Source organism: Haematobia irritans, chromosome 4 (genome assembly GCF_050003625.1).
Source record: "Haematobia irritans isolate KBUSLIRL chromosome 4, ASM5000362v1, whole genome shotgun sequence".
Classification (NCBI taxonomy): domain Eukaryota; kingdom Metazoa; phylum Arthropoda; class Insecta; order Diptera; family Muscidae; genus Haematobia; species Haematobia irritans.
In genome coordinates, this window is record NC_134400.1 from 14,035,164 (window position 1) to 14,179,342 (window position 144,179).

Here is a 144,179-nt window from a genome sequence, read left to right on the forward strand (position 1 = left end):
ACAAAATTTTATATAGAAATAATTTTTTTAACAAAATTTTCGATAGAAATACAATTTTACAAAATTTTCTATAGATATAAAATTTCGACATAATTTTCTATAGAAATATAATTTTGATAAAATTTTCTATAGAAATATAATTTTGATAAAATTTTCTATAGAAATATAATTTTGATAAAATTTTCTATAGAAATAAAGTTTTGAAAAAAAATTGTATAGAAATGACATTTTGACAAATTTTGCTCCTCCAACAGGCTCCTCAGGCCACATCAGAGGATCGGTTAATATAAGGGCTATTTAGGTATAGCCGATATGGTCCACTTGCAATGCCATTCCACCTACATCGATAACAACTACTTGTATCAAGTTTCAAGTCGCTAGTGTGCTTGATTCGTATAGGTTATACCATTCAAGCACACAAAATATTTATAGCAATTTGACAAATTTTTTTGTAGAAATAACATTGTGACATAATTTTTGTAAAAATAAAATTTTGATAAAATTGTTTGTAGAAATAATATTTTGATAAAATTGTTTGTAGAAATAAAATGTTGATAAAATTTTCTATAGAAATAAAATTTTTATAAAATTTCCTATAGAAATTAAAATTTGATAAAATTTTCTATAGAAATAAAATTTTGCCAAAATTTTTTATACAAATAAAATTTTGTCAAAATTTTCTATAGAAAAAACTTTTGGCAGAATTTGCTATAGAAATAAAATTTTGACAAAATTTTTTATAGAAATAAAATTTAGATAAAATTTCCTATAGAAATTATACAACCACAGAGGCCATTTACGTGTAATTTTGCACAATGATTAGAATTATTATTCTAGTTAGCTGCATGCCAAATTTGATCTAACAGTGGTGTTTATTCGAGCCGAATTCCTTACATATTTTTATAATGCTCATTATTTCATTTATTTATATATTATGCCATAATTTTAATCGAATTTTTAATAATTGACTATTGAATATAAACTCAAATTAATTATCATTACAAATATCATCGACATCATCTACACAAGATTTCGATATTTCGTGAAAATAATAACCACTGGCACATTGTCCTGTATAGGTTATACCATTCAAGCACACAAAATATTTATAGCAAATGGTGTGGGGCAATTTGAGACCCTCGTTAGCACTGGAGCATACTGGTATCCTTTCGCTGGTCGAATCATCATTATTTGTGCATATACCTGGAATACATAATCCATTGTCCTTATCAAAGTATTGATTATAAGGACACGATGCCAAGGATGTTGTCCCATTTCGACATTCGTAATATTCAAAACATTTTGGGGCCTCGAATCTCAGACCATTTGGTTTATTTTTACACCATTTGTTCAGGGGCAGGCAATCGGCTTCTAGGGCTGATGTACACTTCTGCAAAGCATCCGAGTAGTGTTGATGGTCAGGACATTGTATACGAATGGGACTTTGATTAGTGCCCATACAAATATAATAGCTTTGGCAATTTTCAACATCAATGTCAAACATAGACATTCCACTGCAAGGATTAGAATTTATTACAGGACAATTGGCATTACACTTAGAAGCAGCGTCATCAAAGCATTCATTATTTTCACATTTATAGGAGGTACCGACATTATTTGTACATACTATGAATTTATGTGGATCACTGGGATCAGGAATAAAAAGTTTTTCGAAATTTTGTTTTTCACATAGCTAAAAGGATCAAACGGAAAAGTAAAATGGTTAGATTTATCTATCGTTAAATGTTAAAGAATGTTAAGAATTGTTAGGTATTCACCTCAGTGAGATTGTCCGAAGTGGTATCAGGTACCTCATCACAATTTATGGAGATCACAAAGATACACACAAAGATCTCAATAAAGAATAATTTTTCTGAAAAAAAGGAGAAAAAATTAATAATATTTCAGAAAGTTATTTTTTTTGCCTCTTTTCCACGGTTGACATAATTTTTTGTAAAATTAAAATTTTGATAAAATTGTTTGTAGAAATAAAATTTTGACAAAATTTTTTGTAGAAATAAAATTTAGAAAAAATTTCTACAGAAATAAAATTTTGAGAAAATTTTCTATAGAAATATTTTTTTTTAGAAAATTTTCTATAGAAATAAAATTTTGACAAAATTTTCTATAGAAATCAATTTTTTAGAAATTTTTCTATAGAAATAAAATTTTAACAAAATTTTCTATAGAAATAAATTTTTGACAACATTTTCTATACAAATAAAATTTTAACAAAATTTTCTATAGAAATAAAATTTTGACAAAATTTTCTATAATAATAAAATTTTGGCAAAATTTTCTATAATAATAAAATTTTCTATAGAAATAAAATTTTGACAAAAATTTTTCTATAGAAATGAGGTTTTGAGAAAAGTTTCTCAAAAAATACAACTTTGAGAAAATTTTCTATAGAAATAAAATTTTGACAAAATTTTCTATAAAAATCAAATGTTGAGATAATTTTCTATAGAAATAAAATTTTTATCAAATTGCCTATAGAAATAAAATGTGGACAAAATTTTCTATAGAAATAAAAATTTTACCAAATTTCCTATAGAAATAAAATTTTGATAAATTTTTCTATAGAAATACATTTTTTAAAAAAGTTTCTATAAAAAAAATACAAAATTTCCTATAGAAATGAAATTTTGACAAAATTTTCTATAGAAATAAAATCTTGACAAAATTTTCTGTCGAAATAAAATTTTGACAAAATTTAAAATTTGAGCAATTTTTTTATAGAAAAAACATTTTCGTAAAATTTTCTAAAAGAAATAAAATTTTGAAAAAATTTTCTAAAAAAATAAAATTTTGACAAAATTTTCTATAGAAATAAAATTTCCTATATAAATAAAATTTTGACAAAATTTTGTCAAAATTTTCTATAGAATTAAAATTTTAACAGAATTTTCTATACACCCAGAGAAGGAATATGATCACCTCAAAAATGTTTCAAGAGCATAATGTTATTTTTGGATGGTGACCATATAACATTTTTATCGCAACCATGTTATTTTCTTGGAAAGTATGTATCTGTTTTCGGAAAACATGTTATGTTTGGCGAGAAAACAATATTTTTGAGATAAACATGTTACATGGTCACCATCCAAAAATAACATTTTGCTCTTGAAACATGTTTGAGGTGATCATATTCCTTCTCTGTGTGTAGAAATAAAATTTTGACAAAATTTTCTATAAAAAGACCACAATATCTGGTTATCAATCCGTTCGACTTTTGCGCCTGAAACATTTTGGACAGGTAACATAGTTTATCACTAAAAAATATAAAAGTTTCGATCATCTCAAGACGGTGTCTCGCTGGAAGTGAGCCAAAATACCGTAGAGCCACTTTCATATATCCTGTAATGACCATTTGAAGGTCATAATTGGGGCCAAAGCTAGCCAATTCGAACAAATCTAAGCTGACTCTAAAATTTGATGTTATTTCCGACATTTTATGTTTTTGAAATATAAAATTAAAAAAAAAATATTCTCATTAAATTCCAATAAAATAATTACAATCTTTTGATCTCTTACCCTCGAAATGTCCCATTTTACTTCAATGTTCTTGCTCAACTGATCCTCAATAGCAAAGTCTTCAATGTTTTTAAACGTACCAAAAGAAATTGTTATTAACAATTTTTAAATGTTATAAACGTTTTTTTTTTTTTAACGAAATATTCAATAAATATAAATTAAAAATACAGACACCGAGCTCGTTTTTATCAACAATTTGTAATTGGAACAATTTTTTAATTTTAAAAATATTTCTTATCTTAAACTCATTAGGAGTTTTATTTATCGGTAACTGAGATAAATTAAAAATATTGTGCACAGAAAAAAATATCACCGAAATATTTTCAATTAAAAAGTTAATTGAAGCTGAAAACTCTTTCATTTGAAAAATGAATTAATACAATTAAATTTTTAATCAAACTAGTAAATAATAAATCATTTAAGTCAATGATTGGAAATTTTTAAATTTTTAGTTAACACAATTAACTTTTCAATCAAACTCGGAACACTAAGTTATTTTGTGAATATTTAGCAATTTTGATTAAAAAGTATTTGGAACAATAAATTATTTAATCAAACTAAAAAGACTAAGGCTATGGTCACACTAGGCAAATATTTGACCAAAATGAGGGCCAAACATTTTTCTAGAACCATTTTCCATATATATCGATACGGTTTTTGGAAAATATTCTTACCATGATGTTATATATCCAATATGACCTAAAAATATCTACTGGTTTGGCTGTGGCGACGGATTCTTTTTTGATTTTGACAGTGTGACTATAGCATAAGTCGGTTGGGAAAGTAATTGAAAATACTTAGGTTTTTTAATTGATTGAATTTTGAATTTTGCAATCAACATCAATTAAATTTTTAATTGAATTAATTAAAACATTAATTGAAATTTGTTAATGAAACCAATTAATTTTTTAAATCAAGTATTTTGTTTTGATGCTCGATTAAAACTGGGATTGGTACTATCGTTTTTGTGTTTGAAGACATTTTAGTTAAAAAATTCTTTAATTTCGATATTGAATCAGAAAAATTGTGTGTGTGTAAAAAAATACAGTTCAGCGCATCGTAAGAAAAACTTACTTTTCTATCAGTGTACATAAATACTAAAATACATAAATAGAATAAAATTTTGAAAAAATTTTCTATAGAAATAAAATTTTTACAAAATATTCAATAGGAAAAAACTTTAACAAAACATTCGATAGAAATAAAATTTTGACAAAATTTTCTATAGAAGTAAAATTTTGGCAAAAATTTCTATATAAACAAAAATTTCTATAAATATAAAATTTTGACAAAATTTTCTATAAAAGTAAAATTTTGAATTTTCTATAATATAAAATTTTGCCCAAATTTTCTATAGAAATAACAATTTTCTATAGAAAAAAATTGACAAAATTTCCTATAGAAATAAAACTTTGACCAACTTTCCTATAGAAATAAAACTTTGACCAAATTTCCAATAAAAATAAAATTTTGTAAAAATTTTCTATAAAAATAAAATTTTGCAAAAATTTTCTATAGAAATAAAATTGTGAGAAAAATTTCAATAGAAGAAAAAATTTTTGACAAAATTCTCTATACAAATAAAATTTTGACAAAATTATCTATAGAAATAAAATTTTGGCAAAATTTTCCATTTTTACAAAAATTTTTATAGAATTAAAATTTTGAAAAAATGTTCAATAGAAAAAAAAATTGACAAAATTTTCCATTTTTAAAAAAATTGTTATAGATATTAAATCTTCACAAAAATTTCTATAGAAATTAAATTTTGACAAAATTTTCTATAAAAATGAAATTTTGACAAAATTTTCTTTAGAAATGAAATTTTGACAACATATTCTATAGAAATAAAATTTTGAGAAAATATTCTATAAAAATAAAATTTTGACAAAATTTTCTATGGAAATAAAATGTTTCAAATAAGTTTTGACAAAATTTTCTATTGAAGTAAACTTAGAAAAAAATTGTTCAGTAGAAACAAAGTTTTGACAAAAATTTTCTATAGAAATAAAATTCTTACAAAATTTTCTATACAAACAAAATTTTTACAATTATATAATAAAATTCTTACAAAATTTTCTATAGAAATAAAATTTTGACAAAATTTTCTATACAAATAAAATTCTTACAAAATTTTCTATAGAAACATTTTTACAAATTTTTCTATAGAAATAAAATTTTGACAAAATTTTCTATAGAAATAAAATTTTGACAAAATGTTTCTATAGAAATAAAATTCTTACAAATTTTTCTATATAAACAAAATTTTTACAAAATTTTCTATAGAAGTAAAATTTTGACAAAATTTTCTATAGAAATAAAATTTTGACAAAATTTTCCATTTTGACAAAATTTTCCGTCTTTTTACAAAATTTTCTATAGAAATAAAATTTTGACAAAATTTTCGATAGAAATAAAATTTTGACAAAATGTTTCTATAGAAATAAAAACCTTACAAAATTTTCTATAGAAACAACATTTTTACAAAATTTTCTATAGAAATAAAATTTTGACAAAATTTTGGATAGAAATAACATTTTGACAAAATTTTCTATAGAAAAAAAATTTTGACAAAATTTTCCATTTTTACAAAATTTTCGATAGAAATAAAATTTTGACAAAAATTTCTATAGAAATACAATTTTGACAAAATTTTCCATTTTTACAAAATTTTCTATAGAAATAAAATTTTGACAAAATTTTCTATAGAAATAAAATTTTGACAAAATTTTCTTTAGAAATAAAATTTTGACAAAATTTTCTATAGAAATAAAATTTTGACAAAATTTTCTATAGAAATAAAATTTTGAAAAAATTTTTCATTTTTGCAAAATTTTCTATAGAAATAAAATTTTGACAAAATTTTCCATTTTTACAAAATTTTCTATAGAAATAAAATTTTGACAAAATTTTCTATAGAAATAAAATGTTGACAAAATTTTCCATTTTTACAAAATTTTCGATAGAAATAAAATTTTGACAACATTTTCTATAGAAATAAAATTTTGACAAAATTTTCTATAGAAATAAAATTTTGACAAAATTTTCTATAGAAATAAAATTTTGACAAAATTTTCTATAGAAATAAAATTTTGACAAAGTTTTCAATTTTTACAAAATTTTCTATAAAAATAAAATTTTGACAAAATTTTCCATTTTTACAAAATTTTCTATAGAAATAAAATTTTGACAAAATTTTCGATAGAAATAAAATTTTGACAAAATTTTCTATAGAAAAAAATTTTTGACAAAATTTTCCTTTTTACAAAATTTTCTATAGAAATAAAATTTTGACAAAATGTTCTAAAGAAATAAAATTTTCTATAGAAATTAAATTCATCTAAAAAACATACATTTCTATCAGTGTACATATATACTAAAATACAAGGCATATTTCCGTTTAATTTAAAATAATTTTTAATTTTTTCATTGTTTATTTAATTTATTACATGTATATATATTTTTTTTTGGATTTCAACAAATATTTTCGTATATAATGCACAGCGCCAGCAAGTTCCCTTACCAAGGACATGTGTAAAGTGTTGAGGGTACACAACTACCCAAAGTGCCATTGAAATACCAACCATCAGCACACGAAGCTACCTTAGCTTCCGTACCATAACAAATATAATATTTCGTACAATCTCCTTCATATGCTATGGCTTCACCATAGGTGTAGTTAACACAACTGGGCATATTGACAAGACCACTATCGTTGACTTTACATTGTTTGCTTGATGGATCGTAGATACTATTTTCTGGACATTGAGCTACTTCAGGAACTGGATATAGACATATGACATATTTGGTATCATCATCGGGGAATGGTAATCGTGTACCGGATTCTTGACCACAACAGATATTGCTGTTGTTTTGTGGTGGTGGTGGATTCGTGTGTGGGGGCGTTGTCGTAGTCGGTTCGGTGGGGTTAATTGTTGTCGAAGGAGGCTCTGTCGTATAGGTTGTAGTCTCGGGGGTCGTTGTAGATGGCGCTGCGGTAGAAATGGTTGTGGTCTCTGCAGTCGATGTAGAAGGTTCCGTCTCTGTTGTCACGGTAGAGGAAGGTTCCGTTTCTGTGGTCGCAGTCACCTCTTCCGTAGTGGTAGTAATAGAAGCTTCCGTCGTTGTTATTCCTTCGGTGGTCGTCGTTACCTCTTCCGTGGAGGTTGTAATAGAAGGTTCCGTTGTCGTTACATCTTCCGTAGTGCTTGTAATCGGAGCTTCCGTTGTCGTTATTCCTTCAGTAGTCGTCGTTACCCCTTCCGTAGTGCTTGTAATCGGAGTTTCCGTTGTCATGACCTCTTCCGTAGTGCTTGTAATCGGTCCTACCGTTGTCTTTATCGTTATTTCTTCGGTGGTTGTGGACCATTCGCTAGTAGTTGGCGGAATTTCCGTTGTGGTTGTATTGCCACTGCCATTTTGACAAGCCAAACTCGATGTCTCCTCATTACATTCTCCCTTCTGGGGATTATAGAAGGTATTTGGCTGGCAATTGGTTACAAATGGTGAACCATCTAAACAAAGGTAGTATTTGGAACAATCATGATCGTATGTATAAGTCTGACCATTGGGGTCTCCCTGGCATAGACTCTCGGAAGATTCCTGGCATTCAGTTGATGAAGAACTATCACATTCACCACTTAATGGACTATAATAAGTGCTGGGCATACATGAAGCCAAAGTGGATTTGCCATTAAGGCATATATAATATTTGGAACAGTCTTGGGGATAAGGTTGTGTAGAACCCTGGGGTTTGTTAAGACACAAATCATCCTCACCATTGGGTGTAGTAGACTCGGTTGTGATTGCCGTGGTGGTGGTAGGTGGATTTGTAGTTTTTATACTACAATTTGCCAATTCTGGAGCTACACATTGGGTCAGTTCAGCACTGAACTCAGTACCCTCTGGGCAATCATAGCCCACCGATATGGGATTACGGCAAACTATGTACTTTTCACAATTATTGGGATATGGAACTTTAGTGTCCTCGGGTTTACCATCACAGGGTCCCAAATTGGGATCCTGGGTAGTCGAGGCTATGGTAGTGGTGGTTGTCGGCGTCGTTGTTGGCGCCGTAGTGGTGAATCCGATGGTCGTTGACGTTGAATTATCATAGATACAAGAACCTTCATTGGCCTGCTGGCTGCAGCTGCCCGTTTCCAAATCAAAGTATTCATTTTTATTGCAATAGGCCAAATGTTCCAAATTCTTGATACATACAATAAACATGGAACAGTCTTGCTCATAGGGCAATAGAGTGAAATCAGGTTCACCTGTACACTGAGTCACAGGCATAGTGGGTGAAGGAGATGTGGCTACGGTGGTTGTGGACAAGACCCCGCAATCCGAGTCCATAGGATCCACACATTTCTGTTGGGCCGTACTGAATTGCAGACCACTTGGACAATAATAAGCCGTGGGAATGGGTTCCTCACACACAATGTATTTGACACAATCATCGGGATATGGCACCAGCTGGCCATTAGGAATTTGCCAGCAAACACCACTTCCTGGAGTTGTGGGTGTTGTAGTGGGAGTGGGAGTTGTTACCGTGGTTGTGGTATTAAAATCTTCCATACAATAATCGTAACCCACATCTGAGGAGCATACACCATGCCGAGGATCAAAATATTCTCCTTCATTACAAATATGCATCATATAGCCTCCATCTCCCAAGCATTCATAAAACATGGAACAATCCGAGGGATAGATTTGTGTCTCACCCGCCGCTTGACCTTGACAGATGGTTGTAGGTGGAGCCACTGTAGTTACATTAGAGGGATAATCTGAACACTCCTCACCATTGGGAGGCTGATCTACACAGACCCCTTGCGATACATCGAAATACCAATTATTGGGACAATAGAAGCCAATGGGTATGGGTAGGACACAACTGATGTATTTACGACAATTATTGGGATATTCAATTAATTCACCATTGGTGTAGTTACCACAAATACCAGGAGAGGGAGGAACTAAAGTTGATCCCGAAGAAGTTGTGGTTGTGGTCGTGTGCTCCGTTGTCATGGTAGTTGTAGAAGGTGTTGTTCCTACGGTAGTTGTAATTGACCCTTTACGGCATATATCTGGATCTGAGCTGGGACCACAGGTTTGCGTATCTGGATAGAAATAATTATTGGCCGGACAATTGAGTAGAACATAACCTCCATTTGCAGTACATAATATGTACTGTTGGCAATTTTCTTCATAAGGCAATGAGGTTCCCACTTCCTCTAGGGCACAACGTTCACTGGGTGATAAGGTAGTGGCAGGAGTTGTGGTGCTGGTAGTCAAAGGCATCTCACATGCCTGAGGTGAAACTTCGGGACCACAATTTCCCGTTAAGGGGTCGTAATAGTTTTTGTTAGGGCATAGCAAAATATAGAAATGACCCATGTCATCCAAGCAATAATAATATGATGAACAATCTCGAGTATCTGGAAAGGTTGTACCTGCAGGTTGACCTACACACAATTCATAATATCCCGGTGTGGTGGGCACTACAGTCGTGGTGGTCGTGGGGGATCCTGTATAACAAACCTCTTCGCCAGCCTCATCGCACATCTTCAGGGCTGCATTGAAAAGCCAACCATTGGGACACTCTCTCAATTCCACACGACCATTCATACACATCAAATATTCGCTACATCGACCTTCATACGGATACAGGGTGTAGTCCGTTTGATCTGTACATAATTTGGGATTAACATCTGGTGGTAGAGTGGTGGAAAATGGTTTATCTGTAGTGGTGGTACTTGTTGTGGTTTGTGTCTCGGTTCCGGTGCCTGGCGCTGGTGTTGTTGTACTCGTTGGCTTGGGTGTACTGGGTGTCGGGAATGGTTGTTCTTTACAATCGGCATCTCCGGGTTCATCACATATAGCAAATTTCGTATTGTAAGCCTTACCATCTTCACATTTCTCTAGATATGGACATTCCCATTGACATCGAATGAAGTAGGAGCAATTATAGGGATATTGGAGAACTTGATTATCGGCTATATTCATACAAAAGTCATCTGGTATACCGGCAGGATAGATACAAGTTGGTGGCGTGGATGGTTCTGTGGTGGATTCCATGGTTGTAGTGGTAGATGACTCTGTTGTGGGTCCCATAGTTGTAGTGGTAGATGGCTCTGTGGTGGGCGCCATGGTTGTAGTGGTAGATGGCTCTGTGGTAGGTTCCATGGTTGTTGTGGTAGGTGGCTCTGTTGTAGGTTCCATTGTCGTAGTGGTAGGTGGCTCTGTTGTGGGTTCCATAGTGGTAGTCGTAGATGGCTCTGTTGTGGGTTCCATGGTTGTTGTGGTAGATGACTCTGTTGTAGGTTCCATTGTGGTAGTCGTAGATTGCTCTGTTGTAGGCTCCATAGTGGTAGTGGTAGATGGCTCTGTAGTAGGTTCCATGGTTGTAGACGTAGATGACTCTGTTGTAGGCTCCATAGTTGTAGTGGTAGGTGGCTCTTCAGTTGTCGTTGGTAAAACCAACTCCTCACACTCTGCCGTATCGGGTGTATCGCAAATCTTTAACATCGGATTGAATACCTTATCCGTGTCACATTTCCACATCACCGGACAACCCATGGTACAATTGATATATAAATGACAATCATATGGATATCGCTGAAGGAACCCATTATCATATTTCACACAAGAATCCGCAGACACTCCTGGATAAGGATCACATCCTTTGCCCCATTCATTATCCGAAATAGTTGTGTTTGCTATTGAATCGCTAGTTGTTGTCTCAACAGGTAATGGCGTTGTGGTTACTATTGTGGTAGTTGCTCCAGTGGTACTACCATTACCACTACTCCATGAACAATTTACAGCTTGTGGAAAATTGCAAGTTTTTATGGTATCATCAAACCATGTCCCGGCAGCACAATCTTTAACCGTAGGATATTCACAATTACAAACTAGGAATTTTGAACAATCTCCTGGATAGGGAACAAGTGCGCCAAATGCTTGACCGTTACAGGCTTCTTGATTTGCGGGACGTTTCTCATTGTCACATGTGGCTAAGGTGGCCTCTGTAGTGGTAGTGGTGGGTGTTGATGTGGCTTTAGTTGTTGAGGCGATTGTTGTTGAAGCGGTGGTTGTTGTCGAAGCGGTGGTAGCTGAGGCGGTTGCTTTCGAAGCGGTGGTCGTCGAAGCGATTGTTGTCGAAGCGGTGGTGGCTTCTAATGTCGTAGTTTCAACACAATCTGAGTCATCATATTTTACACATCCCTGGGCAGCCGAACTATAGCCCGTATTCAAGATACATGGAAGTTCCAAAGGCACAAAGGCCAAACAGTAGATATAGGATTGACAATCGCCTGCCACAGGAAATGTTGTACCATCCGGTTGTGTTAAACACAGGGTCCAATCTATGTCGGAGCTTGAACGTTGTCCGAAGATTTCAAATAAATTATCATTGGAGGAGGGATTCGCCGCACAATCAGATTGAGAATATTGAACACATCCCTTAGATTGTTGACTAAATCCCCAACCATTGGAACAGTATACAGTTAAGGGATGCCCATATAAACAATGAATGTATGAGCTGCATGAATTGGAAATTTTTAAAAGGCTTCCATCTGTTTTGCCCTGGCATACATTGTCATCTTCAGCATTAACCGAGGCCAGTGTAGTCAACACAGTTGAAAAGAGGGCGGCCACAAAGAAAAACAGTTTTACAGTGTCTACAAGAAGGGAAAAGAATTGAGAATTAATAAATACAACTTGGAAAATTCAATAACGAAATAAATTAATAGAATTAATTGTTTTAACTGCAATGTCTTCAATCACGAAAATGATAGTATCAATCACAGTTTTAATTGGCCATACAAAATACTTGATTAAAAAATTAATTGATTTCGTTAGCAATTCCAGTTTTTATTGATTCAATTAAAAATTTTGCAAATCTCAATTAATTTTTTAATTAAAAACGTAACTATTTTCAATCACTTTCTTAACTGGCTTATTGTTTTCAGTTTGATTAAAATATTGATTGCTTCAAATAAATTTTTAATAACAAGTTTAAAATAAAATTCACCATTAAAAATATAAAATTTTATTTTTTTAAAAAAAATTTGTCCAAATTTTATTTCTATAGAAAATTTTGTGAAAACTTTATTTCTACAGAAAATTTTGTCAAAACTTTATTTCTATAGAAAATTTTCGTCAAAATTTTATTTCTATAGAAAATTTTCGTCAAAATTTTATTTCTATAGAAAATTTTCGTCAAAATTTTATTTCTATAGTATTTTTTTGTCAAATTTTTATTTATATAGAAATTTTCTCAAAATTTTATTTATATAGAAATTTTTTGTCAAAATTTTATTTATATAGAAAAATTTCTCAAAATTTTATTTCTATACAAAATTTTCTAAAAATTTTATTTCTATAGAAAAATTTCTCAAAATTTTATTTATATAGAAAACTTTGTAAAAATTTTATTTCTATAGAAAATTTTCCAAAAGCTTTATTTCTATAAAAAATGTTTCAAAGTTTTATTTCAGTAGAAAATTCTCCAAAAAATTTATTTGTATAGAAAAATTTCTGAAAATTTTATTTCTATAGAAAATTTTCTCAAAATTTTATTTCTATAGAAACTTTTGTCAAAAATGCAATTCCTTTAGGAAATTTTCTTAATATTTTATTTCTATAGAAAATTTTGTCAAAATTTTATTTCCAAAAAAAATATCGCAAAATTTTATTTCTATAGAAAATTTTCTCAAAATTTCATTTCTATAGAAAATTTTCTCAAAATTTTATTTCTATAGAAAATTTTCTCAAAATTTTATTTCTATAGAAAATTGAGGAATCTTTTAGAGGAATGATTCATTCAAAACAGAGTGAACCCTCTATTTCATGGAATTATTATGTTTGGAAAAAGTTTCATTACTCTAATATTTTTTTAGCGTATGTTTGTAAAATGATTCACAAATGAATCATAAAGATTTACTAAATTCATACTTTTCACAAAAAATGAGATCATCTTGAACTTCGTATGGCACTAAAGACATTCTTGCAATTTTGAACATCAATTTTTTCCTTCAAACTACAAAATTTTCTTTAACAAGTGAAAAACATTAATTATGTCTAATCAATTTTCTTGAATTTATTATATATTGCAAATCATTTTTTCATCGACTCAGACACAAGTCAAGGTGAAAGGATGTCAGTGTTTGGACTTCGCATTTAGATTACTTCCACGTAGGGCCCAATAAAAAACTTGTTTTCAGACAAAACATAGGGCCGTCTGAATGGGTAATCCTTTGTTTCAGCTACCCTGTTTACATGAGTTTTTAAAACACTTTTTTTTATTTTTTTTCTAATATTTTTCACCTTTTTGCAACATTTTTATTTCGTTTTCCGTTTTAAGTTCCTGCGCTCATATTACACAAATATTTTTAGATTTTTTTCAATTAACCACTTTTGCTAAAGAGTTCTTAACTGTTTCACGTATCGATATTAACTAAGCTAATATATTAACTGTCTGCCAGTAGTAAGGAGTTCTCAATAAAATAAAATTGGAATTTAAATAACTATTTTTAGAGGTAAGTAAAATAAAATTGATCGAAAATTTTACGATTAAAATATTATCAATGTTTCCGTAGATTACGAAAATTAACAAGAAAAACAATGATAAGTGATACTAATTCACAATTCGGACGAAATTGATTTTGTGTGTGCGTTTTTTTTTTTTTTTTAATTTGGTTTATATTTATAATAATAAAAAGTGGACATGGGACCTGGTACACGCTACACGTAAAAAAATAGTTCGCTGCTCCGAAAATAAATTTTAGACCACTAAAATTTTATTTTATTTATAAATGTAAATTTATAAAAGTAAGTTCAGTTGGGCCTGAAGTCGACATATTCGAAGGGGCGTCGATTTGTAAAAAAAAAATGGCTCGAGCCGAAAAAATTGTGTAAAAATTTTACTTCCAAAGGAAATTTTTTCTATAGAAAATTTTGTCAAAATGTTATTTCTATAAAAAATTTGATTCTATAGAAAATTTTGTCAAAAGTTTATTTCTATAGAAAATTTTGTCAAAAGTTTATTTCTATAGAAAATTTTATTTCTACAGAAAATTTTGCCAAAATTTTATTTCTATAGACAATTTTGTCATTCATCTTTATAAAAATTTTATCAAAATTTTATTTCAATAGACAATTTTGTAAACATTTTATTTCCAAAGGAAATTTTTCCAAATTTTTTCCTGTGGAAAATTTTGCCAAAATTTTATTTGTATAGAAAATTTTGCCATTCATCTCTATAAAAAATTTTATCAAAATTTTATTTCTATAGAAAATTTTGTAAACATTTTATTTCCAAAGGAAATTTTTTCCTGTGGAAAATTTTGTTAAAATGTTATTTGTATAAAAAATTTTGTCAATATTTTATTTCTATTGAAAATTTGGTCAAAATTTTATTTCTATAGAGAATTTTGCCAAAATTTTATTTCTATAAAAAATTTTGTCAAAATATTATTTCTATAGAAAATTTTGTAAAAATTTTATTTCTATAGAAAATTTTGTCAAAATTTTATTTCTATAGAAAATTTTGTCAAAAAATTTTTTTTCTGTAAAAAATTAGGAGCCACCGTGGTGCAATGGTTGTCAAAATTTTATTTCTATAGAGTATTTTGTCAACATTTTATTTCTATAAGAAATTTAGTAAAAATTTTATTTATATAAAAAATTTTGTCAAAATTTTATTTCTATAGATAATTTTGCCAATATTTTAATTTGCTCAAAATTTTATTTCTATTGAAAATTTGGTCAAAATTTTATTTCTATAGAGAATTTTGCCAAAATTGTATTTCTATAAAAAATTTTGTCAAAATATTATTTCTATAGAAAATTTTGTAAAAATTTTATTTCTATATACAATTTTGTCAAAATTTTATTTCTATCGAAAGTTTTGTCAAAATTTTTTTTTTGTAAAAAAATTAGGAGCCACCGTGGTGCAATGGTTGTCAAAACTTTATTGCTATAGAGAATTTTGTCAACATTTTATTTCTATAAGGAATTTTGTAAAAATTTTATTTCTATAAAAAATTTTGTCAAAATTTTATTTCTATAGATAATTTTGCTAAAATTTTAATTTGCTCAAAATTTTATTTCTATAAAAAATTTTGTCAAAATTGTATTTCAATAAAAATTTTATTTTAATCGAGAATTTTACCAAAATTTTATTTCTATAAAAAATTTTGTCAAAATATTATTTCTATAGAAAATTTTGTAAAAATTTTATGTATATAGAAAATTTTGTCAAACTTTTATTTCTATAGAAAATTTCTATAGAAAATTTTGTAAAAATTTTATTTCTATAGAAAATTTTGTAAAAATTTTATTTCTATAGAAAATTTTGTCAAACTTTTATTTCTATAGAAAATTTTGTCAAACTTTTATTTCTGTAGAAAATTTTGTCAACATTTTTTTTGCAATGGTTGTCAAAATTTTATTTCTATAGAGAATTTTGTCAATATTTTATTTCTATAAGAAATTTTGTAAAAATTTTATTTCTATAAAAAATTTTGTCAAAATTTTATTTCTATAGATAATTTTGCCAAAAATTTAATTTGCTCAAAATTTTAACTCTAACATATAGAAAAATTTGCTCAACATTTTATTTCTATAAAAAAATTGGGAGCCACCGTGGTGCAATGGTTAACATGCCCGCCTGGCAAGGTTCTGGGTTCGAACCCAGCATCGACCAAACACCAAAAAGTTTTTCAGCGGTGGATAATCCCACCTCAGTAATGCTGGCGGCATTTCTGAGTGTTTCAAAGCTTCTCTAAATGGTTTCACTGCATTGTGGAACGCCGTGCGGAGTCGGCTATAAAAAGGAGGCCTCTTGTCATTGAGCTTAAGATAGAATCGGGCAGCACTCCGTGATAAGAGAGAAGTTCACCACTGTAGTATCACAATGGACTGAATAGTCTAAGTGAGCCTGAAATATCGGGCTGCCACTATACCTAACCAAACCTTCTATAAAAAAATTTAGTCAAAATTTTATTTCTATAGAAAATTTTGTGAAAAATTTATATCTATAGAAATTTTGTCAAAATTTTATTTCTATAGAAAGTTTTATCAAAATTTTATTTCTATAGAAAGTTTTATCAAAATTTTATTTCTATTTAAATTTTTTTCAAAATTTTATTTCTATAGAAAATTTTGTCAAAATTTTATTTCTATAGAAAATTTTGTCAAAATTTTATTTCTATCGAAAATTTTGTCAAAATTTTATTTCTATAGAATATTTTGTCAAAATTTTATTTCTATAGAAAATTTTCTCAATATTTTATTTCTATAGAAAATTTTATCAAAATTTAATTGTATAGAAAATTTTTTGCAAAATTTTATTTCTATAGAAAATTTTTTGCAAAATTTATATCTATAGAAAATTTTGTCAACAGTTTTTTCTATAGAAAATTTTGTCAACAATTTTGTGAAACATTTATATCTATAGAACATTTTGTCCTAATTTTATTTCTATAGAAAAGTTTGGGAAAAATTTATATCTATAGAAAATTTTGTCAAAATTTTATTTCTATAGAAAATTTTTTCAAAACTTTATTTCTATAGAACATTTTTTCAAAATTTTATTTCTATAGAAAATTTTGTGCAAAATGTATACCTATAAAAAATTTTGTCAACCTTTTTTCTATAGACAATTTTGTGAAACATTTATATCTATAGAAATTTTTTTCAAAATTTTATTCCTATAGAAAATTTTGTCAAAATTTTATTTCTATAGAACATTTTTTCAAAATTTTATTTCTATAGAAAATTTTGTGCAAAATGTATACCTATAAAAAATTTTGTCAACCTTTTTTCTATAGACAATTTTGTGAAACATTTATATCTATAGAAATTTTTTTCAAAATTTTATTCCTATAGAAAATTTTGTCAAAATTTTATTTCTATAGAAAATTTTTTTCAAAATTTTATTTCTATAGAAAATTTTGTCAAAATTTTATTTCTATAGAAAATTTTTTCAAAATTTTATTTATATAGAAAATTTTTTCAAAATTTTATTTATATAGAAAATTTTGTCAAAATTTTATTTCTATAGAAAATTTTGTCAAAATTTTATTTCTATAGACGATTTTGTCAAGATTTTATTTCTATAGAAAATTTTGTCAAAATTTTATTTCTATAGAAAATTTTGGGAAAAATTTATATCTATAGAAAAATTTTTCAAAATTTTATTTCTATAGAAAATTTTGTCAAAATTTTATTTCTATAGAAAATTTTTTCAAAATTTTATTTCTATAGAAAATTTTTTCAAAATTTTATTTCTATAGAAAATTTTGTCAACATTTTTTTCTATGGACAATTTTGTGAAACATTTATATCTATAGAAAATTTTTTCAAATTTTTATTTCTATAGAAAATTTTGTCAAAATTTTCTTTCTATAGAAAATTTTTTCAAAATTTTATTTATATAGACAATTTTGTCAAAATTTTATTTCTATAGAACATTTTGTCCTAATTTGATTTCTATCAAAAAATTTTGTAAATTGCAAATTAAATCTTCTAGAAAGCAATATCGGTATATATTTATTAAAATGTTTACAAAAGATTTTGTTTTTTAATATTTTTTTGTTCTTTTAAAAGTCTTTCGTTGTTATGCTTAAAGCTGCAAATTTTCAAATAAGTTCAGATCATTTCATCACCAAGGGCATTGATAAAGATCTGCTGGAACACAACTACCCAAAGGTTCACTAAAGAACCAATTCTCTGCACATTGCCATATTTTATTCATGGCTTTGTTGCCAAAGCATAGATAATATTTGGTGCAATCTCCCTCATATGCTATAGCCTGGCCATAAGGCAGATCGCTACATCCTGGCATATCTATAAAGTCCAAATTTGATTGACATTGTCCGGTTGATGAATCGAATTGAGTGTTTATGGGACACTGGACTATTTCTGGCGTAGGTATGGGACAAATGATAAATTCCATTTTACTACCAGGATATGGAACACGTGTACCAGCCTTTTTACCCTTGCATAGCTGTTCCATGAGGGTAGCCACAGATGGGTCAATACTATTGTTATTCGATACTGTAGATGTTGGTTGAGGTTGAGTTGTTGGATGCGAAGTAGATGAAGTTGAGCGAGGTGTATCAATGGTGGAAGGTGTCTGTGTTATTGGAGGATCAACTGTAGTCTGAGGTCTCATGGTTGTTGTTTCGGTGGGATCATTGGTGGGCCCATCTGTGTTGCCATTTGCTGGCGAAGAAGATGTTCCAGGTTCTTCAGTAGTGCTTATCAATACGGGATCACTTGTCGTTATTGTAGATCCAGCATGAGCACTTGTTAATGGTAATGGTGGAGATGGAGGAGTTGATGGTGTAGCCGGAGTTGGAGGTCCTTGTGTCGTGGAAGTTGATCCTGTAGAACTGGGTGTATTAGTGGTGGACAACGTTGGAGAAGGTGGTGTTGGAGGCAATTTTGTAATATTAGTGGAAGTTGGATTATTGCTGGAAGATGGATCGCAGGTAGTAGACATCTCAGGAGGATCAGTAGTAACCTCAACTGTATTCGTAACCGTAGAAGATGGAGTATTTCTAGATGATGGTATGGTAACTGTAGAGATTAGAGGTTTTATGATAGGTAATTCTGCAGTTGTTGTTACAGTTGGTGTTGCAGCAGAAGTAGGAGTAGTAAATGTTACTTCCGATGTAGGACGTAGGGTCGTTGGTGTTGCAGCAGAAGTACGAGTACTAAATGTTACTTCCGATGTAGGACGTAGCGTCGTTGGTGTTGCAGCAGATGTAGGAGTAGTAAATGTTACTTCCGATGTAGGACGTAGGGTCGTTGGTGTTGCAGCAGAAGTAGGAGTACTAAATGTTACTTCCGATGTAGGACGTAGGGTCGTTGGTGTTGCAGCAGTAGTAGGAGTAGTTAATGTTACTTCCGATGTAGGACGTAGGGTCGTTGGTGTTGCAGCAGAAGTAGGAGTACTAAATGTTACTTCCGATGTAGGACGTAGCGTCGTTGGTGTTGCAGCAGTAGTAGGAGTAGTAAATGTTACTTCCGATGTAGGACGTAGGGTCGTTGGTGTTGCAGCAGTAGTAGGAGTAGTAAATGTTACTTCCGATGTAGGACGTAGCGTCGTTGGTGTTGCAGCAGTAGAAGGAGTAGTAAATGTTACTTCCGATGTAGGACGTAGGGTCGTTGGTGTTGCAGCAGTAGTAGGAGTAGTAAATGTTACTTCCGATGTAGGACGTAGGGTCGTTGGTGTTGCAGCAGAAGTTGTCGAAGGTGTAGGAATAGTAACCGTGGTCGGAGTGCTAAACGTTACATCCGATGTAGGACGTAGTGTAGTTGGAGTTTCGCCAGAAGTTGTCGAAGGTGTAGACGATTGCGGAATTCCAGTTGGATTTGTTCTTGTGGTTGTTGGATAGGATGTCGATTCAGATACCGATGCTGTTGTTGTTGTTGTTGCAGTATCTACACAATCGGAATCCTGATAGTTGACACAATAGCCAACCGATGTATTGAAAGCTGTACCAAACAGACATGGTATAGGCAATGGTATCTCTGCCAGACAATAAATGAATAACTGGCAATCTCCTTTAATGGGAAAGGTGGTACCATCAGGTTTCGAATAGCATATTAACCAATCAACAGTGGAATCTTGATCCACAGTTGTACTGCCATTTGAAATTTTCATTTCATCGGGGTGGCCATCGGTTTTTCCATCGGTGGTGACACAATCCGATTGGGAATAATTCAAACATCCACCATAGCTTGAACTGAAACCCATACCCGACGGGCAATTTATGGTTATGGCCTTTTCGGTTAGACAATAGATGTAACTGTTGCAAGTATCGGTAATATCCAAGAGTGTACCATCTCGTTTCGAATAGCATAGGGCATCCTTGGGATCTTCAGCATCCAGTATAGAAGCTTGTGCTGGGCCATATGATAGGCATAAAACAGTTAGGAAAAGAAGGAGAGTTTCTGCAAAAATATTAATACGAAATTACATAAGAGTTATGCGATATCCATGTATGATGCCTCAAAATTTGTATCCTTTCAAATTTTCGCAACAAAATCCCGAATATCACTTTACCTTTCTCCATTTTAGTGTTCAATTCAATTCAATATCTATGCGATCGTTATTCACTTTACCAATATTCGTCGTAAACTAACTGTTACTGACTGATTTGCCATCCATATGTAGATTCCATGTGGAAAACTTTCAATTTGCAAATTTATTCTTTTGATTGATTGCAAGGAATTATAACACAATCGATATTCCTTGAAATGATGATAAGAGAAGTGAAGTATTACGAACAGAGAGTAAAGTTCATTCTCACGCCTTCCACCTTCGATATTGCCAATATTGTGCGACTAATAATGTGAGACCATATTAATCCATGAAGCCCCTCCAAAGGGCCATAGTTTGCTGTTCAGAAACTACGAATTTATTTTGTGGGTATGACCCCCCATTACAGATCCAATATTAAACCTAGCTATATATACCAAAAATTATGGCTATGAGATTTACGTTTAACGTGAATTATGCCTGAGTAATATTTTAGAATAACATTTTGGGGCGACCGAAGTTCATATCATCACTAAGTGAATTGTAAGGCAACATAAGCTAGAGCTATCTCAGCTTATATTCATGATGTAATAGCTACACAGCCAAAGAAATTTGTTTGTAGAAACAGTAGAGAAATTTACTGAAACAGGAAAAATTCTGTTGAAAACGGGATGTTTCCTGGAATAGGAATGTTTCCATAATTTGCCCATAAGGGTTCATTACTCACTTCCAAGTTCGAGCACCATAATCTCAGGATAAGGCTGATCTCTAAAAACTTTTCCATACGAAAAACATATCTCCGAAAACTTTTTTCGTACGAAAAGCTTATCTCCGAAAACGTTGCCATACGAAAAGTCTGTCTCCGAAATTTTCCATGGGAAAATCCCATCTAAAATTTTGTTTCACACGAAAAACTTATCTCCGAAAACTTTCCCATAGGAAAAGCTTAATTCGGAAATCTTCCATACGAAAATCTTATCTCCAACAACTTGCCCATAGGAAAATCTAAAATATTTTCATATAAAAAACTTACCTACGGAATCTTTTCCATACAAAAATCGTATCTCCAACAACATTTCCATTGGAAAAGCTCATCTCCTAAAACTGTTCCATACGAAAGGTTTCTCTCTGAAAACTTTTCCATACGAAAAGCTTATCATACGAAAACTTTTCCATAAGAGAAACCTATCTCCGAAAACTTTCCATGCGAAAAACTTATCTCCGAAAACTTTACCATAGGAAAATCTTATTTCCGGAATCTTTTCCATATGAAAAACTTTTCTCCGAAAACCTTACAAACGGAAAACCTTATTTCCGGAATCTTCGGAAGCTTACTTCCGAAATTTTTTCCATACAAAAATCTTATCTCCAACAACTTGTCCATAAGAAAATTTCATATCCGAAATTTTTTTCACACGAAAAGCTTACATCGGAAATGTTTTCCATTCGAAAATCTTATCTCCAACAACTTTTTTATCTTAGAAAACTTTTTCATACGAAAAATGTATCTCCGAAAACTTTCCATACGAAAAACTTATCTACAACAACTTTTCCATGGGAAAATCTAATCTCCGAAAACTTTTCGATAGGAAAATCCTATCTCCGGAATCTTTTCCGTAGTAAACTCTCAAATCCGAATTTTTTTTCATAGGAAATTCTTATCTTAGAAAACTTTTACATGCAAAAAACTTATTTCCGAAAAATTTTCCATACGAAAAGCTTACTTCCGAAATTTTTTCCATACAAAAATCTTATCTCCAACAACTGTTCCATAAGAAAATTTCTTATCCGAAAACTTTTGCACACGAAAAGCTTACATCCGAAATGTTTTCCATTCGAAAATCTTATCTCCAACAACTTTTTTATCTTAGAAAACTTTTTCATACGAAAAATGTATCTTCGAAAACTTTCCATACGAAAAACTTATCTCCAACAACTTTTCCATAGGAAAATCTTATCTCCGGAATCTTTTCCGTAGTAAAATCTCAAATCCGAATTTTTTTTCATAGGAAATTCTTATCTTAGAAAACTTTTACATGCAAAAAACTTATCTCCGAAAATTTTTCCATACGAAAAGCTTACTTCCGAAATTTTTTCCATAAAAAATCTTATCTCCAAAAACTTTTCCACGGGAAAATCTCATCTCCGAAAACTTTCCCATAGGGAAATCTTATCTCCGGAATCTTTTCCGTAGGAAAATCTCATCTTCATAGGAAATTCTTATCTTAGAAAATTTATCTCCAACAACTTTTCCATGGGAAAATCTCATCTCCGAAAACTTTCTTATCTCCGAAATTTTTGTTCATAGGAAATTCTTATCTTAGAAAACTTATCTCCGAAAACTTTTTCATACGAAAAATGTATCTCCGAAAACTTTCCATACGGAAAACTTATCTCCAACAACTTTTCCATGGGAAAATCTCATCTCCGAACACTTTTCCATAGGAAAATCTTATCTTAGAAAACTTTTACATGCAAAAAACTTATCTCCGAATATTTCTCCATACGAAAAGCTTACATCCGAAATGTTTTGCATTCGAAAATCTTATCTCCAGTAACTTTTCCATGGGAAAATCTCCGAAAACTTTTCCATTCGAAAATCTGATCTCCAGTAACTTTTCCATGGGAAAATTTTACCTCCGGAATATTTTCCATAGAAAAAACTTATCTCCGAAAACATTGTCATACGAAATGCTATATTTTTTCATATGAAATGCTTACCTGCGGAAACTTTTCCAAACAAAAATCTTATATCCAAAAACATTTCCATAGGAAAATCTTATCTCTGAAATATTTTCCATACGAAAAGCTTACCTGCGGAAACTTTTCGATACAAAAGACCTATCTCCGAAAAATTTTCCATAAATCTTATCTCCGAAAACTTTTCCATAGGAAAATCTTATTTCCGTTAACGTTTCCATAAGAAAAACTTATCTCCGAAAAATTTTATACCGGAAAAACTTATCTCCGAAAAATGTTTCCATACTAAAAGATTGTTTCCCAATACTTTTCTATACGAACGTTTTGACTCCCCAACTTTTGTTTACGATGAGCTTATCTCTGAAAACATTTCCATACGAAATACTTATCTCTGAAAATGCTTCCATACGAAAAGTCCGAATATTTTCCGTACGGAAATATTGTCTCCCAACATTTTCCTCTGACAACTTTTCGGTGTTAGAAGCTTGCCTCCAATAACATTTCCAAAAATTTTCTATACGAAAAGTTTGTATCCGAAAACATTTCTAAACAATGCATGCCCCTCATACCTCACAATTTTGTTTTCGACTGTTTTCATATAAATAAAGCCCCCGCAAATTATAAATACCAAAGACTAATCTCCCACATCATTTCCATACTTAAAGTTTATCTCCGCGAAAACTATGTATCCGACAAATTTTCTAAGGACAAAGCTTATCTTTTCCATTCGAAAATCTTTTCCATACAAAAAGTATGTCTTAGCCAACTTTTCTGTAACATAAGCTTACCCCTGAAAACTTTGCCATACGAAATCTTTTCTCCGAAAACTTTTCCATACGAAAAACTTATCTCCGAAAACTTTTCCATAGAAAAATCTTATCTCCGAAAACTTTTCCATAGAAAAATTTCATCTATAAAAAGTTTTCCATAGGAAAGTCTTATTCCCGAAAATTTTCCATAAGGAAATCTCATCTCCGAAAACTTTTCAATACGAAAAGTCTGTTTCCCAACACTTTTCTATAGGAAAATTTTATCTCCACAAACATTTCCAAAAATTTTCTATACGAAAAGTTTGTCTCCGAACACGTTTTCTACAAACATAGCTTGTCTCCTATAAAATTTTTATGGTAAAAATATATATCCAGAAAATTTACTATTTTATCTCTGATATATTTTTTTTTAATTGTTTTAGATTAAAAGGGCATTACGCGGAGTAAAATCTAAAATAGAAAATTAAAACAAAAAAGGAGATTTTGTCAAAATTTTATTTCTATAGAAAATTTTGTCAAAATTTTTTATTTCTATAGAAAATTTTGTCAAAATTTTATTTCTATAGACAATTTGTCAAAATTTTATTTCTATAGAAAATTTTGTCAAAATTTTATTTCTTTAGAAAAATTTCGTCAAAATTTTATTTCTTTAGAAAATTTTCTTTTTCTTCGACATCTTCTATATACGAAAATCTTCGTATCCGAAATATGTTCTATAAGAAATGTATATAACCGACACATTTTCTATATTATCTCTCACAACTTTTCAAAACGAAGAGCTTATCTCGTCGATCTTTACGATACGAAAAGTATGTCTACGATTTTTCTATACTAGAAGACTTCTCAAGCATTTGTTCGATATTGCCAAAAAAATTTCTATATTATCTGTCTATCTCTGCGGGGGCAAACTAAAGTGGATTTTAATGAATAATTGAGTGAAATCTAAAAAATTATATATATTGACCAAATGTTCGAAGAAATTGTCCGTAAGACGATAAGATAAAGAACTTCCCCTTTGCGTATTATTTATTTTATATTCGTGCTACTTTAAATTTTTGCAAATTCATAATGAAATAAAAATCAGACGATTAGAAATTTTAACTTTCTTGAATTAACTTGTATGAGGTGTTCAGTGAAATTGTTGATTTTTTCATAACATATATGGACTTAGAATCAAATCTTTTCGGTTAATTAAGAAATCGCAATAAGTGTTCAAAGAAAATTCTATGTTCAGGTCCGTATTAAGACGATTTGTTTATACCATAAAACGTTTTGTTTTTTCGTAAACTCTTACTTGAAATTGGCACATTGTCACTTTCTTATCGATATCGCAAGACCCCTCCATCACACTCTAATGAGTCAGTCACTCAATATTATCGACAAAAAATGGACGTTAAATATTATTACGCTTGTGTGCCTGACAAAAACTAATCTCAAAAATGATATTTAAAAACAATTATATTAGATAATTATTGATGAAGTGTGTAAATTTTATTATCAAAAAAATTTCACCAACTGAATATTCGCTAATGAGTTTCTATTTTGTTTTTACAGTTTTAAGTGTATATATATTTATTTTAATTTCGCTAAATCATTTGATAACATTAGAATTGGGGGAATACCTTTTTGGAAAATTACAATGTGCGTAGGGTGTGATATACGTTATTGAATTACGAATGTTATTGGTCAGGCATTACGTCGCGTGATGCCCGGTAAAAATCTACCAAATTAAAAAAATAGAAAATTTTGTCAAAATATAAATATAAAATAAAAAAATTTTGTCATCATTTTATTTGCCAAAATTTTATTTCTATAGAAAATTTTGCCAAAATTTTATTTCTATAGAAAATTTTGCCAAAATTTTATTTCTATAGAAAATTTTGCAAAAATTTTATTTCTATAGAAAATTTTGCCAAAATTTTATTTCTATAGAAAATTTTGCAAAAATTTTATTTCTATAGAAAATTTTGCAATATTTTATTTCTATAGAAAATTTTTGCAAAATTTTATTTCTATTGACAATTTTTGCAAAATTTTATTTCTATAGAAAATTTTGTCAAAATTTTATTTCTATAGAACATTTTGTTAAAATTTTATTTAATACAAAATTTTTTCAAAATTTTATTCAATACAAAATTTTGTCAAAATTTTATTTCTCAAGAAAATTTTGTCAAAGTTTTTAATGCTATAGAAAATTTTGTTACAATTTTATTTCTATTAAAATTTTTTTTTTGCAAAATTTTATTTCTATAGAAAATTTTTCCAAAATTTAGTTTCATAGAAAATTTTGTCAAAAATTTATTTCTGTAGAAAATTTCTTAAAAGTTGTATTTTCTACAAAAATTTTGTCAAAATTTTATTTCTATAGAAAATTTTGTTTAATTTTTTTTTTCTATAGAAAATGTTTTCAAAATTTTAATTCTATAAAAAAGTTTTGCAAAATTTTTAGTTCTATAGAAAATTTTACCAAAATTTTTATTTCTATAGAAAATTTTATCAAAATTTTATTTCTATAGAAAATTTTTTCAAAATTTTATTTCTATAGAAAATTTTGTCAAAATTTTATTTCTATAGAAAATTTTGTTTAAATTTTTTTTCTATAGAAAATGTTGTCAAAATTTTAATTCTATAAAAAGTTTTGCAAAATTTTTAGTTCTATAGAAAATTTAAAAGTTGTATTTTCTACAAAAATTTTGTCAAAATTTTATTTCTATAGAAAATTTTGTTTATTTTTTTTTTTCTATAGAAAATGTTTTCAAAATTTTAATTCTATAAAAAAGTTTTGCAAAATTTTTAGTTCTATAAAAAATTTTACCAAAATTTTTATTTCTATAGAAAATTTTATCAAAATTTTATTTCTTAAAAATATTTTTGAGTGTTGTTGACCTATTTTATGTTTATTCTGATTATTAATTTTGTTCGGCTTGAGGTCATAGAAACAATCGATTATTGATTTGTTTTAATATTTATTTCCAATATTTCGGTTAGTGCCACTAACCATCTTCTGGGATTTTGTATCTACATAAATTACAAAAATTAAATTACTTTTAATGTTCACAAATCACAATATTATTTTAGATATAATATATTGAAAATAACTAACGTGAGTTCGTGTGATGCTGTTCGTTCTGCAAGCCACCGTACACTAAGCTTCGTTTGTATCGATGCTTGTTTATGATGTGTCGATACATTCTCGCGCATTCTTCCGTGTCTTTTTTGAAATTCATTCTCTTGTCAGGAGAGAGATCTATTATATTAAGCATCTCAAGAGTGTATCTACGCCTATGATTATTCTCTTGAGCAAGTATCTCGACGTCTGTGAAGTTGGGCTTGTGTCCTGTTGTTGCACAGTGAGCTGCAAGTGCTGTTTTTTGCTCTACTGATTTGTCTACAGCTTTAAGGTCTGATTTATGCGACGAAAGTCTTGTCTTAAGTTTGGTCATTGTAGTGCCAACATATGCCATTGGGCATATGTTGGACTTGTCTCCATTACATTTAATTTTGTACACTATGTTACTCCTGTCCTCATTCTTTATTTTTGACTTTGTGTTGCTGAATAATTCCTTTACTGTTCTCGATGTGCGTGAAGCAATTTGAATCTTGTCCTTGTTATATACGTCCGATTTGAAAAAACGCTCTGAGAATCCTTCAACGTAAGTCATGGGTTTGTATGACTTATCCTTATTATGGTCCGGCTCTTCAATAGTCTTAGTTTTAATGTTTTCGTCAAGTGTTTTATTTTTAACGCGATTTATTAGTCTGCTTATTATTCTATTTGGAAAATCGTTTGTGGTCAATATTTGTCTTATCTTTATTTCATTCTCCTTGTGGAATTCTGCATCACTTATCCTTAAGATTCGATCTATAAAATTGATTGCTGTCATATGGATTATACTTTTATTGTGTTTTGAATTATAATTTATTAGTCGTCCAGTTGCTGTTGGTTTTTGATACCAATTCAGCCTCAAACAATTATCATCTCTCAGTATGTTACAGTCTAAATATGGTAGCTTGTTATCCTTCTCTAACTCCATTGTAAATTGTATTTGGCTGTGGAATGAGTTTAATGCGTCAAGAGTACTTTCCACGTCGGTTTTCTTTACTATCGCAAATATGTCGTCCACATATTTTGTTATAATTCGAGGTTTCGGTATCTTGCTTAAGGACACGTCTAGTAGCTCTTCCATGATGATGTCAGCAATTATTGGAGATGCTGGAGATCCCATTGGCATTCCTTTCAATTGTTCATATGTCTTATCTTCATATTTGAAGTACCTACTGTCTTTGATACAAAATAGTGCTAGTTCCTTGAAAATATCACGAGGTATTTTTGTATAATTTTTGATTAAGTCCCATTTCTTCTCAATCATTGCAATGGCTAGGTTTCTGTGACTTTTCTGATAAAATGCAGAGAAAGCGGCATTATCCCTAACTTTATTGTCAATACTACCAAACACATATATGATATATTTACAGACAGCAACAACAAAATCGCGCCAAATGTAGAAAAAACATTAGCAAATCATAACTACAATTTTCACTTAAAAATTTTGAAGCTTCTAATACAAGAAAAACACAAACAAATCAAGCTCAATAGTGAGAAAATTACATCAATACATACTCAATTGAGAGACCTCTTGATCAATGAGGATCTAAAACTATTTATCGACAGCGAACTTTCTCTTTTCAACAGTCAAATCAACAAAAACAAAACCACACACAGAAAGAAATTTGAGAATCTACTACAACAGCACAACAAAGAGATCAACATAAAGTTCAACGAGCAATGGTTTGTAAATACAACGAACAAACACATACCAACAAATGTGCAGTGGCTTCTCTCACTAGGCCCGAAGTATTCGCTCCCTTTGACGAGAGCTCAATTTCCTCTACTGAAAATCATCGCAGAAGGAGAAGACTTGGTGAGAACTACAGATGACAAAGAAGAGCAAGAAATAGCAAGAACAAAGTTCACAACACTGATAGATGACCATTTACACAAGACAAACGTAAACAAAAGAGATAAATTTATACTAGGTACAGTGGCTCAAACGAAGAAATATTTGAAAGACAACAAGGATGTTTTAATATTAAGTGCGGATAAAGGTGGAAAAACTGTTGCTATGGACAGCAAAGAATACAAATCCAAAATGCATGCGATAATACACGACATGTGTAGTTACAAACGGTTAAAAATTGATCCAACATCGAAATTTCAAACCAAGAATAATAAATTAGTGGAAAAATTATATAAAGAAAACTTAATCAGCATCGAGGAAAAGAATAAATTGACGAATAAAACTGCTATAGCCCCAAGGATTTACGGCCTTCCGAAGGTACACAAGGAAGGAACACCATTGAGACCAATTTGCTCATCGATCAATGCACCATCGTATAAGATGTGCAGATATATATCTAGTATCTTAAAGAACGTCACCAAAGATTCAAAATACAATGTAAAAGACGCGATTGACTTTAAAACGAGGATTAAGAATGTAAGGCTAACAGATGATGAAATCCTGATATCGTTTGATGTTGTATCACTGTTTCCCAGTATACCGGTAAACCTAGCCATTGCAATGATTGAGAAGAAATGGGACTTAATCAAAAATTATACAAAAATACCTCGTGATATTTTCAAGGAACTAGCACTATTTTGTATCAAAGACAGTAGGTACTTCAAATATGAAGATAAGACATATGAACAATTGAAAGGAATGCCAATGGGATCTCCAGCATCTCCAATAATTGCTGACATCATCATGGAAGAGCTACTAGACGTGTCCTTAAGCAAGATACCGAAACCTCGAATTATAACAAAATATGTGGACGACATATTTGCGATAGTAAAGAAAACCGACGTGGAAAGTACTCTTGACGCATTAAACTCATTCCACAGCCAAATACAATTTACAATGGAGTTAGAGAAGGATAACAAGCTACCATATTTAGACTGTAACATACTGAGAGATGATAATTGTTTGAGGCTGAATTGGTATCAAAAACCAACAGCAACTGGACGACTAATAAATTATAATTCAAAACACAATAAAAGTATAATCCATATGACAGCAATCAATTTTATAGATCGAATCTTAAGGATAAGTGATGCAGAATTCCACAAGGAGAATGAAATAAAGATAAGACAAATATTGACCACAAACGATTTTCCAAATAGAATAATAAGCAGACTAATAAATCGCGTTAAAAATAAAACACTTGACGAAAACATTAAAACTAAGACTATTGAAGAGCCGGACCATAATAAGGATAAGTCATACAAACCCATGACTTACGTTGAAGGATTCTCAGAGCGTTTTTTCAAATCGGACGTATATAACAAGGACAAGATTCAAATTGCTTCACGCACATCGAGAACAGTAAAGGAATTATTCAGCAACACAAAGTCAAAAATAAAGAATGAGGACAGGAGTAACATAGTGTACAAAATTAAATGTAATGGAGACAAGTCCAACATATGCCCAATGGCATATGTTGGCACTACAATGACCAAACTTAAGACAAGACTTTCGTCGCATAAATCAGACCTTAAAGCTGTAGACAAATCAGTAGAGCAAAAAACAGCACTTGCAGCTCACTGTGCAACAACAGGACACAAGCCCAACTTCACAGACGTCGAGATACTTGCTCAAGAGAATAATCATAGGCGTAGATACACTCTTGAGATGCTTAATATAATAGATCTCTCTCCTGACAAGAGAATGAATTTCAAAAAAGACACGGAAGAATGCGCGAGAATGTATCGACACATCATAAACAAGCATCGATACAAACGAAGCTTAGTGTACGGTGGCTTGCAGAACGAACAGCATCACACGAACTCACGTTAGTTATTTTCAATATATTATATCTAAAATAATATTGTGATTTGTGAACATTAAAAGTAATTTAATTTTTGTAATTTATGTAGATACAAAATCCCAGAAGATGGTTAGTGGCACTAACCGAAATATTGGAAATAAATATTAAAACAAATCAATAATCGATTGTTTCTATGACCTCAAGCCGAACAAAATTAATAATCAAATTTTATTTCTATAGAAAATTTTTTCAAAATTTTATTTCTATAGAAAATTTTTGCAATATTTTATTTCTATAGAAAATTTTGCCAACATTTTATTTCTATAGAAATTTTTTGCAATATTTTATTTCTATAGAAAATTTTGTCAAAATTTTATTTCTATAGAAAATTTTTTCAAAATTTTATTTCTATAGAAAATTTTGTCAAAATTTTATTTCTATAGAAAATTTTTTCAAAATTTTATTTCTATAGAAAACTTTGTCAAAATTTTATTTCTATAGAAAATTTTTGCAATAGTTTATTTCTATAGAAAATTTTGTCAAAATTTTATTTCTATAGAAAATTTTTTCAAAATTTTATTTCTATAGAAAACTTTGTCAAAATTTTATTTCTATAGAAAATTTTTGCAATAGTTTATTTCTATAGAAAATTTTGTCAAAATTTTATTTCTATAGAAAATTTTTGCAAAATTTTATTTCTATAGAAAATTTTGTCAAAATTTTATTTCTATAGAACATTTTGTTAAAATTTTATTCCTATAGAAATTTTGTGAACATTTTATTTTATACAAAATTTTGTCAAAATTTTATTTCTATAGAAAATTTTGTCAAAGTTTTATTTATATAGAAAATTTTTTTATTTCTATAGAAAATTTTTGCAATATTTTATTTCTATAGAAAATTTTTGTAAAATTTTATTTCTATAGAACATTTTGTTAAAATTTTATTTTTATTATTTTATTTCTATAGAAAATTTTGCCAACATTTTATTTCTATAGAAATTTTTTGCAATATTTTATTTCTATAGAAAATTTTTGTAAAATTTTATTTCTATTGAAAATTTTTGCAAAATTTTATTTCTATAGAATTTTGTTAAAATTTTATTCCTATAGAAATTTTGTCAAAATTTTATTTAATACAAAATTTTGTCAAAATTTTATTTCTATAGAAAATTTTGTCAAAGTTTTTAATGCTATAGAAAATTTTGTTACAATTTTATTTCTATTAAAATTTTTTTTTCAAAATTTTATTTCTATTAAATTTTTTTTTTCAAAATTTTATTTCTATAGAAATTTTTTCAAAATTTAGTTTCTATAGAAAATTTTGTCAAAATTTTATTTCTATAGAAAACTTTGTCAAAATTTTATTTCTATAGAATATTTTATCAAAATTTTATTTCTATAGAAAATTTTGTCAAAATTTTATTTTCTAGAATTTTTTTTTTAAATTTCGTTTCTAAGAAAATGTTACCAAAAGTTTTTTACCCACCACCATAGTATGGTGATGGGGGTATAATAAGTTTGTCATTCCGTTTGTAACACATCGAAATATCGATTTCCAACTAAACAAAGTATATATATTCGTGATCAGGGCAAAATTCTAAGACGATATAAGCATGTCCGTCTGTCAGTATAATCACGCTACAGCCTTCAATAATGACGCTATCGTCCTGAAATTTGGCACAGATTCGTGTTTTGTTTGCAGACAGGTCAAGTTCGAAGATGTATCAGGCTCACTTAGACTATTCAGTCCTTTGTGATACCATAGTGGTGAACTTCTCTCTTATCACTGAGTGCTGCCCGATTCAATGACAAGGGACCCCCTTTTTATAGCCGAGTCCGAACGGCGTTGCACATTCCAGTGAAACCACTTAGAGAACTTTGAAACCCTCAGAAATTTCACCAGCATTACTGAGGTGGGATAATCCACCGCTGAAAAACTGTTTGGTGTTCGGTCGTAGCAGGAATCGAACCCACGACCTTGTGTATGCAAGGCGGGCATGCTAACCATTGCACCACGGTGGCTCCCCATATAAACCGATCTCCACACTTTACTTCTTGGGCTTATAAAAACCGTGCCTATCGGTCCATTTTTTGGTATAGCCTTCATGTAGACCGATTTCCGGATTTTACTTCTTGGGCGTCTATAAACTGTATTTTTTATCCGATTTGCTTGAAATTGAAAATCTAGAGCTATTTTAAGAACACAAATAGGTGTGTCGAAAATGGGGAGTATCGGTTCATGTTTCGGTGTAGCCCCCATATAGACCGATCTCCCAAATATACTTCTTGGGTTTCTAGAATCCGTAGTTTTTATCCAATTTACCAGAAATTAGAAATCTATAGGTATTTTAGAACGATAAAGTATAGCTCCCTTATAGACTGATCGCCCGATTTGGGCTTCAAGAATTCGTAGTTTTTACCGAATTTGTCTGAAATTGGAATTCTGGAGGTATTTGAGGAACATTAAGAGGTGTGTCGAAAATTGTGAATATTGGTCCATGTTTTGGTATAGCCCCCATATAGACCTACCTCCCGAATTTATTTCTTGGACTGATATAGAATCTTTAGTTTTTATCCACTTTGCCTGAAAATGTGAATATACTGGTATTTTGAACCCTCACAAATTTGTATCGCATTTATTTTTACCGGTCCATTATGTAAGACATTGATCGATCCACCGATTTCACTTCTTGAGGGTACAGCAGGAGCACTGATCATAAAAATTGCTTGAAACTAAAAGTAAAATGTACAGATTTTACTCCTCGTTATCATTTAAATAATGGCGTTAAAAATCTACAGATTTAAGATTTCAAATCAAGACTTTATTTCATCATTTACACGATATGTTTATGATTTCTCTAAAACTCAAACAAAATTGTTTCTTATAAATCCAGAATCTGATCTAGTCGTCATAGATAGAATCTTTAAATTTATCTTCGGAAAACGTGGTGGTTAAACTGATCTGCTTGGGAGAATATCTGTCATCAAATCCCCTGAAATTCTATATATTATCAAGTAACCCGCCACGACGAAGGGTAAACTGTTAGATTTGATTCATGGTGATGGATATTTAAGATTCGGCCCGGCCGAACTTACTACTGTATATACTTGTTTTTACTAAGAAAATTTGACCAATATTTTGTTCCTAAGAAAATTTTATCAAAATTTTATTTCTAAGATAATTTTGTCAAAATTTCATTTTTATAGAAAACTTTGTTAAAATTTGATTGCTATAGAAAATTGTGTCCAGATTTTATTTCTATTGAAAACTTTGTTAAAATTTTATTTCTATAGAAAACTTCGTCAAAATATTATTTCTATAGAAATTTTTGTCAAAATTTTGTTGTTATAGAAAATCTTGTCTACATTTTATTTCTATACAAAATTTTGTCAAAATTTTATTTCTATAGTAAATTTTGTCAACATTTTGTTTCTATAGAAAGTTTTCTCAAAATTTTATTTCTATTAAAAAAATTTCTGAAAATTTTATTTCTATTAAATTTTTTTCTGAAAATTTTATTTCTATTAAAAATTTTTCTGAAAATTTTATTTCTATTAAAAAATTTTCTGACAATTTTATTTCTATAGAAAATTTTGTCTACATTTTATTTCTATAGAAAATTTTCTCAAAATTTTGTTTCTATAGAAAATTTTCTCAAAATATTTTCTATTAAAAATTTTTCTGAAAATTTTATTTATATTAATTTTCTGACAATTTTATTTCTATAGAAAATTTTGTCAAAATTTTGTTTCCATAAAAATTTTTTTTCTATTAAAAATTTTTCTGAAAATTTTATTTCTATTAAAAATTTTTCTGAATTTCTATTAAAAAATTTTTTGACAATTTTATTTCTATTAAAAAATTTTCTGAAATTTTTATTTCTATTAAAAATTTCTATACACACAAAAAATTATCACCAAAATTTTTTCAATTAAGCACTTAATTGAATTTGGAAACGGATTCAATTAATATGTTAATTGATTCAATTAATTATTTAATCAAATCCGAATAAAACCCAATTAAAAAAATGATTGATATTTGTTACGTTTCCAATTAAAATATTAATTGATTCAATCAATTTGTTAATCAATTCGAAAATAATTTTCAATTACAAACGTGATTGAAATTTTTTCCGTTTCCAATTACACATGTGATTGATCCAATCACCTTTGTGATTGAAATTGAATAATTTTGAGCAATGGAAAGAGCGAAAAAAGAACAAGAGAATGGGTATTTATTCAACAATGTATGATGAAGTAACTCGTAACGAACGGTTGGTTTTTTGTTTTTCGCGTAAATTGAAAAACATGATTGGCGACATTCTGTCTGCTGCATTCAATATGTGTGCATAAATATTTTGAACACAACAACAAATCACAGCAAAGGGTTGAAATAAATAAAGTGTGCAACAACAAACGACCACGTGGTAAAGGTTTAAAAAAATATATGAGAGAACGCATTTGAAATTACCTGTGTTTGTGTTTTGTGGTATTGTAAAAAATGGAAAACAATCTACGTTTATTGAAGGTAAGAAATTGTGAAATGTGAATACGGGTTTCCATTGAAGCCTGTTTACATTAAACGGACTAAAATAATATATTTTTTTTATTCATTTCTTTTAGTGACCAATTTTATTTTGTGAAATTGACCAATCAATCCCATCAACTCCATCATTTTATCAAATATATAGGAATATGTTTGCAACAAAAAAGTGGGTACCGTCTTGATCTTTTAAAATTATAAATTTTTTTCACTCTTAGTTTTCTTAAAACCAAGAGCGGTATGGGTTTGTTGGAAGATTCACCTTGAAGTTGGGAAGTGGCGTTGGCATTAAATTGCATTTTTGCTTTACATGCCTTTTTCAGTTTGAACCCAAGTAGAGAGCGGTATATCTGATATATAAACTAATGAGCTTAATTATGTAATGGTAAAAAAGTTCTTTCTTTTGGATTTAAAAATATGAAAAATATCCGAAAATAATAAAAATATGTATTTTCCATTTATATTTTTTTCTATTTCCAGAATTTACAAAGTATCATCAATATAATACCAAATACTACATTGTTTTCCCATTATTTTTGTCTTTCATTGATTCAAATTTTAATAGACGATTTCAATGTGTGGATTTTGGAAAGGAATTGTTACTAAAATTAAATTACCGAGCTCCTTAATACATCTTTTTATGCTAAAAGACTACAACTACAAAAGAAGATTATAAATCTGTAACCTGGAACTATGAATTGAACTTGATATTCTATGGAGGTAATGTTTAACAAAATTAATTTTTAATTGAACAAAATTAAATTCAAATTATTCTAATTTAGCTTACAGGCTGCTGAATTATTGGAAATCAAGGCGCACCTACATATTATAAGGAACATGCTAACATGGTTATTATTATAAGGAAGATAATGATTTATATAATTTATTTTTTCACCCTATAGTTGTTATTGATAGTAATTGTATTAGTAAGTTATGTTAGAATAAAACACAAATAACAAGAACCAAATTTATTTGTCTATAACATAATTCAAAAAATAATAAAATATTGAATATGTTTTATAAGAAACACATATTTTCTTTTATTTCAAATAAAACTAAATACGATTTTGGGGTCGCAATATATAAATTTTTTGATCGAAATTTATAGCCAATTTCAATTAATTATTTAATTGAATGAATCAAATAGTTGATTGATTTTTTGTCGCGAAATTAATTAAAATGTTAATTGATTCAATTAAAACTGTGATTGAATTTTATGTTAAAAATCAATCACGTTTTTAATTGATTCAATCACACAATTAATTGATTCCGTGACAAAAGTCAATTAAATTTTTAATTGAAAATCGTGTTGGTTTTCAATCAAAATGGGTGATTGATACTATCATTTTCGTGATTGAAGACATTTCAATTAAAAAAATGATTGAATCCGCGATTTTCGTGATTGAAATCAAAAAAATTTTTTTTGTGTGTAGAACATTTTATCAAAGTTTAGGTGTAGGGTATCACATTGTCGACCCCTTCTGGCATTTACCCTTGCTGATATATACAATTTAGAGGTTATTACAAGTCTATGATGGATTGATGGCTAGTTTCTCACATTTATCATCTTATCTCCGTTTGATGTTTTGCGATGAGATTACGAGTACAAATTATATATATTTTCTCATTTTCTGTTTTTAGTATGAAAAATGATTTAAAATCGATCACGCGGAACTCATATTTGTAAATAGAGAATGAGTATTAAAATTGTTTTTGTTTTCTCTAATTGGTATATTATTGGACAATTGACATTTTTATTTGTTATCTATATATGTTACTAAGGGAAGATTGAGTGAATTAGTTCTTCTATATTATATTAAATATTTTCTAACCCTTAAAATATTTATTGACGATTTTCAAAAATATCAAAAATCAACCAATATAGAATTTTGATATTTTTTAAAATCGACTAATCGACTTTTCGTGTTGGAGAAAGAGGTCCCTTGCCTGCACTGTTAGAAAAATATGTTTTTCATAAGTTCCGATATAACCAAAAGGTGTTTCGGGCACAATTTTGAAACACAATATATTTAAGTGCAAACATGTAATGTTCCTAAACTAACAATAAATGTTTGGGACATCTATGCTAATATGTTAGAATATATTATGTTTGGGGCATGAATGTTTCATAAAAATCATATGTGTGAATGTAAACATATATAAATTTACAAATTTCGACTAAACATACATATGTTGTGATATTTTATTCAAAGCGACAGAGTATAGAGAAAGAAATAGAGATGGAAACCGGGAGAGTTGACGAAAGATATCAACATAACACAGCGAAAGAATCAAAAGACAACAATTTCTGTGAAACCGCTTGTATGTTGTTTCGGAAAACTGTTTTATGATCAGGCCAAAAATTTGATATGCTTAAGTCTAAATATTATTTAATTTGAATAAAGAGTATAGACATTCGGTACCAAGAGAATAGACATTTGAAAAACAAACAGCATATGTTTTCGTCTTGAGAGCAGCATTTTATGTATGTGTGGACATGTGTTTTGTTTATCATTTTGGCATTATGGGCACAATTTTTCGTTAAAAGAAATCAGGGGTCTTCATAAAAATAACGAAAGGGCACTATACTCTTTCTAGAGTTGGAACAGTAAAATAAAATAAGGAGGAAATAGTGAAAAATTACACAGTAAAATGTATAAAAACAAAGTTTAGTTCCTCCTTATTAATAAATAGTCCACGAGGAGTTGACTGACATCTTCAAATATAAGTTCGAGTTTTGCAGCTAAAACAATTTAAAAAGTTTATTTTCTTTAAAAATGAATTATTAAAGAAAAATAAAAGGAATTTTAGAGCGATGGTGTTAAATGCTAGTAAAAAACTGTTCACGCCTAAATAAATTTATGTTTATATTATAAAATTATTTATGTATGTTTATACTCGACTCCACGTTCTTCTTTTGTTACGAGTTTTTGAATTCCTTCCAACAGTTTTTGTTACAAAATTGTTATTTTTACAATAAAAAAAAATAATATTTTATCCAAATATCAGTCAATTTCGTTTATATCAAGCACTGTTACTGACTATAAAACTTTAATAAACCACATTTCGAAGTTTCATTATAAAAATTTAATATAGTCATAAGCGTAGGAAGGCCTCTGGGGAGGGGGCTTAGACCCCCCCCAGAAAAATTTTAGCCCCCCCCCCAGAATTTGAAAACCTATTTACGATTTTCCATTTTTATAAAAAATAAACAAGCCCAGCCAAAAAAGCGTCGCCAAAAAAGTAATGAAAATGATCTTTTTGGATCCGGAAGTGGTGCACAATTGGCGAAGAAGGGATGAATTTAACATGGGCTTGTCATAGGACGGAAGTCCTCCATTTCAACAGCCGTTGCACTGAATTTGCATCACTTCTTTAGGTGTGATCCGAATTCAATGTTTTGAATGTAAATTAAAAAATTCTGTTATATTTTGTCAAATAAATAATTTTTAATGGATTCTAATGCTTGTCGGAAACGTTTGACCTCAAATATTTTTAAAAACTCACAAGTTTTTCAGATTGGATTTAGAATTTTTTTGACAAAATTCAAATTATTTGTACCATATTATGAATTCTTACTTCGTTTTTAAGGTATTTGAAACAAAAAAGTTAAAATTTCCCATTAAAAGTATGAAAAAACCCAGTTATAAAAAATTGAATTTAAAGAACTTCCTGAGTAGTTAAAATAAAGAACATCATTGGGAGTACATCTTCTGGAAGTGCTTTTAAAGTTGTGTCTTTGGAAGAACTTCCAAATTTTTTTGCTGGGAAATGTGTGGAACTACTTTTACTTGCTTTATTATAAATTAATTTTCGAGTTATTTTGATGTCTAATTTTTTTAAATTAATTTTTATGAAATAAAACATTAATTGAAATATAAATTTTTAGCTAGGGGGGCTATAGCCCCCCCTAGGAAAATTGTCTAGCTACGCTAATGAATATAGTATAAATATAAATGGGTAAATTAAAGAAAAAAAGTGTTCGGTCGGAGTAGGGATTGAACCCACGACCCTTTGCATGCAAGGCAGACATGCTAACCACTGCTCCACGTGGCAAACAAAATGTATGTTTCTGTTAAATAATGTTATGTTTGCATGGGCTCGTGGGCGCTGCAAACTATGCTATATAAATATAACTTATAACGATAATTATCTACTGGTGACTATAACAGCTACGTAGCCCAGTGGATAGTGTGCTGGCTTACAAACTGTATGGTCCTCGGTTCGATTCTCCGTGCAGGCGAAAGGTAAAATTTAAAAAATTTATAAAAGTGAATAATTTCTTCAACATTATTTGTGTTATAGAAAAAGGTGACAAGAACTAAAAAATTTCGTGGAAGTGAAAATTATGCGAGGGAATGAGCACAATCTTCTTTGGGGAAAAATCTTCCAAGCATATACTATTTTTGGGCTCAAAATGCTTCACATAAAACAAACATATTAATGTTTCGGCAGTATCCAATAATATATTTGCTTCCTGCAAAATATGTTTGGAACATATGTTAAAGAAGCGATTTTTTTGAGGGTGTGTTTTTTTTTACTTTTTCTAAATTTGGAAAACTCATCTCTCTTTTTGGTTACCTCTGTTCATACGTATGCCTTTAAAAATAGAATAAAATATACAATACAATACAATTTTGACAAAAAAAAAAAAAAACTATATAGAATGAAAATTTTGACAAAATTTTCTATAGAAATAAAATTTTGACATAATTTTCTATAGAAATAAAATTTTGACAAAATTTTCTATAGAAATAAAATTTTGACAAAATTTTCTATAGAAATAAAATATTTTTTTCTGTGTAGAGATTTCAATGACAATCTGTTGAAGACAATAAAAAAAGTCGTATATACACCCAAAGAAAAAATACTTGCCTTCGGAACGAAATTTTTGGAATTCCCCTTTCATATAATATTTTTTCTTTATGAGCAAATATACATGCATTTATGACAAGCGATAGAATAATTGTCTCTAATCTTAACTTGTTTGCTTTTTAACCCTTATATTATGTTGGGGTCATTTGATGACCCACATCGAATTTTTCATCAGCACATTTCTTACTGTTGGAAAATAAATAAAAGTTCTTACTAGTCAGTGCATAAATTGTTGACATGTACCGAATTCTTGCTGAGTAGTAAGAACCTTTAATTATATTCCAACTGCAAGAAATGCGCTGATGAAAAATACGATGTGGGTTATCAAATGACCCCAACATAATATAAGGGTTAAGAATGTTTTTTTTTCCTGCGTATTCTAAAATTATTGGAAAACTTATTATACAAAAAAAAACTCTTTTTTTCGAAACGAAATTTTAGAGTCACGAATTATGTTTTTTGCTGATTAAGTTGTCCCATTAAAGATACAACTTGTGATAACCGTTGCCTCGTTGGTTCCCAACGAATTGCGAAAAAAAACAACAATTTCAACAACAAAACAAAACTTTGTTAGTCTAAAATTTAGTTTTTCAGTAAAGAATTTTTTTCTATGTACTGACGTCTTCCGGTGGAAATAAACCTTTATTAGCTATATCATTGATTACGCCTAAAATTATGCTTTATATTAAAAAGGGAAAAAATTAATAAATAAATGTAAATACGGCCACAAATTCAATCAAATCGCATCCTAACCACAAACAGTTTAGATCAGAAATTTGGTGTTTGGAAGAAATCTCAGAGTGTATACACGCAAAGAAAAAAAACGTTTGGAAAACGTGTACCGAAAACGTTTTTCTTTTGTTAGAGTTTTTTGAATTGCTTCGAAAATTTTAAACTTTTATCACCAAAAAAATTCGTTTGTTACAAAATTTTTATTTTTTCAATAAAAAAAGTTATTTTTGAAACAACAACACAGTCCATTTGTTTTATATCAAACACTGTTCTTTTCTGACTTTAGGCCTTTAATAAGACACATTTTACAGTTCAAAATTTATATACTACAATGTAATGTTGAACATTTTTTCGGAATCTTCCGAACATATCTGGAATATATGTACAAAAAAAAAAAAAAACTTTGGTCGAAGCAGGGGTCGAACCCACGACCCTTGGCATGCAAGTCGGACGTAGCAACCACTGCTCCACGGTGCCAAACAAAATATTTGTTTCTGTTAAATAAACTTTGTTTATTCGGTTCGTGGGCGCCGCAAGCTATGCTATATAAATATAACTTATATGGATATTTATCTATTGATGACCATAACAGGTACATAGCTCAGTGGTTAGTGTGTTGGCTTACAAAGTGCATGGTCCGCGGTTCGATTCTCCGTCCAGGCGAAAGGTAAAAAAATTTTAAAAATTTAAAAATCGTATAATTTCTTCTACATTGTTGGTATTACAGGAAAAGGTGTTAAGAACTAAAAACCTCGTGGATGTTAGAAAGATGTAAGGGAAAATGCAATTAGCAAGAAATAATTTTTTTTGAGTTTTTCTTTATGAAATTGTTTTTACATCCTGGAAAAGAATAAACGTTTATCACAAAAAGTATATACTTTTCTTCCAAATACACTTCCTTACAGAGAAAAGCAAATGAGAAACGAACTTTGTTTGTCTAAAATTTCATTTGGGAGGAAAGAATTATTTTTTTGCGTGTATGCAAAACAAAAAACAAATACTTAAAAAAATAAAGAAGGTATCATACGGCCACCTGAAGATTATTGCATGGCATTCAATCTCTAGTAAATCGATTTCCGACGGTAATATATTGGGATATACTTGTAAAGCGAAAATTTATCTACTGGATTTTAACAAAATTTCCTATAGAAATACAATTTTGACAAAAATTTCTAAAGAAATAAAATTTTGGGAAAATTTTCTATAGAAATAAAATTTTGAGAAAATTTTCAATGGAAATAAAATTTTGACAATATTTTCTATAGAAATAAAATGTTGACAAAATTTTCTATAGAAATAAAATTTGAAAATAATTTTCATAAATTTTCTATAGTTAAAACTTTTGACAAAAACAACAAATGCTGAAAGAATAAACACCATACCGCCATCTCAAAGTCATTGCATGGCATTCAATCTCTAGTAAATCGATTTCCGACGGTAACATATTGGACTATACTTGAAAAGCGAAAATTTATCTTTGAGATATGGGATCTTTTTAAAGATATTTGAAATATTAGGGTTTATTTTTATAATATTTTCATAACTGCACCAAAAGTAAAATGGAAACAAAAGTGTAATATCACATATCATTGGAAATAAGCTTTCTTAGCTTTATTATCGATTACGCCTAAAATTATGCTTTATATTAAATCACATAAATAAATGTAAATACGACCGAAAGTTCGATCAAATGGAATCCTAAGTTAGGATTCTATTTGATTTGATTTGGTTAGGATTCCTAACCACAACCACCAAAATAATTCTTTGCTTCCAATCGAAATTTTAGACTTTAGGCCATATTCTTTGCATTGGACAATTTTTCTTTGGAAGCAAATCGAATCATAGACCAGAATCTAGTGTACAAACACAAAGAACTTTGCTTAAATGTCACCTTCTTATAAGCAATGTACCAAATATTTAGATTTAGAATCAGTCCAGGCCGAACATACACATGTCTAGACTCGTTTCTTACTGAGAACGATTGCCACTTTTTTTGAAAATGTGCTCCATATGTGGTGGGATATTTCTGGAAGTTACGAACATATCATTTTTCCGAGCCTTAGTTAGTTAGTTACTTTATCATTAAGATAAATTGAAAGTTTCAGATTGAATAGGCATAGTTCGCACATTTAAATTCTGACACCATCGCACAGTGGGCCAAATGACAGGTTTTTGACGCATTAAATCAACGGAAACACCCAGAGCTCTGAAATTTTGTACATATACCACTGGGGATGAGAATAAAGTACGATTAAAATTTTGGACCGATCCGCCCACTGCCACGCCCACTTTAAAATGGAGGCCTATTTCAACCCAAAGGAAGCGCCTAGAGCTCTGAAATTTTGTACATGTACCACTGGGGATGGGAATAAATTATGATAAAAAATTTGGAACGATCCGCCCATTGCCACGCCCACTTTAAAATGAAGGGCGTATTTCAACCCAAAGGAAGCGCTTAGAGCTCTAAATTTTTGTACATGTACCACTGGGGATGAGAATAAAGTATGATCAACATTTCGGACCGATCCGGCCACTGCCACGCCCACTTTCTAATGGAGGATGTATCTCAACCACATTTATCATACACCAAATCAAATATTTCAATATGTAGTAACATTGGAAACTGAAAATCTAGATTAGAACTGATGCTCACTGTTACTCCATCTTGATCGCTGCCGTAAAGTGTATATGATTTCAGCAATTTTAGTTTAATTCAATCGCTCATTTTAGCTAAAAGTTTCAAATACCATTATTTCTGCAACACTATGTTGAAATGGGAACCAAAGGCCTGCACAAGCCTATTCGAAGTAATCGATGTTCTAGTGAAGGCAATACACTCCACGAATACTTCGATTAATGAATAAAACAAAACCACTGTAAAGCGATTACAGTGTCAAGCATTGCAGAGCCATAACATTCAAAAGGAACCGTTTTACAGTTCTTTTCAATATTTTGGTTTTGAAGTAATCGTCACGATACGAGTAAATCAAAACATTTTTAGTGAAGATAGAATACTTTGCATCAGGGATGGAAAATACAATTTTTAAGGAAGTACAAAAAAGGTATTTTTTGAGCGGAAAGGTACTTTTTACTAAATTTCAACAAAAATTTCACTCGAAGATTATTGTCAAGAGACTGAATTTTAAAGAAAATAAAATTTTGACAAAATTTTCTATATAAATAAAATTTTGCAAAAATTTTCAATAGAAATAAAATTTTGCAAAAAAAAATCTACAGAAAAAAAAATTTGCAAAATTTTTTCTATAGAAATAAAATTTGCAAAAATTTCCTATAGAAATAAAATGTTTACAAAATTTTCAATTGAAATAAAATTTTGACAAAATTTTCTATAAAAATAAAATTTTGCAAAAATTCTATATAGAAATAAAATTTTGACAACATTTTCTACCAAAATAAAAAATTGATAATATAGAATCGCATTCTTTTTTCGACTAAAACATTCTTGAAGTTCAATAAAATCCTGTTTTTGACTATGTCTTTTACAAAATCGAGATTTTCTTCCCACATGAACATGTCTGTTTTGCCATATTTGTAAAAGGCTATTAGCAAATAAGGTTGATAAAGACTTTCTCAAAATATTAAAATATTTTGTCAAAGCTATTGTACCATAAATCTGATAACGACTCAAAAATGTCTACACAAAAGGTACTAAATCCTTCGCGGGGGTACTACGGTACTGACCGGGGTGAAAAAGTATTGAAAAAAGTACTATAGTACTGCATTTTCCATCCCTGCTTTGCATTAGCAACGACGAAACTTCGTATGAGACACGAAGTAACTATCAAACAAAAGCCAAACACAATCGTCGATCAGTTGATTGGCAGAAGTCAATGAATGCAGGCTGTGAGCGGGTCTGTGCTTTTTATTGTATGTGCCAACAATAAACAAAATAGGAATGGTGTGTATGTGTGTGTAGCATACTATTATAGTTGAGAAAACGAAATAACTTCATCTACACAGAAATGGAAATTATAAAACGAATGCATTTGGAATTCCGATTACATTCGAATACTTCAAAACATTGTTGGGTGCTTGCTTTACTGGGTTCTATTTGTTTTGGTTCACAATGTGCAAGGTTTCTATTTCACTCGTTTGAGAAATGGACACTGAAGTTACTACTCGAATTGTGTGTCGTGTGCTTGAAGTATTCGCTTGTGTATTCGTTGCAGAGGTTTGATGGGAACATATTCGTTAAAAAATGTTCAGATACCGTTTTTGCGTTCCCAGTCCAAAAATAACATTTTGTTCTTGAAACATGTTTGAAGTGATCATATTACTTCTGTACGTGTCACTACCTTGACACTCTGCTATATGTAAGTCTATATGTAAATATTAGCTTTATGATTAAGCATATTTTGTAACTTAACTTGTGTCGACGAATCAGTTACAGTAAGACACCCAGGACGACATTTTATTTTATATACCTATTATAAATGATACGGTAGATATTACAGATTTACCTAAATTTCTCATTCGTTACCATTGTTTTGTCCAGATGTTTCTACTAAACAAAGTAACGCTACTTCATTCTATTTCCCTGCACAATTATTTTACTTTTTTCTTGATGGTAGACTTATCACTTTTTAATGTTTTTGCCTTATTATTGCAGCACTGGGAGTTGTTTTCTATCCCATACTTAATAATTTCTGCGTTTTGATTGTAACGCAATAATTATAATAGGGTAGCTTCATTAGCACTTATAAGCAGACAAATTTATGTTTGCAAGAAAGACAACATCTCAACCTTTCTAACGCAGTATAAAACTCAACCAATACGTTCCAATATAGTAAGTTCTACTCCAGAAAACATGGGACATACATTATATTTATCAAAGAAAAAATATGCTTTTTGTCACACATTTTTCTTAAACGACCAAACAATATTTACCATCGCTGTTAATTTTTACTAAAAGTACATACTTTGACTTAAATTTTACATTTTAAATTAAGTTTATAACTTTAAACACTTTTTTTACCAGCAAAATCTCTAAAGCACCTTGCTAAACTATGAATTCAAGAAAAAAATCAATGGCAAAGAGTTGCCACTTCGTCGGCCTGAGACGGCCAAACGGGTTGCCATATTGTTTTACCATTTTGGATTTGTTTTTCGTAATGTGTTGTCAACTTTTTCGTACCACCAAATATTTAATTTTCACAAGTTCAAAAATTGATTTTATGCGTGAGAGTTCGGTCATTTGGCCCAATGTGCATCGGCACGAATAAAATTTTTCCTATCATTCGTTTTTTTTTCTCCAATGTCAAAGAGAATGATGATGGCTTATCATCAGCACAGATTTCATTTACATGCTCCCAACTTTTTTTCGTCGTGATTACCTTGAGATAAATATTTGCAATACGCTACATATAAATGCGATGCTATGTTCAGTCGAGCCGTATCAAAGGTACCCTGTACCATTTTTACAACAAAACAAGTATATACGGCCGTAAGTTTGGCCAGGCCGAATCTTATGTACCCTCCTCCATGGATTGCGTAGAAACTGTCATCCAAAATCGAATTAATTGGGTTGTGGCATCTTAAAACTTATTAACATCGTTTTCTAAATTGTGAGTTAGTCCTTACGTGGTATATATTAGACAAAAAAGGTATGTATAGGTAAGTCTACAAATAATTACGAATCGATATGGACTTTTGCACGGTACGTAGAGAGTTAGAATTGAAATATGGGGGTCGCTTATATGTGGGCTATATACAATTATGAACTTATAGGGACCAATTTTTGTATGATTGGGGATCGATTTATCTGAGGGCTATATATAACTATAGACCGATATGGGCCTAGTTAGGCATGGTTGTTAGCGGCACAATGTACCAAATTTCAACTGACTCGGATGAAATTTGCTCCTCCAAGTGGCTCCAAAACCAAATCTCGTGATCGGTTTATATGTGGGCTATATCTGATTATGGACTGATATGGAACACTTTTGGCATGATTGTAAAATATCATATACCAACCAGATCGGAAGAATTTTGCTTCTCCAAAAGGCACCGGAGGTCAAATCGGAGGATCGGTTTATATAGGGGCTATATATAATTATGGACCGATTTCGACCAATTTTTGCATTGGTGTTTGAGACCATATATTAACACCACGTACCAAATTTCAACCGAATCAGATGAATTTTGCTCTTCCAAGGGGCTCCGGATGTCAAATTTGGGGATCGGTTTATATGGGGGCTATATATAATTATAGACCGATGTGGACCAATTTTTGCATAGTTGTTAGAGACCATATACTAACATCATGTACCAAATTTCAGCCGGATCGGATGAAATTTGCTTCTCTTAGAGGCCTCGCAAGCCAAATTTGGGGGTCCGTTTATATGGGGGCTATATATAATTATGGACCGATGTGGACCAATTTTTGCATGGATGTTAGAGACCATATACTTACACCATGTACCAAATTTCAGCCGGATCGGATGAAATTTGCTTCTCTTATAGGCCTCGCGAGCCAAATCGGGGGATCGGTTTATATGGGGGCTATATATAATTATGGACCGATGTGAACCAATTTTTACATGGTTGTTAGAGACTATATACTAACACCATGTATCAAATTTGAGCCGGATCGGATGAATTTTGCTTCTCTTAGAGGATCGGCAAGCCAAATTTGGGGGTCCATTATGGGGGCTATACGTAAAAGTGGACCGATAAGGCCCATTGGCAATACCATCCGACCTACATCAATAACAACTACTTGTGCCAAGTTTCAAGTCGATAGCTTGATTCGTTCGGAAGTTAGCGTGATTTCAACAGACGGACGGACGGACTTGCTCAGATCGACTCAGAATTACACCATTACCCAGAATATATATACTTTATGGGGTCTTAGAGCAATATTTCGATGTGTTACAAACGGAAAGTTAATATACCCCCATCCTATTGTGAAGGGTATACAAATATTATGTTAAAGTAAATTTATTTTATGAGAGTTCATAAAAATATACAAATTCATGTTAAGATTTATATATATTTATACCCACCACCATAGAATGGTGACGGGGGTATAATAAGTTTGTCATTCCGTTTGTAACACATCGAAATATCGATTTCCGACTATATAAAGTATATATATTCTTGATCAGGGAGAAATTCTAAGACGATATAACGATGTCCGTCTGCCCGCCTGTCTGTCTGTTATAATCACGCTACAATCTTCAATAATGAAGCAATCGTGCTGAAATTTTGCACAAATTCGTCTTTTGTCTGCAGGCAGGTCAAGTTCGAAGATGGGCTATATCGGTCCAGGTTATGATATAGTCCCCATATAAACCGACCTCCCGATTTGGGGTCTTGGGCTTATAGAAATCGTAGTTTTTTATCCAATTTGCCTGAAATTTGAAATCTAGAGGTATTTTATGACCATAAAGAGGTGTGCCAAAAATGGTGAGTATCGGTTCTGGTATAGCCCCCATATAGACCGATCTCCCGATTTTACTTCTTATAGAAACCGCAGTTTTTATTCAATTTACCTGAAATTGGAAATCTAGAGGTATTGTAGGACCACAAATATGTGTGCCAAAAATTGTGAGTATCGGTCCATATTTTGGTATAGCCCCCATATAGACCGATCTCCCGATTTTACTTCTTGGGCTTATAGAAACCGCAGTTTTTATTCAATTTACCTGAAATTGGAAATCTAGAGGTATTGTAGGACCACAAATACGTGTGCCAAAAATTGTGAATATCGGTCCATGTTTTGGTATAGCCCCCATATAAAACGACCTCCCGATTTGGGGTCTTGGGCTTATAGAAACCGTAGTTTATATCCAATTTGTCTGAAATTGGAAATCTAAAGGTATTTTAGGACCATAAAGAGGTGTGCTGAAAATGGTGAGTATAGGTCCATATTTTGGTATAGCCCCCATATAGACCGATTTCCCGATTTTACTTCTTGGGATTATAGAAACCGCAGTTTTTATTCAATTTACCTGGAATTGGAAATCTAGAGGTATTGTAGGACCACAAATACGTGTGCCAAAAATTGTGAGTATCGGTCCATGTTTTGGTATAGCCCCCATATAAAACGACCTCCCGATTTGGGGTCTTGGGCTTATAGAAACCGTAGTTTATATCCAATTTGTTTGAAATTGGAAATCTAAAGGTATTTTAGGACCATAAAGAGGTGTGCTGAAAATGGTGAGTATCGGTCCATATTTTGGTATAGCCCCCATATAGACCGATTTCCCGATTTTACTTCTTGGGCTTCTAGTATCCGAAGTTTTTATCCTATTTGCCTAAAATTGGAAATCTAGAGGTATTTTCGGGTCATAAAGAGGGGTGCCGAAAACGGTGAGTATCGGTCCATATTTTAGTATAGCCCCCATAAGAACGATCTCCCGATTTAACTCCTTGGGTTTCTAGAAACCGTAGTTTTTATATGATTTGCCTCAAATTGTAAATATTCTGGTATTTTAGGCTCACAAAAACGTGTATCGGATTAAGTTTTTATCGGTCCATTTGGTAATGCCTCCATATAGACCGACTTCACTTCTTGAGGGTGTAGAAGACGCACTGATCATGAAAATTGCTTGAAACTCAATGTAAAATTTCCAGATTTTACTTCTACAGATTTAAGATTTCAAATCAAGACGTTATTTTATAATTTTCTTGCACACTTACAAGAGATGTTAATGATTCCTCTAAAACTCAAACAAAAATGGTTCTTATAAATCCAGAATCTGATATAGTCTTCATAGGTGAAATCTTTAAATTTATCTTCGGGAAGCGTCCTCAAGTCCTCAAGCCCTCCTGAAATTTCAAAGGAAACCCTAATATTTGGTTCATGATGGTGGGTATTTAAGATTCGGCCCGACCGAACTTAGTGCTGTATGTACTTGTTTTGTTTGTAGAAATAAAATTTTGACAACATTTTCTATAGAAATAAAATGTTTGTTGTTTTTAATTTCAGCTTAAAATCAGGCATTAACAAACTACAAGTGTAGCTTAACCAACAGAGGAAAATAATGTTTGTCAAATTTATTTGTGGCAAAGCCCTATAGACTGCAAGATGGTTGGATGGACGTACGTTTCGGAATTACCACATTCCTCATCAGCATCCTCTACTTGCAGCAAAACTATCAACCAATTATCAGAATAAAGTCAGGCAGTTCACTAAACCCAAAAGTGAACAACACTTGAACCTTCCGAAAAAAGGTTTTACATGAAATCAAAAACAACAACAATGATTAAAGAAAAAAAAACAACAATAACAAAACAAAACGAATGAAATAAAATTTTCTATAGAAATAAATTTTTACATGTTAGCCTGATACCGAAACAGGCAATTGACGTCCAAATGCATTATATCTAATTATACAATTATTTTTCGAGCTTTATGGACAGATATAGATTAAGGAACATGGTTAATAGAGCCATTGAAAAGAAAACGCCAGATACCAATCTATACACGCCTGGACTGTACCGAAACATGTACAGTCCAGGCGTGTATAGATTGGTATCTGGCGTTTTCTTTTCAATGGCTCTATTAACCATGTTCCTTAATCTATATCTGTCCATAAAGCTCGAAAAATAATTGTATAATTAGAAATAAATTTTTGACAAAATTTCCTATAGAAATAAAAAATAAAATTTTGACAACATTTTTCTATAGAAAAAATTTCCTATAGAAATAAAAAAAAAAATAAAATGTTGACAACATTTTTCTATAGAAATAAAATTTTGAGAAAATTTTCTATAGAAATAAAATTTTGACAAAATTTTCCTTTGATAATTTTAACAAAATTTTTTATATAAATGAAATTTTGTTAAAAATATCTATAGAAAATTTTCTATAGAAATAAAATTTTGACAAAATTTTCTTTTGAAATAAAATTTTAACAAAATTTTTTATATAAATGAAATTTTGTTAAAAATATTTATAGAAATAAAATTTTGACAAACTCCAATAGTTGGTCTGAGACAAATCGCTGCAGTTTCAAACCCATTTATGATGTGTCACCAACAATACGACAAAGTTAATATGACCATACATCCTCCAATGATGGAGGCAATAGTGATTCATGGTATCGACATCTTTTGATAGCTTATCGTGATACCGACATAGACTTCTATCGAGAACTCACATGGTTAATGAATTTTGTCTTTTACGTATCGCTCTGGAAGTGTAAGCAACACCCATACGCCATACATGATTCGTTTCTATAAATTAGGGTAAATATAGACTGGGGCAAAATAAAGCACAATCTAAATTCTAAGTACAAAGACAAGGTAATGAAAAGTATGCTCTTACTTATTTGCATAATAGCCACTTTGGGCCTACAAGTTCCGGCGGAAAAGGTGAGTAGAAATGGTCTCTGAATTCCATATCCTAAGAATATCCCTGAATGTGTTTTTGTTTTGGTTTTAGATAAACTCTGTCAATGGCAGACAATTGGCTACTACCCCAGTATGTGAAGGTAAAAATGGTGTTATGGTTGCCATGCCGGAATCATGTTCTGGATTTTTCTTTTGTGTCGATGGTAATGCTATAGCCAGCTCTTGTGGAATATTCTATCGTTTTAATTCGGCGTTGGGTATCTGTGATCATCCGGATAAGGTTAGATGCAATGGATCTTCGCCGCCTAGCATCGAGGATGACAATATGAACGACGATGTGTTTAATGATACTGTAGCCCAGGATGTATGCCTCCAAGCTGCGGAAGGCTATAAATTTGCCAAATCCAAATCCTGTACTTTGTTCTATGAGTGTCATGATGGGCAAGCCATACGTAGAGTATGTCCACCCCAAAAACATTTCAATGCCACCACGAAACAATGTCAGGAAGTGGGAAAGGCCCAATGTATGTTCTCCTCCTATACACCCATGTCCCCATCCCTGTCACCGCCAATATCACCACAACCACCATCCTCTCTGCCATCTTTGGATATAATAACAAGTAAACCAATACCAATTCGTAGGCCAATAAAAGCCACAACCACTGCTTCAAAAATTACCAGAGATTCGAAACTCCTTAACTTTAAATTGGAATCTTTTTGTTCGGCGATTTGGAATAATCGAACGTTGGTTCATCCTTGGGATTGCAATAAATTTATTTATTGCATTAATAAAAAGACCCTAGTGATGAATTGTCCTCAGGGCTTGCATTTCAGCCCCAAAAAAATGCGCTGTGAATGGCCTGCAATTTCTGAGTGTAACTCCCAGGTGTTATGATTTGGAAATCACAAAAAAACCAGAGAATTTCATAAGAGTAGAGTTTTTGAAATAGTCGATTTAAAATACGAATAAAAACTATGACATTTTTCCCCAAATCAAATATATAAAATATAAAAATATAAATTTATAGAACCAATTAATTGACGCCTGTAATAGGCAACAAAATTAAAGCGATTGAAATTGTTTAAATTAATAAGTTAATTGGATCAATTATTTTCATAATAGAAATTAATTTTTTTGCAAAAAAAATTTTTTGTAAATTTACTTGTTTGCGAATAAGTTCATTGTTCTTTACTTCTAAAAAATTTCCCTGAAGACGAACATCGAAATATTGGATAATTTTAAATAAAAAGTACAATTCAAAAAAAAACTACAACAACATCTGTTTTTATTCAAATCACATCAAGCCGAACTAAACAAATATAATTACATCTCTAGAAAATAGTGTTACAATTTTATTTCTACAAAAAATGTTGTCAATTTTTTTTTTATAGAAAATTTTGTCATAATTTTATTTCTATAGTAAATTTTGTCAAAAAATTTTTTTCTATAGAAAATTTTGTCAAAAATTTTTTTTCTACAGAAAATTTTGTCATAATTTTATTTCTATAGAAAATTTTGTCAAATTTGTATTTCTATAGAAAATTTTGTCAAAATTTTATTTCTATAGAAAATTTTGTCAAAACTTTATTTCTACAGAAAATTGTGTCATAATTTTATTTCTATAGAAAATTTTGTCAAAATTTTATTTCTATAGAAAATTTTGTCAAAACTTTATTTCTACAGAAAATTTTGTCAAAATTTTATTTCTATAGAAAATTTTGTCATAATATTATTTCAATAGAAAATCTTATTTCTATCGAATATTTTGTCAATTTTTCTTTTCCATAGAATAATTTGTCAAAATTTTATTTCTATAGAAATTTTTATGAAAATTGTATTTCTATAGAAAATTTTATGAAAATTTCATTTCTATAGAAACTTTTGTCAAAATTTTATTTCTATAGAATTGTTTATTAAATTTTTTATTTCTATATTTTGCCAACATTTTGAAAATCACAATAACATATTATTTCTATAGAAAATGTTGTCAAAATTTTATTTTTTTAGAAAACTTTTGTCAAAATTTAATTTCTATAGAAAATTTTTTCAAAATTGCATTTCTATAGAAAATTTTGCCAAAATTGCATTTTTATAGAAAATCTTCATTTGTTTTGTTATTGTTGGGTTTTTTGTAGTTTATTCACTGCATGGTTTTAAGCTGAAATCAAAAACAACAACAATGATTAAAGAAAAAAAAACAACAATAACAAAACAAAACGAATGACAAAAGTGGAAGCACGCTCAAAATAAACCCAGCCAACTGCACTCAAATCGATGATTTGACGGTGGCAAAGGAAAAGAGATATGTATGTTTGTACGAATTTATTTCGGCATAAGCCGGCTATCGTGTAAACCTTTTTTCGAAAGTTTCAAGTGTGGTTCACTTTTGGGTTTAGTGAATTGCCTGAATTTATTCTGATAATTGGTTGATAGTTTTGCTGCAAGTAGAGGATAATAATGAGGAATGTGGTAATTCCGAAACGTGCGTCCATCCAACCATCTTGCAGTCTATAGGGCTTTGCCCAAATAAATTTGACAAACATTATAGTCCTCTGTTGGTTAAACTACACTTATAGTTTAGTCAATGCATGGTTTTAAGCTGAAATCAAAAACAACAACATTGCCATTTTGTCAAAATTTTATTTCTATCGAAAATGTTATCGAAATTTTATTTCTATAGAAAATTTTGTCACAATTTTGTTTCTTTATTTTGTTAAAATTTTTTTTCAAAATTTTATTTCAATAAAAAAATTTGTCAGAATTTTATTTCTAAAGAATATTTTGTCAAAATTTTATTTCTACGGAAAATTTTCTTAAAATTTTATTTCTATAGAAAATTTTGTCCACATTTTTAGTTTTATAGAAAATATTGTCCAGATTTTATTTCTATAGAAAATTTTGTCCAAATTTTATTACCATACCAAATGTTGTCCAAATTTTATTTCTAAAGAAAATTGGGTCAACATTTTAAAAAAATTTTGTCACAATTTTGTTTCTTTATTTTGTCAAAATCGTATTTCGGTAGTAAATTTTGTCAAAATTTTATTTCTATAGAAAATTTTGGCAACATTTTGCTTCTATAGAAAATTTTGTCAAAATGTTATTTCTATAGAAAATTTTCTCAAACTTTTATTTCTATAGAAAATTTTGTCCAAATTTTATTTCTATAGAAAATTTTGTCAAAATTTTATTTCTATAGAAAATTTTCTCCAAATTTTATTTCGATAGAAAATTTTGTCCAAATTTTATTTCCATAGAAAATTTTGTCCAAATTTTGTTTCCATAGAAAATTTTGTCCAAATTTTATTTCTATAGAAAATTTGGTCAACATTTTAGAAAATTTTGTCAAAATTTTATTTGTATAGAAAATTATGTCAAAATTTTATTTAGTTTAGTCAATGCATGGTTTTAAGCTGAAATCAAAAACAACAACAATGACATTTTGTCAAAATTTTATTTCTATCGAAAATTTTATCAAAATTTTATTTCTATAGAAAATTTTGTCACAATTTTGTTTCTTTATTTTGTTAAAATTTTATATCTATAGAATTTTTTTTTTTTTCAAAATTTTATTTCAATAAAAAAATTTGTCAAAATTTTATTTCTATAGAATATTTTGTCAAAATTTTATTTCTACAGAAAATTTTGTTAAAATTTTATTTCTATAGAAATTTTTTCCAAAATTTTAGTTCTATAGAAAATATTGTCCAAATTTTATTTCTATAGAAAATTTTGTCCAAATTTTAATTTATAAAGAAAATTGGGTCAACATTTTAGAAAATTTTGTCACAATTTGGTTTCTTTATTTTGTCAAAATTGTATTTCGGTAGAAAATTTTGTCAAAATTTTATTTCTATAGAAAATTTTGTCAACATTTTGTTTCTATAGAAAATTTTGTCAACATTTTATTTCTATAGAAAATTTTGACAACATTTTATTTTTATAGAAAATTTTCTCAAACTTTTATTTCTATGGAAAATTTTCTCAAACTTTTATTTCTATGGAAAATTTTGTCAGAATTATATTACATGTTAGCCTGATACCGAAACAGGCAATTGACGTCCAAATGCATTATATCTAATTATACAATTATTATTCGAGCTTTATGGACAGATATAGATTAAGGAACATGGTTAATAGAGTCATTGAAAAGAAAACGCCAGATACAAATCTATACACGCCTGGACTGTACATGTTTCGGTTCGGGCGAATGAACCTTTCCATAGCCTTTAGTATAGATCTGGCTGGGAGAGATAACTCAATTTTGGGCCCTTTATGCTAACTCCTTATGGAGAAAACATTTGGGAAATTTCCTCTTACAAATTGGAGTTAGCATAGAGGGCCCAAAATTGAGTTATCTCTCCCAGCCAGATCTATACTAAAGGCTGTGGAAAGGTTCATTCGCCCGAACCGAAACATGTACAGTCCAGGCGTGTATAGATTTGTATCTGGCGTTTTCTTTTCAATGGCTCTATTAACCATGTTCCTTAATCTATATCTGTCCATAAAGCTCGAATAATAATTGTATAATTTTGTCAGAATTTTATTTCTATAGAAAAATTTGTCGATTTTTTTTCTATAGGAAAATTTTATCAAAATGTTATTTCTATAGAAAATTTGTCAAAATTTTATTTCTAGAGGAAATTTTGTCAAAATTTTATTTCTAGAGGAAATTTTGTCCAAATTTTATTTCTATAGAAAATTTTGTCCAAATTTTATTTCTATAGAAAATTTTGTCAATATTTTATTTCTATAGAAAATTTTGTCAAAATATTATTTCTATAGAAAATGTTCGCAAAATTTTATCTCTATGAAAAATTTTTGACAAATTTTATTTCTATAGAAAATTTTGTCCAAATTTTATTTCTATAGAAAATTTTGTCCAAATTTTATTTCCATAGAAAATGTTGTCCAAAATTTATTTCTAAAGAAAATGTCGTCAAAATTTTATTTCTATAGAAAATTTGGTCAAAATTCGATTTCTATAGAAAATTTGGTCAACATTTTAAAAAATTTTGTCAAAATTGTATTTCTATAGAAAATTTTGTCAACATTTTATTTCTATAGAATATTTTGTCAGTATTTTATTTCTATAGAAAATTTTGTCAACATTTTATTTCTATAGAAAATTTTCTCAATATATTATTTCTATAGAAAATATTCTCAAACTTTTATTTCTATGGAAAATTTTGTCAGTATTTTATTTCTATAGAAAATTTTGTCAAAATTTTATTTCTATAGAAAATTTTTTCAAAATTTTATTTCTATAGAAAATGTTGTCAACATTTTATTTCTATAGAAAATTTTGTCAAAATCAACCGTGATAGAATACCAGACTCGATCGATATATATCGATAATACCGGTTAAAAAACTCCATATTACTTCGAGATGGACGCCCATGTAGGTGCTGGACCCTTTCGTCTACCGTGTCTGCGTAGCTTTTTCCGCGATAACTCCCTCTCACTTTATAGTATGTGTAGCCCTTTTGTTGTCAAGGTCGACCTTATTCTTCCTCAATACGACTTCGCAATACTCCGTCATTTTTTCTATCAGGTTCCGCTTTCGATGCCCCATCGTATGCTCCTGAAAAAGGTGTGAGGCGCATCATCGACGATATTCCCCTGAGACAGTATACATTCTTAAGTAGCCGAATTGAAGTGATTGAAGTTGTTTCAATTAGGGCCTGTTCCAAATCTAAACTTTTTACTATGGTGAAATATCTATTTACTAAATATGGTGAGAAATAGTTGCTAATTTACTGTACTCATTTCTTTAACAAATAAAACTGATTTTTATTAGTTTTGAGATAATCAAAATATGCCAAGTCGTGTAATGTCGTAAATGTCAAGAATTTTCAACAAATGTCGAATTTCTTACTTGCCCATTGGGCTAGTTAACTTATATTCACCTCGATTTACGTCAAATTTTTACCAATGCTAGTTTCGGTTTCGAACAGGCCCTTAATAAGATAATTTTCATGATCGAAGGCAAAAAAGTAAGGCATGGCTAATATTAAAGTAATATTTGTTTTTTACCCAGTAGAAATACCCAGCAAAATCTTTGCAATGTTCTTTTTAGGTCATTACTTTTAATGTACATCCAAAACAAAGGCTCTTCTATAGATGAACTTGATTTTCACATCATAAGAAATAATATATTTTCATATTAGAATCAATGATACATATAATAATGATTTTTTTTTTTTTGTATTTTCTCAAAAATATTCGGTGAAGTTTCGCTCTACTCCTTGAATGTCTCAGACATTTAACATCCAAAATTAGATGGCCAATCGCACACACCCAATTTATCATTGAACATTAGGGTAGAACTGCATGAACGTTCCACTTCACATTCACATTGACAAACCACATATGATTTGCTACATTTATTTGCTGCATTGGGGAATTGTGTACCATCAGGTTTTCCAATACAACGTCCACCGGTGGCACAATGTGTACCTGAGGGCCCAACATGGGGACTAGTGGGGGGTATATTAGTTTTGGTACATTTGGCATTTTCAGGGAAATCACATGAACCCGAAGCTACATTGAAGTGCAAATTATTGGGGCAAGTAAATTTGGAAGCACGACCAGCTTCGCATATTACAAATTGTTGACATGTATCACCTAATATGGGTTTACCATTTGATTGGCCACAACATGGAGCTTCACAATCGCTTTCGGTGGATGGTGGAGGTACTGATGAGCCTGAGGTCGATGTGGTTGTTGTAGTAGTTGTACTAACTGGGATTATTGTTGTATCCAGAGAGTTTGTTGTTTCTACGGTATATCCATTTGTGGTTCCACTTATAATAGATGTTGTGCTTTCGGATGATTTGATTGTGCTGGATATTGTACTACCCCATGTTCCAGTTGTACCAGATATTGTGCTTTCCGTAGCTTTCGATGTTGTACTATCCCATGTCCCAGTTGTACTAGAGTCAATGCTATCCGGAGATTTAGTTGTATTAGAGGTAGTACTGTCCCAAGTTTGAGTTCCAGTTATACTCTCCGTAGTTTTAGAAGTTGTACTATCCCAAGTTCCAGTTGTACTAGAGAATGTGTTATCCGATGTTTCAGTTCCAGTTGTACTAGATATTGTGCTAGCCGTAGTTCTAGAAGTTGTACTATCCGAAGCTTCAGTTGTACTAGAGAATGTGTTATCTGGAGTTTCAGTTCCAGTTGTACCAGATATTGTGCTCTCCATAGTTCTAGAAGTTGTACTATCCGAAGCTTCAGTTGTACTAGAGAATGTGTTATCCGGAGTTTCAGTTCCAGTTGTACCAGATATTGTGCTCTCCATAGTTCTAGAAGTTGTACTATCCGAAGCTTTAGTTGTACTAGAAATAGTGCTATCCGGAGTTTGAGTTCCAGTTGTACCCTCCGTAGTTTTAGAAGTTGTACTATCCCAAGATCCACTTGTACTAGAGATAACGCTATCCGTAGTTGGAGTTCCAGTTGTATCTGATATTGTGCTCTCCGTAGTTCTAGAAGTTGTACTATCCGAAGCTTCAGTTGTACTAGAGATAGTACTATCCGCAGTTTGAGTTTCAGTTGTACTCTCCGTAGTTTTAGAAGTTGTACTAGCAGCAGATCCAGTTGTACTAGAGATAGGGCTATCTGGAGATGTAGTTGTACTAGAGATAGGACTATCCGGAATTCCAGTTGTACTAGATATTGTGGTATCCATAGATGCAGAAGTTGTAGTAGAAGAAGTTTCAGTTGTATCAGACATGGTAATATCCGTAGATTTATCTGTAGTTTCAGATGTATTCGGAGTTGTACCGTATGGAGTATCAGTTGTTCCCGACGTTAAATTATCCGAATTTTTTGTTGTATTGTCTTCGGTTACCGGAGTTCCTGTACATGGTTTGGAAGTACTATCCATTGTTGATGGTAAGGTTGTAGTTGAAGTTATATCCGTAGGATTGACAGTGTTCGTTGATGGAGCTGTACAAGATGTTGTTGTATCTGGAATATCCGTGGGTCGTGGTAATGTTGTTTGGGTTGAAGAAAATGTTGTAGGAGTTGTTGCCGATGACGAAATTGTGCTTGGAGTTGTATTGTCTTCGGTTACCGGAGTTGTTCCTGTGCTATTAGTTTCCGTACATGGTGTGGTAGTACTATCCATTGTTGATGGTAAGTTTGTAGTTGGAGTTGTATCCGTAGGATTGTCAGTATTTGTTGATGAAGCTGTACAAGATGTTGTTGTATCTGGAATATCCGTGGGTGGTGGTAATGTTGTAGGAGTTGTTACGGTTGACGAAATTGTGCTTGGGGTTGTATTATCAGAAGTTTTCGTTGTATTGTCTTCGGTTATCGGAGTTCCTGTGCTATTAGTTTCCGTACATGGTGTTGAAGTAGTATCCGTTGGTGATGGTAAGGTTGTAGTTGGAGTTGTATCCGTAGGATTTGCAGTGTTTGTTGATGAAGCTGTACAAGATGTTGTTGCATCTGGGATATCCGTGGGTCGTGGTAATGTTGTATGAGTTGTGGAGAATGTTGTAGGTGTTGTTCCCGATGACGAAATTATACTTGAAGTGGTATCAGCATTTGAGCATTCGGTTGTTGAAGATGTAGCCGACGAACTTGAATCGGTCTGAGTGCTTGGAATTGGAGTTGTAGTCGTTGGTACTGCCGGCGTACAACAAATATTACAGTCACAACTTTCACATGCTGATTTCACGAATGTCTGACGATCCTCCCGATTCGCATTCGAGCATCCTGCTCTAGATGGCAAATCACACATTTCCAACTCACGATTGAAATATAATCCTTGAGGACAAACGCGTACACTTATTTGGTTTTCCAAACATATCTGAAATTTCGTACAACTTTGCGGCACTGGCAACCGTTTACCAATATTAGAACTAGTACAAATGGATGCCGAAGAATAATCCACTAAGCAGCTAAACACTAGGGGTATTATTAAATATATTAAATTTCCTCGGTACATATCGAAGGAGTCGATTCAATCGACACTTTTATTTCACTTTTATAAATTTCCTTTGGTCAACTTCTCTTTCTCACTAACAAAAAGTTTATGGAGAATAGTTTAATCTTACCAAGCAATATATGTGGTATATGGTATCCAATAAATTTGTCACATAATGAAATAATTGTGTTCGATTTTTTTCACATCCCAGATGACAGGAAAATTCAATTGATGATAAATTATTGATAATTGTTTTATATATATATATATGATATTAATACACCCTACATCAGGGTGTGTGGTGAGAGTGATATAATTATAGTATAATCAGAAATATATGTTTTATCTTCAGAAAAAAGTCAACCAAAAAAAAATTTACTTTGACAAAAGTTTCTATAGAATTTTTTCACAAAATTTTCTATAGAAATAAAATTTTAACAAAATTTTCTATAAAAATAACATTTTGACAAAAATTTCTATAAAAATAACATTTTGACAAAAATTTCTATAGCAATAAAATTTCCCATAGAAACAAAATTTTAATAAAATTTCCGATAGAAATAAAATTTTGACAAAATTTTCTATAGAAATACAATTTTTGACAAAATTTTCTATAGAAAAAATTTATTGATAAAATTTGCTATAGAAATACAATTTTGAAAACATTTTCTATAGAAATAATATTTTAACAAAATTTTCTATAAAAATAAAATTTTGACAAAATTTTCTATAAAAATGAAATTTTCTATAGAAATGAAATGTACACCTAGAGGAGGAATATGATCACCTCAAACATGTTTAAGAACAAAATGCTATTTTTGGGTGGTGACCATGTAACATGGTTTTCGCAACCATGTTATTTCCTCGGAAATCATGTATCTGATTTCGGCAAGCAGGTTATATTTGAGAAAATAACATTTTAGTGACAAACATATTACATGGTCACCATACAAAAATAACATTTTGCTCTTGAAACATGTTTGAGGTGATCATATTCCTTCTCTGCGTGTAGAGAAAATTTTCTGTAGAAATAAAATTTTGACAAAATTTTCTATAGAAATGAAATGTAGAGAAAATTTTCTATAGAAATAAAATTTTCAGAAAAATTTCTATAGAAACAAAATTTTCAGAAAAATTTCTTTAAAAATAAAATTTTGACAAAATTTTCTATAGAAATAACATTTTAACAAAATTTTGTATAGAAATAAAATTTAAAAAAAAATTTATAGAAATAAAATTTTGACACAATTTTATATAGAGATAAAATGTTGAAAAAAATTCCTGTAGACATAAAATTTTGACAAAAATTTCGATAGGAATAGAATTTTCAGAAAAATTTCTATAGAAATAAAATTTTGACAAAATTTTCTACACAAATAAAATTTTCTATAGCAATAAAATTGTGACAACATTTTTTATAGAAATAAAATTTTGACAAAATTTTCTATACAAATAAAATTTTGACAAAATTTACTATAGGAATAAAATTTTCAGAAAAATTTCTATAGAAACAAAATTTTCAGAAAAATTTCTTTAGAAATAAAATTCTGACAACATTTTCTATAGAAATAACATTTTAACAAAATTTTGTATAGAAATAAAATTTAAAAAATTTTTTTTATAGAAATAAAATTTTGACATAATTTTATATAGAAATAAAATGTTGAAAACATTTTCTGTAGAAATAAGATTTTGACAATAATTTCGATAGGAATAGTATTTTCAGAAAATTTTCTATAGAAATACAATTTTCAGAAAAATGTCTATAGGAAAAAAATTTTCTATAGAAATAAAATTTTCAGAAAAATTTCTATAGAAACATTTTCAGAAAAATTTCTTTAGAAATAAAATTTTAACAAAATTTCTTTAGAAATAAAATTTTAACAAAATTTTGAATAGAAATAACATTTCAACGAAATTTTGTATAAAATAAAATTTTAAAAAATTTTTATAGCAATAAAATTGTGACAAAATTGTCTATAGAACTAAAATTTTGACAAAATTTTCTATAGAAATAAAATTTTGACACAATTTTCTTTAGAAATAAAATGGTGAGAAAATTTTCTGTAGAAATAAAATTTTAACAAAAATTTCGATAGGAATAAAATTTTCAGAAAAATTTCTATAGAAATAAAATTTGCAGAAAAATGTCTATAGGAAAAAAAATCTATAGAAATAAAAATTTGACAAAATTTTCTATAGAAATAAAATGTTGACAAAGAAATAAAATTAGGACAATATTTTCTATAAAAATAATATTTTGACAAAATTTTCTATAGAAATAAAATTTTGACAAAATTTTCTATAGAAATAATATTGTCTCAAAACCCACAATTCAGCATATATCCTGGTGAGATCTAGCCCATGTCCTTTTAAAATTGCCACTGCTAAGTAGCAAAAAACTGTCCCAACTTCAGCAAATACTTATTTTCCACTCGATTTATCATAAATACAATTTCGGAATTTTTCATAATTTTATACCCTCCACTAAAGGAGTATTGACGAGTCGTCCAAGCGCAATTTTAACTCTTTTCCCACTTGTTTATTTATATATAAAATAATTGAAAGAGAAAATTTAAAGTGAAATATAAACAATTGGCCAAAACACAAACTAAGATTGTATTATCAAAGATTTGATCTTTCGACATAAGAAGAATGCTACTGATAAGGTGTCAATCAAATGTTACCAGGTAGAGCAGACGGGAAAATGGTTGGGAATATGATATGAACAGGAAGTTCAATGAATTGATAACGTCTGTTCCAATCATGAAGAGTGACCCGAAAACAAGTGTCTCCATATCAAATCTGATTTTTAATTAAATTTTCGCACTTTTTTTAACCTTCCAGCGTTGGTAATGCATCGAAATATCGGTCCCAAAACCCATAAAGTATATATATATATATATATATATATATATATATATATATATATATATATATATATATATATATATATATATATATATATATATATATACATATATATATATATATATATATATATATATATCCCAATTCCTATATATATATATATATATATATATATATATATATATATATATATATATATATATATATATATATATATATATATATATATATATATATATATATATATATATATATATATATATATATATATATATATATATATATATATATATATATATATATATATATATATATATATATATATATATATATATATATATATATATATATATATATATATATAATCACCCTCTTCTATGATTCGATTATCATTCCTATGATGATCTAAATCCTCAAATCTAACATAAAGTATTCCCTAATATCCACAAAAGTCTGACATACTTGGCCTTATATAGATATAGTGTCATATACAGGAGGTAATGAGGGAAGGTGCTGGAATTTGACAGTTCATATGATTAAGATTAGATTGATTTTAGAATCTTTCGTATATGGCAACCCTGTAACAATTGTAGTCAGCTGATTATAAAATCCTACCTTTATAGATTAAATGAAGGTCAACGTGTAGGTACATACATACTTTTGCACTAATATCTTATGATCCCTTAAATGATTTATGGGGCAAAAAATATCGGCTTCGGCTCGGCCGATGTTTGTGTATTCCTTATAAATTCTTCATCGTCACGAATTTATTTATCAAAATTAACAATGTATCATTCAAAGCCATTTATTAATCAAATATTCACTGATTAATATAATCACAGGTTTGCAATGTTTCATCAAATGCAGTACCCGGAGCACATGGCATTGCAATCTCACATTCACACTGACATACTATGTAACCGTAGGAATTGGGATCTGCAAACATGACGCCATCATTTCGTCCTGCACACTTTCCTGAATTAGAGCATGTTGTACCTGAGGGTCCGGTCGATGGGGTACTTCCACCAGGTGCAGATGTAGGAGCTGAAGTTGGAGCAGATGTAGGAGCTGAAGTTGGAGCAGATGTAGGGCCTGAAGTTGGAACAGGTGTCGGTGCTGAAGTTGGAGCAGATGTAGGAGCTGAAGTTGGAGCAGACGTAGGAGCTGAAGTTGGTGCAGATGTCGGAACTGAAGTTGGGGCGGATGTCGGGGCTGAGGTTGGAGCAGATGTTGGCGCAGATGTAGGAGCTGATGTTGGTGCTGAAGTTGGCGCAGGCGTAGGAGCTGAAGTTGGAGCAGATGTCGGCGCTGAAGTTGGAGCAGAAGTAGGAGCTGAAGTTGGAGCAGACGTAGGAGCTGAAGTTGGAGCAGATGTCGGTGCTGAAGTTGGGGCAGATGTAGGTGCTGAAGTTGGAGCAGATGTGGGCGCAGATGTCGGAGCTGAAGTTGGAGCAGATGTAGGAGCTGAGGTTGGACCTGAAGTTGGAGCAGAGGTTGGTGCTGAAGTTGGAGCAGATGTAGGGGCTGAAGTTGGAGCAGATGTAGGAGTTGGGGTTGGACCTGAAGTTGGAGCAGATGTTGGTGCTGAAGTTGGAGCAGATGTAGGACAATTTCCACTACCACCACAGCCAATGTGATCACATGTTTGTAAGTTTTCATTAAAAGCCGTGCCTGGAGCACAAGGCATTATAATTTCGCATTCATATAGACAAACTATGTATCCAGAAGAATTAGGATCAGCAAACATCACACCATCATTTTGTCCAGCACATTTGCCTGAATTGGAGCATGTGTATGGAGTACTTCCTCCAGGTGCAGATGTAGGTGCTGAAGTTGGAGCAGATGTCGGTGCTGAAGTTGGGGCAGATGTAGGACCTGAAGTTGGAGCAGACGTAGGACCTGAAGTTGGAGCAGATGTAGGGCCTGAAGTTGGAGCAGATGTCGGTGCTGAAGTTGGAGCAGATGTAAGGCCTGAAGTTGGAGCAGATGTCGGTGCTGAAGTTGGGGCAGATGTAGGTGCTGAAGTTGGAGCAGATGTTGGCGCAGATGTCGGAGCTGAAGTTGGAGCAGATGTAGGAGCTGAGGTTGGAGCAGATGTAGGAGCTGAAGTTGGAGCTGATGTAGGAGCTGAGGTTGGACCTGAAGTTGGAGCAGATGTTGGTGCTGAAGTTGGAGCAGATGTAGGACAATTTCCACTACCACCACAGCCAATGTGATCACATGTTTGTAAGTTTTCATTAAAAGCCGTGCCTGGAGCACAAGGCATTATAATTTCGCATTCATATAGACAAACTATGTATCCAGAAGAATTAGGATCAGCAAACATCACACCATCATTTTGTCCAGCACATTTGCCTGAATTGGAGCATGTGTATGGAGTACTTCCTCCAGGTGCAGATGTAGGTGCTGAAGTTGGAGCAGATGTCGGTGCTGAAGTTGGGGCAGATGTAGGACCTGAAGTTGGAGCAGACGTAGGACCTGAAGTTGGAGCAGATGTAGGGCCTGAAGTTGGAGCAGATGTCGGTGCTGAAGTTGGAGCAGATGTAGGGCCTGAAGTTGGAGCAGATGTTGGTGCTGAAGTTGGGGCAGATGTCGGTGCTGAAGTTGGAGCAGATGTTGGCGCAGATGTCGGAGCTGAAGTTGGAGCAGATGTAGGAGCTGATGTTGGAGCAGATGTAGGAGCTGAAGTTGGAGCTGATGTAGGAGCTGAGGTTGGACCTGAAGTTGGAGCAGATGTTGGTGCTGAAGTTGGAGCAGATGTAGGACAATTTCCACTACCACCACAGCCAATGTGATCACATGTTTGTAAGTTTTCATTAAAAGCCGTGCCTGGAGCACAAGGCATTATAATTTCGCATTCATATAGACAAACTATGTATCCAGAAGAATTAGGATCAGCAAACATCACACCATCATTTTGTCCAGCACATTTGCCTGAATTGGAGCATGTGTATGGAGTACTTCCTCCAGGTGCAGATGTAGGTGCTGAAGTTGGGGCAGATGTAGGACCTGAAGTTGGAGCAGACGTAGGACCTGAAGTTGGAGCAGATGTAGGGCCTGAAGTTGGAGCAGATGTCGGTGCTGAAGTTGGAGCAGATGTAGGGCCTGAAGTTGGAGCAGATGTTGGTGCTGAAGTTGGGGCAGATGTCGGTGCTGAAGTTGGACCAGATGTTGGTGCTGAAGTTGGACCAGATGTTGGTGCCGAAGTAGGGGCAGATGTAGGGGCTGAAGTTGGAGCAGATGTTGGTGCTGAAGTTGGACCAGATGTTGGAGCAGATGTTGGCGCAGATGTAGGACCTGAAGTTGGAGCAGACGTAGGACCTGAAGTTGGAGCAGATGTAGGGCCTGAAGTTGGACCAGATGTTGGTGCCGAAGTAGGGGCAGATGTAGGGGCTGAAGTTGGAGCAGATGTTGGTGCTGAAGTTGGACCAGATGTTGGTGCTGAAGTTGGCGCATTTGTCGGAGCTGAAGTTGGGGCAGATGTAGGAGCTGAAGTTGGAGCAGATGTAGGATAATTTCCACTACCACCACCACAGCCAATGTGATCACATGTTTGCAATTTCTCATTAAAAGCCGTACCCGGAGCACAAGGCATTGCAATTTCACACTCACACTGGCAAACTATATATCCATTAGAATTGGGATCGGCAAACATTGTACCATCAGGTTGGCCGGCACATTTTCCCGAATTTTGGCATGTCGTTCCTGAAGGTCCTGTGGAAGGATTATCACCACTACCGGCAACATGATCGCAAGTACTTTTGGCCTCATCGAAAACCGTACCCGGAGCACAAGGCATTGCAATTTCACACTCACATTGACAAACAATATAGCCATTAGAATTGGGATCGGCAAACATAGTACCATCGATTTGTCCAGAGCATTTACCCGAATTGGTACACGTCGTACCTGACGGTCCGGTCGATGGAACTGCAATATCGTTATTCGGAATAATTTCAAATGAATTTTCCAGTTCACACCCGGCACGATCCTTCATATCACATATGGATAGATATTTATTGAAATGTAGACCCAATGGGCAAGTCAAAAGCATATTGGGTGTATCATGTCGACACACCACAAATTTTCTACAATCCTCTGGATATGGTACAATGACGCCATTTGGTTTATTTTCACAAATTTCCAGGGCCTCGAGTACACCGAAACTCGTGAGGCTTATCAGAAAAAAGCCAAATAAACCTGGAAGTAGAAAGAATAGAAGCAGAGTCAGGTCAGTTCTTGGGGTTCTCATATTAGGAGTAAAGCTGCAAGAGATAATAATAGGACTGTATAATTCAGTGCAAAATATGAAACTCTAATATCAGTCAGCCCTTGAAAATCAAATCACCGTAAACAAGTTAAATCTTATCAATGTTTTTTAACTGCTACAAATTGCCAATTTGCTTCAAACAAAATCCAAATATTTCCACTCGAATAGATTGATCAATTCCTACAAATAAGCGGCGCTAAAACAATGATTTTCTTAATAGTCCACATTGGCGCTATAGCCAGGGCATGGGAAAATATATAGCCCCAAAATTTTACCTCTATTCATGTTCGCTTCGCAAATCTTATGTTGATGTTGTTTAAAGTTCTAATGTTGAATACCAACTAACTTCCTATTGGGATAATGAACGGCATTTATTCCCTCAATTATCTGTAGTAGTCCCAATCAATTGATAAAATATTTCCATATGACAAAGCAAAAGAATCAAAAACAAACGACGTAGCTACCTCTTCAATTCGCATAGGTGTTGCATAGACTCCTTCACTGGCGCTTATCATCCATAATTACCACCAAATGTATTCCAGCTTTTATCATTCTTCTACTATCCGTCTGCAACTTTTGATACGGTAGTAGGTAGTCAATAAGGTGTTATCTGCAAAATTTCTGGTAAGAAAAATGAAAGTGAGATTTTTTGTGGTTTTTATTTCTAACCGGAACAACTTCCGTCAAACAAAGAGTTTGAAAAAATTAAACGTTTGCAATTATTGCAGTAGAAGTGAAATGTTATGATTTTATTGGGTGCAGATAGTTACTCCAGAACGATTTTACATGGTGTATTGACACTATCAATTGATTATTGTTTTAAAGGGTGCGTCAATTATAATAGACAGAAATAAAATTTTGACAAAATATTCTATAGAAATAAAATTTTGACAAAATTTTCTACAGAAATAAAATTTTTGACAAAATTTTCTACAGAAATAAAATTTTTGACAAAATTTTCTATAGAAATACAATTTTTCAGAAAAAAATTTTTCAGAAAATTTTCTATAGAAACAAAATTTTGACAAAATTTTCTATGGAAAAAAAATTGAGAAATAATATTTTTACAAAATTTGTTATGGAAATAATTTTTTTTTATAGAAATCAAATTTTGACAAAATTAGCAAAACATTTTTGAAAAAAATTTCAGTAGAAATAAAATTTTGACAAAATTTTTTACAAAAAAAAATTAAGAAAATTTTCTAGAGAAATAAAATATTCAGAAAATATTCTATAGAAATAAAATTTGATAAAATTATGTATAAAAGTAAAATTTTGACAAAATTTTCTACAGAAATAAAATTTTTGACAAAATTTTCTACAGAAATAAAATTTTTGACATAATTTTCTACAGAAATAAAATTTTTGACAAAATTTTCTACAGAAATAAAATTTTTCAGAAAATTTTCTATAGAAACACAATTTTGACAACATTTTCTATGGAAAAAAAATTGAGAAAATTTTTTACGGAAATAATATTTTTACAAAATTTGTTATGGAAATAATTTTTTTATAGAAATCAAATTTTGACAAAATTAGCAAAAAAATATTGAAAAAAATTTCTGTAGAAATAAAATTTTGACAAAATTTTTTACAAAAAAAAAATTAAGAAAATTTTCTAGAGAAATAAAATTTTCAGAAAATATTCTATAGAAATAAAATTTGACAAAATTTTGTATAAAAGTAAAATTTTGACAAAATTTTCTACAGAAATAAAATGTTCAGAAAATTTTCTATAGAAATAAAATTTTTAGAAAATTTTCTATAGAAATAAAATATTCAGAATATTTTCTATAGAAATAAAATTTTGACAAAATTTTCTACAGAAATAAAATTTTGAAAAAATTTTCTGTAGAAATAAAATTTTGATATAATTTTCTCAATCAATACAATTTTGACAAAATTTTCTATAGCAAAAAAATTTTGAAAAAAAAATCAATAGAAATAAAATTTTGACAAAATTTTTTTACAAAAAAATTAAGAAAATTTTCTAGAGAAATAAAGTTTTCAGAAAATATTCTATAGAAATAAAATTTGACAAAATTTTGTATAAAAGTAAAATTTTGACAAAATTTTCTACAGAAATAAAATGTTCAGAAAATTTTCTATAGAAATAAAATTTTGACAAAATTTTCTATAGAAATAAAATATTCAGAATATTTTCTATAAATAGAAATAAAATTTTTACAAAATTTTCTACAGAAATAAAATTTTGATATAATTTTCTATAGAAATAAAATTTTGACAAAATTGTCTATAGAAATAAATAAATTTGATAAAACTTTCTATAGAAATAAAATTTTAACAAAATTTTCTATAGAAATAAAATTTTGACAAAATAAATTGTTTTGTTTGGTAGTTTTTTTTTTTAATTTTGCTCCAAATTTTGGCAAATTGTGTTTGGCTCGAGTGGCAACCGTGAGAATGAATATAAACAAATGAAGAATTATAATAAACCAGTTTTATTAAAAAAAAAAAAACAAAAAACAATAATTTGTTTCCTTTTTAATTAATTCGTTATTTATTATGAAATTTAACCATGACGACGGCCACCACGACGTCCTCCATGATCTCGTTTGCGTGGACCCCGTGGACCACCATGTCCTCTACGTCCACCGCGACTTCCACGGTGATGACCACCGCAACCATCTGAATCTCCAGATTCATCATCGGGTGTTGTTGTTGATGTAGGCGTTGTTACCACTTCACCATTATCGGGTTCCTCATATTCCTCATTTCCACCCTCATCAGGATATTCAGGATTTGGAATTTCTATAACATCACCATCATCTTGAGCTTGTACGATAAGCATGAAAAAGGCTAAGCCCAAAAATATCAAAAGTAATTTCATATTAATCGCGGTGCAATTCTTTAGCGTCAATCCAAGTGATCACTCGAATATTAAACCGCGACATGAGTAGCAATGGTTTTTATAGAAAAATCATACTTAAATATTTAGATAATGCCACACAATAGACAAAGTCAAATTTCTTGGCAACACTCAAAATAAAAAAGTTTGTAATAACTCTTCTTAAAATGTGGAAGCAGACTCGACTATTAAATCGGCAATCAGCCTACTGCTGTTTTGGTCTAAACAAAAATGTTAATTTCCTTCGCTAAAATCTTAACAAAAGAAGAAAGAATAACGACCCAGCACAAGAATATGGTGTAGTTAGGTCCTTGTTTCAATATAGCCTTCATATATACCGACCTCCCGATTTGACCTCTTGAGTTTCTAGAAAGCGTGGGTACAAACCTAGCGCCAAACTTCAAAAAGAAAACTTTTAGAAAATTGCAATAGAAATTTCTCTGTCGAAAACTAGCAATTTTTTCTGAGTGTATAGTCTTCATTGCACTATTTTCTTGAGACAATATGAGGCACCAGCGTTTTTGGAACAATATCAAAAATATTTACTTAAATATATATAAAAATTGTATTAAACACAATTCATTTATTTAAAGAGATGTTTTCCTTTCAGATAATATGCAATGCCAAGGTCATACCGAATGTATTGAGAAAAGAGAATATCGCAAATGTGTAAACTTTCACATATATAAGTGAAAAATTGTTGTCAAAATTTTATTTCTATAGAAAATTTTGTCAAAATTTTATTTCTAAAGAAAATTTTGTCAAAATTTTATTTCTATAGAAAATTTTGTCAAAATTTTATTTCTATAAAAAATTTCGTCAAAATTTTATTTCTATCGAAAATTTTGTCAAAATTTTATTTCTATGGAAAATTTTATCAAAATTTTATTTCTATAAAAAATTTCGTCAAAATTTTATTTCTATAGAAAATTTTGTCAAAGTTTTGTTTCAATAACAAATTTTGTCAAGATTATATTTCTATACATTTTATTGCTATAGAAAATATTGTAAAAATGTTATTTCTATAGAAAATTTTGTCAAAATTTTGTTTCAATAACAAATTCTGTCAAAATTTTATTTCAATAACAAATTTTGTTAAAATTTTATTTCTTTAACAAATAACATTTTATTTCCATAGAAAATAATAACAAATTTTGTCAACATTTTATTTCCATAGAAAATTTTGTCAAAATTTTATTTCTGTAGAAAATTTTGTTAAAATGTTATTTCTATAGAAAATTGTTTCAACATTTTAATTCTACAGAAAATTATGTCAATATTTTATTTCTATAGAAAATTTTGTTTCAATAACAAATTTTGTTAAAATTTTATTCCTATAGTAAATTTTGTCAAAATTTTATTTCTTTAACAAATATCATTTTATTTCCATAGAAAATAATAACAAATTTTGTCAACATTTTATTTCCATAGAAAATTTTGTCACAATTTTATTTCTGTAGAAAATTTTGTCAACATTTTATTTCTATAGAAAATTTTACCAAATTTTATTTCTATACATTTTATTGCTATAGAAAATTTTGTCAAAATTTTATTTCTATAGAAAATTTTGTCAACATTTTATTTCTACAGAAAATTTTACCAAATTTTATTTCTATACATTTTATTGCTATAGAAAATTTTGTCAAAATTTTATTTCTATAGAATATTTTGTCAAAATTTTGTTTCAATAACAAATTTTGTCAAAACTTTATTTTAATAACAATTTTGTTAAAATTTTATTCCTATAGTAAATTTTGTCAAAATTTTATTTCTATAGAAATTTCGTCAAAATTTTATTTCTATAGAAAATTTCGTCAAAATTTTATTTCTATAGAAAATTTTACCAAATTTTATCTCTATAAATTTTATTGCTATAGAAAATTTTGTCAAAATTTTATTTCTATAGAAAATTTCGTCAAAATTTTATTTCTATAGAAAATTTTACCAAATTTTATTTCTATACATTTTGTTGCTATAGAAAAGTTTGTCAAAATGTTATTTCTATAGAAAATTTTGTCAAAATTTTATTTCTATAGAAAATTTTGTCATAATTTTATTTCTATAGAAAATTTTGTCAAAATTTTATTTCTATAGAAAATTTTGTCAAAATTGGATGTCTATAGAAAATTCTGTCAAACTGGATTTCTATAGAAAATTTTGTCAAATTGTTATTTCTATAGAAATTTTTATTCATTTGTTTACTTCTATAGAAAATTTTGTAAAAATTTTATTTCTATAGAAAATTTTGTCAAAATTTTATTTCTCTAGAAAATTTTGTCAAAATTGGATTTCTATAGAAAATTTTGTCAAATTGGATTTCTATAGAAAATTTTGTCAAATTTTTATTTCTATAGAAATTTTTATTCATTTGTTTACTTCTATAGAAAATTTTGTAAAAATTTTATTTCTATAGAAAATTTTGTCAAAATTTTATTTCTCTAGAAAATTTTGTCAAAATTGGATTTCTATAGAAAATTTTGTCAAATTTTTATTTCTATAGAAATTTTTATTCATTTGTTTACTTCTATAGAAAATTTTGTCAAAATTTTTTTCTATAGAAAATGTTGCCAAAATTTTATTTCTATAAAAAATTTCGTTAAAATTTTATTTCTATCGAAAATTTTGTCAATATTTTATTTCTATAGAAAATTTTGTCAAAATTTTATTTCTATAGAAAATTTTGCCATAATTTTATTTCTATAGAAAATTTTATTTCTATAGAAAATTTTGTCAAAATTGGATTTCTATAGAAAATTTTGTCAAATTTTTATTTCTATAGAAATTTTTATTCATTTGTTTACTTCTATAGAAAATTTTGTCAAAATTTTATTTCTATAGAAAATTTTACCAAATTTAATTTCTATTCATTTCATTGCTATAGAAAATTTTGTCAAAATTTTATTTCTATTGAAAATTTTGTCAAAATTTTGTTTCAATAACAAATTTTGTTAAAATTGTATTCCTATAGTAAATTTTGTCAAAATTTTATTTCTATTACAAATAACATTTTATTTCCATAGAAAATAATAACAAATTTTGTCAACATTTTATTTCCATAGAAAATTTTGTGAAAATTTTATTTCTGTAGAAAATTTTGTTGAAATGTTATTTCTATAGAAAATTGTCTCAACATTTTAATTCTATAGAAAATTTTCTCAATATTTTATTTCTATAGAAAATTTTGTCAAAATTTTTTTTCTATAGAAAAATTTGTTAATTTTTATTTCTATGGAAAATTTTATTTCTATAGAAAATTTTTACAAAATTTTATTTCTATAGAAAATTTTGTCAAAATTTTATTTCTATGGAAAATGTTGTCAACATTTTATTTCTATAGAAAATTTTGTTAAAATTTTATTTCTATAGTAAATTTTGTAAAAATTTTATTTCTATAGAAAAGTTTGTCACAATTTTATTTCTATAGAAAATTTTGTCAAAATTTTATTTCTTTAGAAAATTTTGTCAAAATTTTATTTCTGTAGAACATTTTATTAAAATTTTATTTCTGTAGAAAATTTTGTCAAAATTTTATTTTTATAGAAAATTTTGTCGAAATTTTGTTTCAATAACATATTTTGCCAAATTTTTATTTCAATAACAAATTTTGTCAAAATTTTATTTCAATAACAAATTTTGTCAAAATTTTATTTCTATCGAAAATTTTGTCAATATTTTATTTCTATAGAAAATTTTGTCAAAATTTTATTTCTATAGAAAATTTTGCCATAATTTTATTTCTATAGAAAATTTTATTTCTATAGAAAATTTTGTCAAAATTGGATTTCTATAGAAAATTTTGTCAAATTTTTATTTCTATAGAAATTTTTATTCATTTGTTTACTTCTATAGAAAATTTTGTCAAAATTTTATTTCTATAGAAAATTTTGTTAAAAATTTTATTTCTATAGAAAATTTTGTCAAAATTGGATTTCTATAGAAAATTTTGTCAAATTGGATTTCTATAGAAAATTTTGTCAAATTTTTATTTCTATAGAAATTTTTATTCATTTGTTTACTTCTATAGAAAATTTTGTTTCTATAGAACATTTTGCAAAATTTTATTTCTATAGAAAATGTTGTCAAAATTTTATTTCTATAAAAAATTTCGTTAAAATTTTATTTCTATAGAAAATTTTGTCAAAATTTTATTTCTATAGAAAATTTTACCAAATTTAATTTCTATTCATTTTATTGTTATAGAAAATTTTGTCAAAATTTTATTTCTATAGCAAATTTTGTCAAAATTTTGTTTCAATAACATATTTTGTCAAATTTTTATTTCAATAAAAAATTTTGTCAAAATTTTATTTCAATAACAAATTTTGTCAAAATTTTATTTCTATCGAAAATTTTGTCAATATTTTATTTCTATAGAAAATTTTGTCAAAATTTTATTTCTATAGAAAATTTTGCCATAATTTTATTTCTATAGAAAATTTTGTCAAAATTTTATTTCTATAGAAAATTTTGTCAAAATTTTATTTCTATGGAAAATGTTGTCAACATTTTATTTCTATAGAAAATTTTGTTAAAATTTTATTTCTATAGTAAATTTTGTAAAAATTTTATTTCTATAGAAAAGTTTGTCACAATTTTATTTCTATAGAAAATTTTGTCAAAATTTTATTTCTTTAGAAAATTTTGTCAAAATTTTATTTCTGTAGAACATTTTATTAAAATTTTATTTCTGTAGAAAATTTTGTCAAAATTTTATTTTTATAGAAAATTTTGTCGAAATTTTGTTTCAATAACATATTTTGCCAAATTTTTATTTCAATAACAAATTTTGTCAAAATTTTATTTCAATAACAAATTTTGTCAAAATTTTATTTCTATCGAAAATTTTGTCAATATTTTATTTCTATAGAAAATTTTGTCAAAATTTTATTTCTATAGAAAATTTTGCCATAATTTTATTTCTATAGAAAATTTTATTTCTATAGAAAATTTTGTCAAAATTGGATTTCTATAGAAAATTTTGTCAAATTTTTATTTCTATAGAAATTTTTATTCATTTGTTTACTTCTATAGAAAATTTTGTCAAAATTTTATTTCTATAGAAAATTTTGTTAAAAATTTTATTTCTATAGAAAATTTTGTCAAAATTGGATTTCTATAGAAAATTTTGTCAAATTGGATTTCTATAGAAAATTTTGTCAAATTTTTATTTCTATAGAAATTTTTATTCATTTGTTTACTTCTATAGAAAATTTTGTTTCTATAGAACATTTTGCAAAATTTTATTTCTATAGAAAATGTTGTCAAAATTTTATTTCTATAAAAAATTTCGTTAAAATTTTATTTCTATAGAAAATTTTGTCAAAATTTTATTTCTATAGAAAATTTTACCAAATTGAATTTCTATTCATTTTATTGTTATAGAAAATTTTGTCAAAATTTTATTTCTATAGCAAATTTTGTCAAAATTTTGTTTCAATAACATATTTTGTCAAATTTTTATTTCAATAAAAAATTTTGTCAAAATTTTATTTCAATAACAAATTTTGTCAAAATTTTATTTCTATCGAAAATTTTGTCAATATTTTATTTCTATAGAAAATTTTGTCAAAATTTTATTTCTATAGAAAATTTTGCCATAATTTTATTTCTATAGAAAATTTTGTCAAAATTTTATTTCTATAGAAAATTTTGTCAAAATTGGATTTCTATAAAAAATTTTGTCAAATTTTTATTTCTATAGAAATTTTTATTCATTTGTTTACTTCTATAGAAAATTTTGTCAAAATTTTATTTCTATAGAAAATTTTGTTAAAAATTTTATTTCTATAGAAAATTTTGTCAAAATTGGATTTCTATAGAAAATTTTGTCAAATTGGATTTCTATAGAAAATTTTGTTAAATTTTTATTTCTATAGAAATTTTTATTCATTTGTTTACTTCTATAGAAAATTTTGTTTCTATAGAACATTTTGCAAAATTTTATTTCTATAGAAAATGTTGTCAAAATTTTATTTCTATAAAAAATTTCGTTAAAATTTTATTTCTATAGAAAATTTTGTCAAAATTTTATTTCTATAGAAAATTTTACCAAATTTAATTTCTATTCATTTTATTGTTATAGAAAATTTTGTCAAAATTTTATTACTATAGCAAATTTTGTTTCAATAACAAATTTTGTCAAAATTTTATTTCAATAACAAATTTTGTTAAAATTGTATTCCTATAGTAAATTTTGTCAAAATTTTATTTCTATAACAAATAACATTTTATTTCCATAGGAAATATTAACAAATTTTGTCAACATTTTATTTACATAGAAAATTTTGTGAAAATTTTTTTTCTGTAGAAAATTTTGTTGAAATGTTATTTCTATAGAAAATTGTCTCAACATTTTAATTCTATAGAAAATTTTCTCAATATTTTATTTCTATAGAAAATTTTGTCAAAATTTTTTTTCTATAGAAAAATTTGGCAATTTTTATTTCTATGGAAAATTTTGTCAAAATTTTATTTCTATAGAAAATTTTTACAAAATTTTATTTCTATAGAAAATGTTGTCAAAATTTTATTTCTATGGAAAATTTTGTCAACATTTTATTTCTATAGAAAATTTTGTTAAAATTTTATTTCTATAGAAATTTTTGTAAAAATTTTATTTCTATAGAAAAGTTTGTTACAATTTTATTTCTATAGAAAATTATGTCAAAATTTTATTTCTTTAGAAAATTTTGTCAAAGTTTTATTTCTGTAGAAAATTTTATTTCTATAGAAAATTGTGTTAAAATTTTGTTTCTATAGAAAATGTTGTTATGTGGTGTTAGTTATGATTGTTATATTTATATCAAACAAGTAGTATGGAAGCAAAAATACAGTATGAATCCAAACTTACAATTTTATTCATACCTTTTTTAAAAGGTTCATTCCCTTTGTCTCCTTACTGTATATGATCTTCGACCCGGCCGAAGTTGTCGCCATTCTGAGTTGTTTCCCAAGGGACTTAAAAATCTTGTTTCAACTATATAATGCCAATTAAATGTTTTTATACCACCTCTTCCACCAAATGCTCGTGTCAAATCAATTATTTGATACTGTCATTAACCCTCTTATCTCTATAACATTGGATTTATACTTTATATTTTTTTTTTATGAAAGACAAAGACTTCAACTTATCATCAAATAGATGACGGTTAAGATATTAGAATAAAATATTTATAGAATATAATTCTAAGAATTTACTATATTTTTTGCAAAAAAAAAACATTGAATTTCATACACAGAATAGAAATGCCGTAGATAAACTAAAGCTAAATTTAATTTAATTTATTTTAATTGCAAAACAAAATATTGCTTGATTGTAGTTAAATTTTTCACTTTCACAATTAAACGTCCCAATTTTGACAAAAATTTTATTTCTATAGAAATTTTTTCTCCAAATTTTATTTCTATAGAAAATTTTGCCAAAATTTTATTTGTATTGAAAATGTTGTCAAAGGTTTTTTTAGATAGAAAATTTTGTCAACATTTTATTTCTATAGAAAATTTTGTAAAAATTTATTTCTATAGAAAATTTTGTAACAATTTTATTTCGATAGAAAATTTTGTAAAAATTTTATTTCGATAGAAAATTTTGTCAAAATATTGACTACTATAGAAACTTTTGTCAAATTTTTTTTTTCCTTTAGAAAAGTTTGTCAAAATAATATTTCCATACAAAATTTTGTCAAAATTTAATTTCTATAGAAAATTTTATGAAAATCTCATTTCTGTAGAAAATTTTATGAAAATCTCATTTCTATAGAAAATTTTGTCAAAATATTATTTCCATACAAAATTTTGTCAAAATTTTATTTCTATAGAAAATTTTATGAAAATTTTATTTCTATAAAAAATTTTATCAAAATTTAATTTTTATCGAAAATTTTATCAATTTTTTTTTCTATAGAAATTTTTTGCAAAATATTTTTTCTTTAGAAAATTTAAGTATCTCTTAGTTGGAAAACAAGCCAATTATTAGCAGAGTTTTTGCAACAAATTGCAAACGTCCCATTCGATGATATAGGAAAAATACAATCAAACTACTTATGTTTTTTTTTTATTTTTTATTTATTTGTGTCATTGTTAATTATTAGGCTTATAAAAAAATTACATACAACTACACTTATAAATTTAAATGTATTTTCATCATTTTAAAGAAATTATTTATTTATTTTGTGTAACTACTAATTTTATGCACCAGCAAATATTTACTCTCTTTTATTATTAATTCAAATAAGAGACCATAAACAAAGTTATAACAAATAAAAAATACTTCATGAATTTCATATATATAGTATGTGATATTAAAAAAGAAAAAAAAAAATAATAAATAAACGTATATATAATGAGAGCCAAAGGTAGAATAGGAAAACTATAATGAAATTATCAAAGAAATGTATACCAAAATTTTGCAAATATATTTCGTAAATAAAACAAACAAACAACTCAAGTGTAACTGAACATAAATTCAAATTTGGTTTCATAGATTTCAGAAAATATTGTATTTTCATAAATAATGCAGGATTTAAGGGTATAATCAAACCTTTTAGAAATCAGAATTCAGATGTTTGCTATGTTTTAGCGTAAACATATTGAAGATAGAGTCTGACCTTTAAAAATTTCTTAGCTTAAAACGATGTATTGTAAAACCCCCAGTCAATAGTCTTAAAAAATTTCATAAGAGTAGGAAAGGGGCAAAAGTTTTGCTTTCCTTTGCAATTTCATCTCATTGTATGGATGAAATTAATTCTTTTCTTTTTTTCTCATTTAAAACAAAACTTTTGTAGATAGTTTGCATTAAAATATTCCATTTGTAGTTCCGAATTAATGAAATACAATTATTTTCGTTTTTCAAAAATTTCATAAATATTATCCATATTAATATGTTGTTTTGTAAGCATTATTCACTTCTATGTGTATTTAAAAAAAAAATCAAATAAAAAAATTTGATCACTTCTAGTTCCCTTTAAATATTTAAAATGAGAAAAAGAAGGAGAAGACAACCAAACAAAAAGAATAGTGTATAGAGTGAGTGTTTGTGTGATATTTGAGTTATGTAATTCATTGTTTTGTTTTATTGCTATTATTTTAATCCTTATGGCCCATAGAGATATTTACGTTTCTGATCTTCTATATAATCACGTGTGGACATTTGTATGGCTCTCTGTAGCATTTCATTTTCATTTAGTTCGTCAAACTCTGAAAAACAAAAGAAATATAAGAAATTAACTTAACTAAAAAAAATCAGGGAAAGTCTAAAGTTGTGAAGGGTTAATAATATTATACAATTTTTACTAATTTTATTTCTATAGAAAATTTTGTCAAAATTTTATTTCTATGGAATTCACTCTTCAGTTGTCAAAATGCCGTCCAAGCAAGAAGAGCAGAGTATCAAAATTTTGCTCGCGCATCGCGAAAATCCGAGCTACTCGCACGCAAAGCTGGCAAAATCGCTAAAAGTTGCTAAATCAACCGTTACGAATGTAATTAAAGTGTTTGGGGAACGTTTGTCGACAGCCAGGAAGTCTGGATCGGGGGGAAATCGAAAACCGGAAGCCGCTGAGACGACAAAGAGAGTTGCTGGTAGTTTCAAGCGAAACCCTAACCTCTCTCTCCGAGATGCCGCAAATATGCTGGGTGTATCGTCTACAACCGTGCATCGAGCCAAAAAACGAGCCGGACTATCGACTTACAAGAAGGTAGTGACTCCAAATCGCGATGATAAACAAAATAATAAAAAATAATAAAATGACTCCAAATCGCGATGATAAACAAAATTCGACGGCCAAAGCGCGATCCCGGAGGCTGTACACGACGATGCTGACGAAGTTTGACTGCGTGGTAATGGACGACGAAACCTACGTCAAAGCCGACTACAAGCAGCTTCCGGGACAGGAGCAAAAGGAAGGGGAAAGGTAGCAGATATTTTCAACCACATAAAACTGTCAAAGTTCGCAAAGAAATATCTGGTTTGACAAGCCATCTGTACCTTTGGCTTGAAAAGCAGCATTTTCATAGCTTCCGGGACTGTCAACCAAGAAATTTACGTGAAAGAGTGTTTGAATAAACGTCTGCTGCCTTCCCTGAAGAAACACGGTTGTTCCGTACTGTTTTGGCCGGATTTGGTATCTTGCCATTACGGTAAAAAGGCCATGGAGTGATACGCCCCCAACAACGTGCAGGTGGTTCCCAAGGACAAGAACCCTCCCAACACGCCAGAGCTCCGACCAATTGAGAAATACTGGGCTATTGTCAAGCGGAACCTAAAGAAGACCAAAAAAACTGCTAAGGACGAGCAGCAGTTCAAGGCAAACTGGCTTTCTGCGGCGAAGAAGGTGGACAAGGTTTCTGTACAAAATCTGATGGCAAGTGTCAAGCGTGACGCCCGGCAATTGGGATTTGGAAAAGCGAAAGCCTAACTGAATATTTTTCCTGAATTTTATACTAATTGAACTTGAAAAAGAAATTTAATTAGATTTTTTAAATAAACGATTTCACCTATTTACACGCGTTTTCCCTTGACCAAATTTTGACCGTATCACCCTTTAGAACATTTTTTCAAAATTTTATTTCTATTGAAAATTTTGTCAAAATTTTATTTCTGTTGAAAATTCGGTCAAAATTTTATTTCTATTGAAAATTTTGTCAACATTTTATTTCTATAGAAAATTTTGTCAACATTTTATTTCTATAGAAAACTTTGTCAACATTTTATTTCTATTGAAAATTTTTTCAAAATTTTATTTCTATTGAAAATTTTGTCAAAATTTTATTTCTGTTGAAAATTCGGTCAAAATTTTATTTCTATTGAAAATTTTGTCAACATTTTATTTCTATAGAAAATTTTGTCAACATTTTATTTCTATAGAAAACTTTGTCAACATTTTATTTCTATTGAAAATTTTGTCAAAATTTTATTTCTATTGAAAATTTTGTCAAAATTTTATTTCTATAGAATATTTTGTCAAAATTTTATTTCTATAGAAAATTTTGTAAAAATTTTATTTCTATAGAAAATTTTGTCAAAATTTTATTTCTATCGAAAATTTTGTCAAAATTTTGTTTCTATAGAAAAGTTTGTCAAAATTTTATTTCTATAGAAAATTTTCTTTCATTCGTTTTGTTTTGTTATTGTTGGTTTTTGTTCTTTAATCATTGTCGTTGTTTTTTTGATGTCAGCTTAAAACCATACATTGACTAAACTACAAGTGTAGCTCAACCAACAGAGGAAAAGAATGCTTGTCAAATTTATTTGGGCAAAGCCCTATAGACTGCAAGATGGTTGGATGGACGCACGTTTCGGAATTACCACATTCCTCATCAGCATCATCTACTTGCAGCAAAACTATCAACCAATTATCAGAATAAATTCAGACAGTTCATTAAACCCAACAATAAACCACACTTGAACCCTCCGAAAAAAGTTTTACATTGATAGCCGGCTTTTGCCGAAACAAATTCGTACAAACATCTCTCTTTTCCTTTGCCACCATCAAATCATCGATTTGAATGTAGTTGGCTGGGTTTTATTTTGAGCGTGCTTTCTCTTCTTTCTTTCATTCGTTTTGTTTTGTTATTGTTGGTTTTTGTTCTTTAATCATTGTCGTTGTTTTTTGACTCCAAAATTTTTTGATGTCAAAATTTTATTTCTATCGAAAATTTTGTCAAAATTTTATTTCTATAGAAAATGTTGTCAAAATTTTATTTCAATAGAAGTTTTGACAAAATTTTATTTCTATCGAAAATTTTGTCAAAATTTTATTTCTATAGAACATTTTGTCAAAATTTTATTTCTATAGAATATTTTGTCAAAATTGTATTTCTATAGAAATTGTTGTCAAATTTTTATTTCTATAGAAATTTTTATTCATTTGTTTACTTCTGTAGAAAATTCGGTAAAAATTTTATTTCTATAGAAAATTTAGTTGGCTGGGTTTTATTTTGAGCGTACTTTCTCTTCTTTCTTTCATTCGTTTTGTTTTGTTATTGTTGGTTTTTGTTCTTTAATCATTGTCGTTGTTTTTTTGATTTCAAAATTTTTTGATGTCAAAATTTTATTTCTATTGAAAATTTTGTCAAAATTTTATTTCTATAGATATTTTTTTCATTTGTTTACTTCTATAGAAAATTTTGTCAAAATTTTATTTCTATAGAAAATGTCGTCAAAATTTTATTTCAATAGAAGTTTTGACAAAATTTTATTTCTATAGAAAATTTTGTCATAATTTTATTTTTAACGAAAATTTTGTCAAAATGTTATTTCTATCGAAAATTTTGTCAAAATTTTATTTCTATATAAACTTTTGTCAAAATTTTATTTCTATAGAAAATTTTGCCATAATTTTATTTCTAAAGAAAATTTTGTCAAAATTTTATTTCTATAGAAAATTTTGTCAAAATTTTATTTCTACAGAAAATTTTGTCAAAATTTTATTTCTATAGAATATTTTGTCAAAATTTTATTTCTATAGAAAATTTTGTCAAAATTTTATTTCTATAGAAAATTTTGTCAAAATTTTATTTCTATAGAAAATTTTGTCAAAATTTTATGTCTATAGAAAATTTTGTCAAAATTTTATGTCTATAGAAAATTTTGTCAAAACTTTATTTTTTCTATAGAAAATTTTATCAAAATTTCATTTCTATAGAAAATTTTGTCAAAATTTTATTTCTATAGAAATTTTTATTCATTTGTTTACTTCTATAGAAACTTTTGCCAAAATTTTATTTCTATAGAAATTTTGTCAAAATTTTATGTCTATACAAAATTTTGCCAATTTTTTTTTTTTTTTTCTATGCAACCGAGACCATGACTCTTTTAAAATAAAGAAAATTATTAAGCAAATCTATTTACCTTCAGTTGCATACGAAGCCACTAATAATTCTTCGTATAAACTGCTCTTTGTTGGTTCTTTTGTTGCTGTAGTTTCCACTGACGATGAGCTGGAGGTACATGACGACGATGATGGCAATACAGAGGAAATTGCAGTGGAATTTTTGTCTGGCGTATTGGATTGCTTTGAGGTACAAGGTTTTTGTTGCTCAAAATCTGGTGTCACGGAACGTTTATCCAAAACAGTATCACATTTGGGACTTTTGTGGACAATGTTGTCATCTTCACTACTAAGCGAGAAAATTGTTAAAAATCGTATTTTTAGAAAAAGTAGAAAATTATCGTATACCTTGTTTTCGTTTGGACATCACGCCTACGTTTAATACCGCTACGAATTGTACCTGAGGCATTTCGTAGTTTCTTATTGCGTACCGCTGACGATGGTGAGCAATTCCCAGAATTACTTCCTCCTGCACCGCCAACAGAACTGGTACTACTCATATCAGTATCATCACTTTCAAAGCCTATTTCATCGGATTTCGTTGACAAGTGTTTAGGCGAAAAGGTGGTAAATGTGTGCTCTGTTATTGTGCTTGAGACCGATGTAGAGGTAGTTGGACCAGTTAGTGTTGCTGGTGCCGTACCGCTATTGACTCCCGTCCCAATGGGAGAGATACTTGAACGTTGAGCAGCATATTTTGAGGGTGATGCTTCACAATCAGAGGCAACTTCCCCCGATGTCACAGTTGCTGAAGTTGATGCTGAGGTAGCAGTAGTATTTCTACTTCGTAAGTTATCTCGACACCATTGTAAATACGATTCTCTGGCTATTTGTTCCTCTATGGCTTCATTTGTAGCCTCCCAATCGGTTGTTTTAAGTTTATCCTCAAACATAGTTTGTTCAATTTCCAATTGTTCACTCAAGCGTGTGGCCTCTTTTGTTTGTAGATCGGGTTTATAACCAGCTAAACCCAAACCTACTCCCACCGTAGCGTTATAGGGATCAAGAATGGCATTATAGTGAGACCCTCGCTGATAGGACAAACGTAGAGGTGGATAGCCATTATCCAGTTGCTCCGAATTAAAGATATTTATGGGAGCTGAGAAGTATATAGATAAGATAAGTGAAATAAAATAAAATATCTATAAATAAAAGAATAATTACTTGGTTTATAGCAATAGACTTCCACAGGTCGACTATAAATTTCCGACATAGCTTGTATTTCGATATGGTTACCATGAGACTCCTTACGTCGTTTACGTTTAATATAGTTGTTGATATCTTCTGTAACAAATTGGCTAAAGTATTCACGGTTCTTGTACTGAAAAGGAAAGGAGGTAAAAAAAACAAGCAAATGTTTATTGTATGAATGAAGTGGTAAAGGTATTGGATATTTTGCAATGACAAACATACATTTTAAATGTGTTCATTACATATAAATAACCAAGTGGATTTCGTATTCATGTTTCAATTTTCTATAGAAATAAAATTTTGAAAAATTGTTCTATAGAAATAAAATGTTGAAAAAATGTTCTATACAAATAAAATTTTGAAAAAATTGTCTATACAAATAAAATTTTGAAAAAATTTCTATAGAAACAAAATTTTGGCAAAATTTTCTATAGAAATAAAATTTTGAAAAAAAAAAATTTTCTATAGAAATAAAATTTTGACAAAATTTTCTATAGAAATAAAATTTTGAGAAAATTTTCGATAGAAATAAAATTTTGACAAAATTTTCTATAGAAATAAAATTTTAACAAAATTTTCTATAGAAATAAAATTTTGAGAAAATTTTCGATACAAATAAAATTTTTAGAAAATTTTCTATAAAAATACAATTTTGAGAAAATTTTCTATTGAAATAAAATTTTGAGAAAATTTTCTATAAAAATAAAATTTTCGTTTTGTTTTGTTATTGTTGGTTTTGTTCTTAAATCATTGTTGTTGTTTTTTGGTTTCAGCTTAAAACCATGCATTGACTAGACTACAAGTGTAGCTTAACCAACAGAGGAAACGAATGTTTGTCAAATTTATTTGGGCAAAGCCCTATAGACTGCATGATGGTTGGATGGACGCAAGTTTCGGAATTACCACATTCCTCATCAGCATCTTGTACTTGCAGCAAAACTATCAACCAATTATCAGAATAAATTCAGGCAGTTCATTAAACCCAACAATGAACCACACTTGACCTTCCGAAAAAAGGTTTTACATGATAGCCGGCTTATGCCGAAATAAATTCGTACATATCTCTTTTCCTTTGCCACCGTCAAATCATCGATTTGAGTGCAGTTGGCTGGGTTTATTTTGAGCGTGCTTCCTCTTCTTTTATTCGTTTGTTTTGCTATAGAAATAAAATTTTGAGATAATTTGGAAATAAAATTTTGCAAAAATTTTCTCTAGAAATAAAATTTGCAAATATTTTCTATAGAAATAAAATTTTGACCAAATTTTCTAAAGAAATGAAATTTTTAAAATGTTGACCAATTCATTTTCTATGGAAATAAAATTTTGGAAAAATTTTCTATAGACATAAAATTTTGCAAAAATTGTATGTCTATACCCAGCAAAAACTAGGTAACCACATCTCATTACAATTGACATTACCAGGAGTAAAGCTGTCATTACACGTTGCATTACATTGCGGCGAGTTATATTGACTAACTTGTAATGACAAAAATAAATACTTCTCGGTAATTTTCGAATTGTTATTCTCAAATTTTTAGGCAGTTGTAGTTAATATAATTATTCACATAATCGAGCACTTACATAAAAAATCAAAAAGAATTGTAAAGGCAATTCTGAAAATTTTTCCGTTAAGTTTTTATCACAAATATTTCATAATAATTGTATTTAATGACATTATCACATTATGTTTTAAATAAATGCTTTCTTATACCTCATTGACATTACACTTCCAAAATGCGCTTAAACAAAATTTCAAATGCCATTTGTCTTATAAAAAAAGAGACCTAAAATCCACTTTTAGTAGATTTCGAACCTTATGTGAATTGGTTATTGGATATATTATAACGTAATTCACGAATCCAACTCCCTTAAACAATCTACATTTATTTCTATTTTAAATGTGAAATTAATTTGAGTGTAATCTTATTTAGATTATTTATTAGATTTTTTTATTTATACAATATTCTATTTCTATTCAAGTAGTTCTCCTATTACAGCACCACTCGCCATATTTTGATCCATTGTAATCGGCGATAGAAATCAATATTTTCGAGATTTGGTTGCCTGAGACAATAAGTGGCTATTTTGCAAGCTTTGGTGCATCTACGAATAAGTCATTACATATTAGGTGATTATATGCTTTAAATGCACTACTTATTTTATGGCCGAAAGTATGCCTGGGGAGAAGTACTTTCCTCCTAGGACATGCGTATGTAAATGTAATCCGAAGCGATGCCAATTAATAAGTGGTTATTAATTTTTAAATAGGCTTACCTACAAGATTACCGGGTAATGAGAATTTTTGCTGGGTAGATATAAAATTTGCCAAATTTTTTTTGCTTATAGAAATAAAATTTGAAAAAAAAAATTCTAAAGAAATACAATTTTGCAAAAATTTTCTATAGAAATAAATTTTTGACAAAATTTTCTATAGAAATCAAAATTTTGACAAAATTTTCTATAAAAATCAAAATTTTGACAAAATAGACTTTTGACAACATTTTCTATAGAAATCAAAATTTTGACAAAATTTTCTATAAAAATCAAAATTTTGACAAAATTTCCTAGAGAAATAGATTTTTGGCAAAATTTTCTATACAAATCAAAATTTTGACAAAATTTTTTATTGAAATAAAATTTTGAGAATTTTTTTTTAATATTTAAAATTTTGACAAAATTTTCTACAGAAATAAAATTTTTACAAAATTTTCTAAAGAAATGAAATTTTGACAAAATTTTCTATAGAAATAAAATTTTGACAAAATTTTCTAAAGAAATGAAATTTTTAAAATGTTGACCAATTCATTTGCATCTCAAATGTCACCCGATCCACTTGTTCATATTAGTCATTAGACATTTTTTTATCAAGACATTCAATCTATCTCTCGTACTTACTATATAATCCATAGTATGTTGTCTAATAACATCATGCATTTCCTCATCACCGTATATCTGTAAGGAAATGGAACGAAATAGACATGCTCCATCCTCTTCGACGGGTTTCAATATGTAACCACGATCGGCCATACATTTGGCAAATTGTTCATCTTTACGCTGCCATTCATCTGCTGTCACCTTACCCTCTTTGGGTTGTAAATGTTCATCACCCGAATTGTAACCAGAAAATGTATCTTCAATAGCCTTTAGTAGAGCAGTAGCTGCCTGAGATGGCGACTGGGAATTGGGTGATTGTGAGCCCAAAAGTAAATGTTCAGGAGATTTGCTACCAACTGTAGATGTATGACCACCAACGGCACTAGTACCAGGATTTAGGCTTACTGTGGATGAGGAGCTGGTTCCAGCATGGGGACTATTACATTTTGGAACCATAACATGTTTGTCCGCATGAGTTGGAACACGATCCCTGTCACGTTTATGATGATGATGGTCGCTGAGATGATCTCGACGTTTTGTACGTGTAGTTTTATGAGGACTTCGACGATGACGATTAATATCTTCATAGACTTCGGTACCACGACGTTGGGGGCTCTGTCAAAACGGGACAATAGCAAGACAAGGAAACCCATTAATATCTTATTCTAAAGATAAATATACTAACCTGGCTATGATTATCTATTACCACATTACGATGAGCATGAACACTGGAAGTTCGATTTGCTGTTTGATGGCTACTATTTGGAGAATCAACTGTTGTGGTATCTTTTTTGTCACCATCGCTACTGCCACTTGCTCCAGATCTCTTCTGGGTTGCAGTTACAACAGGTTTTATAGTCATAATTCCAAAATTCAGAATATCACCTCAGCAATAATGACGTAGATCTCTCAAGTATGTGTAACCTTTTTCCTCCTCGTCTATTCAACGCTGCTGCTGTTGGTCCGTGAATATTATTCAGTAGTATGGACTCTGCGCTGCAGCAATCACCCGAATAAAATTTGTATTTCTATTCGTTTTTTTGTATTTTGATTGTCGCCCAGTTTCTTTCTCTATTATTTTTTCCGTTTTAGTTTTTCTATGGACTATTTACTCTTCCTCAATGCTTTTGTGTGTATTATTCGTATTCTGTTGTCTTTGTTTCCTCCCTTTTCAGTGTTGTGCGGTTGACGATAGTTCAACCATATGATGTGTTTGCTATTGCTGTTCGAAGTGGTTTGTATGTTAAAAACAATGGGGTATGGTTAGTTTTGTTTCAACCATATGTTAGATGCAATCTTCCCCTAGACAATCACGCAAAATCCCAGAAAATTTCCAATCCTGTAATATATGAAAAAAAACTCTTAAACTAAAAGTGAAACTACATATGGCGAAGTCTATTTTTTTTAAATCTGTTAACATTATGGATGCCAAATATTCAGGCAGTTGATTTACAAAAGTAACCGTGAATCCAAGATGATTTTCAGCTTGAGTATTGAACATAGTACTACGGTTGGCATAGTTGGTAGAATTCTAACAAAAATGGTAGAAATATAATTTTGACAAAATATTCTATAGCAACAAAAATGTTGACAAAATTTTCTACAGAAACAAAAATTTTGACAAATTTATCTATAGAACTAAAATTTTTGACAAAATTTTGTATAGAAATAAAATTTGACATTTTCTATAGAAATAAAATTTTTGACAAAATTATCTACAGAACATATATTTTTGGAACATATAGAAATAAAATTTTTGGAAAATTTTCTATTGAAATAAAACTTTGAGAAAATTTTCTTTAGAAATAAAATTTTGACAAAATGTCAAATAAAATTTTGACAAAAATTTTCTATTAAATAAAATTTTGCGAAAATTTTATATAGAAATAAAATTTTGACAAAACCTTTACAGATATAAAATATTGACAAACTTTTCTATAGATATAAAATATTGACAAAAATTTATATAGAAATAACATTTTGAGAAAATTTTCTGCAAATAGAGGATGCTGATGATGTGTGATGTGGTAATTCCGAAACGTGCGTCCATCCACCCATCTTGCAGTCTATAGGGCTTTGCCCAAATAAATTTGACAAACATTATTTTCCTCTGTTGGTTAAGCTACACTTGTAGTTTAGTCAATGCATGGTTTTAAACTGAAATCAAAAACAACAACAATTTTCTATAAAATTAAAATTTTGACAAAATTTCTATAGAAACAAAAATTTTGACAAAATTTTCTATAGAAACAAAAATTTTGACAATATTTCCTATAGAAATGAAATTTTGACAAAAATGTTCTATAGTAAAAATGTTTACCAAATTTTAAACAGAAATAAAGTTTTGACAAAAATTTTCTATAGTAAAAATTTTTACCAAATACAAATACAATTTTGACAAAATTTTCTATAGAAATAAAATGTTGATAAAATTTTCTGTAGAAATAAAATTTTGACAAAAAGTTGCCATAGAAATAAAGTTTTGATAAAATTTTCTATAGAAATAAAATTTTGATAAAATTTTGATAAAATAAAACCTTTCTATAGAAATACAAATTTTTATAGAAATAAAATATTGATGAAATTTTCTATAGAAATAAAATTTTGACAAAATTTTTCTATAGAAATAAATTTTGCCAAAATTTTTTATAGAAATAAAATTTTGATGAAATTTTCTATAGAAATAAAATTTTGACAAAATGTTCTTTCCTTGGTCCCTGCAAGCAAAATCGTTGAATTATTTAAAATTCAATATATTTATAATTCAAGATATATTTTACACCAAAAAATTGAGGCTAAGCGAACATTTTTTCCGAACTTTATTTATCGAAAATTTTCTAATGTTGAAATATTTTCTAATGTTGAAATCATTTGACAAAATTTTCTATAGAAATAAAATTTTGATAAAATCTTCTATAGAAATAAAATTTTGACAAAGAATTTTATAGAAATAAAATTTTGTGAAAACTTTCTATAGAAATAAAATTTTGCCAACATTTTTTATAGAAATAAAACTTTGCCAAAATTTTTTATAGAAATAAAATTTTGACGAAATTTTCTATAGAAATAAAATTTTGACGAAATTTTCTATAGAAATAAAATTTTGACAAAATTTTCTATAGAAAAAAAATTTATGATTTTTTATCTCATAATCTCGGCCATAAATTAAACTTGAAATTGTTGGTTTCTTGTTCTATTATTTTCCGATATTTTGGTTGACTTCGTCAGAACCGTTTTCAAGGATTTTTCTGCAAAATTTTTTTGACAAAATTTTCTTTCCTTGGTTGCTGCAAGCAAAATCGTTGAATTATTTAAAATTCAATATATTTATAATTCAAGATATATTTTACACCAAAAAAATGAGGCTAAGGGAACCTTTTTTCCGAACTTTATTTATCGAAAATTTTCTAATGTTGAAATCAGTCTTAAAGGTTGGTATGGAGATCAATATTAATCTGTAAAATCAGAATAAGACTGTATATTTATCCTTTAAATACTGTGATGGTGGTTAATTTTTAATTAATTTTGTACAAAATTTTCCAAAAATTAAAGGGTTCAAATGTATCACCACTTCAGTATATAGCGCTCCTGAGTAGTTAAAGGTTATGACTACTTGATTGGGAATAATCCAATCAAGTCATAGTTAAAGTTAATTTTTTTAGAATTAATTATTAAAATAACCGTGAAAAATGGCAAATTTAACTGGATAATGCGAACATAATACCGGCCTTAGAGTATAAAATTTTTAACCATGTAATTTTTTTCCTTTTTGGCGTTCCATATGTACTCAGTAATTATACCCCAACCATAAATGATCTAAAGTGCGAATACGAATAAAAATCTGGGTTTTAATTAAAAAGGTTCCATTTGATATGAAGTAGGTTTCATTTGAAGTGAAGGTGAATTATTTATATGGGTAATTTATTTTTACCAATCACCCCGACCTCAAATCAAACCCGGTATCTTCGACAAAGCATTTTTACCTACATCCACTGTGGTAACGAATACCACCACGTTTTACCATTTCTAATTATGTTTAAAATGGACCTGAGATGAACCACATCCAAGGAATTTCATATATTATTACATATAACACAGCCAGAGATGGCATACAGAACGACGTGGGTATTCACATCTTACGACTTTAATTTTTCCGAATATGCGGCAGTAATATTTTACAATAGGTAATTTCCTAATTGTATTTGGCGATATTAAAGTAACCATTATAGTTTTGTAATTAATATTCTTTTTTAATTCAAGTTCCAAGATTCCTCAAAAAAGAGAGTTGCCACTCAATTTTACTATAAGCAAAAATAATTATAGCAGGGGGTAGGGGACAATAGACCACAGTCATGACTTCAGAAGTTCTCAGAAAATCATATTTCAAGAAAACAGGAACAAAATTACCTTCTACGCCATCAAGGAGTTAAGATGCCTTTAATTTCCCTTCTGAAGTGATTTGGAACAAAGCAAACTGGTTTTTTCTTTGCAACAAACAGTAGGAAGTCTTGATTTGTCCACACTTTTTGTAGTACTAAAATTCTTTGCCACGAATTCGCATAAACAACTTTCAGCTTTCAGCAGATTTGAGAATTTTTACTTGAATTTATAAAGTCCCAAAGGCATTTGGTACACATAAATTAACCTTTTGGCAATTTTTTCTCAGATCACTATAATTCTATTGTTTAGTATTTGTTGTTGTTTTACGTATGTTCGTAATGGAACGTTTTTTAATACAGTTGGTTTTGAGTACTTGGTATAGGGAACGTTTGTGCACTAAAGTAGCCACTCGTTCAATCGATAGCAGTACTGGCAGAGAGTATAAAAAAACAAGAGAACGAAACTGTCAAGCGAAACTGCGTCGATAGGTGGCAGTCATGAGGAAAATTTCTCTAATATCATGCAGTTTTTGTCGACGCTTCTCTCAAATATCATACAGTTTGTGTCGGCGTCACCCAGTTCAGTTCTCTGCCGGCTTTAAGAAACGTAAGGAAAATAGGATTTAGAACCTACTTTGTAATAACAAATGTTCATTTATATAAATACTTTCATTCTATTAAATTTTTTGGCAGACAATTTAAAATTACAACTGCCGATGCCTATATAAACAATTTATCAAAAGAGCGCTTCGACCGCAACGTCGGTAATACCAAAGCTGCAGGCATTGTGCGACATCTATACGGTTGGCATTTGTTGTTTTTGTAGAAGAGAAATTTTCGTCCTCTTGTATTTTGTATACTCTCTGGTACTGGCACTTCGAAATAATGGGCCCTTCAGACAAAAAATATGCTTACAATATTTTTAATACGTTCATATTAGGGACGAAATTTCGATTTTTATTATCAAAATCTCTGCAAATTTTAAGTATTCCTATTGGCAAAAATTGAAATTTTGTTTATTTACAGATTTACTAGATATTGTTGTATATCCTGCCAACATTCTTTCGATTTCGAGAAACTTATGGACCTAACCAAGAGACGCTAACAACACTTTAAAGGTGAGTACCATGTTCGAGTTTTTAAAAGTGCAAAAATGTATACGAAGGATATTATATTTTTATCAAGTCTTGCCAAATTATGTATTTAAAAGATCCAACGCATTGATTGTGAAACTTTTAATATTTCTATAATAATTGATTCAAAAATAAAAAATAAATAAGCATGAATACAATCTGGTTTTCAGATTGATAACTGAAAAACTGGCATAATTTCTCACCAATGGAGGTGCTCTTTATGCGCCGTCCAGATTATAAGTTTATCCGGACGACAGTGCTCGTCTCCAACATATCTCAGATATTGGCCACACTAGAATTTATGCCGGAAGACATAATCGATACCGCAGCTAGTTAATGGGATCGATAACATATTTTTAGATTATTTAGTCATCGCCGATAATTCGTATTGGTTGGCCACTTACGATTCTTTACAAACACAGACATTCCGTCCGGAATAACTTATAATCTGGAAGGCGCATTAGACAAAAATTTGGTTTTCATCTACGAACGTTATGCGCCGTACAGATTATAAGTTTATCCGACTTAAATGTCTGTGTGTGTAAAGAAACTTACAGTGTGGAAAATCGCTAGGAATTGTCGGCTATGACTAAATAATCGATAAATGTGTTATCGATCAAATTAACACCTATAGATCGGTGTAATAGTTATTCCCCTGCCAGCATTTCAAGGTTTGTTTTCATCGCTATCCTTTTCACGGACGCCCAACAGAGACGTTTGTCAAGATAATTCGCGATAATTCGAAAATTACAAAAACAAAATGTTTACAATCGTAATGGCGACTCATGTATGTATGTTTTCAGCACTGTCATTCCAGTAACTGTTATGTTCCCATTAATGTAATAAAGTACTTGGTTAGTGTTTCGATTTCATAGTGCACAATTTCTTTTATAAACGATTTCTTTTATAAACCAAAACCAACTGTAAGTATATTGTGAATATTGAAGTGTTTATTTTATACAAGTATAAGCAAAGAAAGCAATCTGGTGATATTTTAAACTAAAATTACAAAATTTGTGGTGTGCGTGTTCCAAAGAATAAAATTAAAAGAAATATCTTCCAGATGGAATTTACCTTTTCATCGTATTGTGTTCAAAGGTATTTTATTAAGTGCCAATTGTTCATGGAAACAAAAGTTATAAAAAGTAAAAGACTAAAAATACAGCTTATAACATGAACTGATACACAACCAATATTTTCCCTTGTTTTATAAGTTAACACAAATTAAAAAGTTTGCATATTTCTTGTTGTTGTTATTTCATCAATTTCATGTAATACGCTTTGGTACATCAGCTTGTAGCCAGATCAAGGAACTCTGTGACTAAGGTGGGTGTGTCCAGAGCGATCTGGCGGTAAGTCGGGTTGGTTTAGCAGTACAAGAGAAAAGAAAACCTGCCAGCGTTCTGGCAGGTTTTTATGTTATTCCACTGCGTATCACTAGTTTGCGGTGTCCACACTGGCGCTGTATAGTTTACCACTGACCGGCCAATTGCCTTATAGGTAGCATAGTAAATTCAGTCTCTCTTTTGTTGGAGGTTTGGTCAATGGTGTGGCAGTAAGGACCTAAGGTTAATTTCATTTACATTTGACTTGACCCATAACAAGTTGTAGTAATCACACTTAATACTAGCCATGATAAAATTTAAAAGATATCAGTTTATCATAACATACCTGATCCCTCACCAACCTTTTTTAATAGTCCCATAGAAAAGGACCTATAACCTAAAATTTTGTAAATTAATAGTAATTTTGTTTTACTTAGAGCATGTGTTAAACCCTTTTCGTTTTAAGTCTTTCGTTGTTGTTAATAAAGTCAATAGATGGACAAAATTTCTAGTTTTTAAAATGTTTAAAAACCTAAAAACTAACTATATTGCAGTTCTCTAATATAATTAAAATACTCTGAATGCGACTAGCCAACAAAATGTTTGCAAAAATTTTGCTTGCTGTTATAACTTAATTTGAGAAAATTTTTAACAAATTGTTTTCTTATATTACAGATTAAGTTGTTCGCTTCATCCAAACTAAAGCATATTTTAGCGCAATTTCCTTGTTGTCATAACTTTATTAAAATATTAAATTCGAAAGCCGTTAATTTTACACAATTGGTAAGTACGATGTTTTTCATTTAGATTTTGTAAAGACTTAAGGTGTGTATTAAGGTCGAATTTAGCCGCTAAAAGCAAAAATAAATCTATAAAACAGAATAACATAACTTGTTTTTCAAATTTGATAATAACTTCAAGGTGAATGATATGAGGAAAAATTCATTCAGCGCGATAAAGCGAACTTAATACCGGCCTTTAAGTTGAACATGTTTGTATTCATGTATGTATGTATATAATATACATACCTATGAATATTGACAGTGGCAGCGAGAAGATATCAAATTTTTTTTGCCCAAAATGCAAGAGTTTGGCAAGCATGGCATGTGGTTTAAACAAGACGATATATATATCGTCTTGTTATATATATATCGTCTTGTTTAAACCACATGTCATGCTTGTTAAGCTCTTGCATTTTGGGTAAAAAAATTGGATATCTTCTCGCTGCCACTGCCAATATTCATAGGTATGTCCTGGCATTTGTAGCTTTTGCAATATGTCTGGTATTGTTTTCACTCCAAAATCGAAAATTTACATGTTCGTTGACGAAAAATGAGCTTTGTGCTGAACACAAATTTGAACTTCCTTACTTACTTTAATGAAGGTCGACATATAAAAAGTTAGTAAATTAATTTTCCATTTATACATATATATTAAAAAATGATAAGTTTCATAAAACACGTGAAAATTGTTATTTTGCAAGTTGCGGTAGCTTGGATTACCAAATACTATTTACAAAGTAATACATTAAAGCATCAACATTGGGATTCGTATTTAGGTAAGGTGTGTGTGTGTAAAGTACATTATATATAATTTAACAGAGATATATCAACTTAAAAAGTATAGAAAATATTAAGTGTATAATTAAGGAAGCATTTCGATTAATAAACGAATAACTAAAATCTATATAATTTATTATTATTATTATGCATTAAAGTTCAAGTTTTCAATTCCGCCAAAATTAATCTATCAAAATAAGCAATGAAGCAAGAAACCAACATAAAACTATTCATTAGCCTGGTTGGATCTAATACGCCAATTATATTCGACCAATTATACAATTATATTGTGCCCTTATTTTACTAGGCTATGCCATCAAATGCATACTTGAACAAAGTAAATAAAAATAGGATTTGCGAAAGATTCGAGGCATCCAAAGAGTGAGAGTTACGATGTATGACCGTAGCCGCTGGGGGATTGTTTGTTGCAATTGTTGGCCACATTTGTTAGGCATAACATTCGATTGCTGTTGTATGTGATTAGCATAAATAGTGCGTAATGTAGAATCAATTGAAGTCGTGAACTGTTAAAAGCAAAAAAAATTAGTTTATAAAATCAAAATATTTTTACATTTACTTTTCTAAAGATGGTCTTTCTTTTGCAGTTTTTATGCGTTGAGAACCGTAGCCCGCTTGCGGTGGCTGCTGGTGTTGGACTTTAGCTATAGATGATTCATCTTTATTTTCATTATGAATACGGTTGCGATCATTGGGGGTGTTTTGCAAAATTTGACTGGGACAAGAGCCGGACCTGAAGATGTAACAAAAAGAAAAATTAAAGATTGTAATATTAACTTTATATGGCTAGAGAAAGTTACCTAACATGCACTGGAGTAATTGTTGATGTGAGTTGTTGTGTTCCGCTTTGTGATTGTTGGTGTTGCTGCTGCGTAGGTTTACTTGTGTTTGCTGTGGAATGCTGAAGCAGCCACTATTGCTGCCCCTGGCGAGTTTGATCTTGATTTTATGTGCGTTAAAAAGTTTTTTTTTCAATCCCGCCGAAGCGGATGATGTTGATGTCGATGATGATGATGAGGATGAAATACAACCTGTAGTTGTTGGCTTCTCTTTGAGGGCTTCTTTATCCGTGTTTCCTTTGAAGACAAATTTTGTTGTGGAATGTTTGAATTTCCAGTGCTTGCCCCCATATGATGTGGTGGTAGATCAGGCGGCAATGCTTGGGGAGGTGTTAAATTTGCCAAGGTAAGACGGGCGTTTATATTCTCCAAATCGTGACGCATTGAAGATGAATAATTTGATTGTTGTTGTAGTGTTGGATTACCGCTAAATGTGTGATTACTCATTTGCATATGGCTCGATATGGTGGCACAATTTGCAGGTGGAATTAACTTCCAACTATGCATTAGTTGCTGTTGATCCCTGGCTCTTAAGGGTGTCACATAGTTTCCCGAAAATATTCCACTCACATCTTTCCAATTCTTGCCTTTAAAGCAGCCATCCAAACATCTTTCAGTTACCATATAAACACAATCTTTTTTCAATTCCAATTCATCGTTCTTTCGTGGTTTGTATGGGTACAAAGCCAAATAGCCCCAAGGCAGGAAGGTGGGATGTTCTGTTGCACACACAAAACATTATGGCGCGGTGTTGATGCCGCAGTGTTTGATGCCTGCTGAGATTGATTTTGTTGCGGCGAAGTGTTTTGACTAATGTTAGCAGCTGATAAATGATGTTGTTGCTCTTGGGCTGCTGTAGTTTGACCTGTAGCCATTGAAGTACTTGGTCCCATTTCGGGTTCAAAGTCATTTGGAACACTTAAGATTTCAGCTGAATGTCGATTTGTGCTTTGCATAATATTTAAGGCACTGCCATTATTTAATAAAGCATTTAGTGAACCTAATGAAAGAAATGGAAGCTTGTTAGATAAAATTTCTTCTAAGCCTTGGTGTCAACTTACCTGTACATAATTGATGGGAAAATTTCCTTCCACACCAACTTTCAATTGACCAACATTTTAACCGCATACATTGGGGAACAGACCTACTTATTAAATTTAACCATCGACAAATTTTCATAACTTTTGCTTCCTCCTTTCTTTCGTAAATATCATACCGAAATCCAAATAAATACTTTCATACATGTTTGAACCAAACATAATCAAATAAGAAGACGTGAAATGGGCATGTTGTTATTCTTTTTTCTCAAGAACCAGAGATTAGCCCCATACATGTTCGATAAGTAGTTACAACTTTTTTTCGGTTTCTCTTTTAATTTTGCATTCGTAACAAAATCTAATTCGCTTATTTTAGCAATTTTTTTAACTTTTAAAAGAACCAAAACACTTTATGAAACACTTTATTAATAATTTAGTGCAATCAACACAGAAATTTTCGGGAACTTTCGAGAAAATAGCAAAATAAAAATTGTCTACATCAAACCAGTAAGTAAGTATGGGGCTAATCTCTGGTTCTTGTCACTAACACTATCAAAGCCCAATTCATGTCTTCCTCTTTGATTGTCTTTGGTTTGAACATGAACTCATGCACCTATCGGCAAGAAAGAACAAGCGATATGTACATCTTGGGAAATAGATAATCTTTGGGCAACACCGCCAGTGAAACAAAACACGAAACGTACGTCAGTTGTCAGTTGTTTAAATCAACACAGATACTCCAAATACTCCAAATGGGATTTGGAGTATGCCTATTTCCCTATAAACACGGGAATTCCAACTCCAAAAGGCTACAACAACAACACAGATGGGTAAAAATCACATTTTAAGGCCGGTACTATGTTCATTCTTGCGAAAAATTTTTATGGAAACCATTATTTCGCACATAGAAAGCGGCGTTTTTTTAGGTAGTTTGGAGCGCTATTTTACAGGGAGCGATATTGGACTAAGTTGGTGGTTGTTGCTTGTTTTTACAAAATAACATTTTATTTTTCCTTGGGCTATTGATCTGCTATTCCTTTGATCCTTTATATAGTTTCGGAACAAAAATATGGCCCGTGTTTGATTTATAAACCCGCACAAATAGTTTTTAATAAATAAATTATTTCTTAATTCACATTGCAAATGGCGCCGTGCTATAAACGTCAGTTTTTCAACACGAAAAAACAAAGTATCACAAATGGAAAAAATTTCGCAAATTTTTCGCATTTTTTGGTTTTGTATGGAGTTTCAACGCGAAAACCGAACAGAGTACCGGCCTTTAAATAGAAACAGTCGTTTTCAACTGACATGTCCACAATTTATTTATTAACGGCAAGATTCTCATCCTCCGATTAATATTTAATCGGAAGATAGACCACTGGTTACTATTTTTTTTTGTATGGGATTTTATCGACACGATAAATAATAATAAGAGAAACTGGACCTAAGTATTTATTATACCCTCCACCATAGGATGGGGGTATATTAACTTTGTCATTCCGTTTGTAACACATCGAAATATTGCTCTAAGACCTCATAAAGTATATATATTCTGGGTCGAGGAGAAAATCTGAGTCGATCTGATCATGTCCGTCCGTCTGTTGAAATCACGCTAACTTCCGAACGAAACAAGCTGTCGACTTGAAACTTGGCACAAGTAGTTGTTATTGATGTAGGTCGGATGTTATTGAAAATGGGCCATATCGCACCACGTTTACGTATAGCCCACATACAAACGGACCCCTAAATTTGGCTTTCGGAGCTCTACGAGAAGCAAATTTCATCCGATCCTGCTGAAATTTGGTACTTTACTTTTAGTTAATTTTTTCTTCTATGAGAGGATGTAATTTCGTCAATTGCAGTTAAAAAGTACAACAGGCCATTAAAATTTCCGGGTTTTAACAACGCTTTGTGGAAATTTCAAAAAGTGGAGTAAAATTTAGTTCAATTTTCGTGCGAGGTAGTTCATTCTTCCTATAAAACAGCTCACTTTTTTTTCTGTGTAGTAAATTTTGTCAATATGTTATTTCTATAGAAAATTTTGTCAAAATGTGATTTCTATAGAAAATTTTGTCAACACTTTATTTCTATAACAAATTTTATCAAAATTTTATTTCTATAGAAAATTTTGTCAAAATTTTATTTCTATAGAAAATTTTATGAACATTTTTTTTCTATAGAGAATTTTGTACAAATTTCATTGCTATCGAAAATTTTGTCAAAATTTTATTTCAATAGAAAATTGTGTCAAACTGAATTATAAACGTATATAATCGGCCTTTTTTGTTTATCGCGGTTGGCCTAACTCACAATTTAGACGACGGTTCGATTGTGGATGGCAGTCTTTAGTACAAGTTTCTATGCAATCCATGGTGGAGGGTACATAAGATTCCTGACCGAACTTTCGGCCGTACATACTTGATTGTTATGGAATTTAATTTAAATTTTGCATTTTAAACTCCAATTTCTGCTTCGAAATATGACATTTTCTAAAACAAAAGAAAACACAGTGTTAAGGTGAGTATTAAGTTTGAGTTGAGCCACTGAAATCGGTTACTTTTCTCTAATATTACATTGTATTTACTGATTCGTTTTCGATTTTAGCGGCTAAACTCGAACTTAAACTCGAAAATGCTGGTATTTTGACCCTTTTTACCTAAATCAGAAAAACATATATGTACATGGAAGCTATATCTAAATCCAAACCGATTTCAGTCAAATTTGGCACACATAGTTACAAAGCTAATTCTACTCCCTGTGCAAAAATTCAAATTAATCGGAGAAAAAAAATTGTCTCTGTTGTCATATGACTGCAAATCGTGTGAAAGCTATATATGGGAGCTATATCTAAATCTGAACCGATTTCAATAAAATTTAGCACACTTGACTTAACTATTAATTGTACTCCTAGTGCAAAATTTCAACCAAATTGCGGTAAAACTCTGGCTTCTAGGTCCGTATAAATGCATATCGGGCGAAAGATATGTATGGGAGCTATATCTAAATCTGAACCGATTTCAATCAAATTTTGCACTCTTGACTATACTACCAATTGTACTCCTAGTGCAAATTTCAACCAAATTGGGGTAAAACACTGGCTTTAATGGCCGTATAAATTCATATGGGACGAAAGATATATATGGGAGTTATATCTAACTCTGAACCGATTTCAAAAAAAATTGGCACACTAGACTATACTACCAATTGTACTCCTAGTGCAAAATTTCAACCAAATTGGGGTAAAACTCTGGCTTCTAAGCCGCATAAGTTCATATCGGACGAAATATATATGAGAGCTATATCTAAATCTGAACCGATTTCAAAAAAAAATTGGCACACTAGACTATACTACCAATTGTACTCCTAGTGCAAAATTTCAACCAAATTGGGGTAAAACTCTGTCTTCTAAGCCGCATAAGTTCATATCGGACGAAATATATATATATGGGAGCTATATCTAAATCTGAACCGATTTCAATAAAATTTTGCACATTTCACTATACTACCGATTGTACTCCTAGTGCAAAATTTCAACCAAATTGGGGTAAAACTCTGGCTTCTAGGGCCGTATAAGTGCATATCGGGCGAAATATATATATGGGAGCTATATCTAAATCTGAACCGATTCCTTCCAAAATCAATAGGGTTCTATTCTGACCAAAAACACATACTTGTGTCGATTGGGCTTAAACTGCGACCTAATCCTTTGATTACAAAAATGTGTTCACGGATAGACGGACATGGCTATATCGACTCAGAAGCCCACCCTAAGCATTTTTGTCAACGACGCCATGTGTCTATCTCGTCTCCTTCTGGGTGTTGCAAACATATGCACTAACTTATAATACCCTGTTCCACAGTGTGGCGCAGGGTATAAAAATTTAAATTTGTTTAATCATATCATGTGGAATTGCTAAAATATTTTAGTAAAACTTTTCTACTATAAACCTACATTCTCTTTTTAGGTGTAGTTTTTGTAGCGATAATATTAATTTATTTAATATTTATGCATTTTCAGAAAAATTTAATACAACGTGTTGGGGGAAGTGATATGCCTTCCTTTATGCGAGCCGCAATTAAATCTGGATAAGCGACAAACTAGCAGTAAATCTAACATGGCGTGGAACGCCAACTAAACCAAGTATACAAAATTTCGTTTCATTCAAAATAATTAAAGGTTTGTTGATTACTCTTTTTACTTAAAAAACGTACTAATGTTTTGCTTTCTTACTTAGATATCTGCAACTTAAAATATACACATTGTACAATCACGGACATCAACAGAGTATGTCAGCAGCATGTTCTTCATGCGAGAGATCGCTTAATTAGCCGTAAAAACAAAAATTAAAGCAAATTTTTCAAAACGTCAAATCATGGTCCATTTCGATTCGTATATTTAGCAGTATTGATGCTGCTTGATAAATTCGTTTTTAAAAATTATATACATTTCAATAAAAATCTCATTATCATATTATATGCTACAGCCTTAACGTGAGTATTAAGTTCGAGTTTAGCCGTTCTGCCATTAGCCATTTTGTCAAATGACTTTTCTTTAATAACCAATTTTAAAGAATATAAACTTTACGAAAAGTTGTTTTGGACTGTTCCCCATCAAGTTATAATAAGATTTGCATCTAATAGTTATAACTTTATTATTTTTTACTGATTTGCTTTTGATTTTAGCGGCTAAACTTGAACTTAATACCCATATTTAGAAGAAATCTAGAAGTACAAATAATATTTAATTTAAGTACTGGTACACCGTTATGTTCAACGTGAGTTTATTCGTATAAATTGCAATAAATCTATTTTTATTCAAATTAATAAAAATCAAAACAATCGTTTTACTTGACCATAACGACTCCTTTTCAATTCCCCTAAAATTCACTTTTTAGACCCTTTTTAAACTCACCTAAACGATCCTTTCTAGCGGACCTTGTCTAACACTTTGAAGGGGCTCCTGTTGGCGTCGTTATAAATTGATTAAAAAAGACACCTAATAATTGCACTCATGCGAAACCTTTTTGTAGTAACTTTTACGTGGAACAACTTCTCAATAGTGACGGCGCTTTTCCGACGAGTTTTTGATATCGTATACGATTGTTTTCGACGTGGTGGAGATTCCCAGAAGTGTCGTCAAATTCCAAAAATGTTGGCAGGGTCTGCTCTAGTATTTTTTTCCCATATTAAATAAAAATCTTACTTATACTAATATCCTCCATAGGCAATTTCTAACAATAAATAATTTCGTTTTTATAGCTTTTATTACTTAATGTATATAAATTTTAAAAAAAGTGCTTAAAAACTATACTGTATTTTACAAAGATTTATTCAAAATATTTTATTTAAAATACACATACATACATTATTTCACAATATTTGTTGGTTTTTTAATTTATCATTATGTATTTCTTTTCAAATATATACATTTAATACAAAACAATGTTGTTAAATACATATTAATTTGGTAGAAAAATATAGTTAATTTTATATATATATATATATATATTTTTTTTTGTTTTATGCACATAAACATCTATAATAATTGTTGCTATTTGTTAATTTAAATGTATTTTGTATTTTCTTAAATTATTTTTATTTAACATATCTACAGATGATGGTAAAAAATTGTCTTTTCTGCGAAATTTCTTTTCAGGCTAAAACAATTTCGTTGGGGACAAAAATAATTAAGTCAAATTGCAATGAACAAAAAAAGAGGGTTTGCGATACCTGGTTTGCGTGTACATAAATCATGTGGAAAAGAGCAAAATGGGGGACGATGCAATTACTAACAAAAAATAGGTAATCTTTATTTTATCAAAGTTTTAGTGTTATAGAAAATTTTGTCAAAATTTTAGTGTTATAGAAAATTTTGTCAAAATTTTATTTCTATAGATTATTTTGTCAAAATTTAATTTCTATAGAAAATTTTGTCATTATTGTACTTCTACAGATAATTTTGTCAATATTTTATTTGTATAGAAAAAATTTTCTCAATTTTTTTCCTCACAAAATTTTGTCAAAATTTTTTTCTATAGAAAATTTTGTCCAAATGTTATTACTATAGGAAATTTTATCACAATTTTATTTCTATCGAAACTTTTGTCAAAATTTTATTTCTATCGAAAATTTTATCAAAATTTTATTTCTACAAAAAATGTTTGCAAAAATTTTATTTTATGGACTATTTTAGCAAACACTTTATTTCTATGGAAAATTTTTGTCAAAATTTTAGTTCTATAGAAAAGTTTGTCAAAATGTTTTTTCTTTAGAAAATCTTATCAAAATTTTCCCAAAATTTTATTTCGATAGAAAATTTTGCCAAATTTTTATTTCTATAGAAAATTTTGTCAAAATTTATTTCTATAGAAAACTTGGTCCACATTTTATTTTTATCGAAAATTTTCTCAAATTTGTTTTCAATAGAAAATTTTGTCAAAATTTTATTTCCATCGAAAATTTTATCAAAATTTTATTTCTACAAAAAATGTTAGCAAAAATTTTATTTTATGGACTATTTTAGCAAACACTTTATTTCTATAGAAAATTTTTGTCAAAATTTTATTTCTATAGAAAAGTTTGTCAAAATGTTTTTTCTTTAGAAAATTTTATCAAAATTTTCCCAAAATTTTATTTCGATAGAAAATTTTGCCAAATTTTTATTTCTATAGAAAATTTTGTCAAAATTTATTTCTATAGAAAACTTGGTCCACATTTTATTTTTATCGAAAATTTTCTCAAATTTGTTTTCAATAGAAAATTTTGTCAAAATTGTATTTCTATAGAAAATTTTGTCAAAATTGTATTTCTATGGAAAATTTTGTGAAAATTTTATTTCTATAGAAAATTTTGTCAAAATTTTATTTCCATAGAAAATTTTGTGAAAATTTTATTTCTATAGAAAATTTTGTGAAAATTTTATTTCTAAAAAAAAATTTAGCAAACATTTTATTTTATTGAATATTTTAGCAAACACTTTATTTCTATAGAAAATTTTTGTCCAAATTTTATTTCTATAGAAAAGTTTGTCAAAACTTTATTTCTATAGAAAATTTTGTTAGAATTTTATTTCCATAGAAAATTTTGTCAATTTTTTTCTATAGAAAATCTTATCAATATTTCTATAGAAAATTTTGTCAAAATTTTATTATTTCTATAGAAAATTTTAGCAACAATTATACATCTATAGAAAATTTTGTTAACATTTTATTTCTATAGAAGATTTTTTCAGAATTTTATTTCTATAGAAAATTTGATTTCTATAGAAAATTTTGTCAAAATTTTATTTCTATAAAAAATTTTGTCAAAATTTTATTGCTATAGAAAATTTTGTCGAAATTTTATTTCTTTTAGGCAATTGTGTCAAAATTGTATTTCTATGGAAAATTTTGTCAAAATTTTTGTTTCTATAGAAAATTTTGGTAAACTTTTTTCTAAAGAAAATTTTGTCCACATTTTATTTCTATAGAACATTTTGTAAAAATTTTAAAATTTAAAAGTCAGAATTTTGTAAGTTAGTAAAAAACAAAATAGCGGATTTTCATAAATAAATTTGTTGTGTGTGTATGTGTGGGAGGGAGTAGAAGACTAACTGACTTTACAAAATTCTTGTTGCGTAGCAGTACCACTCCCACCCCCAGGTGGGGGCTAATTATTCATTTGCATTTGTTGTTGTTGCGGTTGCTGTTGAGAGGTTTGATGTTGTTGGGTTACAACTACATGATGTTGCTGCAGTTGTTGTGTTTGTATTTGCTGGACTTGCTGTTGTTGTTGCTGTTGCTGCTGTGTTTGTGTTGTTTGCTGTTGATTTTGCGCCTGCTGTTGTTGCTGCTGCTGCTGAACCTGTTGTAAGGTAGCCTGCACTGCCGCTAAGGCACCAGCCACAGGCTGCAACATACTTGTACCATTCTCGCTTTCATTCTGCAATGTCAGCTCAGCCTTTACTCTTCGGGCAATATGTGAACGGGTATGTTTGCGCAGGTGATCTTTGCGATAGAAACCTTTGCCACACTCCTGACACAAATGCCTCTTTTCACCCGAATGTATCACAAAATGCAAACTCAATTGCTCTTTTCGCTTGAATGCCTTCAGGCAGACGGTGCATATGAAGGGCCTCTCCGGATTGTGAGATTGTTTGTGACGCGTCAGATGGTCTTTGCGCTTGAGGGTGGCTTGACAAATATCACAGATGTAACGCCGCTCAGAGTTATGGCCAATTAGGTGAATTTCCAAAAGTTCTGGTTCGGGATAGCACACTTGGCATTCGGGGCACATATAGAGGGGACTGCCATCGAGTGCGGTAATGAGGCGAATTTCGCCTGGACGGGGTTTAGGTTTACGCTCCTTGACACGCTTTTTCCGCTTCTTACGTTTGGTGGTTGTAGAGGAGGTTGTGGCGGTATTTGTATTTGCAGTGGCCGCTGACGCCGTACCCGCTGCCACCACTGTCGATCCGGCTCCACTAGTTGTGACCTGTTGTATGGTTTGTATAGCTCCCGTAAGATTGCCCACGGATACTTGTGTCTGAAGTTGTGCGGACGCCTGGAGAACTCCTGCTACGGTTTGTTGTTGCTGTTGATCTTGTAACGTTGCAGTGACTTGTTGCAATTGCTGTTGAGGTATCGTAATTGTCGTCGACCCAGCTATAGTATTCAAACCCAGTGTTGGTCCCGTCTGTACCTGCAAGACCTACAAAAAAATCCAAGGCGGGAGTTTGGAAAACATAATCATTAACATGCGGGTTGGTATTACTACCAGCACTTACAACATTTTGATTCTCTTTTTTAATATTTTCTGCGGAATACTTTAAGAAATGATGCAAGGATAATGGCAAAGTGTTTGCCGGAAGATGCGATAAATAATCTGCTACTGTTGTGCCAGGCGTCAGTGATTGCCATGAGGTATTTTGTAACACTATATGGAATGGAGAGAAAAAAGGATACAATTTAATATTTGATAGATTTGTAGAAAATTAAAAAAAAAACAAACAGCAGTCCATTATGTCAAGTCTATGGTTGAGTTCTAAATGTATCGGATAGCACCCATCAAGTGCTATCCGATTCTATGTTTAGCTCAAGTACATGGAACCTCCTTTTTATAACCTGAAACCATTTAGCGACGATTACAAATTTTATTTCTATAGAAAATGTTGACAAAATTTTATTTCTATAGAAAATTTTCGCAAAATTTTATTTCTATAAAAAATGTTCGCAAAATTTTTTTTCTATAGAAAATTTTCGCAAAACTTTTTTCTATAGAAAATTTTCGCAATTTTTTTTTCTATAGAAAATTTTCTCAAAATTTAATTTCTATGGAAAATTTTCACTTTTATAGAGAATTTTTTGCAGAGTTTTATTTCTAAAGTAAATTTCGTCAAAAATTTTATTTCTATAGAAAATTTTCGCAAATTTTTTTTTTCGATAGAAAATTTTCGCAAAATTTTATTTCTATCGGAAATTTTCTCAAAATTTTATTTCTATAGAAAATTTTCTCAAAGTGTTATTTCTATATAAAATGTTCTCAAAATTGTATTTCTATATAAAATTTTGTCAAAATTTTATTTCTATATAAAATTTTGTCAAAATTTTATTTCTATATAAAATTTTCTCAAAATTTTATTTCTATATAAAATTTTCTCAAAATTTTATTTCTTTAGAAAATTTTGTCAAAATTTTATTTCTATAGAATATTTTGTCAAAATGTTATTTCTATAGAAAATTTTGTCAAAATTTTATTTTATTATCGAAAATTTTCTCAAAATTTTATTTCTATAGAAAATTTTCTCAGTGTTATTTCTATATAAAATTTTCTCAAAATTTTATTTCTATAGAAAATTTTGTCAAAATTTTATTTCTATAGAAAATTTTGTCAAAATTTTATTTCTAAAGAAAAATTTGTCAAAATTTTATTTCTATAGAAAATTTTGTCAAAATTTTATTTCTAAAGAAAAATTTGTCAAAATTTTATTTCGTGCCTAATGTGAATGTCATTGTGGAAACGCCATTGATTGAATTTGTAAATTCACCACTAAGCATGGCTGTTGCTTAAAATTAAATCTCAGAATATCATTCGTACCGTAAGCTTTTACTATCTCTCATCTCACAAATACTAACCTAATCTCATGTATGTACATACCACTACTCACTTCCTGGCCAATATGCATCTAGGGCGTCCATAGTCTTAACTAGTGTAACTCACCACGTTTTGAATCCACACCTTGTTGTTGCAATATCGCATTGCATAGATCCTGAGTTAACTCCTGAGGTGCTGCTGTCAGCTGTGTCTGCAATTGTTGTGTTGATGTGCCCGGCTGTTGCAGTTGCGCTTGTAAACCCAAGGCAGTTGCGGCTGCCGCTGCGGATGTGGAAGCTGTTATAGTGCTTTGTGGATAACCGATAGCGGCTTGTACTAAACGTTTATCTTCGGTTTGTTGATTATAGGCAGGTATTGTGGTCGTATATTGAGTGGTTTGTTGTTGTTGCTGCTGCTGCTGGTTACCAGCAGATGTCGTTCCAACGGTTCCAGTAGTTGTCAAGGTAACCATATGGCCATTGTATTTATCCCCATCACCATCATTGTTGGAACGAAATTTTGCGGTAGCTGTAGCAATTTGTATGGCAGGTTGATTGAAATGGGGGGTCATACTAATAGTGGAGGTACTTTGTTGTTGTTGTTGGTAACGGCCGGCATTGGTTGAATCTTCTTGTTGTGGCTGCTGCTGTTGTTGTTGTTGCAGTGTAGCTGTTGATGTCACAGTAGCCACTGTAGCCGCCGAGGTTGCCGTGGATACCAATGGTGTTGTGGTTGTGGTGAATTGTGCTATGCCCGGTATGGCACCCGGAAAAGGATTACCGAATGGTGAAAAATTCATTTTTCTTTCAGAGCTTTTATTTTCGCTATATTTTTAAGGAGTTTTAAATGAAATTCACGATAAATGTAAGTATCCACGGGGTTGGTTAAATCCTGCAAACAAAAAAATCGGTGATAAAATTGAGCAAATTAACTTGAATTTTATAAAATCTATTAAAACGTATGACAAAACATGATAGGAAATGAAGAAATATTTCATTAAAATTTTGTCAAAAGTATTTTGACAAAATTTTCTATAGAAATAAAATTTTTTGAAAATCTTCAATAGAAACAAAATTTTGACATTTTTTATAGAAATGAAATTTTGACAAAATTTTCTATAGAAATAAAATTTTTACAAATTTTTCTATAGAAATAAAATTTTGATAAAATTGTCTGTAGAAATAATACTTTGACAAAATTTCCTATAAATATAAATTTTTGACCAAATTTTCTATAGAAATAAAATTTTGGCAAAAATTACTATAGAAATAAAATTTTGACCAAGTTTTCTATAGAAATAAAATTTTGACAAACTTTTCTATAGAAATAACATTTTAACAAAACTTTCTATTGAAATAAAACAGAAATAAAGTTTTGTCAAAATTTTCTACAGAAATAACATTTTGACAGCATTTTCTATAGAAATAAAATTTTGACAAAATTTTCTATAGAAATTAAATTTTGTCAACATTTTCTATAAAAATATAATTTTTAACAAATTTTCTACAGAAATAAAATTTTGACAAAACTTTCTATAGAAATAAAATCTTGACAAAATTTTCTATCGAAATAAAATTTTGACAAAATTTTCTATAGAAATAAAATTTTGACAAATTTTTCTATAGAAATAAAATTTTGACAAAATTTTCTATAGAAATAAAATGTTGATAAAATTTTCTGTAGAAATAAAATTTTGACAAAATTTCCTATAAATATAAATTTTTCACCAAATTTTCTATAGAAATAAAATTTTGCAAAAATTTCTATAGAAATAAAATTTTGAAAAAATATGAAATTAAAATTTGACAAACTTTTATATAGAAATAAAATTTTAACAAAACTTTCTATTGAAATAAAGTTTTGTCAAAATTTTCTACAGACATAAAGTTTTGTCAAAATTTTCTACAGAAATAAAATTTTGAAAAAATTTTCTATAGAAATAAAATTTTGACAAAATTTTCTATAGAAATAAAATTTTGTCAACATTTTCTATAAAAATAAAATTTTGACAAATTTTCTACAGAAATAAAATTTTGACAAAACTTTCTATAGAAATAAAATCTTGACAAAATTTTCTATAGAAATAAAATTTTGACAAAATTTTCTATAGAAATAAAATTTTGACAAATTTTTCTATAGAAATAAAATGTTGACAAAATTTTTTATAGAAATAAAATTTTGATAAAATTTTCTGTAGAAATAAAATTTTGACAAAATTTCCTATAGATATAAATTTTTGACAAAATTTTCTATAGAAATAAAATTATGGCAAAAATTTCTATAGAAATAAAATTTTGACAAAGTTTTCTATAGAAATAAAATTTTGACAAACTTTTCTATAGAAATAACATTTTAACAAAACTTTCTATTGAAATAAAACAGAAATAAAGTTTTGTCCAATTTTTCTACAGAAATAAAATTTTGGCAGCATTTTCTATAGAAATAAAATTTTGACAAAATTTTCTGTAGAAATTAAATTTTGTCAACATTTTCTATAAAAATATAATTTTTAACAAATTTTCTACAGAAATAAAATTTTGATAAAACTTTCTATAGAAATAAAATTTTGACAAAATTTTATACAGAAATAAAATTTTGACAAAATTTTCTATAGAAATAAAATGTTGACAAAAGTTTCTATAGAAATAAAATTTTTTGAAAATTTTCTATAGAAACAAAATTTTGACAAAATTTTCTATAGAAATAAAATTTTGACAAATTTTTCTATAGAAATAAAATTTTGACAAATTTTTCTATAGAAATAAAATTTTGATAAAATTGTCTGTGGAAATAACATTTTGACAAAATTTCCTATAAATATAAATTTTTGACCAAATTTTCTATAGAAATAAAATTTTGGCAAAAATTTCTATAGAAATAAAATTTTGACAAAGTTTTCTATAGAACTAAAATTTTGACAAACTTTTCTATAGAAATAAAACAGAAATAAAGTTTTGTCAAAATTTTCTACAGAAATAAAATTTTGACAACATTTTCTGTAGAAATAAAATGTTGACAAATTTTCTATAGAAATAAAATTTTGTCAACATTTTCTATAAAAATAAAATGTTGACAAATTTTCTACAGAAATAAAATGTTGACAAAACTTTCTATAGAAAAAAAGATTTGACAAAATTTTCTATAGAAATAAAATTTTGACAAAATTTTCTATAGAAATAAAATTTTGACAAATTTTTCTATAGAAATAAAATGTTGACAAAATTTTCTATAGAAATAAAATGTTGATAAAACATTCTGTAGAAATAAAATTTTGACAAAATTTCCTATAAATATAAATTTTTCACCAAATTTTCTATAGAAATAAAATTTTGGCAAAAATTTCTATAGAAATAAAATTTTGAAAAAAATATGAAATAAAATTTTGACAAACTTTTCTATAGAAATAAAATTTTAACAAAACTTTCTATTGAAATAAAACTTTGACAAAACTTTCTATTGAAATAAAGTTTTGTCAAAATTTTCTACAGAAATAAAGTTTTGTCAAAATTTTCTACAGAAATAAAATTTTGACAACATTTTCTATAGAAATAAAATTTTGACAAAATTTTCTATAGAAATAAAATTTTGTCAACATTTTCTATAAAAATAAAATTTTGACAAATTTTCTATAAAAATAAAATTTTGACAAATTTTCTACAGAAATAAAATTTTGACAAAATTTTCTATAGGAATAAAATTTTTACAAAATTTTCTATAGAAATAAAATTTTGACAAAATTTTCTTTAGAAATAAAATTTTGACAAATTTTTCTATAGAAATAAAATTTTGACAAATTTTTCTATAGAAATAAAATTTTGACAAAATTTTCTATAGAAATAAAATTTTGATAAAATTTTCTGTAGAAATAAAATTTTGACAAAATTTCCTATAAATATAAATTTTTGACCAAATTTTCTATAGAAATAAAATTATGGCAAACATTTCTATAGAAATAAAATTTTGACAAAGTTTTCTATAGAAATAAAATTTTGACAAACTTTTCTCTGGAAATAAAATTTTAACAAAACTTTCTATAAAATTTTCTACAGAAATAAAATTTTGACAACATTTTCTATTAAAATAAAATTTGACAAATTTTCTATAGAAATAAAATTTTGACAAAATTCTCTATAGAAATAAAATTTTGTCAACATTTTCTACAGAAATAAAATATTGACAAAATTTTCTATAGAAATAAAATTTTGACAAAAGATTCTATGGAAATAAAATTTTGACAAAATTTTCTATAGAAATAACATTTTTAAAAAAATTTCTATATAAATAAAATTTTGACAAAATTTTCTGTAGAAATAAAATTTTTAAAAAAATTTCTATATAAATAAAATTTTGACTGCGGTTTCAGGATTACTAAAATTCTAATCTGCCAATCTCTTCAAAATATGTATAGTGTTTTGAAGAATTTTGATGTCAATTTAGCGATATCTTTTAGTATTCAACACTGCATGTGATTAAAAACATGTAATTTCTTATTTTTTGTTGATTCAATATAATAAGTTTCAATATAAAAAAAATTGTACTTAGTCCGGCAACCTAATAACTAGTGGTCAATTCCGTTGCATATAGCCTTCTCATAAGAAATATACATGAATATATATGTGTTCGCCTAACGCTTATCGATATGGTTGTGCTTGAACACTTCAAGATTTCTCAACTCAATATTGAAGTTGGCAATACTGAAAGTATTCCATATTGTTGTTGTTGTTGTTGTTACAGCTCTCATTATTCTCAGTGATGTTGTCGTAGCTACACTTTGTCATATGTACTTGTATATCACAATGGTGTGGTGTAGTAACAACGAATTAGCGTAACAGCAACAACAATGCCGCCAACAACAAACAGTAAAGAGCGTAATGAGACAACTACCTTACCCCCCACCCATTTATGTGAAAAATAGCGGTAAAACAAAAAAAAATTGTTTAGAAAAATCGAACAATAGTTAATGGTTTGTAATTTTTTATAAAATAAAACGGAAATTTATTAAAGAATTTTTCACACATATATTAAATTTTGAATTTATGCAATTATTTTGTTAGAAATAAGGAGGGGAATTTTATAATAAACATTTTTTTCTATTTAGCAGCTGTTTCAATTAATTTATTGATTTTACCCAAAATTTTGTCTCTAAGCTAAGACCACCACCTTGCTATGGGGTTGACTTACCTTTTTTGTTTCTTTATTTTTAGCCATATTGCACATTTTTTCCATTTTTTATGGAATTTGAAAAAGTTTTACTTTTATTTTAAAGTTTTACAATTTTTTTCTATTTTTTTTTTTTTTGATTCAATGGGGATGTTCTTGTTTTCGCACTGACCAATATTTTAAATCTTTAGACACACTTTCTGTTCAGTTTTCTGTTTTTTTGTTTGTTTGGTGTGTTGGTGGTTCTTTATTGCTTTGCTCCATCCTTACGGAATCTCTCGACGTTTCAATGAATATGGTGACCATAAGTGAGAGTGTGAGATTTTGATTTTGGTGGAATGCCTTTTGCATTTCAATGCACTTTTATTATGTCTTCACCACCTTCTCTTTTTTTATGGACCGATGCTGCGGCTGCACTACGTCCTTGTTGCAGTCTAGATATGTTTTTGTTTACAGCCTCTTGCACGATATCGACGACAATAACTACGGTTGAAGTTACTGCGTTACGCACTCACACCCCCGCGCAATACAATGTCGCGTTACTCATACGTTTGGTATGATTACAAAAAAAAAGTGGAATAGACACCCACAACAACACAAAACACTGCATTCGTAACCTCTGGCATAAATTTTGCATTTGTATAGCATTGCCTCCCCAAAAATGCACTTTCATCACATATACATACACCCAACCGTTTCTTAAAAATTCCATCAATTTTGGGCGGCCGGGCGATTTGGTTCCTCAATTCACTGTGGCCATGGCACACCACAACAGATTTTGTGGAGTTGTGTTTCACTTTACACCGTCGTCCGACCCTAACCGTGTAGTTTGCACTCAACACTGAACGCTTTGTCATAGACCCACATATTATCCCAAGAAGGGTCCTAGCTGCCTTACGATAGCCCTGCGATACACTACTAGCGATTGTTGGTGTGGTTTAACTCAGTCGCACAATAGTTTTTTTTCTCTCTTGCCTTTGGGTTCTGGTGATGGCGAAAAAGGCAAAATTTCTGCCTTAAAATCCCAACAAAGTACACACCGTTAGCTGTCGTTGGGACAAGCAAAAAAAATCAAAAAAAAAATAAAACGCCAACAAGAAATGGAACACCGGCTATATGGCGAAAAAACACAAGTCAATTCTTTGATTGTTAGTGGGTGTGTGTGTTGATGTTGGCGGAGATTTTTGTAGACGGCGACGAGGAAAAAAGCACCGATATACACCACCTAACGGTGTGTGTCGTAAGTTTGATACTGGCATAGCCAGACAAGTTACACATCTATCCTTTACCATACGTTAACGTTGTCGTCGTCGTCGCCAACGGAACATCCATTCAGCCCTTTGGACATTTTGGTTTGGTTTTTTGGGGAGTTTGGTTATGTGTGCCTGCCTGTGCCATAGATATACACAAACAATATTTCCTTTCTATGGCTTGCCTATGAAAGTGGGAGTTTAGTTGTTTCATTTCATTTGTTCTCCTTTCAGTGAGAGTAAAAATAGTTGTAACAGTATTATTGGTAGACGACACTCTTTTCTGTTTTCTCTCTTGCTTTGGAAATTATGGTGTGCATACACATATGTGTGTATATTGAGGTATGCCGCCTTTATTGTCATAGGTTTTGCAAACTCTCACTCTCTTTTACTCACTTTAATGCAACTTTCTCTCTACACTGTTGCTGTTCAATGGTTTTTGTAACAAAGTAATGAGAGTCAAGCCTTAGTTTTAGTGATAGGAGGAATTATAGTGTGAAGCACGATTACGATTCTATGAGATATGGAGGTTGAATTTTAAAGTGTAGGTTGTCTCTAATGTTTGCGTCTCCTATTGTGTCTCTCGCACTCTCTATATTTCCGCTTCCATCTCGTTTTCCTGTTGCTGTTTAATGTTAACGTTTATGGAAATTGTTTGTTGATTAGTAGATTTTTTCATAAACTAACCTTTTTAAGTTGTAGAGTACAGTTTAAATCATCTTCATCACAATATGCGCAAAGACAATGACTTTGTTTACTGAGCTTAAATCGATTATGGTATGTATTGGTTTGTTATAGCTTAAATAATTTTGAGAAAGGCTGAGAGTATGATTTGTAATTTTTAATAAAATTAAAAAAGAAGTGTAAAATACTTTACACTTCTTTTGAAACAAAATATTCTATCCTGTTTTAACAAAATCCACATTTGAAATTTTCACGAGCGTCGGATCAAAAAATACGCCAGCTTTACTTGAAATGAAAAGGGACAAAAGTAGACCGTCAAGTTAGGTGATTCAAACACTGCAATTTTCTCCAATTGTTCATACAAAAGCGATATTTCATATGTCAAAAATTGCGATTTTGACCTACTATTTGACCGTATTACTTCCAAAAATAGATGGATTCGCGTACTTTTTTTCACTAAAAATCATTTTGTAAAACCTAGTAACAGATTTCGCCAAATATTTAAAATTTTGACAATTCATAAACCAAAACATTACAGTATAATATCAAACTGCGATCTCTTCGTACACTGTGGCGTATGAGTATTAAATAGATTTGATTTGTTACTCATACGCATTAAAAAATGTTTCCCTTTTCCTAAAATTGAAATGTAAATTTTTCGATTAGTTTTTTTTTCCGAATATTCGATTTTACCAGCATTAAAAGTCAATTAGTAGATTTGGTTTGTCTTTCGACTTTCTACAAATATTAATACTAACAAAAAAGGTTTACTAGTAAATTTTTACCAACAGCAAAAATCAATTTGACACAATTTTGAAAACATCTTAAAGCCGATTAGTCGATATTTAACCTAAAAAATGCTGGATATGGCCCATTTACAATAATAGCCGACCTACCCCAATAACAATTACCTGTGCCAAGTTTCAAGTCCTTAGCTTGTTTTGGACAGACAGACGGACACCATTTGTTCGACTAAGAATTTCACAACAACCCACAATATTTATACTTTAATGGGTCGGAGACCATCGTATAAAGCGCTATTTTTTCATTTAATGTTATTGTTCAAAAACATAAAATTTTAGAAAAAGTTTAGATTTATTCGAATTGGCTACTTCTAGCACTAATTATGGCCTTCAAACGAAGAAATCAACCAGCAAAGCGCTGTCTAGTGATGATCGACACTGTGGTATTTTTTAGTCCCAACCGTATTCTCCAAAATGGCCCAGGCGCAAAAGCCCAACAGATTGAGAGATGGTGGCCTTTTGGTGACCCATGTTTGTTAGAAATAAACTAGGAATCTTCTTTTTAAGTCATTCTTGTTTGAGGTGCAATGGTGCTGAGTCCTGTTGGAATGCCCATGGTTTGCGGTTGAAATATTTGTCTGCTCGGGGTGGGTTTCAATACATACATTACGATATTAGTCCGTTAATATTCAGCATTTAATTTGATACCGTGGTTGATGAATACGAGCGGGTACCACCATTGGCCATGGCTAATTTTATGAGAATTGTTATGGAATTAAGAAGCAGAAGAAAAAAAAAACAATGTAACCAAAAAAGCTATGAAAATTTCAATTTCAATTCGGAAGTGGTGTAAAATTGGCTCAGAAGAAATAAATTTTACTGGGAATTGTCATTACGGTTGCCACACGTGCCAAAAATAAAAATTAAAAAAAAAAAATGCAAAATAAATTTGACAAACTTTTCCTCTATTGATTAAGCTACTCTTGTAGTTTAGTCAACGCATTTTAAGCTAAAATCAAAACAACAATAAAAATTATATTTCTATAGAAAATTTTGTCAAAATTTTATTTCTATAGAAAATTTTGTCAAAATGTTATTTCTATAGAAACTTTTGTCAAAATTTTATTTCAATTTAAAATGTTATATCTATAAAAAATGATGTCAAAATTTTAATTCTATAAAAAATATTGTCAAAATTTTATTTCTATAGAAAATTTTGTCAAAATTTTATTTCTATAGAAAATTTTGTCAACATTTTATTTCTATAGAAAATTTTGTCAAAATTTTATTTCTATAGAAAATTTTATCAAAAGTTTAATTCTATGGAAAATATTGTCAAAATTTTATTTCTATAGAAAATTTTGTCAAAATTTTATTTCTATAGAAAATTTTATCAAAATTTTAATTCTATGGAAAATATTGTCACAATTTTATTTCTATAGAAATTTTTATTTCTATAGAAAATTTTGTTAAAATGTTATTTCTATAGAAAATTTTGTCAAAATTTTATTTCTATGGAAAATTTTGTCAAAATTTTATATTTATAAAAAATTATGTCAAAATTTCAATTCTATTGTCAAAATTTTATTTCTATAGACAATTTTGTCAACATTTTATTTCTATAGAAAATTTTGTCAAAATTTTATTTCCATATAAAATTTTTTCAAAATTTTAATTCTATGGAAAATATTGTCAAAATTTTATTGTCACTCACGGTTGCCACTCGTGCCAAAAATCACGATTAAAAAAAAATGCAAAATAAATTTGACAAACTTTTCCTCTATTGATTAAGCTACTCTTGTAGTTTAGTCAACGCATTTTAAGCTAAAATCAAAACAACAATAACAATTATATTTCTATAGAAAATTTTGTCAAAATTTTATTTCTATAGAAAATTTTGTCAAAATTTTATTTCTATAGAAACTTTTGTCAAAATTTTATTTCTATAGAAAATTTTGTCAAAATTTTATTTCTATAGAAAATTTTATCAAAATTTTAATTCTATGGAAAATATTGTCAAAATTTTATTTCTATACAAATTTTTATTTCTATAGAAAATTTTGTCAAAATTTTATTTCTATGGAAAATTTTGTCAAAATTTTATATCTATAAAAAATTATGTCAAAATTTCAATTCTATTGTCAAAATTGTATTTCTATAGAAAATTTTGTCAAAATTTTATTTCTATAGAAAATTTTGTGAAAATTTTAATTCTATGGAAAATATTGTCCAAATTTTATTTTTATAGAAAAATTTGTCAAAATTTTATTTCTATAGAAAATTTTGTCAATATTTTATTTCTATTTTAAAATGTCATATCTATAGAAAATTTTGTCAAAATTTTAATTCTATGGAAAATATTGTCAAAATTTTATTTCTATAGAAAAATTTGCCAAAATTTTATTTCTATAGAAAATTTTGTCAATATTTTATTTCTATTTCAAAATGTTATATCTAAAGAAAATTATGTCAAAATTTTAATTCTATGGAAAATATTGTCAAAATTTTAATTCTATGGAAAATATTGTCAAAATTTTATTTCTATAGAAAATTTCGTCAAAATTATATTTCTATAGAAAATTTCGTCAAAGTTTTATTTCTATAGAAAAGTGTTATTTCTATAGAAAATTTTGTCAAAATTTTATTTCTATGGAAAATTTTGTCAAAATTGTATATCTATAGAAAATTATGTCAAAATTTCAATTCTATTGTCAAAATTTTATTTCTATAGAAAATTTTGCCAACATTTTATTTCTATAGAAAATTTTGTCAAAATTTTATTTCTATAGAACATTTTGTCAAAATTTTATTTCTACAGAAAATTTTGTCAAAAATTTAATTCTATGGAAAATATTGCCAAAATTTTATTTCCATATAAAATTTTGTCAAAATTTTAATTCTATGGAAAATATTGTCAAAATTTTATTTCTATAGAAAATTTTATCAAAATTTTAATGCTATGGAAAATATTGTCAAAATTTTATTTCTATAGAAAATTTTGTCAAAATGTTATTTCTATAGAAAATTTTGTCAAAATTTTATTTCTATAGAAAATTTTGTCAAAATTTTATTTCTATAGAAAATTTTGTCAAAATTTTATTTCTATCGAAAATTTTGTCAAAATTTTATTTCTATCGAAATTTTTGTCAAAATTTTATTTCTATAGAAAATTTTGTCAAAATTTTATTTCTATTTCAAAATGTTATATCTATAGCAAATTATGGCAAAATTTTAATTCTATGGAAAATATTGTCGACATTTTATTTCTATAGAAAATTTTAGTCAAAATTTTAATTCTATGGAAAATATTGTCAAAATTTTATTTCTATAGAAAATGTTGTCAAAATTTTATTTCTATAGAACAATTTGTCAAAATTTTATTTCCCTAAAAAATTTTTATTTCTATGGAAAATGTTATCAAAATTTTATTTCTATAGAAATTTTTTTTTCAAAATTTTATATCTATGGAAAATTTTGTGAAAATTTTCATTCTATAGACAATTTTGTAAAAATTTTATTTCTATAGGAAATTTTCTCAAAATTTTATTTCTATAGAAAATTTTCTCAAAATTTTATTTCTTTAGAAAATTTTCTCAAAATTTTATTTCTTTAGAAAATTTTCTGAAAATTTTATTTCTGTAGGTCATATTGTGTTTTTTATTTGAATAAACCCTTTGTTTGTGGCTATACAAATTTCGTTGCCATTTTTCTGAGGGTACGATTATCGCTATTTCGAAGATATGAATTATTGGTAAATAAGACATGCCTGAGGTTCAATCTGATTATAGCCTTGTTGGTGTTATTACATCTTATTAAGAATTATAGTGAAATTGCTTTAAACCAATATAAGTAAGTCAATGCCAGGGTCATGGTCATGGTCTTGTTATTGGATACATAATAATATCACATTAATATATAACCACAAACTGATTAGCAAGTCTTCTAATATACACAAACGCACACACATAGCCAGATAATAAAGTCCTTTTCAGATAATGATAAGTAATGGCCAAATTATATACATATCACTATATATACTACAAAATAAAATATTTATTAGATGTTAGTCCATAAATACGTAATAACTACAGGGATATGTGTACATGTGTATGTTGTGGCCGTCACCTACTTAATACAAAGCATATACCTTATTAAAATCTAAGTAGGCATAACCAAGACATAACCAGGACATGTAAACAACCTCATTACTGGGCCTGGCCCCCAACCAAAAAATGGGTGGACATTATCGTCTGCTAATGCCATTAATACAACTGTTTCATTTACTATACTAGAGTTTCAGCTTCAAATCTATGTTAATTATATGTTTGGTATTGCTAGGTATATACATTACGCATCAGCTGGTATATTGCAACCAACTGGAGAAGTAAACAGCCTTATTATTATTATTTGTTGTTGTCCGTTTAGCCAACATTTCAAGGATACGACATTATATTGCATATAACTTCACACACATACCCATACACATGCCAAACTCATTTACATACTCATTATAACACATCTGAACTTGGTGGCTAAGTAGTTATGTATGCAAAACTGGAAGTAGTGGTAGTCTTGTCTATGTGTATTCCGTCCATGGTCTCATTTGACCTCATTATCGTATTTAAACGGTAAATTACAAATTTAATCAGGTCATTTACCCTGAGCAGAACACCCAAAATAAAGGAATTTAGACTTTAGCTGTACTGCTACTACTACCACCACTGTTAATGATGCCCACCACACTATATCATCAACATTCACCACCATAGGCATTCTCCACTTTCGATAAGACAACAACAAGCAAATGCAATTTTGAGCATCCAAAAATTGTTTTGGGTGTGTGTGTGAGTGTTTGTGTTTGCTATTTGTGGGGCGTTTGACCATTGCATGCCTCTCATATATAAGACTGTGTAAATGCGTGAATTGCAATAGCGCCCTCCTTCTAGCAATTATTATACTCTCGGGTGTATCTCATGCTTTTATTGTTTCTCTTAGTTTTGCCCACCTCACAACGAGTATTCCACGTCACATTTCGGCATTTCATAATCACCATAAAGAAAGCACAAGTGGCCAAAACACCCATTCAAAAATGTTGTACAATTACCACGTGAGACCAAAAGCACAGTATGTTAGATCTGCAACGCGATATGTTTAAGCTCATGTGTGCATATTTGATGAGAGTTGGCGTGTGTGTTTGTGTGTGGTCTGGTTAATTTTTAGTGTGTTGTAATTAGGTTAGGTTGAAGTTGAAATAAGGCAGAATATAATGTCAAATGTGTGAGAATTTCGTATATTTTGGTGAAAAGTGAAATGCAGCGAAATCAAGGCTGGAAAAAATAACAACAATAATATTTTAATTGAAATTAACAAAATCCAAGGGAAAGATTAATTTCATTAGGGCATTATTTAATCAAAATCATCAACCCCCATCCTATTGTGGGGAGTATAAAAAATCCTTAATTCAATGACAAAATTTTCTATAGAAATAATATTTCAATAAAATTTTCTATAGAAATAAAATTTTCACAAAGTTTTCTATAGAAATAAAATTTTGATAAAATTTTCTATAGAAATAAAATTTTTACAAAATTTTCTATAGAAATAAAATTTTGACAAAATTTTCCATAGAAATAAAATGTTGACAAAATTTTCTATAGAAATAAAGTTTTGAGAACATTTTCTATAAAAATAGAATTTTGACAAAATTTTCTATAGCAATAACATTTTGACAAAAATTTCTATAGAAATAAGATTTTGACAAGATTCTATAGAAACAAAATTTTGCAAATATTTCAATAGAAATAAAATTTTCACAAAATTTTCTATAGAAATAAAATTTTGAGAAAATTTTCATTAAAAATAGAATTTTGACAAAATTTTCTATAGAAATAAAATTTTGACAAAATTTTCTATAGAAATAAAATTTTGATAAAATTTTCTATAGAAATAAAATTTTGACAAAATTTTCTATAGAAATAAAATTTTGACAAAATTTTCTATAGAAATAAAATTTTGACAAAATTTTCTATAGAAATAAAGTTTTGAGAACATTTTCTATAAAAATAGAATTTTGACAAAATTTTCTATGGCAATAACATTTTGACAAAAATTTCTATAGAAATAAGATTTTGACAAGATTCTATAGAAACAAAATTTTGCAAATATTTCAATACAAATAAAATTTTCACAAAATTTTCTATAGAAATAAAATTTTGACAAATTTTTCTATAGAAATAAAATTTTGACAAATTTTCTATAGAAATAAAATTTTGAGAAAATTTTCTATAAAAATAGAATATGGACAAAATTTTCTATAAAAATAAAATATGGACTAAATTTTCTATAGAAATAAAATTTTAACAAAATTTCCTATAAAAATAGAATATGGACAAAATTTTCTATAGAAATAAAATTTTGACAAAATTTTCTATAGAAATAAAATTTTGACAAAAATTTCTATAGAAATAAAATTTTGACAAATTTTCTATAGAACTAGAATTTTGAGAAATTTTTCTATAAAAATAGAATTTTGACAGAATTTTCTATAGAAATAAAATTTTCTATAGAAATAATATTTTGACAAAATTTTCCATAGAAATAAAATTTTGACATTTTCTCCAGAAATAAAACTTTGAAAAAATTTTCTATAGAAATAAATTTTTTTCAAAATTTATCTATAGAAATAACATTTCTATAGATAAATTTTATTTCTATAGATAAAGATATTGGTCTGTAGTTGCTAAAGGGTGATTTCTTAAGAGCTTGATAACTTTTTTTTTTAAAAAAACGCATAAAATTTGCAAAATCTCATCGGTTCTTTATTTGAAACGTTAGATTGGTCCATGACATTTACTTTTTGAAGATAATTTCATTTAAATGTTGACCGCGGCTGCGTCTTAGGTGGTCCATTCGGAAAGTCCAATTTTGGGCAACTTTTTCGAGCATTTCGGCCGGAATAGCCCGAATTTCTTCGGAAATGTTGTCTTCCAAAGCTGGAATAGTTGCTGGCTTATTTCTGTAGACTTTAGACTTGACGTAGCCCCACAAAAAATAGTCTAAAGGCGTCAAATCGCATGATCTTGGTGGCCAACTTACCGGTCCATTTCTTGAGATGAATTGTTCTCCGAAGTTTTCCCTCAAAATGGCCATAGAATCGCGAGCTGTGTGACATGTAGCGCCATCTTGTTGAAACCACATGTCAACCAAGTTCAGTTCTTCCATTTTTGGCAACAAAAAGTTTGTTAGCATCGAACGATAGCGATCGCCATTCACCGTAACGTTGCGTCCAACAGCATCTTTGAAAAAATACGGTCCAATGATTCCACCAGCGTACAAACCACACCAAACAGTGCATTTTTCGGGATGCATGGGCAGTTCTTGAACGGCTTCTGGTTGCTCTTCACTCCAAATGCGGCAATTTTGCTTATTTACGTAGCCATTCAACCAGAAATGAGCCTCATCGCTGAACAAAATTTGTCGATAAAAAAGCGGATTTTCTGCCAACTTTTCTAGGGCCCATTCACTGAAAATTCGACGTTGTGGCTCGTTAGTAAGTCTATTCATGATGAAATGTCAAAGCATACTGAGCATCTTTCTCTTTGACACCATGTCTGAAATCCCACGTGATCTGTCAAATACTAATGCATGAAAATCCTAACCTCAAAAGAATCACCCTTTATAATCACATTTTTTACCATTTTTATAAATTGGTCTTACAATTGATGTTTTGAGCGACTCGGGCACGTATCCTTCGTCAATACTCGAGTTTATTATATGTGTGAAGGTTGGTGATAGTTTCTCGGCATTATACCGTAAGTGTTTTGGTCGAATACCATCATTTCCGGGACCGTTTTGGATGTTTATAGATTTTAGGATATTTGATATCTCAATTTCACTAGCTGGTTCAATATATATTGTTTGGTTTATTTTATTTTCATTAGTTGGTAAAGTTCTAAAGTCACATTCATGTAAAATATTTGTAACATTTTGATTGAAATTTGTAGCAAATGAGTTGCTTATTTGGGAAAAATTTTCGAATTTAAAACTTTTTATGATGCTGTCATCAATATTCATCGTTTTTTTTTACCTATGATTTCACTTATTAATCGCCAGGTCCCTCTTATATTGTTACGGTTCTTCTCAAACTCTTTTTGATAAAGCTTACCTCTTATTTCACACATTTTGAACAAAATTTTCGATAGAAATAAAATTTTCACAAAATTTTCTATAGAAATAAAATTTTGACAAATTTTCTGTAGAAATAAAATTTTGACAAAATTTTCTATAGAAATAAAATTTTGATAAAATTTTCTATAGAAATAAATTTTTTACAAAATTTATTTATAGATATAACATTTTGACAAAAATTTCTATAGAAATAAAATTTTGACAAAATTTTCTATAGAAACAAAATTTTGCAAATATTTTCTATGGAAATAAAATTTTGACAAAATTTTCTATAGAAATAAAATTTTGACAAAAATTTCTATAAAAATAAAATGTTATATAGAAATAAAATTTTGATAACATTTTCTATAGAAACAAAATTTTGAGAAAATTGTCTATAAAAATAGAATTTTGAAAAAATTTTCTATAGAAATAAAATGTTGTATAGAAATAAAATTTTGATAAAATTTTCTATAGAAATAAAATTTTTAAAAAATTTTCTGTAAGAATAAAATTTTGACAAAATTTTCCATAGATATAAAATTTTGACAAAATGTTCTCCAGAAATAAAACTGCAAAAATTTTCTATAGAAATAACTTTTTTACAAAATTTATCTATAGGAATAACATTTTGACAAAAATTTCTATAGAAATAAAATTTTGACAAAATTTTCTATAGAAACAACATTTTGCAAATATTTTCTATAGAAATAAAATATTTCTGTTCTACAGAAATAAAATTTTCTATAGAAATAATTTTTGTACAAAATTTATTTTTAGAAATAACATTTTGACAAAAATTTCTATAGAAATAAAATTTTGACAAAATTTTCTATAGAAACAAAATTTTGCAAATATTTTCTATGGAAATAAAATTTTGACAAAATTTTCTATAGAAATAACATTTTTATTTTTACAAAATTTTCCATAGAAATAAAATGTTGACAAAATGTTCTATAGAAATAAAGTTTTGAGAACATTTTCTATAAAAATAGAATTTTGACAAAATTCTCTATAGAAATAAAATTTTGAGAAAATTGTCTATAAAAATAGAATTTTGAAAAAATTTTCTATAGAAATAAAATTTTGACAAATTTTCTATAGAAATAAAATTTTGTATAGAAATAAAATTTTGATAAAATTTTCTATAGAAATAAAATTTTTAAAAAATTGTCTGTAGGAATAAAATTTTGACAAAATTTTCTCCAGAAATAAAACTTTGCAAAAATTTTCTGTAGAAATAACTTTTTTACAAAATTTATCTATAGGAATAACATTTTGACAAAAATTTCTATAGAAATAAAATTTTGACAAAATTTTCTATAGAAACAACATTTTGCAAATATTTTCTATAGAAATAAAATATATCTGTTCTATAGAAATAAAATTTTCTATAGAAATAAATTTTTTACAAAATTTTTTTATAGAAATAACATTTTGACAAAAATTTCTATAGAAATAAAATTTTGACAAAATTTTCTATAGAAACAAAATTTTGCAAATATTTTCTATGGAAATAAAATTTTGACAAAATTTTCTATAGAAATAAAATTTTTGCAAAATTTTCTATAGAAATAAAATTTTTACAAAATGTTCCATAGAAATAAAATGTTGACAAAATTTTCTATAGAAATAAAGTTTTGAGAACATTTTCTATAAAATTAGAATTTTGACAAAAATTTCTATAGAAATAAAATTTTGACAAAAATTTCTATAGAAAAAAAATTTTGAGAAAATTGTCTATAAAAATAGAATTTTGAAAAAATTTTCTATAGAAATAAAATTTTGACAAATTTTCTATAGAAATAAAATTTTGATAAAATTTTCTATAGAAATAAAATTTTTAAAAAATTTTCTGTAGGAATAAAATTTTGACAAAATTTTCCATAGAAATAAAATTTTGACAAAATTTGCTCCAGAAATAAAACTTTGCAAAAATTTTCTGTAGAAATAACTTTTTTACAAAATTTATCTATAGTAATAAAATTTTGACAAAAATATCTATAGAAATAAACTTTTGAGAAAATTTTCTAGAGAAATAACATTTTGACAAAATTTTCTATAGAAATACCATTTTAATAACATTTTCTATTCGCTATATATATATTCAATAGAAAATAAAATTTTGACAAAATTTTCTATAAAAGTAAAATTTTGACAAAATTTTCTATAGAAATGAATTTGCTATAGAAATAAAGATTTGACAGCCTAAGACATTAGGTTGATGGTCTTAGAAAACAAAATTGAGACTTTTATCTAATCTCGCCCTGATTTCGATACACTGTTCATCTCACTTTCATGACTGAGAAATGCAAATATATCAGCATTTTTTGGAGGTCACTAACGCCACGAAATTGGCGGTTATATTCATTGGACTGTTGACCGTCATTATCATCGTCATCATCATCATCGCCAAAGCATCCCACAAGGAAACGTTAAAATGTTTAAAAACAACCTACATTCATTTCATGGACTGATGCCATGGTCTGAAGGTAAAACCTAACGCCTTACGGACAGCCCAGACTAGGCAAAGTTTATGATGCACTGAAGTGAGTAAAGAGTGTGAGAAATCGTAGTAGTATCACAGAAGAGGCAACCATTTACCATAAGTGATGACGACAACTTCATTGTCGATGATGACGGCAACGACGGCGTTAGCGTCGTCGCAATTTGCGAACCAAAAAAATAAACAAACTCCACACCCAAATGAAAATACAAACAAAATTGCGTCATGCTGGCGATGCAGTCTTCAGTTCAATACATGCACAAAAAATGCATTTCAATACATAGACGTATAACACAAACACATACACCTGCAGATACGTATACATATCCAGCAAAAAAAATTTTATTTCTATAGAAAATTTTGTTAAAATATTATTTCTATAGAAAATTTTGTCAAAACTTTAATTCTATCGAAAATTTTGTCAATATTTAAATTCTATGTATTTTTTTTTTTTATTTATTTCTATAGAAAATTTTGTAAAAAATTTATTTCTATCGAAATTTTTTTTCAAAATTTTATTTCTATAGAAAATTTTGTAAAAAATTTATTTCTATCGAAATTTTTTTCAAAATTTTATTTCTATAGAAAATTTTGTCAAAATTTTAATTCTATAGGAATTTTTTGGAAAATTTTATTTTTATAAAAATTTTGTCAATATTTTATTTCTATAGAAAATTTTGTCAAAATTTTATTTCTATAGAAAATTTTGTCAAAATTTTATTTCTATAGAAAATTTTGTCAAAATTTTATTTCTATAGAAAATTTTGTCAAAATTTTATTTCTATTTTTGTCAAAATATTATTTGTATAGAAAATTTTGTAAAAATTTGATTTCTATAGAAAATTTTGTAAACATTTTATTTGTATAGAAAATTATGACAAAATTTTATTTCTATAGAAAATCTAGTAAAAATTTTATTTCTCAAAAAATTTTGTCAAAGTTTTATTTCTTTTAGAAAATTTTTTAGAAAATAGAAAATTGTTAAAATTTTATTTCTATAGAAAATTTTCGCAAAATTTTATTTCTATGGATTTTTTTTTATATCTATTGAAAATTTTGTCAAAACTTTTTTTCTATTGATTATACTAATAACCCCCTTGAGTATTTGTGATTACCACATCCCTGATCTATTCATGGCTTCTGATAATGTTGGTCTGTCTGGCAATTCACATGAACACACACGCACACACATACAGACTTCCACATTCCCACAACTATCATTTCGTTCCAAATGCAGTTGCACACATATATGGCATGCATTTGTATTCTCAATGCATTTGTTCGGCTACTGTTATGTTGCATTGGCAGTGAAATTTTCGTATTTAGCCTTGACACAACGCTTCCATATAAGTTAATGTGTGTACATGACGTATTTGTTTGTATGTCTCTATGGTAGAAATCTCTTATTTAGGTCTGTGGTTGAGGGAGTTTGGTACATTGTGAAGTTCACTGGCCGGCTACTGCCTTTGCCTCGTTTATATGTATGTATGTATATGTGACTTTTTGATGATGGAGGAATGCTGCTCTGATGATGAGTTCTTCTGTGCTCTACTACAACAACTTTTTCGTTTGCAAAGGCCCACTATGCCAATAGAACTGGTAGACAGGTGGCTGAATGTTAAATACCAATGCATAAGCCGGCTAGAGAGTAAAAGCTAGAGGAAGAGAGAGAGCACAATGGGATAAAATCAAAAGAGAATATCTGTATGTTGATGCTCTCATGAGTAAACATTGCTGTGCATTACATGAGCATAACAGGTGTGAGTTTTGGGTAGACTGAGAACTGAATATATCACGGAGGCTGGCTGCCTGCTTGTTTTTGTGGTAGGCAAACCATTTCACAATTTTCTTTGGTCATAAACTAAAGTTAAAGACCTTGTTGTGGGTGCTCAGGGTGTAAAGAATGCTGGCAGGGGGTTGTTGCAGTCGCCACAGTACGTGCGTGCTTGTGTGTATTGCAGCCTTCACCCAGACTTTCTGGGTAACTCTAGCAGCCATGGTTGTGATAATGAAGGCGGCAATGGATGTAGTCTTTATAGAGCCCGTAGTACTACGTCTACTACTACGTTTTGCATGTCCTCACTCGTATCATAGAGTTAGCCGTAGTAGAGTTAAGTATGCAGCATGTGGATGCTTTGATGTATGTGTGTGCGTTTGAGAGTTGTGTCTCTATATGTAAGTACAGGGATTTTTACGATTTGTTTGATGCACTTGGTGGTGTTGATGATGGTGGTTGGCGGTTTGTTCGTTCATTTGTTGGTTGGTTGGTTGAATTGCATACATTTCCGGCGCCCCATTAATTCGTTTGTTGCTTTTGGTGTTGCATATCAAAGGCTGCTCTACTCCATTCAACTGTTGTTCTTGTCTTCGTCGTCGTGGCTGTTATCGTCGACAACGTCATCGTCATTATTGTTGTTGTTGTCGTTTGATTGCAGTTTCTGTGTCGCGTAGATTTCAGCTCATTCTTTTGGCGCGTTGAAAGTGAATTTTTGCGATGTCGTGAGTTTGGTTTCTATTTTGCGCTGCATTTTGCAGGCATCAACCAAAACAATCCGTGGGAGAGATATTTCCATGTTTATGTGTCAAGTACAACAAGTAGGTCTTAAAGTAAGAATATCGACTCAACCAAAATACGTAGGTCAAATAAATAGAAAAAAAAAAAACACGGTAAATAAATAAAACAGAATAAAAATGTATGGAGATTCTAACATTTTTAATGAGATTGGGAATTTGTGGGTTTTTGGTTTACAAGATGTGGGAATTAAGAGAAATTTAATAGTCACCATAACAAGGAGTTTTAGTAGTTCCAATCTTGTATAATATATAACAATAAGTCATTCAAATAATTTTTATTTGAAATTGCTTCTATGATAATATCAATTAAAAATTTAATACATAATTTATTAAATTAATTAATAGTAAATAGAAGGTCAAATTTGAATTGGATGAAGCTTACTCCTCCGAGAAGATATCAAATCCGATATCGATAACGATAGGTTTATATGGAGGCTATATATTTTCAATACAAATCAAATTTTGACAATTTTTGCTATAAAAACAAGTAAGGAAAGTCTAAAGTCGGGCGGGGCCGACTATATTATACCCTGCACCACTTTGTAGATCTAAATTTTCGATACCATATTACATCCGTCAAATGTGTTAGGGGCTAAAGGTTTGTCCCAAATACATACATTTAAATATCACAAGATTTGGACAGAATTTGACAGACTTCTACAAAATCTATAGTTTCAAAATTTAATTCGGCTAATGCACTAGGATGGAACACAATGTTAGTAAAAAATATGGGAAACATTTAAATCTGAAGCAATTTTAAGGAAACTTCGCAAAAGATTATTTATGATTTATCGCTCGATAAATATGTATTTGAAGTTTAGGAAACTTAGAGTGATTTTTATAACTTTTGGACTAAGCAGTGGCGATTTTACAAGGAAAATGTTGGTATTTTGACCATTTTTGTCGAAATCAGAAAAACATATATATGGGAGATATATCCAAATCTGAACCGATTTCAACCAAATTTGGCACGCATAGCTACAATGCTAATTCTACTCCCTGTGCAAAATTTCACCTAAATCGGAGTTAAAAATTGGCCTTTGTGGTCATATGAGTGTAAATCGGGCGAAAGCTATATATGGGAGCTATGTCTAAATCTGAACCGATTTCAACGAAATTTGGCACACTTGACTATACTGCTAATTGTACTCCTAGTGCAACATTTCAACTAAATTGGGCCAAAACTCTGGCTTCTGGGGCCATATAAGACCATATCGGTGAAAGATATATAGGGAGCTATATCTAAATCTAAACCGATTTCAATCAAATTTGGCACACATGACTATACTACTAATTATAAATAATAATTATAAAATTTCAACCAAATTGGGCCAAAACTCTGGCTTCTGGGGCCATATAAGTGCATATCGGGCGAAAGATATATATGGGAGCTATATCTAAATCTGAACCGATTTCTTCCAAAATCAATAGGGTTCTATTCTGACCCAAAAAAGGAACATGTGCCAAATTTGAAGGCGATTGGACTTATATTGCGACCTAGACTTTGATCACAAAAATGTGTTCACAGACAGACGGACGGACGGACGGACAGACGGACATGGTTATATCGACTCAGGGAACCACCCTGAGCATTATTGCCAAAGACACCATATGTATACCTCGTTTCCTTCTGGGTGTTACAAACATATGCACTAACTTATAATACCCTGTTCCACAGTGTGGCGCAGGGTATAAAAATTTTGTCAAAATTTTCTATATAAATAAAATATTGACAAAATTTTCTATAGAAATAAAATATTGACAAAATTTTCTATAGAAATAAAATATTGACAAAATTTTCTATAGAAATAAAATATTGACAAAATTTTCTATAGAAATAAAATATTGACAAAATTTTCTATAGAAATAAAATTTTGACAAAATTTTCCATAGAAATAAATTTTGACAAAAACTTCTACAGAAATAAAATGTTGACAAAATTCAATAAAAATAAAATTTTGTAAAAATTTTCTATGGAAATAAATTTTTGACAAAATATTCTATAGAAATAAAATTTTAATAAAATCGTCTACAAAAATAAAATTTTGACAAAAATTTCTATCGAAATGAAATTTTGACAACATTTGCTATAGAAAGAAAATTTTGATAAAATTGTCTATAAAAATAAAATTTTGACAACATTTGCTATAGAAAGAAAATTTTGAAACAATTTTCTATTGAAATAAAAGTTTCACAAAATTTTCCATTGAAGTAAAATCTTTGACAACATTTTCTATAGAAAGAAAATTTTGACACAATTTTCTATTGAAATAAAAGTTTGACAAAATTTTAAATTGAAGTAAAATCTGTGAAAAAAATTTCCATAGAAATAAATTTTTACAAAATTTTCTATAGAAAGAAAATTTTCTATAGAAATAAAATGTTGACAAAATTCAATAAAAATAAAATTTTTTAAAAATTTTCTATGGAAATAAATTTTTGACAAAATATTCTACAGAAATAAAATTTTAATAAAATTGTCTACAAAAATAAAATTTTGACAAAAATTTCTATCGAAATGAAATTTTGACAAAATTTTCCATAGAAATAAAATTTTGATAAAATTGTCTATAAAAATAAAATTTTGACAACATTTGCTATAGAAAGAAAATTTTGAAACAATTTTCTATTGAAATAAAAGTTTCACAAAATTTTCCATTGAAGTAAAATCTTTGACAACATTTTCTATAGAAAGAAAATTTTGACACAATTTTCTATTGAAATAAAAGTTTGACAAAATTTTAAATTGAAGTAAAATCTGTGAAAAAAATTTCCATAGAAATAAATTTTTACAAAATTTTCTATAGAAAGAAAATTTTCTATAGAAATAAAATGTTGACAAAATTCAATAAAAATAAAATTTTGTAAAAATTTTCTATGGATAAATTTTTGACAAAATTTCGACAAAATACTCTATAGAAATAAAATTTATACCAAATATTCTATAGAGGCAAAATTTTCTATAGAAATACAATTTTTTTCCACAGAAATACAATTTTGACAAATTTTTCTATAAAAATAAAATTTTGAGAAAATTTGCTATAGAAATAAAATGTTGACAAAATTTGCTATAGAAATATAATTTCTATAGAAATTTTAAATTTTAACTTGATCGGATGAAATTTGCTCTTCGAGAGAATCCAGAAATTTAAATCTGGGGATAGGTTAATATGGGGGCAATATGTAATTATAGAGCGATAGACATTAATAACAAGTTTTTTTGCCAAGTCTCAAGTCGAAGATCAAAATCTTTGGATCCACGCAAATCTTCTTTAAACATAACAAATTGCATTTGGGCCAGGTGCCGTATGATTAACCTTAAAAATAAAGACAATAAAACATACGCCACCATGGTCACACTATTGATGGAGTCTCTTTTCTTAAAACCCTCACCCTAGGAATGGAGTGTAAGTGGTTTGTCGGTTCATCTAAGATTAAGGCTATTTTCTTTTAGCACTGGATAGCCTAAGCCGTGACGGACTTAAAGAAAACAAAGTACTCGTTTATCCAAGACATCTCAAAAAATATGCAACACTGTCATCAGCTGTTTAAAAAACAATTACAGAAAAGAAGTGAAATCTTGCATGCTCCATCTTGAAATGCTCCATTTAGTAAAAAATATTTACTGCTGCGATTATTTATGACATTGTATCACTTTGAATTTCATGTTTTTCGATCAATTATTCACAATAAATTGGTATTGTGCATCGAAGAAGTGTCTCTTTATCAAAATACAATATGGCAACATCATATATATATCCAAGAACATATTTTTTTAATTTTAATTAAAAGAAATTAATAAGTACATCCAATTCATTGAAGTTTCATAATCATAAATAGTTGGAATTTCCTTTATTACGAAAATGATAACCTATTAATAAGATCGATTTCTGGTATTTGATATGGGGAATAGTTTTTAAAGCCATATGACTATGGATATATCGGTTTTTATATTCTCGGGTCAAAATATTAACTGATTTCTCCGAAATTTTAATCTCATGTTTATCTATGCTTGTAAATTTATCTATTGGGTGTTTGTAACACCCAGAAGGAGACGAGATAGGCACATGGTGTCTTTGGCAATAATGCTCAGGGTGGGTCCCTCAGTCGATATAACCATGTCCGTCCGTCCGTCCGTCTGTCTGTGAACACATTTTTGTGATCAAAGTCTAGGTCGCAATTTAAGTCCAATCGCCTTCAAATTTGGCACATGTTCCTAATTTGGGTCAGAATAGAACCCTATTGATTTTGGAAGAAATCGGTTCAGATTTAGATTTAGCTCCCATATATATCTTTCGCTCGATATGCACTAATATGGACCCAGCAGCGAGAGTTTTATACCGATTTGCTTAAAATTTTGTACAAACATAACACTTAGTCGTATAGTCAAGTGTGCAAAATTTGATTGAATCGGTTCAGATTTAGATATAGCTCCCATATATATCTTTCGGCCGATATGGACTAATATGGTCCTAGAAGCCAGAGTTTTGGCCCAATTTGGTTGAAATTTTGCACAGGAAGTAGAGTTAGCATTGTAGCTATGCGTGCTATTTGATTGAAATCGGTTCAGATTTATATATAGCTCCCATATATAGCTTCCGCCCGATTTACACTCATATGACTACAGAGGCCAATTTTTTACTCCGATTTAGTTGAAATTTTGCATAGGGAGTAGAATTAGCATTGTAGCTATGCGTGCCCAATTTGGTTGAAATCGGTTCAGATTTAGATATAGCTCCCATATATATGTTTTTCTGATTTCGACAAAAATGGTCAAATTACCAACATTTTCCCCTTTTAAAATCGCCTCTGCTTAGTCGAAAACTTGTAAAAAGGACTGTAATTTTCCTTATCATCAAATACTTATATATCGAGCGATAATCATAAAAAACTTTTGCGAAGTTTCCTTAAAATTGCTTCAGATTAAAATGTTTCCCACATTTATACCCTGCGCCCCAACACATTTGACGGATTTGATATAGTATCGAAAAGCTGGATTTACAAAGTGGTGCAGGGTATAATATAGTCGGCCCCGCCCGACTTTAGACTTTCCTTACTTGTTATTTTATAAAAATTATTAAAATATTTTAAGATATAGACGTTATAGATTTTTTTTCAAAATTTAATTTCTTTAGAAAATTTTGTCAAAATTTTATTTCTTTAAAAATGATGTCAAAATTTTAGTTCTATAGAAAATTTTGTCAAAATTTTATTTCTATAGAAAATTTTGTGAAAATTTTATTTCTATAGAAAATTTTGTCAACATTTTATTTCTATAGTAAATTGTTTAGAAATTTTATTTCTAAGAAAATTGTATATTTTTTTTATTTATATAGAAAATTTTGTCAAAATTTTATTTCCATAGAAAATGTTGTCCAACTTTTAATTCAAAATTTTGTCAAAATTTTATTTCTATAGAAAATTTTATCACAATTTTATTTCGATAGAAAATTTTGTCAAAATTTTAATTCTATAGAAAATTTTGTGAAAATTTTATTTCTATAGAAAATTTTGTCAAAATTTTAATTCTATAGAAAATTTTGTCAAAATTTTAATTCTATAGAAAATTTTGTGAAAATTTTATTTCTAAGAAAATTGTATATTTTTTTTTATTTATATAGAAAATTTTTTCAAAATTTTATTTCCATAGAAAATGTTGTCCAACTTTTAGTTCTACAGAAAATTTTGTCAAAATTTTGTTTCTATCGAAAATGTTGTCAAAATTTTATTTCTATCGAAAATTTTGTCAAAATTTTATTTCCATAGAAAATGTTGTCCAATTTTTAGTTCTACAGAAAATTTTGTCAAAATTTTATTTCTATCGATAATTTTGTCAAAATTTTATTTCCATAGAAAATGTTGTCCAATTTTTAGTTCTACAGAAAATTTTGTTTCTATAGAAAACGTTGTCAAAATTTTATTTATATAGAAAATCTTGTCAAAATTGTATTTATATAGAAAATTTTGTCAAAATTTTATTTTTATAGAAAATTTTCAAAATTTTATTTCTTTAAACAATTTTGTTAAAATTTTATTTCTATAGAAAATTTTGTCAAGATTTTATTTCTCTAAACAATTTTGTCAAAATTTTATTGCTATAGAAAATTTGGTCAATCTTTTATTTCTCAAATCCATTGTAGAGGGTAATACCCCGTAAATAAGGTAGAGGTGTGCACGTGAGTAATATTTTACTCACGCACGATATTGTTTGATAGGACTCACGCACACTCACGAAAAGAAAAGAAAATTTGTATTCACGCACACTCACGCACGAAAATACCGTGACTCACGAAAAAAAACCGTGACTAACGAAAAATGTCGTGACTCACGAACAATTTTTTGAGTAATTTACCTTAGCGACGTATCTGAAAACATGAGCATTATTAAAATCGAGAGCGTTATTGCACTCTTAACATCCCAATTGTCATTAAAATTGTAAATGAATTTAACTCTTAAGCTTTTTATGTTGGTGAGCGGGATTATTTTCGTGAGCGTAAATCTTTACTCACGCACACTCGCGAAGATAATATTTTCGTGACTCACGCTCACGCACGACATTTTGGTTTGTTAATCACGCTCACGCACACTCACGCCGTTGCCATGAGCGTGACTCACGACTCACGCGTGAGTCACGAAAATTTTCGTGAGTCACGACAATTTCGTGTCACGTGCACACCTCTAAAATAAGGTCATAACTTGGCGCCAATCATGTTTTCTTTGATTTAATTAATTTTAAGTGTTTCCTCCATTTTGTAAATGAAAATAATACTAACCCAGCAAAAAAATTTAAAAGCTGTTTCCAAGTTATTATTTTTACCCACATTTTCATGAAGCTCCGTTAACTAACGAACTTTTAAACCATATTATAGACGTAGCTGTCTTCTTGCCTATATATACCATATGCCAGTTAGGAACATAACTGCCGAAAAATTTTCAGTTAAAGTTAACCGGAGAGAAGATATTTGCAATTTACTTTCTGTTAACTGGGAGTTAAAGCCTAACGGAGCTACATGAAATTGGCCGTTAATATACAAAAATGCTCTGCCAGTGATTTGAGCCCTGAAGAAAATGTGGGTTTCTCTTAGAAAATTTTTAAATAAAATATTCTAGTAATTGTAACAAGATACAATTTAATAATTTTTGCTAAATTGAAGAAAATTTATTTAAAAAATATTTGTTCTGTTTAAAAAATTTCATATTTTGGAAAAATTGGAATTTAAAATTATTAAAATAACTTTAGCGCTATATGAATTTCAAGATAGACACAATTTAAGAAAAATTTATTTACTTGAGAAACTTATGAACTCAATTTTAGCAAACTTCCGCCATTTTAGGAAATTATGAACTTTATATTTATATTTAGTAAAATTATAAAATTCATTTGTATTTTTAATTTACGTCATTAAAGTAAGCAAAAAATAGTTAAAATAAAAAAATTCTCACATTTGGTAAAATAGAACCAAAATTAATTAATTTTCATGAACTAAAATAAAGTTAAATCGACTATAAAAAATTTCGTTGTCTTTTTTCTGGGGAATGCATTCATTTAACTTCAGAAGAATTTATTTTTAAAATTTATGTGTTTTACGATATTTCAGGAATAAATTTAAATTTTCTGCAGTATGAGTCAAACATATTTCACCAGGACTGGGAATTAAAATTTTTATATGTTTTCATACATTAATTTTTATTTTTTTTTTCTTATTATTATTATTATTTTTTTTTTTCAAATTATATCCAAGTAGTAGTGAAGTAGCTTAGCGTAGTCATTCTTCAAAGAATGACTTTCAGCCTATGTCAAGACCGTGGAAAATCCAGAAGAACATTTTCATTGAGTTTTTGGCAACGATTTTTAGTTGGCAGGTTATTAAATTTTTTTCTCTTCTGCCCACTTGAACTCAGCATCGATTTAAGATGACGTTGTTTTAACATTTAGTTTAGATAAAAATTTTATTTTAGATTTTTATTTTTTCTTTATTTTTTTTTTATTATAAAATTTCATTTTTTTCTTCATTTTACCATAGCTTTGCGATTATCCTTCATTGTTGAGGTTTGTGCTTATACAAGCTCTGTTAAAACACTTATGATCCAAACACTTTAAACTTTCAGTACGATAAACGTGTCCTCTTTTCCAAAGTATTTCACAAAAAAAAAACACGAGAAATTATTGCATTTAGATGGGAAATATACATACCTCTAGATATCCTTAAACCGGACGAGATATAAAGTTTTCAACGTATTATTTTTCTCACCGTATGGGGATATTATTCTTCTTTCTGCACTCCTAGGAGTTAGTATTTAACTTCTTTGTCATATAATATGCCCAAGTCCTATATAGGGGTACTAGGCTTTTGGTATTGGTATTGCAATAATAAAATGTAAATAGGGGTACACTTTGTGGAGGCTTTGCTCTGTAACGTTAGGATATGGCGCCAAAAAAAAAAACACCAATTCACCTACCAATACAACACAATAATAGTAAGTGGTAAACAGGCCAGACAAGTATGGTATGGCAAAGAAAACGAAACGAAACCAAACAAACTAGCACATTCACTTGATTCTATCAACTCCCGTATCTTTAAAGTTCACTAGCACACAAATGGAGAAGCTCAAAGATGGGTATCTTCTGTGTACGATTTGTTCTCGGAAGAGGTACAATGTTGTTACTCCTCTTTTAATAACGTTTGTGTGTTTGTATGTTGCTCCTTTTTCACTTTTTTCCTATTCCTTTATGGGGTTTGCTTTGGCCAATCTATATTTCTCTGTTGATGTTGGTTTGTTGTTTTTTGTTTTGTGTGTTTTGGTTGAAAAGTTTACGACAACTTTTCAGAAAGAGGAACAGGAACATTCTTACTATGAACGACAATGAATGCAAAAACAATATCAACAGAACGACGGGTGATGCGACTCGATTCGACTTAACGACTCTGTGTTCTCGACACAAAAACTTTTGCCTGTTTCGAGTTTGACGACTACACAACAACTATGCCGAGTTAGACAACGATAACAAATTTTAAATGCACACATCATGTGTACACATAGTTATGTGAGTGTGTGTGTGTGTATATATGTGAGAGTGGTGGGCATGTGAATATGCATTTTCATCGGCATCGGCTTTGAACAACAAAATTTAGTCGTAGACATTTTCATAGGTAATGATTAAATGGTGGCAGGGGGTTAAGAGAAGGTTTATTATAATAACAACAAAAACAACCACATAACCAGCAGCCGTAGTCATAGAATCATAGTAGCATAGTAGAGTAGAGTTGAGTAGTCGAGTAGAGGCTGTAGTCATAGTAGTTGTTGCATCACATATATCTCTCATACTCTCCAAAAATGTACTTATACACTCAGCATCATATGAAAGAGAGTTCTATGTACATGTATCACAATCACAATGGGTGTGAGATCATTTGAAACAAACGGATGATGATACTACGGGGTTTAAGAGCAAGAGAACGAGAATTCATATAACATAGAGAGTTAAAACACTGAGTTTGAGCTAATTGGGTGTCATGCAGACATACACACACACATACACTTATATGTGTGTGATTATGTTTGTTATTTTATCATCCAGCATTGAGGACAAATGCCATTCTTTCATATCGTTTGGCAAAAAATATAAAAATCTCTACTTCCTCTTCATACCACTTTCTCTATGATTGTGTTTGGTCAATCATCATAGTCAGTCGTTAGCGTATGGTAGAAACCTAGTTGGTCATACGTCCAGCATTCAATATCAAATACAACAACAAACAAACATATGCTAAATTTTTGCCTCAACTATATGTAGAGGGAAGCATAGATAAATGACAAAGTCATATGACTAAAATTTTCTATAGTAATAAAATTTTGATAAACTTTTCTATAGAAATAAAATTTTGACGAAAATTTTCTATAGAAATGAAAATAAAATGTTGACAAAATTTTCTATAGAAATAAAATTTTAACCAAATTTTCTATACAAATAGAATTTTTACCAAATTTTCTATAGAAATAAAATTTTCAAAAAAAAAATTTCTCTAGAAATAAAATTTTGACATTTTTTATAGAAATAAAATTTTGACAAAATTTTCTATAGAAATAAAATTTTGGCAAAATTTTTTATAGAAACAAAATGTTGACACAATTTTCTATAGAAATAAAATTTTGAAAAAATTTTCTATAGAAATAAAATTTTAACCAAATTTTCTATTCAAATAGAATTTTTACCAAATTTTCTATAGAAATAAAATTTTGCAAAAATTTTCTATAGAAATACAATTTTGCAAAAATTTTCTATAGAAATAAAATTTTGCAAAAATTTTCTATAGAAACAAAAATTCTAAAAAAAATTCTAGAGAAATACAATTTTGACAAAATTTTCTATAGAAATGAAACGATGACAAAATTTTCTATAGAAATGTAATTTTGATAAAATTTTTTATTGAAATAAAATTTTGACAAAATTTTCTATAGAAACATAAATTCTAAAAAAAAAAATTCTAGAAAAATACAATTTTGACAAAATTTTCTATAGAAATGAAATGACGAAATGATGATGATGTTGAATAGAAATAAAATTTTGCAAATATTTCCTATAGAAATAAAATTTAGACAAAATTTTCCATAGAAATAAAATTTTGACAAAATTTTCTATAGAAATTTAATTTTGTCAAAAATTTCTATAGAAATAAAATTTTGGGAAAAATTTCTATAGAAATAAAATTTTGACAATATTTTCTATAGAAATAAAATGTTGACAAAATTTTTTATAGAAATAAAATTTAGACAAAATTTTCTATAGAAATAAAATTTTAACCAAATTTTCTATTCAACTAGAATTTTTACCAAATTTTCTATAGAAATAAAGTTTTGCAACAATTTTCTATAGAAATACAATTTTGCAAAAATTTTCTATAGAAATAAAATTTTGCAAAAATTTTCTATAGAAAAAAAAAAATTGGCAAAATTTTCTATAGAAACAAAAATTCTACAAAAAAATCTAGAGAAATACAATTTTGACAAAATTTTCTATAGAAATGAAACGATGACAAATTTTTCTATAGAAATAAAATGTTGACACAATTTTCTATAGAAATAAAATTTTAAAAAAATTTTCTTTAGAAATAAAATTTTAACCAAATTTTCTATTCAAATAGAATTTTTACCAAATTTTCTATAGAAATAAAATTTTGCAAAAATTTTCTATAGAAATACAATTTTGCAAAAATTTTCTATAGAAATAAAATTTTGCAAAAATTTTCTGTAGAAACAAAAATTCTAAAAAAAATTCTAGAGAAATACAATTTTGACAAAATTTTCTATAGAAATGAAACGATGACAAAATTTTCTATAGAAATGTAATTTTGATAAAATTTTTTATTGAAATAAAATTTTGACAAAATTTTCTATAGAAACATAAATTCTAAAAAAAAATTCTAGAAAAATACAATTTTGACAAAATTTTCTATAGAAATGAAATGATGAAATTATGATGATGTTGTATAAAAATAAAATTTTGCAAATATTTTTTATAGAAATAAAATTTTGTTAATCTTTCCTATAGAAATAAAATTTAGACAAAATTTTCCATAGAAATAAAATTTTGACAAAATTTTCTATAGAAATTTAATTTTGTCAAAAATTTCTATAGAAATAAAATTTTGGGAAAAATTTCTATAGAAATAAAATTTTGACAATATTTTCTATAGAAATAAAATGTTGACAAAATTTTTTATAGAAATAAAATTTAGACAAAATTTTCTATAGAAATAAAATTTTAACCAAATTTTCTATTCAAATAGAATTTTTACCAAATTTTCTATAGAAATAAAGTTTTGCAACAATTTTCTATAGAAATACAATTTTGCAAAAATTTTCTATAGAAATAAAATTTTGCAAAAATTTTCTATAGAAAAAAAAAAATTGGCAAAATTTTCTATAGAAACAAAAATTCTACAAAAAAATCTAGAGAAATACAATTTTGACAAAATTTTCTATAGAAATGAAACGATGACAAAATTTTCCATAGAAATGAAATTTTGATAAAATTTTTTATAGAAATAAAATTTTGACAACATTTTCTATAGAAACAAAAATTCTAAAAAAAAAAATTCTAGAGAAATACAATTTTGACAAAATTTTCTATAGAAATGAAATGATGACAAAATTTTGTATAGAAATGAAATTTTGAAAAAATGTTCTATACAAATAAAATTTTCTATAGAAATAAAATTTTGTGCAGTAATAAAATTTTGACAAAATTTTCTATAGAAATAAACCTTTGACAAAATTTTCTATAGAAATAAAATTTTGTCAAAATGTTCTATACAAATAAAATTTCGACAAAATTTTCTATAGAAATAAAATTTTTACAAAATTTTGGCAAAATTTTGTATAGAAATAAAATTTTGCAAATATTTTCTATAGAAATAAAATTTTGTTAAACATTCCTATAGAATAAAATTGACAAAATTTTCCATAGAAATAAAATTTTGACAAAATTTTATATATGAATAAAGTTTTGACAAAATTTCCTATAAAAATAAAATTTAGACAAAATTTTCTTTAGAAAAAAAATTGACAAAATTTTCCATAGAAATAAAATTTTGAAAAAAATTTATATATGAATAAAATTTTGACAAAATTTATATAAAATTTTGACAAAATTTCCTATAGATATAAAATTTTGACAAAATTTTGTATAGAAATAAACTTTTGCAAATATTTTCTATAGAAATAAAATTTTGCAAATATTTTCTATAGAAATAAAATTTTGTTAAACTTTCCTATAGAAATAAAATTTAGACAAAATTTTCCATAGAAATAAAATTTTGACAAAAATTTCTATAGAAATGTAATTTTTACAAAAATTTCTATAGAAATGAAATTTTGACAAAAATTTCTATCGAAATAAAATTTTGACAAAATTTTCTATAGAAATAAAATTTTGACAATATTTTCTATAGAAATAAAATTTTGACAAAATTTTCTATAGCAATAAAGATTTGACAAAATTTTCGATAGAAATAAAATTTTGACAAAATTTTCTATACAAAAAAATTTTTGACAAAATTTTTCATAGAAATAAAATTTTCACAATATTTTCTATAGATATAAAATTTTGGGCACATTTTTTAAGATTAAATTTATTATGTGTGTTTTCCGTAAGATCCCTCGGTTTGATATACTTCCCATACGAAAATGTGTATCGGCCTATACATGATTGCTTGCTGGTTGAGCGCCTGTATAGGTGGCTGTGTAAAATTTTGCATTTGTAGATTTGTTTTGTTGTTGGGCATTTTATAAAATGCTAGTAAAAGTATACAAAATCAACACACACGCACATATTCAGACATATAGAAATTTGCGTAAATTTGTGTAGTGATACATACAAACATATATTAAACATCCATATATATATACACATGCATTCATAGGAGTATGATTGACAAACCGGTTAACAGCTAACATTGTTTCGTAGCATATCTATCTATGTATGTGTGTGGGAGAGTTTCTGTGCCTTAGTGTTTATGTTTATAAAAAGCTTTGCTTGTCGATATGTATTTGGTCTTTTATTTGTTTCTACCATGTGACGATGCCCACATACATACATGCATATTGTATGAATGTATGGCTTTAGTTAGTGACTACGTAGTGACTCGTATGTCTATGTCAATGTGGCAAAATGTTTGTCTGTAAGGTTGTTAGGCCGACTAGTTTGGCCGGCTTGCCTGGGCTGGCTAACAATTCAGCCGGGTAACAATTGGTATTCATGTTCTAGTACGATGGATGGATTGTTGTTAGTTTCCATAGCTTTTATTTTATCCACTGGTGGTTACACATAGGAGTTTGAATTCCATTGATTTGAAGAAGATGATTAAGTTGGAAGTTTTTAAAAATCAAAAATGGATATGGATTTTGAACACTGAAAAAAAAGAAATGATTAACCAGTTTCTAGGATTTTGGTCTTTAATTTAATTATTTTAATATTCATAGTAAGCCAAAGATGTGAGGAAATGAACAGAAACAAATATAACCAAAATATTTTCAATTAAGAATTTGATTGATGTTGAACAGGTAATCAATTAAAAAATTAAAAAAATAAATTTTTGTCAAAATTTTATTTCTTTAGTTAGTGAATTCTGTCAAAATTTTATTTCTATAGAGAATTTTGTTAAATTTGTATTTCTATAAAAAATTTTCACAAAATTCTATTTCTATAGAAAATTTTGTCAAAATCTTATTTCTATAGAAAACTTTTGCAAAATTTTGCTTCTATAGAAAATTTTTGCTAACTTTTATTTCTATATGTATCAAAAAAATTATTTCTATAGAAAATTTTACCAAAAATTTTATCTCTATAGAAAATTTTACCAAAAATTTTATTTCTGTAGAAATTTTTTTCAAAATTTTATTTATATACAAAATTTTGGCAAAATTGTATTTCTATAGAAAATTTTGTTAAAATTTTATTTCTATACAAACTTTTGTCAAAATTTTATTTCTATACAAACTTTTGTCATAATTTTATTTCTATAGAAAATTTTGTCAAAATTTTATTTCTATAGAAAATTTTAGCAGAATTGTGTTTCTATAGAAAATTTTGTCAAAATTTTATTTCTATAGAATATTTTGTCAAAATTTTATTTCTATTGAAAATTTTGTCAAAATTTTATTTCTATAGAAAATTTTGTAAAAATTTTATTTCTACAGAGAATTTTGTGAACATTTTTTTCTATAGAAAATTTTGTCAAAATTTTATTTCTATTGAAAATTTTGTTAAAATTTTATTTCTAGACAAACTTTTGTCAAAATTTTATTTCTATAGAAAATTTTGTCAAAATTTTATTTCTATAGAAAATTTTGTCAAAATTTTATTTCTAGAGAATATTTTCCAAATTTTATTTATATAAAATATTTTGTTAACATTTTATTTCTATAGAAAATTTTATCAAAATGTTATTCCTAGTATAATGTCAATGTTATTTTTATACAGAATTATGTGAAAATTTTATTTCTACAGAGAATTTTGTGAACATTTTCTTTTTCTATAGAAAATTTTGTCAAAATTTTATTTCTATTGAAAATTTTGTTAAAATTTTATTTCTATACAAACTTTTGTCAAAATTTTATTTCTATAGAAAATTTTGTCAAAATTTTATTTCTATAGAAAATTTTGTCAAAATTCTATTTTTATAGAAAATTTTGTCAAAATTTTATTTCTATAGAAAATTTTGTCAAAATTTTCTTCCTAGAGAAAATTTTACCAAAATTGTATTTCTATAGAAAATTTTGTCAAAATTGTATTTCTATAGAAAATTTTGTCAAAATTGTATTTCTATAGAAAATTTTGTCAAAATTTTATTTCTATAGAAAATTTTGTTAAAATTTTATTCCTAGAGAAAATTTTCCAAATTTTATTTATATAAAACATTTTGTTAACATTTTATTTCTATAGAAAATTTTATCAAAATGTTATTCCTAGTATGATGTCAATGTTATTTTTATACAGAATTATGTGAAAATTTTATTTCTACAGAGAATTTTGTG

The 144,179-nt window shown here is 28.7% G+C and overlaps 8 protein-coding genes across 12 annotated transcripts; 1 reads left to right on the forward strand and 7 right to left on the reverse strand.

Moving 5' to 3' along the window:
* Positions 1-930: 930 nt before the first annotated feature.
* LOC142235305 (peritrophin-44-like) lies at positions 931-3,553 on the reverse strand. The gene is made up of 3 exons (XM_075306560.1): positions 3,538-3,553; positions 1,779-1,873; positions 931-1,693 (listed from the first exon to the last, which is right to left on the reverse strand). Exons 1-3 carry the CDS (start codon positions 3,551-3,553, stop codon positions 989-991), a joined length of 816 nt encoding a protein of 271 aa, XP_075162675.1. The 3' UTR covers positions 931-988.
* A 3,377-nt stretch (positions 3,554-6,930) lies between these two features.
* LOC142235306 (uncharacterized) lies at positions 6,931-67,767 on the reverse strand. Its single transcript, XM_075306561.1, has 8 exons — positions 67,710-67,767; positions 63,989-67,364; positions 63,627-63,677; positions 36,218-36,249; positions 29,689-29,868; positions 29,570-29,630; positions 27,581-28,509; positions 6,931-12,218 (listed from the first exon to the last, which is right to left on the reverse strand). Exons 1-8 carry the CDS (start codon positions 67,717-67,719, stop codon positions 7,057-7,059), a joined length of 9,801 nt encoding a protein of 3,266 aa, XP_075162676.1. The 5' UTR covers positions 67,720-67,767; the 3' UTR covers positions 6,931-7,056.
* Positions 18,138-20,687, reverse strand: LOC142234792 (uncharacterized). Its single transcript, XM_075305979.1, has 2 exons — positions 20,618-20,687; positions 18,138-20,505 (listed from the first exon to the last, which is right to left on the reverse strand). The coding sequence occupies exons 1-2, from the start codon at positions 20,625-20,627 to the stop codon at positions 18,206-18,208; spliced, it is 2,310 nt and encodes a 769-aa protein (XP_075162094.1). The 5' UTR covers positions 20,628-20,687; the 3' UTR covers positions 18,138-18,205.
* On the forward strand, positions 51,135-52,456 carry LOC142234793 (putative chitinase 10). Its single transcript, XM_075305980.1, has 2 exons — positions 51,135-51,378; positions 51,449-52,456. The coding sequence occupies exons 1-2, from the start codon at positions 51,313-51,315 to the stop codon at positions 52,250-52,252; spliced, it is 870 nt and encodes a 289-aa protein (XP_075162095.1). The 5' UTR covers positions 51,135-51,312; the 3' UTR covers positions 52,253-52,456.
* LOC142234791 (uncharacterized) lies at positions 57,492-60,396 on the reverse strand. Its single transcript, XM_075305978.1, has one exon. The coding sequence runs from the start codon at positions 60,312-60,314 to the stop codon at positions 57,624-57,626; it is 2,691 nt and encodes an 896-aa protein (XP_075162093.1). The 5' UTR covers positions 60,315-60,396; the 3' UTR covers positions 57,492-57,623.
* Positions 67,768-78,854: 11,087 nt separating the features above from the next.
* Duba (Deubiquitinating enzyme A) lies at positions 78,855-91,908 on the reverse strand. 3 transcript variants are annotated; one of them, XM_075304179.1, is made up of 7 exons: positions 91,606-91,908; positions 87,905-88,537; positions 87,220-87,813; positions 84,298-84,454; positions 83,482-84,232; positions 83,154-83,422; positions 78,855-79,498 (listed from the first exon to the last, which is right to left on the reverse strand). In XM_075304179.1, the coding sequence occupies exons 2-7, from the start codon at positions 88,058-88,060 to the stop codon at positions 79,395-79,397; spliced, it is 2,031 nt and encodes a 676-aa protein (XP_075160294.1). In that variant the 5' UTR covers positions 88,061-88,537; positions 91,606-91,908; the 3' UTR covers positions 78,855-79,394. The 3 variants fall into 3 exon arrangements, with proteins under 3 accessions (XP_075160294.1, XP_075160292.1, XP_075160293.1); XM_075304177.1 differs by having other exon boundaries at positions 87,884-88,537; XM_075304178.1 differs by having other exon boundaries at positions 83,154-83,419; positions 87,884-88,537; positions 91,606-91,907.
* Positions 91,909-95,443: 3,535 nt separating this feature from the next.
* Positions 95,444-98,313, reverse strand: LOC142233286 (uncharacterized). Of its 3 annotated transcripts, none has more exons than XM_075304144.1 (5): positions 97,694-98,313; positions 97,513-97,595; positions 96,413-97,451; positions 96,172-96,345; positions 95,444-96,118 (listed from the first exon to the last, which is right to left on the reverse strand). In XM_075304144.1, the coding sequence occupies exons 1-3, from the start codon at positions 97,708-97,710 to the stop codon at positions 97,093-97,095; spliced, it is 459 nt and encodes a 152-aa protein (XP_075160259.1). In that variant the 5' UTR covers positions 97,711-98,313; the 3' UTR covers positions 95,444-96,118; positions 96,172-96,345; positions 96,413-97,092. The 3 variants fall into 3 exon arrangements, with proteins under 3 accessions (XP_075160259.1, XP_075160260.1, XP_075160258.1); XM_075304145.1 differs by having other exon boundaries at positions 97,668-98,312; XM_075304143.1 differs by having other exon boundaries at positions 97,513-98,311.
* A 6,587-nt stretch (positions 98,314-104,900) lies between these two features.
* On the reverse strand, positions 104,901-113,934 carry LOC142236149 (uncharacterized). The gene is made up of 4 exons (XM_075307406.1): positions 112,741-113,934; positions 107,686-108,450; positions 106,253-106,401; positions 104,901-106,176 (listed from the first exon to the last, which is right to left on the reverse strand). The coding sequence occupies exons 2-4, from the start codon at positions 108,356-108,358 to the stop codon at positions 105,136-105,138; spliced, it is 1,863 nt and encodes a 620-aa protein (XP_075163521.1). The 5' UTR covers positions 108,359-108,450; positions 112,741-113,934; the 3' UTR covers positions 104,901-105,135.
* Positions 113,935-144,179: the final 30,245 nt, after the last annotated feature.

Excerpts from the sequence above, each read along its gene's own strand:
- LOC142235305 (XM_075306560.1), bottom strand. Across the intron at positions 1,694-1,778 it reads CTTCGGACAATCTCACTGAG|CTATGTGAAAAACAAAATTT; the intron begins GTGAATACCTAA and ends TGATCCTTTTAG.
- LOC142234793 (XM_075305980.1), top strand. The coding sequence starts at position 51,313 with ATGAAAAGTATGCTCTTACTTATTTGCATAATAGCCACTTTGGGCCTA. Across the intron at positions 51,379-51,448 it reads TACAAGTTCCGGCGGAAAAG|ATAAACTCTGTCAATGGCAG; the intron begins GTGAGTAGAAAT and ends TTTTGGTTTTAG.
- LOC142234791 (XM_075305978.1), bottom strand. The coding sequence starts at position 60,314 with ATGTACCGAGGAAATTTAATATATTTAATAATACCCCTAGTGTTTAGC.
- LOC142235306 (XM_075306561.1), bottom strand. Across the intron at positions 29,869-36,217 it reads TTCCAATAATTCAGCAGCCT|GTTTCGGTATCTTGCTTAAG; the intron begins GTAAGCTAAATT and ends TTATAATTCGAG. Across the intron at positions 29,631-29,688 it reads TTCCTTGAAAATATCACGAG|GTTTACCGGTATACTGGGAA; the intron begins GTATTTTTGTAT and ends TGCAATGGCTAG.
- Duba (XM_075304177.1), bottom strand. The coding sequence starts at position 88,060 with ATGACTATAAAACCTGTTGTAACTGCAACCCAGAAGAGATCTGGAGCA. Across the intron at positions 87,814-87,883 it reads TAATAGATAATCATAGCCAG|AGCCCCCAACGTCGTGGTAC; the intron begins GTTAGTATATTT and ends CCGTTTTGACAG. Across the intron at positions 79,499-83,153 it reads GGCTTCGTATGCAACTGAAG|AGTTTGACGAACTAAATGAA; the intron begins GTAAATAGATTT and ends TTTGTTTTTCAG.
- LOC142233286 (XM_075304143.1), bottom strand. The coding sequence starts at position 97,630 with ATGAAAATTTGTCGATGGTTAAATTTAATAAGTAGGTCTGTTCCCCAA. Across the intron at positions 97,452-97,512 it reads TTCCCATCAATTATGTACAG|GTTCACTAAATGCTTTATTA; the intron begins GTAAGTTGACAC and ends TTCTTTCATTAG.
- LOC142236149 (XM_075307406.1), bottom strand. The coding sequence starts at position 108,358 with ATGAATTTTTCACCATTCGGTAATCCTTTTCCGGGTGCCATACCGGGC. Across the intron at positions 106,402-107,685 it reads AGGTGTGGATTCAAAACGTG|TGTTACAAAATACCTCATGG; the intron begins GTGAGTTACACT and ends CATTCCATATAG. Across the intron at positions 106,177-106,252 it reads AAAAAGAGAATCAAAATGTT|GTCTTGCAGGTACAGACGGG; the intron begins GTAAGTGCTGGT and ends ATTTTTTTGTAG.